General features: G+C 39.6%; 1 protein-coding gene and 2 long non-coding RNA genes across 8 annotated transcripts; 2 read left to right on the forward strand and 1 right to left on the reverse strand.

Moving 5' to 3' along the window:
- Positions 1–25,254: 25,254 nt before the first annotated feature.
- On the reverse strand, positions 25,255–101,492 carry ADAM28 (ADAM metallopeptidase domain 28). 5 transcript variants are annotated; one of them, XM_045456861.1, is made up of 24 exons: positions 101,347–101,491; positions 95,481–95,584; positions 88,255–88,331; positions 85,593–85,671; positions 84,113–84,189; positions 82,320–82,512; positions 79,378–79,449; positions 78,407–78,478; positions 72,785–72,954; positions 69,787–69,871; positions 62,355–62,485; positions 61,397–61,574; positions 59,050–59,139; positions 56,601–56,796; positions 51,370–51,472; positions 48,549–48,708; positions 47,524–47,604; positions 47,137–47,215; positions 30,407–30,515; positions 29,307–29,385; positions 28,304–28,369; positions 27,725–27,790; positions 26,364–26,423; positions 25,255–25,565 (listed from the first exon to the last, which is right to left on the reverse strand). In XM_045456861.1, the coding sequence occupies exons 1-24, from the start codon at positions 101,402–101,404 to the stop codon at positions 25,545–25,547; spliced, it is 2,406 nt and encodes an 801-aa protein (XP_045312817.1). In that variant the 5' UTR covers positions 101,405–101,491; the 3' UTR covers positions 25,255–25,544. The 5 variants fall into 5 exon arrangements, 4 of the variants coding, with proteins under 4 accessions (XP_045312817.1, XP_045312826.1, XP_045312835.1 ...); XM_045456870.1 differs by lacking the exon at positions 78,407–78,478; XR_006707208.1 differs by lacking the exon at positions 25,255–25,565 and having other exon boundaries at positions 26,374–26,423; positions 47,133–47,215.
- LOC123587290 lies at positions 58,346–78,488 on the forward strand. Its single transcript, XR_006707214.1, has 2 exons — positions 58,346–58,729; positions 78,103–78,488. It is a non-coding gene; the product is annotated as an uncharacterized LOC123587290 (long non-coding RNA).
- Positions 95,516–116,713, forward strand: LOC123587295. 2 transcript variants are annotated; one of them, XR_006707217.1, is made up of 2 exons: positions 95,516–95,602; positions 116,539–116,713. It is a non-coding gene; the product is annotated as an uncharacterized LOC123587295 (long non-coding RNA). The 2 variants fall into 2 exon arrangements; XR_006707215.1 differs by lacking the exon at positions 95,516–95,602 and adding an exon at positions 107,138–107,244.
- Positions 116,714–144,179: the final 27,466 nt, after the last annotated feature.

The following is a 144,179-nucleotide window of genomic DNA, read 5'->3' on the forward strand; positions in this document are numbered from 1 at the left end:
TAAGTTAATACTACATTTCTGGGCATTCTAAGATGATCCTGATACTGTCTGTACTATTGAGATATCCCCGCAACCAAGTCTACTAATTAAGATAAACTTAAAACAGATATAATTTATACAGATGGTAAACATGATGGCTGAGGTTTGTGCATTGTGTACAGGTAGATGTTAGAAGCACTTCATTTGGTGGGTGGAAAGAACCAAATTATATTAACTGAAAAACAAATAGGAGAATAGATATTCTGGTGAGAGAAAATTATGTGAGCAAAGCCATGGGTATGTAGAAAATCATATTATATTTGTAGACCATAATATGTTCTCCGTGGCTTGGATGTAACATTAGAAATAATAGGCATATGACATAAAACTTGTGATACATGTGGGGTCAAGTTACGGGGAGACAAATGATGAAGACCTTAAAGAAAAAGGAACACATCTGAGAAACATCAAGCTCATAAAATTGTCAGACTTGCTCACTGATGGGGTGTAGCAAGTGAGGGAGCTAGAGGAATCTGGAATGGGTTCTAAGGGTGGCCGAAGCCTGTGTGAATCTTATAGATGGCATCCTCCAGTCTGGTCAGTTGACGGGAGTTTCATTTTAGTTATATCTCCCACAGTCATATCTCCTAAAGATATATCCTTTGGAAGTGCATCTCCTCAATGATAATAGATGTTCAAATATGTTCATTGAACACACACATCGTGAGAGAAGTTTGTAAACTGAACTTTCTGGTTGGAATACGAATGTTGTTTATTAGACAGTTAACTACCACCCTATAAATTCAAACTGTGAAAACAACAGTGAAGAGATTGTTTATTTGCTGCATCTGGAGGCAATGAGGAATGACATATATGTGTACCCTTATGAGTACAATATCCAAGGAATGACTAAACATAGGACTTACTCGATCATGATAAAACTAAGAAATCAGATCCACTTCCTGACCACAGAGAATTTTGTCCCCATAAAACTTACAACTCACATTCTGGAATTTTTCATAACAAAGCATATTTGATAATGGGAGGTGCATGTTTAAGCACTGTCTAACTAGAAATGAAAATGGAACAGTATCACGGATAAAAATTGCAATAATCCCTTAAAAAGTCAGGATTTTCATACATATTACCTTATTTGGTCATCATAATAGATCTAAGTGGTCAGTTCAAAGATTTCAGATCCCATTTTACAGACGAGTCAAAGAGATTACGTGACTTACTTCGAATGATTTACAGAGTCTGCAATATATTTCCCAAGTCACGGAGGTAGAAGAGGGTTTGGTATGAGAACTAAAGTCACTCAAATATTTATTTTATTGTGGGAGAGATCTATGACGGTTTCAATGCCTCAGGAAGCCTATTGTGAAAATATGAGAGGGTAGGAATTAGGGGGCTGGGTAAAAATTTTGAGATGAGGAGAGAGAACTCAGAATAATTGCTGAGAACAATGGAAGGAGAGCCAAGGACGGGTGAAAAGATTGGTTAGTATTGATAAAATAACTAAGGTTACAAATCACAGGAAGGATTAGATGTATAGGAGCTTCACATTAGAGAATGTGTTAGGTTCTCTAGTTTTCAGAAACGGAAATAAAGTTTGTTACCGTTAGAGTGCAAGTTTTCCCAGGGTAAGGTCCAAGAACTATAATGCTAGTGTGCTTTTTGGTCTTAAAATCCTAAAAAGTTCTAGAATTATAGCAGAATTTATCAATATGGAGAAGTAGCATGGTACATACCCAAAGGTAATTCTAAGGGTAGGGACACGTAAATTTCAAATCCCAGTGATTATACAGATTATAGTTTATTGAAAATCCAACCAGCAGCAAGGGGCTCTGCTCCACACAGTCGTTCAGAGACACAAGATGATGGGGGGAAGGGGGTGCCATTTTCCACATGTAACTTGCAATGTTACTATGGAAATAAATACCCAGCTGGAAGATGGGGAAAGAGAAAGAATAGAGCATTTACGAGGATCAGCTGAAAATGATGACATCACATCCGTGGAACACCACTGGCCAGACTCAGTCGCATGCATGGTCCCACAGAGCAGTTAGAGAGGCTGGGACAACAGTCTAGCTATATGACTCAGAGGAAAAGAAAATGGGTTTGATGAAGAAATATGCCACACAGCTCTAATGTGTGTTTGTTAAATAAAAAGTTGTTAGGTACCACAGATGAGGAAGAACAGAAGGTGATACAGCTGAGCAATGTGAAACTCAAGAGAAATAGAAGTGAAAAAGCAAGTTTTAAAACCATCTGTAGCGAACTTGTAGTTTTCCCGCTTATGTGGGAAGTAAGCAGAGTATGAGAAAAATACCCCTGAAAGGTAACAAGGTCTTTGCATGGAGAGTGAGATTTCACGTATTATGGATGGTAAAGGAATTGAAGATGAGGGGTAAGTTTGCAGTGAAGAAAGATCTCTAGATATTTCAGTAAAAGGAGTGAGAGAGGGTTCCGTAGGGTTTGCTCATTTAGTCAACAAGTATGTAGAACTATTTATACTCCAGGTTTTGTGCAAGTGTTTTGGGGGACGTGAGATTGAAGAGTAGAATTTGGAGAAAATTACTCTGAACAGTAAGTGGAACAAGCAAAAGGGGAGAATATAAAGTTGGGGAAGAGGGGGTATTGTGGGTATCAATGAAGGAATGCTTCCAGCTCTGGTGGATGAACTTGAATCAGACCAGTCCTCCACAAGTGATATATATATATGTATATGTATATACAATATATATACATATACATATATATCATATATACATATGTATATACATATATACATATTTTATATATGATCGTATATATAATATATATAGTATAGTATATATAGTATATCTATAAAATAGTTTATATATATAAATGTATATCATATATGATATATATACACATATATATGTACATATATGTATGATATATATGCATATATGATATATTATATGTATATATGTATATATGTATATATGTATATATGTATATATGTATATATGTATATAATATATCATATATGCATATATATCATACATATATGTACATATATATGTGTATATATATCATATATGATATACATTTATATATATAAACTATTTTATAGATATACTATATATACTATACTATATATATTATATATACGATCATATATAAAATATATTATATACGATCGTATATAATATATAGTACATACGATCGTATATAATATATAGTACATACGATCGTATATAATATATATTATATACGATCGTATACAATATATATAATATACTATTTTATAGTATATTATATATATATATACATATATATATATAAACTATAGTATATTGTTTATAGCCAGGCACTTGGCAATTCATAGGTTTCAGCTAAGACATTAAGAAGCTGAGCAGAGTTCTCAGTGGTCTTATAAGTACTAAAAAAAGCAAAAATTGGAATTAGGTGTCCCCCAAGAAGGAGAGGAGTCTAATTAACTTCCCAGGATTAGTTGGGATCTCTGAAAGACTTCATTCACCATGTTAGTAAAGGCAAACAAAAAATACTCCAGTCTTTACAGAGGTTGAAAACTAGCTTCTAGTCAATTTAGTCCCAGGTTGTACTAAGAGTGATCTACATTGATACTGACCGCCTGCGAGAAGGAAAGGTACAGTTTGATATATCCACACAGTGAAATACCAGACAGCAATGAAAGTCTACCAAGTGCCACATGCAGAATCATGGATAAATATCACATACATGTTTTGAAAAAAAAGTCAGGCTCTATGATTCTACTGTAATGCATTCCCAACCTAGCAAAAATCAGTTTTTAGATATCATATAATGGTTTCCTTTGGGAAAGAAGAACTATAGTGACGGCAAAGATATATGACTGAGTCCTCCAGGGCAATGTTAATGTTACATTTCTTTTTTCTGTTTTCTTTTTAGAGAGAGAGAGAGACAGAGACAGAGACAGAGACAGAGCGCACATGACTGGGGGAGAGGGACAGAGGGAGACAGAGAGAGAGAATCCTAGGCAAGCTCCAAACTAAGTGCAGAACCCAATGCACGGCTTGATCCCAAGACAATGGGATCACGACCTGAGCCAAAATCAAGAGTCAGAGGCTCAGCTGACTATGCCACCGAGGCAGCTCTAGTGTTACATTTCTTAATGGAGGTGTTATTACATGGGATATATGCCTTGTAAAAATTCATTGAGCTGCACCATAAGAAATTTTGTGTATTTTTCTGAATATTCATATGCATATCACCTCTATACAATTTTTAACATTTGTATTTATGTATATATATTTGTCTTGAATAGGATAGCAACAATTTAAAACAGTTGGTTTATTGGGTACTTTATTAAAATTTTTTTAAACTGTTATTGCTACAGGCTTATTTATGCAATAAAGAATGCATTTTAAAGAGGCTGTTATGAAATCTTCATTCTTTAAAAAGAAAACATTTCTATGAGCCTCTACACACTTTAGGCTGTTAGTATTAAGGCTTTCACTAAAGGAAATTACTATATCTTTTCAAATGTGTATACTTCATCCAGATTTATTCCTGGAAGGAACATAATGATTTAACCTATCCCTAAGATTAGCATGTCTGATAAAACAAATATTAATATCAAGAAAGAGTTATATTAAATTCTGCCAACATTCTCCATCTGTTGAAATTCCTATAATCATTCTGCAATTTCAGTCTAAGGAAGTTAAGTGTGCATTTTCTTTTCCTTGGGAAAGCACTGTTAACTAATAAAAAGACCCTGAAAAAAGGTACTAAAAGGCAAAAAGAGTAAGAAAAAAAGAAGACTCGAAATTCTACTAGGACCTAATAACATTCGAGACTTGAAATTTTATACAACCTAATATACTATTGTCATAGATAGTGATCGGTTTTTTTTTATTGGATATCATGGGATGAAAGTTGGATTAATTGCAACATTTGGTTTATAACACATTCTTATCAGTCTACACATAGCTCACTTAAAATAAAGATTAAGATTTAGTTTGTCAGTTATTCATTTTTAGTAATGTGTCAGTACTTGAGAAACCACCACCCAAAACCAAATCTACAACCTTTGACGATAACGTACCTCTCACCCCATCCATCAGGTTGACACATCTATTTGCCTGCTGCCCGATCTAAATTTAAGCGTTGTCTTGAATTCTGTGTTCATCACTCCTTTCCTTTCCTTTTTGCAATAATCTTACTGAATCTTCATATGGTTCTTCTTACCTATTGCTGTATAACAAACTATCTTAAAGCCTTCATGGCTTAAAACAAGAATTTATTATTATTATTGTTATTATTATTATTATTATTAATTATTAATTATTTCCCACTACTCTGTAGGTCAGGAATTTAGACAGGGTACAATTTGCCTCCATGCCATGATATCCCTGGGGTTTCTGCTGAACTAACCCAAATGGTTAGGGGCTGGCCAGAAGTAATCAGGTGATTACTGTCTGTCTCTGGTTAGTTTTGCCTTCTTCAGAGTATATGGGAGACTTAGAGTACACAGACTTCTGTCATGGTGGCTTAGAACTTCAGGAGGACCAAGCCAAAAGCTGTGAGTTCCCTTAAAGGCTAAGCCTACAAATGGCTTAACATCACTCGATTGGCCGGGCCACCAAAACACCGTGTAAGAGAATGGGAAACAGGCTCTGATTCTTGACAACAAGAGTGTAAAAAGTTATGCATCGTGTTTACTCTGCCACACCTTTGCACACGCGTTTTAAAATCATTTTGAAATTAAAAAAAAATTCTGGGAATTTTATTGAAATTTTACTGATCAATTTTTGGATAGTTGGTATATTTAAAATATTGTTTTCCTACCCAAGATCATGATTGATCTATTAATTTGTTTAGTAATGATTTTATCATATCTAAAAAAAACATAGTTTTTTTCTTGTAAACATTCTTCACGGCTTTCAGATTTATTGCTAGTTGTTTCGCACTATTGTAAAGTACCCTGTTTTATTTACTGTAGTTACTTTTCTCGATATTTCTTGCTTTGTTTTTACATGTATTTATGCAGTTGTCCTAGCAGCATTAAACGTATTTTTAAATATGTTTGGCTTTTGGATAGTAGTTACCTCTTTATTCATCACTTTTTCAGTGCTGCCCTCTCCTTACTTTCTGGGACTCAAATGGAATGGATGTTGTTTTTTTGTTGTTGTTATAGCCTCACAGGGGTCTGAGGTTCTGTTTGTTAGTCTATTTTCTCAGTATCATTTTGTCTAAATAATTTTTATAGTTCTATCTTCAAATACACGGGCTCTTTCCTCTGTTTTCTTCATTCTCCTCTTCAATTCATCTTTCGAGGTTTTTGTTTAATTTAGGTGACCATATTTTTCAGTTCTAAAATTTCCATTTGATTCTTCTCTATGTCTTTTATTTCTTTACTGGGACTTTTTTTCTTCCCCTTGAGAAAGAGAGAGAGAGGCGGAGAACCTGGGTGGCTGAGTCAGTTCAGCATCCAACTTTGGCTCAAGTCGGGATCTCACAGTTCATGGGTTCAAGCCCCGCATTGAGCTCTGTGCTGATGGCTCAGAGCCTGGAGCCTGCTTCGGATTCTGTGTGTCTCTGTCTGCCCTTTCCCCTACTCGTGCTCTGTCTCTCTTTGTCTCTCAAAAATAAATAAATGTTAAAAAATAAAAGAGAGGGAGAGAGAGAGAGAGGGAGAGCATGTACTCATCAGGGAGGGGCAGAGGGAGTGGGAGAGAGAGAGAGACTCTTAAGCACACTCCATGCTCAGCACAGAGCTGGATGTGGGACTTGATCCCACAACCCTGGGATCATAACCTGAGACAAAATCAAGAGACACTTAACTGACTGAGCCATCCAGGCACCTCAGCGGTGACGTTCTTTTAATCCTAAGAATCTCTATTATTTTCTTTTGCTTCAAGCATGTTAATAATTGCTTCTTTATGCATCTTTATAATGACTAAAACTTTCATCAGATCATTCTATAATCTCTGTCATCTCAATGTTGTCATAAATAACGTGGGTTTTATTTTTGGGGGGGGATTTTTTGTTTTGTTTTGTTTTGTCTTAATTCAGCTTGAGATATCTAGGTGCTTCTTATTAAACTTGCACCCTGGGGATATTATGTTTTGAAACTCGATAGTACTTAGGCTTTCTGTTTTACTGGCTTGTTCTCACACCACCCTGACAGGAGAAGGGGGAAACTGCCTCATTATCTCCTAGTACAGGTAGAAACCCACATTCTCTGCTTGGGCTTCACGGACACCTAAGAGTGGGCGTGTTTCTCATTACTGTTGGGTAGGAATGGGGCTTCTAGCCTTCCACGAGGTCTCCACTGATATTTCCCTCTCTGGAGGGGTAGGATCACCTTGTTACTGGCCTCTGTCTGGCCTCCATGGACACCTTGATTCAGGAAGGTGGCCTTGTTACTCCTGGGAGGTTTTGAAATCTTTGACTGTCCACTGAGAGTCCTCTGACAACACCCCTGTGGTGAGTAGGGCGGGACCACCGCCTTCTTGCCACGTAGTAGAATCTAGGCTCTCTGCTTCATTCCCACAGAGACCAAGGAGAGGCGGGGCCATCATGCTTATTACTGTCCAGTGAGAATGAAAGGCCCAGGCTTCCACTAAGCCCAGTCTCACCGCCGCCCCCCTCCCCCCCTCCCCAGGATGGTGTTGGGAGGGCTAGGGGCAGCCTCGCAGGTGTTGTTCCTGGTCCTTTGGCTAAAGTAAAAAGACTTTCGTTGGGACTTTTCTTTTCTGTGCCCATGGACACTTTCAGGTTAATGGCTTCTACAAATCCAATCTGGGCATAAAAGAAAACCCAGCGAACCCGCTGCTATATCTTTTCTTGCATCCTGAGATCCTAGAAGTTCTGTTTCCTTTCCACTTTTCAGACTTTTATTATATTTATTATCTATACTCCATATAGGGTTTTTAGTTGTATTTAATAAGGGAAATGAGGAAAAAGTTTATCAACTCCGCCTTCCTGATTCAATGGCTTTTAAAGGATTTTTTCTCTTTAAAAAAATTTTTTTTTCTTAACGTTTATTCATTATTGAGAGACAGAGAGACACAGAGTGTGAGCAGGGAAGGAGGACAGAGAGAGAGAGAGACACAGAATCTGAAGCAGGATCCAGGCTCTGAGCTGTCAGCACAGAGCCCGACGCGGGGCTCGAACTCACGAACGTTGAGATCATGGCCTGAGCCGAAGTCAGTTGCCCAACTGACCGAGCCACCCAGGCGCCCCTGGATTTTTCTCTTTTATCTTAGCTGATGAATTTTTTTACAATAAAGTGTTCATGCCGCTTCACTGGTATCCTTTTAATAGCTAAAGGATCTGGGGCGCCTGGGTGGCGCAGTCGGTTAAGCGTCCGACTTCAGCCAGGTCACGATCTCGCGGTCCGTGAGTTCGAGCCCCGCGTCGGGCTCTGGGCTGATGGCTCAGAGCCTGGAGCCTGTTTCCGATTCTGTGTCTCCCTCTCTCTCTGACCCTCCCCCGTTCATGCTCTGTCTCTCTCTGTCCCAAAAATAAATAAATGTTGAAAAAAAAAAAATTAAAAAAAAAAAATAGCTAAAGGATCTAAGTGTGATGTCATCTCCTTCATGCCTAATATTGGCAATTCCTACTTGCTCTTTATACTTGATGTGTTTTGGTAAACTTTTACCAATTTAGTTTTCCTTTTCAAATAATCAGATTACGCCTTTGTTAATTCCTTGATTGGTTTTCTGTGTGTCACTTCATTTTTTCTTATTTTTACAACTTTAAATTTAATTTACTTTGATTTTTATTTAAATCATTAACTTTTGGGGCACCTGGGTGGCTCAGTCGGTTAAGCATCTGACTTCGGCTCAGGTCACGATCTCACGGTTCATGGGTTTGAGCCCCACGTCAGGCTCTGTGCTGACAGTTCAGAGTCTGGAGTCTGCTTCGGATTCTGTGTCTCCCTCTCTCTCTCTCTCTGCCCTTCCCCCCCCCGTGCTCTCTCTCTCTCTCTCTCTCAAAAATAAATAAACAGCAAAAATGTAAATCATCAATTTTTAATTCAGATAAATTATTGATTTCAAACTTCTAACATAAGCATTGGGAAGCATAAGCTTCTATTCCCCAGCATTGTCCAATACATTTCTGTATCATATATTTATGTTTTTCAGTTAAAAATATCTCCAACTTTCAGGGTTTTTATTATTCATTCACGAGATTTCGAGGGGTGCTACTTAATTTCCAAATATTTGGAGCTTTCCAAGATATCACATTTTAATGGAATTCTAACATAGTTCTGTGGTGTGCTGGGCAATACTTTGTAATATTTCAACCTCTTGAAATATATGAGACACATTGACCACATATTTTCTGTGGTCATGAACGTAGTATTCTTTATTGATTAGGCCCGACTAGCTGCCTTGTCAATAGTGTTGTTGGGGCGCCTGGGTGGCGCAGTCGGTTAAGTGTCCGACTTCAGCCAGGTCACGATCTCGCGGTCCGCGAGTTCGAGCCCCGCGTCGGGCTCTGGGCTGATGGCTCAGAGCCTGGAGCCTGTTTCCGATTCTGTGTCTCCCTCTCTCTCTGCCCCTCCCCCGTTCATGCTCTGTCTCTCTCTGTCCCAAAAATAAACGTTGAAAAAAAAAATAGTGTTGTTCAAATCTTCTGTAACTGTACTGTTAACATTTTTTCCTGGTTATTCTATCAATGATTGTGGATTTACCTATGTCTCCTTTAATGTTTATCAGTCTTTGTTTCATGTATTTTGAAGTTTTATTACTAGGTGCACAACATTTGAGATGATTATGTCTTCGTGATGAAAATTCCTCTTTATTGCCAGCTGTATTTCTTGTAAAAAAAAATCTACTTTTCTCTGATCTTTATACAGCCATACTAGCTTTTTTATGACTTTTCAGAAACTTTCTGGAAAAATGTCTACATTTTATCTTTGCAATTTACCAATTTATTTTTCTATTCGTTCTATTTTATTCTGTGTGTGAACTTTCACATTTTTTACACCTAATGTATTTTTTTACAATTTTTCCTGGTTCTGGTTTCATATTTGGAGTGTCTTCCCTTATACCTATTAATATGTTTATACTTATTAAGAGTAGGATGTTTGGCTCCTGTCTTCTAGCATTTCTGCTGAGGTTGGCATCTGTAATCCAATATATTGGCTTTGTTTGGAAATGTTTGTATTCTCTAATGTGCTGTTTTGGGGTTTCATTTTTACACGACGCCATTGCTGATTCTAATAAACAATGCATGTGGAGAAGGGCAGCCTATATTGTCAGCTAGAAAAGGTTAGGGGGTGGGGAGTTGATGAATGTTCTACCAGGTTTCCGGGGAAACTTAAGGTACTAGAAAACCAGTCAATTACTCACCCACAGAGAGCTCTCGGGTCAGATCATCACATTTTGTCCCCAGAGAAGCTGCATGAGAAAAACTCCTTAGATGCCACTTCCTTTGTGGGTTTCAAGGGGATGGGGTAAGACAGCCACTGCCAGGGGCTGGTCTCATTTCCCCTGGCTTTCCACCGCACAGGGCTTCTCTCTTGCCTTGATTTCATTCCTGAGCCACCAGGCCTAGTCCCCCCACCCCGCTGCAGGATACAGACAACGCCGTGGGTTCAAGACAACGCTGGAAAGCAGCCGGAGAAGTAAAATATCGCTTTCTCCTCCACTTTCACCCTCTCAGAGCCTTACCAAACTGCCCGCTATCTTCCAAACTGCCTACAGTCCCACACAGAAGTGTGGGAACGAACCCACCCCCACTCCCACGTTCTCCGGAGGATCCTGCCACTTGTCCAAAGTTCTTTCTGCGAAAAAGGGCGGCTGTGTCACATTAGTGAGTTGGCTTGAAGTGGCTGGATGTTGTTTTTATGCAAACAAGATACACAGGTAGTCTTTCCTTATTAAATTTACTTAGATCATTCGGTTGAGTGGATCTTTCAACACCCCTTTTTAATATAAGGCCTCTTTGTATCAGCCTAGCTTCCTTCCCTCCTCTTTGCGTTTCCATTTTGTGCTTTAAGAGGAAAGCAGAAGTCTAAACCCAAACCCTCACGTGCTGTCAGCTGTGGGATACTGTTGCACGAAGCTGCTGGGGTTATCTGAGGTCATTTGAGTTAGTAGGTGGGAAATTCACCACTTGAGATGAAAGGATTCAAGTGTAAGTTCTCTTGTGGCATTATCTCCAGTCGCAACAAAATAAAAGGGGGCTGGGTTGGGTTCAAAAGGCTGTGTCTGGCAGATAAGCACATAAAAAGTACTCATTAAGAATTAAGAGAATCAAGAATATCATTCAGAATTGCAAATTAAAACAGTGAGATATTGCTACTACACCCCTATTAGAAGAGCCAGAACGCTGACAATACCAAATGTTGGCAAGGATGGGAAACTACGGGAACTCTCATTCATTGCTGGTGGGAGGGCAAAATGGCGAAGTTTGGAAGAAGGTTTGACATAACACGCTCTTACCATACGAAGCACAAACTGCATTCCTTAATATTTACCCAAAGGAATGAAACCTTACGTTGACACAAAAACATGAACGTGGATGTTTGTACCAGTGTTATTCATAATTACTAAAATTCAAAGCAAGCTTTAGGGAGTGGATGGATAAATAAACTGTGGTACACCCAGAAAATGGAATTTTGTTTAGTGCTAAAAAAGAGCTATCAAGTATGAAAAGACGTGGAAGAAACTTGAATGCATATTCCTAGGTGAAAAAAGCCTATATGAGAAAGGTTACATGCTATAAGATTCCAACTATATGAATTCTGGAAAGGGAAAAACTTTGGACACAGTAAAAGGATCAGTGATTGCCAAGGATTGGGGAGGAGGGTACTGAATCCACGGCACAAAGAGGATTTTCAGGGCCGTGAAAATACACCATATGCTACTATACTGGTGGATACATTCCATTATACATTTGTCCAACCTAGAGAATGTACAATACTACGTTTGAACCCTAAGACAAACGATGGACTTTGAGTGATAATGATGTAAAATGTTAGGTTCATCAACTCTACAGATGCACCACTCCGGAGGGGGATGTCGATGGAGGTGGGGAGACTGTACATGTGAGGAGCAGGGAATCTATGGGAAATCTCTGTACCTTCCACTCAGTTTCTCTGTGAACCAAGAACTGCTATAGATATTAAATTATTAAAAAAGTTGTGTCTCCTCTGTTTGAACATAGGCACGAACCATAAAGGAACAAGGGAATGATGAGTGTGCATTACAGCGACCAGATTATCCCAAAGTGCTTTGGCCTCCCCTAGAATTGCATGCATATTCTTGTGTATGCTTGATATCCTTATACATTTTTTTTGTTTGCTTATCAACCACTAAGAGAGAAAAAGATAGCCTCAAGTCTAAATGTTGCTTATTCTTGATTATTTACAAGCTTATTTTTCAATATGGTCTGTAGCTTTAGTTTCTAATACTTAACCTTGTTTTCCTTCTATTCCAATTAAAGCCCTGGGGTTTTATCAAGAGCACCAATGAAATAGCTTATGTTTAGAATTTAATTACAATGCTTTGGATAAGAAGTCGAGATTACTGGAAAACAAATATTTTTAAGTGTTTTTAATCCAATTACTTTTGCCACTCCTGCATTAACTTACCTGAATAATAAAGATCAACAATGGGAATAAGATACAGGTAGCAAAGAATGGCTGAAATATTCCCATTAAGCCTTTGATTTTTAACCAGGAGTACCCAGGGGTATTTTTTAAAGTAAGATAGATGATTTCATTGCTCACTTTTGGTCAAGAATCATTATTACATGGTGTTGAGAAAACTGGACAGGTACACGCAAAAAAATGAAACTTGACCACTTTGTTACAGCATACACATATGCATACACACACATACACAAACATGCACACTCAAATATATTAAAGATTTAAATGTAAGAGGTGAAACCATCAAAGTCCTGGGGAAAAAAAGTAGGCAGTAAGCTCCTTGACATTGAACTTCTAACATTTTTTTTGGATCTATCTCCTTGCTAAGTCCAAGAGTAGCAAAAATAAATCAATGGGAATATATTAAGCTAAAAAGCTTTTGCACAGTGAGGGAAACCATCAACACAATGAAAAGGCAGCCTCCTGAATAGGAGAAGATATTTGTCAACGATACAATGAAAGGGAGTTAATATCCAAAATATGTAAAGAATGTATACAATTCAACAAAAAACAAACAGCCCCATTAAAACATGGACAGAAGACATGTACAGACATGTATTCAGCGAAGACATCCACATGGCCAGCAGACACATGAAGAGATGCTCAACATCGCTAATCTTCAGGGAACTGCAAATCAACATGCCAATGAGATAAAACCTCACAATTGTCAGAATGGCTATTATCCAAAAGACAAGAAATAACAAGTGTCTGTGAGGACGTGGAGAAGAGTAAACTATGGGTGGGAATGTAAATTGGTGCAGCCACTGTGGAGGCCAGGAGGAAGGTTCCTCAAAAACTTAAAAACAGAACTACCCTATGATCCAGCCATTCCCCTTTGGGCTTTTTATCTGACGAAAATGAAAACGCTGATTTGAAAAGATATGTATATCCCTCTGTTCTTGACAGCATTCTTTACCATAGCCAAGATATGGAAGCAACATAAATGTCTACCCACTGAAGAATGGATAAAGAAGATATGGCATATATAAATATTACTCAGCCATTAAAAAAAAAAAAAAAAAGAATGAAAACTTGCCATTTGTGACAACGTGGACGACCTAAAGGGTATATGCTAAGTGAAATAAGTCAGACAAAGACAAATACTGTATGCTTTCACTTGCATGTGGAATCTAAAAAACACAGCAGAAGGACACACAAAACAGAAATGGACTCATAGATTCAGAGGACAAAGGGGCAGTTGCCACAGGGGAGAGTAAGTTGGGGTTCAGGTGAAATAGGTGAAGGGGATTAAGAGGTACATACTCCTACTTCTAAAATAAATAAGTCAAGGGATTTATGGACAGCATAGGGAATGGTGTCAGTAATAATGACTTCGTACTGTGACAGATGGTAACTAGATCTATCAAGGTGATCATATCATAAAGTATAAACATTTGGAATCACTATGTTGGACACCTGAAACTAATATTGCATGTCAATTGTAATTCAATAAAAAATCATTATACATGAAAAGCCCTCTCATTATTGATTTTTAGAAAATGAAAAATGTTATATATAACTTTGCTGTTATTTATTTGACTCCAAGCAGAATTGATGACAGATGCAATCATTACGGGGTAAGAGAGAAAATATTGTGATACTCTCTGTATATATTAGTGAACGTAAAAGATCAATTCAATGAGCCTAGGAGTGGTTCTGTAGAAAGTAAAATAGATTAAGGCTCTCACATAATTAATTGAGATAGAAACATTTATAACTAATGTTTGTGCAGTGATAGAAAATATAAGCAATGTCACTTAGTGTGAAGCCATTGTTTTTTCAGGTATTAAATTCCCTCCATGGAAAATTTACGTATGTTATGATGTAAACCTGAAAAAGATTCCTGGGGTGCCTGGTTAAGCATCTGACTCTTGATTTTGGCTAAGGTCATGATCTCATGGTTCGTGAGTTTGAGCCCGGCATCCAGCTCTGCACTCACCGCGTGGAGCCTGCTTAGGATTCTCTGTCTCCCTCTCTCTCCCCTGCTTGCTCTCTATCTCTCCCTCTCAAAGTAATGAAATAAACATTAAAAAAAAACTCCTTTAGGGGTGCCTGGCGGGCTCATTTGGAAGAGCATGCAACCGTTAATCTCAGGGTTGTGATTGTGAGCCCCACGTGGGGTATAGAAATTATTTAAATTAAACTTACAAAAATTCCCTTAAATACCTTAAAACAGATGAAAATGCCTATTTTATTTGCTCAAGGTTGATATGAGATCATAGCTTGAGAAGGCGCTATTACTGGGTTTCTCAGTTCATGGTGTGCAGCTCAGTTAAAAATAATTACTCCATGGGGCGCCTGGGTGGCTCAGTCAGTTAAGCGTCACACTTCCACTCAGGTCCTGATCTCATGGATCGTGGGTTCGAGCCCCGCATGGGGCTCTGTGCTGACAGCTCAGACCCTGGACCCTGCTCGGATTCTGTGTCTCCCTCTCTCTGCGCCTCTTCCCGACTCACACTCTCCCTCTCCTTCTCTCTCTCTCTCTCTCAAAAATAAATAATAAAAATGATAAATAAAACTAAAAATAATTACTCCATTACCTTGACAAGTGGTAAAAGTCACTGACAAAAAGGTTGGGCCATGCCCTAACTTGAGTGCATGCATTGTTCCCTGCTGGGGTACCTTTCTTACTGGGTGTGAACAGAAGGGGGCTTGGGACAGGGAGCCAGGAGTCTGTATACACGAAATACCTAGGGCCTACATCAGTGTGAGAGCCCAGGGAAGAGACGTTCCCAGATTTGGTCACGAAAACTTCTTTCAGACTTCAGAGGCAGAAGAGCTGTACTCCTGAGCCACTGACTTTTATTTATTTGGTTGGTGGCTTTGGCTCAGTTTATGTGATTTTTCTTATGCTTCGTGAGTTCGACGATGTATGAAGTCATGATTCATCAGGTTTGCTGAGGCTAGGCTGAAGAAAAATCGTTTTATTTGTATTGAATGAGCCCCTTTTGTATGTTTTTTTTTTTCTTTTACAGTCTTGATAAACCACCTATGATTTCAGATTTAAATGGTACCTCCCTGAGAAACTTCTTGTGCCCTCCTTTGATGAACAGTTCCTCTGTGCTCCTTAGTGCTGGTGTTTTAACAACTTGCCTCTATTTTAGCAATTATTTTATTTATGCGTTTATTTATGTCAGTCTTTAAAAGCAGGCTTAGGGGGCGCCTGGGTGGCTCAGTCAGTTAGGCGTCCAACCCTTGGTTTTGGCTCAGGTCATGATCTTGAACTGCTTGGGATTCTCTCTCTCTCTCCTTCTCTCTCTGCCCCTCCCCTGCTCGTGCTCTCTCTCTCAAAATAAATAAATAACCTTAAAACAAAAACAATAATAATAACAAAAGAGGCTGTGAATCCCTGGAAAGCAGGGAAAAGAGTTTATTCTTCCCATTCCCAGTGGCAACATAGTGAATGAGAGTTTTGTAAATGTCTGAATTAAAGAACGACAACAAAAAAACCCATCCAGGTAAGTGCATAACTGCACAATGCATAAATCCAGGATCTTGACGGAAGACCTTTGTAAAACAAAGACTTTTTGAAAAAAAGTCCGTTTTCTTAATTTTTTTTAAACATTTATTCATGTTTTGAGAGACAGAGCATGAGTGGGGGAGGGGCAGAGTGGGGGAGGGGAGACACAGAATCTGAAGCAGGCGCCAGGCTCTGAACTGAAAGCACAGAGCAGGGCCTGGGGCTCCAACTCACGGACCATGAGATCATGAGATCATGACCTGACCCAAAATCAGACGCTTAACCAACTGGGCCACCCTGGCGCCCCTGATTACTTGCATTTTCAAGGCTCTATGGTGATCACTAGTCAGGAGAATGGGGACAAAAATCGGAAGTGATTTTCAGAAGGAGTGGACAGTCAGGGGGCCTAAGATTTGACTGCAGCAAGAAATTGACAGCCATACTCAAATTAAAATAAACAGTAAGCTAAAAACAGACAAAAAGTGAAATTGTAATTGGAAATAAAGTGGAATTTCTATACTTAGTACAGTAATACTAAAGTGCCTTTTGGTGCAAAATGGTTTTGCTGCAAGTAGTGTGGTTGCATAGAGGGAACTAAACACTTGGATTCAGAATAGTTGGGTTTGAATCCCTATTCCAACACTTACTAGCTGTGTGGGGTAGAGAAAAATCACCTATCTTATCTTGGCTTCTCATCTGTTAAATGACGACACGTGAGTTTTCACACCAATTTGTTAAGAGGATGAAACACATACTGGTAGAAATCCTATCGCCTGCTACAAATGGAAACTTTTATGGTTACCCTATGATAGTCTCATTTAACAAATCATCACTGCTGTAATTTCATCGTTTCTAATGGCTTTGTGGACTCAGGTACATGTTGATGTCCCTGAATCATTAATTCGGGATCACTGCCCAGGCCAGCCTCAGATCTAGGCCATTAGAATCGTCAGAATCAAGGATCATTGCACAGGACAGCCTCAGATCTAGGACAGTGTTTGATCTACCCCAGAAGTTCTGCCTGAGATTTAGATTTAATGTAAGAAGGTGGAGACCGGCTGAGGGAAGGCCACCCCAAAATGGGCCCCTGTGACATGAAGATTATTGTGCCACAGGTAACTGAGACTCTATAAAGTTCACGAGAAACTTGTGCCCCTCTCTTAACTACCTAGGAAAATCTAAATTGGGGGTCTTTCCCAGAATAAGGATTGTTAGCAGAGATCAATTTAATCTGAGTGACCCATCTGTGTGACAGTGCAAACATCTAGTTACCCAACATCGGCCCTTTTTCTTAACGCCCTGTGAAGTGCATTCCTTTCCTCTGAAGCCCCAGAACCCCTTCTCTTTATTTCAGAGTGGCATTTATACCTCATTTTGCTTGTCTTTGAAATTCCCGTCTGGGTGGATTCCCCGTAGTCACACTCTTAAATTTGATTTTCTCGTGTTAATCTGTCTCGTGTCAATTCGATTCTTAGTCCAGCTAGAAGGACCCTTGAAGGAATTCTTACTCCCTGACACGCTTCAGAAGAAGAATAAAACATCAAGAGAAATACAGGCTCACTAATGAACTATGTACAAGTAATAGGTCATTTTGGCTGGATTCCTGCCCAAAGCTGTTTGAAACAGTAGCCCACGCAGAGAGGGGCCTCATCTCTGACAAATCCAAGGACAGAGGCATACTTTTAGAATCTCTCTTCTGTTTTTATTTTATATTTAAAAAAATTGTTTTTAATGTTTATTTTTTTTAAAGAGACAGAAACAGAGCACGAGCAGCGGTGGGCGGGGGTGGGGGGCAGAAAGAGAGGGAGACACAGAATCCGAAGCAGGCTCCAGGCTCCGAGCCATCAGCACAGAGCCTGATGCGGGGCTTGAACTCGAACCGCGAGATCAGGACCTGAGCCGAAGTCGGACGCTTCACCGACTGAGCCACCCAGGCGCCCCATTTATCCATTTTATATTTTCATATGTCTTAACGTGTTTCTTAGAAAACCCTCTTTGGAAATTGGGAAGCCGTGAATTGTTCATTCCATTTCATGGGTGAGGAAATGTAAAGATGCCCAAAGAGTTTAAAGTATTGACTAGGTCTAAAAAAAGCCAGTTATTAGAAGAGCAAGGGGTCTGTCTCTGCTTTTAGCCCTGTTTTCAGGGGGAAAAAAATTCTTATTTTCGCCTGTCCATTTCTACTGAATTTTCTCTTGACCTTCCTGGTTCCCCGTCTGATGCTCCAGCTCCCACGGGATCTGCTCGGCTCTGCCATTGGCAAAGAAAACAAAAGAAGTCTCTGCCTGGAACTGACTCCTGTAGACTCCATTCCATTGATAGCTACAGCATGTCCCAAAAGACACACACATCTCTGTGAGCTCTTTCACAGCAGTTAAAGAGTTTCGAAAGCCGAATTGATGGCACGTATGGACTTACAGGGAAACGTGCTAGGTGCGAAGCCACAACAGTTGGCCTGTGAATCCGGGGTCTCCACTGTGAGAAATACAAGGATTTCTGCAGTTCTGAGGCTGAGACCATTTCTCCTCAGAAGTTACTCAGGAGGAGCCCACTATCTTTATCCCTAGTGTCACCGCCCTGTTTTCTACCTAAGATAGATTTCCGAACTTCCTCGCTCCTTCTCCCATCAGGGTTGTACACAGTGGATTTCAACACTGAAATGATACAGATGGTTAATAAGACGGTTGAGACAGATAAGTCTAAGAATGCAATCTCAGACATGTTTTTGTTTGTTTGTTTGTTGCTAAGAAGAAGATAGAACTGATCCTGATTTATGGGGCGCCTGGGTGGCTCAGTGGGGTGAGCATCCGAATTCAGCTCAGGTCATGATCTCGCAGGTGGTGAGTTCAAGGCCCACTTCGGATCCTCTGTCCTGCTCTCTCTCTGCCCCTCCCCTGCTCAGAAGTACAGATTAAAACAAAGTCGTAAAAGTCATTATTTGGCTAGAAAATAAGCAAGGATAAAGAGCAATCTTAATACGAATGCATATGTGGAGACCCAGAAATTATCCCCAGCTGCTTCAAACAGAAAAGGAGATATATTAAAATCATATTAAGCCCTTCAACCTTAAAAAGAATGAAATTCTGATACATTCTACAACATGGAGGAACCTTGAAAACAGTATGGTAAGTGAAACAAGCCAAAATATCGTATATTATCACTTCCGTCAAATGTGTAGAGTAGGCAAATCTATATGGACAGAGGTAGAATAGAGGTTATCAGGGACTGAGGGAAAGAGTGAAGGGAAGATATTTACTGGGTAGGATGATACATAAGCTCTGAAAATGGATAGTAATGTTATACAGCATTGTGAATGTATTTAATGCACTGAACTTTAAATTTGAAATGGTTAAGACGGTAGCTTTTTTGTTGTGTAGATGTTCAAAAAAATACCCCCCCCAAATAACCAGATTTTAGCCTTAATGTCCATCATCTGATGAATGGATAAAGAAATTGTGGTTTATATACACGATGGAATACTACGTGGCAATGAGAAAAAATGAAATATGGCCTTTTGTAGCAACGTGGAGGGAACTGGAGAGTGTGATGCTAAGTGAAATAAGTCATACAGAGAAGGACAGATACCATATGTTTTCACTCTTATGTGGATGCTGAGAAACTTAACAGAAGACCATGGGGGAGGGGAAGGAAAAGAGAAAAATAAAGGTTAGAGAGGGAGGGAGCCAAACCATAAAAGACTCTTAAAAACTGAGAACAAACTGAGGGTTTATGGGGGGTGGGACGGAGGGGTGGGTGGGTGATGGGCATTGAGGAGGGCACCTGTTGGGATGAGCACTGGGTGTTGTATGGAAACCAATTTGACAATAAATTTCATATTAAAAAAAATAATAATAAAATAAAATAAAATAAAATAAAATAAAAATAAAAATAGGCAAAGGCGGGACACCTGGGTGGCTCAGTCAGTTAAGTACCTGACTTTGGCCTCAGGTCATGATGTCACAGTTTATGAGTTCGAGCCCCGCATCAGGCTCTGGGCTGACAGCACAGAGCCCACCTCAGATCCTCTGTCTCCCTCTCTCCCCGTCCCTCCCCTTTGTCTCTCAAAAATAAATAAACTTAAAAAAAAAATAGGCAAAGGACCCGAACAGACACATTTTCCAAAGATGATATACGAATGACTAACAAGTATATGAAAAAGTGCTCAACTTCACTAATCAGGGAAACACAAATCAAAACCACAATGAAATATCACTTTACGCTTACTGGGCTGGTTATTATCAAAAGAGACCAGAGACAGCAATGGTTTGGGGAGGGTGTTGAGAAGGGAAACCCTTTTACACTGTTGGGTGGGATGTAAATTGATGCAGCCCCCGTGGAAAACAGTATGGAAGATCCTCAAAAATTTAAAAATAGGACTTCCATATGACGCAGCAATTCCACTTCCGGATATTTATCCAAAATAATCGAAATCAGAATCCGGAAGAATTATCTGTAATCCCCATGTACATTGCAGCACTCTGTACAATACCAAAAATGTAGAAACCATGTAAATGTCCGTCAGTGGATGAATGGGTTTTTCAAAATGTGACGTATACGTATAATGGAGTACTATTCAACCTTAAAGAAGAGAGAAAATGCTGTTATATGCAACGACGTGGGTGAACCTGAAAGACATTATGCTAAATGAAATCAGCAGGCCACAGCAGGATAAATATTACCCGAATTGATTTACATGAAGTATCTAACACACGCAAACTCATAGAAGCAAAGCAGCTAATCGACGGACATACAATTTCAATTGTGTAAGAAAAAGAAGCTCTAGAGATTTGCTGCACAACATTGTGCTTATAGATAACAGTGTTGTATCTATTGTACACTTAAAAACCTGTTAGAGGGTACATTTCATGTCAAGCGTTCTCACCACAATAATTTTTTTTTAAATGGATTTAAAAAAAAGAGTTATATATAACTTTGCTGTTATTTATTTGACTCCAAGCAGAATTGATGACAGATGCAATCATTACGGGGTAAGAGAGAAAATATTAGTAAAAAGGAGCACGGACAGTATAAAACATAAAACCGGAAATTCGAAAGATCAACTTAAGGAATTCTTCAAAAATGCCAAGGAAACAGGCGAACAAATCTGAGAGAGAACATGATATATGAGAAGACTGGATAGCAGAGATCTCAAACAGATCACCAATACTTTTTCTTTATTAAAACAATTTTTTTTTAATTTTTTTTTCAACGTTTATTTATTTTTGGGACAGAGAGAGACAGAGCATGAACGGGGGAGGGGCAGAGAGAGAGGGAGACACAGAATCGGAAACAGGCTCCAGGCTCTGAGCCATCAGCCCAGCGCCCGACGCGGGGCTCGAACTCACGGACCGCGAGATCGTGACCTGGCTGAAGTCGGACGCTTAACCGACTGCGCCACCCAGGCACCCCTAAAACAATTTTTTTTTAATGTTTATTGTCTGAGGGAGAGAGAGAGAGAGTGCAAGCAGGGGAGGGGGCGAGAGAGAGGGAGACACAGAATTGGAAGCAGGCTTCAGGCTCTGAGCTGTCCGTACACAGCCCGGTGTGGGGCTCGAACTCACCAACCGTGAGATCATGACCTGAGCTGAAGTTGGGGGCTTAAGTGACTGAGCCACCCAGGCGCCCCAGATCATTGATACTCTTAAAAAAAAGAGAGAGAGAAGAATAAGTAAAAGAGAATAGAGACAGAGAAAAAAATTGAGATTATGGAATTCCTATTAAAGATAGTGGTTAATTCTATCTAAACCTGTCTGGAATATTCAAAACATTTGATCTCTACTCCTTTGCAATAGTTAATCTATTGCTGAATAACAAATTTCCCCAAACCTGAGCACCCGGTGGCTCAGTTGATTGAGTGTCCGATTCTTGATTTCAGCTCAGGTCGTGGTCTCACGGTTCGTGAGATGGAGCCCTGTGTCGGGCTCCGCGCTGACATCGCGGAGCCCGCTTGGGATTCTTTCTTTTCCTTTCTCTCTGCCTCTCTCTCTCTCTCTCTCTCTCTCTCTCTCTCTCAAAATAAATAAATAAACACAAAAAACTTTCCCCCAACCACAGCAGCTGAAAAGAACATGTATTTATTCTCTCAAAGTTTCTATTTTTGTAGAATCTGGGCAAATCGGAGCTGAGTCTTCTGCTTCTGTTTTTCTCATCAGATAGCAGTTGAGGTCTAACTGGGATGGGGGCTGTTCCCGAGCTCATTCCATGTTCATTGGCAGAATTAGCCCCTTCCGTGTTGTTGGCCTGACATGTGCAGTTCACGCTGTCTGTCGCTCAGAGGCCACCCTCAAGTCATTACCGTATAAGTGGCATTATTACTCACTTAAGTAATAATACAGCTTCACCCTGTCCACAATTTCTGATTGCAGCTAAAAGGTGCGCTTTTTGTCACCTGTACCTCACACAACTTGGTCATTTCATGCAAAGTTAAAAACATTTTCAAAACTCATAAAAAGCAGTAACTTGGTGAGGTGCTAAGGAGTATTTAGAGAAACCACATGCTATACTAGCCATACAGTACCTGAAAAAGACCATAGTTTAATCTATCATCTTAAAGCGGAGAAAGTGAAAATAACCAATTATACAAGCAGTTTCGGTAGCATACTCGAGGTGGTTAAATGTCACATCGAGGAATTCTCTTAAGGTTGGTTAAGTGGCAGATCTAATTTGGAAAACAGGACCGTGAAATCAAAGTCTTTGCTTTGAACTGTCTAAATTGTCCCACAGTTTAGCTCAGTAGGAAACTCGGCAGGGCTTGGGTTCAAAGTCTTAGGATATGAAAATCATTTTACCATCATTGTCCTCGAGTTATCTGTCTTCATAAGGAGCTGTGAGGTCTCTGCATTAGACACCTACGGCCACCATTTCAGAATTTACAGAGAAGTTCAGATGCCTCCTCTTGAGAGCGGATGTTTGATTTTTAGCTTGGGTCATGCGGTAGCTAGTTGGAGATTCCTAAGTGAAGGATTTCTATTTTATCAGTATTAAAAAGAGTGAGATAGGGACAGGAATGAAAACAAAAACCGAAGAACAAACAAAGAAATAAAATAAACAATACAGGAAAGATCCATAGGCTTGCTGTAAGTAAGACTATGGCCTTATGGGAAATAGAGATTTCTTTCTGGGTTAGGGCAAGGTCTTCTGAAATTTCACCCTACAGATAAAGCTATACTTTTTAATGTGTTCTTTAGTATACTCCCACATGGAAGGAAAGGGTGCTATAATAGGAGTGATTTGACAGATGGATTCTGGGTTTGCTGGGGACTGAGTTTCACTTTTGAGGCCAGAATGAGCTTATATAGAAACTCACACTGCAAGAGGAAACAAATTTCTGGTGGGTAAAGTCCCCCATGGAAAGGAAGGTGTATGGGACCAGGTCCATGGTGGAAGTTGGTAAACGGGCCAAGTGTAACAAACAAACAAACAAACAAACAAACAAAGTGGTGAAGATTAAGTGGCCCTAATTGCCCACATGGAAAGCATGTGCCCCGACAATGGTAGCAGCTACTTTATTAGGTAGGATGACTTCTACAGCAATTAAGAAAATCTAGGGTTGCGGGGACACCTGGGCAGCTCAGTTAGTTAAGCAATCCAATTTTTTATTTCAGTTCAGGTCATGATTTCACGGTTCACAGGCTCAAGCCCCACATTGGGGGTCTGCACTGGGCATGGAGACTGCTTAAGATTCTCTCTCCCCCTCTCCCTCTGCCCCTCCCCTGCTCACGTGCACATGCTCTGTCTCTTGAAGAGAAGAGAAGAGAAGAGAAGAGAAGAGAAGAGAAGAGAAAAGAAGAAAAGAAAAGAAAAGAAAAGAAAAGAAAAGAAAAGAAAAGGAAAGAAAAGAAGAAAAGAAAACCCAACTTGAAATGGCTTAAACAGCAAGCAAATTTTATTGATCACATAACAGGAAATCCCAATAAAGTATAGGGTAAATTCAGCAGTTATTAATCTACCAGTTCAATGACATCGTCAAGAGACCAGGTTTTATTCTTTTTACCTTTCTGCTCTATCTTACTGAGTATATCAGCCTTGCCCTCATAATCGCAACATGGTTGCAACAATACCAGATAGGCTCTCCAGATGCCGACGGCCAGAAGAATATATTTTGTAGAAATTTCCTAAGGTATCTTTTCTCTTGTCTCATCGGCAAAACGAAACAAAACAAAAAAGAGCGAAGTCATACACTTACCAAATCAAGCACTAGTAAAGGAAATACGATTATTATGACTGCTTTACAGTAATAGCAATTTATTCTGGAGATGGAGTCTGGAGTGCCTTTTCTAAAACATGGGCAACTGAATAAAACTGGTGTTCTGAAAGCAAGGAAGGCAACCAATAATGTTTATGCCAACACCAGTCAACTAGACTAATGGTTGCTGTGGGCAATGTGATTCCAGGGCTGCCAAATCATTTGATTACTTTTGAAAAGCTGGAACTCTGGATGTTTATGCAAGATCTCCCAATTTTTAAATATTGGCAATGCATTCAAAACATCTTAAAATACGTTATGACCAAAATCATCCCATCCAAATAAAACAACTCTGTAGTCCAGATATGTCCTGCAAACTACCAGTTTATAACCTCTGGTTTACGTTATGAATTTATGTAACTAAAACTTTCTCCACTTAGAAAGCAAAGTTCACTTTAAGCTTGCCAGTAACTGAATTATACAAATTTCTGGGAAAAAAATTTAACTAATAAAGTTTTATTCACTTATAGTAAACTTCAAATGACATAGCTATTAAGGATTGCAATAAATGGTGTAGGAAAAAAGATGTTATATGAATCAGAGAATGTTTATATGATTTTGTTGTCAGCGTTCTAATTTGACAGGTTAATTGTCAAAACAATCAAGATGCTGCTAGTTATCTAATGATGAATAGACAATGTTCTTCCATCCCTCTCAGTTTCCTGTAATTTACTCAGGGTTTTTATTTGTTTGTTTGCTGGCTTTAAGTAGAGGGTAAATTACTTCTTACTAAATGAGAAAATCAAGATACTCAAAATATTTGAGGAACTAGTAATCAATACAACAGTAAGAAGAGGGGGGTGTCTAGGAAAGTCATCTAATTAGACACGTCAGATTCATAGCTCTTTGTTTAGAATCATCTTCTTTCCTGTGAATATGGAGAATAGAAATCTTAAATTCATACAAAGATTCTCAAGAGTATGTCTCTCTAGAAAATTTTTGTTTAATCTCCTCAAAGTAGAACATGAATCAAGAAATGTTAACATACTCCCAGTCCCTCTCCCATCCAGAAACAAAAAGAAAGAAAGAAGAAAGAAAGAAAGAAAGAAAGAAAGAAAGAAAGAAAGAAAGGAAGAAAGGAAGAAAGGAAGAAAGAAATGTTAACATCCTTGGGTATCAAGAGCAAATAATAAGGGGAAAGTAAGTACATTTCTCTTCCGTCCAGACTGTCCAGTCTTCTAAGTTGATTATTACCCACCACCTGCTTAGTTGCTGCTTCAGACCTTTGGGTTGGAACCCTGAAAAAGACAAGTTCTTAAATGATCAACTTATTCCAAAAAATTAGATATTATATAACTTTTGAACTCTTAAGAAATTAAAATAAATTCTGTGTAGTCACACATCCTACTTTATACATTATTTGATATATCACAGTGAAGGGGTGGAAACACGGGAAGGTAGGGAAAGAAAGTGAGAAAAACCTCACACTGGGATCCAAATATCCATCTGACTAATTAGTATAATATGAAGAAGGTGAGGGATCAACAGAAAACTTATGAGACATCGGATGATTATTCTATGAGAAATGTCCTCTATCTCACTTCCCTGGGATATATTTCTGAGAAAATGACGAATATTAGGATCATCATCCCTTTCCAGATAAAACCCTTCCATCTTCCTCTTGGGTTTGACCAAACTTAGAAGGAAGACATCTCAGGGGCGCCTGGGTGGCTCAGTCGGTTGGGCGTCCGACTTCGGCTCAGGTCATGATCTCGCGGTCCATGAGTTCCAGCCCCGCGTCGGGCTCTGTGCTGACAGCTCAGAGCCTGGAGCCTGCTTCATATTCTGTCTCCCTCTCTCTGCCCCTCCCGCACTCATGCTTTGTCTCTCTCTCTCTCCCTGTCAAAAATAAATACATTAAAAAAAAAATCTTTTAAAAAAAATTTTAGAAAAGAAGGAAGACATCTTAGCTCCTATCCTATAATCATACAAACACTGTTCTTAGCGAACATCTTCCAGAAAGACATGGTTAGAACTTCTCTCCTTCATAGTAGGAGTGTGACAAGATTACAACAGTTTGGCTATTGATCTCTTACCTTAGGTGTTGACGTTGTTTTATCCTTAAAAACAGTAGAGGGAAGCACTTTTGTGGCATACTATATTAGGGACAAAAATAATAGTAGGTCATTAGAAATGCTATGCATTTCCAATCTTCGGTATATTTATTTCCTAATTTAAATCATTCCTTACCTCCCCATCACTCATTTAAATTCTACCCAACTTTCAGGGTCTAGTTCAAATTCTAACCACAGAGTCAATGCATCTTTTTCTTACTTTAAATTAATCTGACCCCATTCATTTCCCTTTTGACCACATTCTTCTCATTCGTATGACTTGCTTTGGTGCAAAAAAATACGCGAGGAATTAAGTGCTCTATATGTATATGACTAGTTTACACACTAAGCATGTAAACTTTTTGAAAAAAAAAATTTAGTTCTTTCTCATTTACCCACAACAGAGTACCAAGTATGAAGAAACAATGTGTTCAGTAATACTCAAGTGAATGAATCCTACTTTTTACTTCGTAGTGCCTGACTTTTATTGCAGGTTTGCCTACATATGGTCTGGTTTTTATTTTTTATTTATTTATTTTTTTTTATTAAAAAAATTTTTTTTAAACATTTATTTATTTTTGAGACAGAGAGAGACAGAGCATGAGCAGGGGAGGGTCAGAGAGAGAGACAGACACAGAATCCGAAACAGGCTCCAGGCTCTGAGCTGTCAGCCCAGAGCCTGATGCAGGGCTTGAACCCACAGACCGTGAGATCACGACCCGAGCTGAAGCCGGACGCCCAACCGACTGAGCCACCCAGGCGCCCCTGGTCTGTTTTTTAATATCCTATCTTCCACAGACGATTGTGGCTAATATAGGGCTTATTCTGTCTATATCATATTAAAAAGTAAAATATAATTTATAATAAAATTTTATATTCTCCAAAGTAAGCATCTAGAAACTATCCTTTGAAGGACACTGTTTACCTCCTCTAGCAGAACTAGTCATCATTTCTTGATGATTATGTAACAGTAAAATTATTTTTAACGTATGGGGGGTGGGAGGGAGGGGAGGGGAGGGGAGGGGAGGGGCATTGAAGAGGGCACCTGTTGGGATGAGCACTGGGTGTTGTATGGAAACTAATTTGACAATAAATTTCATATAATACAAAAAATAAAGTAAATAAAATAAAAAAGAACTATTTTTAACAACAAAAAATTAACACCCATACTAATTTATAGATAGTAAGTAGGCCTTGCTTTCTCAGATATACCTGTGTGCTACAATACCTCAGGTTGACCTAGGGAGCACATATCCTGAGAAAGAATCTATAGATTTACAGATGCCATTCACATCCAGCCCAGATGACATTTAAGGAGTCACTAGTGACTACCTGATACTTACAAGGAAAGAGGAAGTGGACACGGTTGTAGGTATTGGGGGCGGTGGAAAATCTGGCTTCGTAATTAGCTAGTGAAAAGGTAAAAGAAATAAAATAAAATAAAAAATAATGCAAAGATGGGGCCTTGAAAAGAGACGTGCCGAATGGAAAGGCTTCAGTCATTTCTAGACATGGTGAACTCATGATCCTGCCCATGAAAATAGCCTAAACCTGTAAGTTCAAGTGCTTTCATTTAGGTATGCACGTGCGATTCAGAAATAAGCTCAGCGCCAGTAGACAGACAACGAAGACGGCACTCTATACAGCAGATTTCTACTCTTCTCGTATTATTAAGTTACCAACTTTTCCGACTGCCATAATTCAGGTTCAGAGGTTAAACGTAGGAATGTAGTGGAAAAGCCCACCTTCTCACATTTTGCATTTTCAAAAAGTTTTGCAGGAAAATCTAGCTTTCATATAAATATTCGCACAGATTTTCACATTCTTCTGAGGAAACAATGGGCTATCGTGGGTTATGTCTCTTGCTAGTGTTTCCTTGCGATTAGATTGGAAGCGATATTTAAGAGAGGTTGCTAACTCACAAAAGAAGCTGGAGGCTCAGTGCCCTCAACTGGCAGATCAGGTGTATGGAGCTTCATCTGAGTCATCTAAAAAAAAAAATAATAATAATATCTTTTTTTATTTATATATTTTTTTCAACGTTTATTTATTTATTTTTTTGGGACAGAGAGAGACAGAGCATGAACGGGGGAGGGGCAGAGAGAGAGGGAGACACAGAATCAGAAACAGGCTCCAGGCTCTGAGCCATCAGCCCAGAGCCCGACGCGGGGCTCGAACTCACGGACCGCGAGATCGTGACCTGGCTGAAGTCGGACGCTTAACCGACTGCGCCACCCAGGCGTCCCAATAATAATAATATCTTAAAATGAAATGATCGGTTTCCTAAGTTCAACTTCCAAATAAGCAGTCCTCTCAAGACACGGGAGATCAGAAACTGAGATGACACAAGAGACCAGACAGGAAATCACAGTGGCCCCTCTGCTGCATTCTGCTGTAACCAGAGCTGTTAGAGACAGGTAAGTTTCCATTAAACATCACGGCCAATGGCATTGCCATTAACCAACCTCTGCCCGAATTTCTAAACTTGCAAGACACAGCCAGGGCTTTGAGGGTTATACATATTATATATGCTGTCATGGAACTATACATATCGTTGTCTTTATTGGGACATTTGCAAAAGGGAAAGGGTCCACCTACAGTCAGTGTGTGTGTGGGTGGGGGGAGAGAGAGAGAGAGAGAGAGAGAGAGAGAGAGAGATCTGGAGTCTGCCCTCCTTGTTCTCTTTACTTCTTTGCATTTGTGAACTTCAGCAAGGAGCCTCTGCATTTTGGGAAGACTCTTTGGGATTTAAAACAAAGGCAAAGGAGAAATTTCTGAATGCGTAGTTACGGAGCCCCAAATTCTTACTATATACTAACTGGTGGACTGGATTTGTAAAACGCCGCTGAGTAGGAACGATAGAAGAGACAATGAGAGAATCATGAACTGGGGCCCAAGGCAAACACACTACCAACTATGGTTCACCTCTTGGGGTCGTACAGGCTTCACCGTCTGTGGGTTCTTCTTCTGTTTGCGAGGCCTGGTGCCAGTGGTAGATGCTGGCCTGTATATGAAAGCATATCATATACATTGACTTAGCAGTTCCTTCACCATGATGAGGACATTCAAGAGAAGTTTGCCAATTTCCTTTGCCTGTTGCATCATCTTTGGTCATTGACTGGCCTTTCTTCTGTTCTCTAGGACATTCTTAACGTTTCCTTGTCCTGGAATTCATAATCACCACCACGAATTTTCTTTGTGATTCTCTACAGAGCCCTGAATTCCTAATAACGATGGCACTGAATCAACGGTTGTAAAAATTATGTTATTTCATTAATGATTTAGTCACTCAATATTTAGGAAAACCCATTACATGTGAGTAAGTCGGTGTTTTAAAAATGCTAGAAAGACGCTACAGTGTCAAGACCGTGTTTGAAAGACGAGGCAATCTAGGTGGAAAGCCAGATTCCACCGATTTACTTTGTAAAACTTTGAACATATTTTTAGCCTCTCTGACATTTGCTTCCACTTTAGGACAAGTGTAAAGTGCCTGACTTTGCAAGAGTGTTGTAAGAATTAATATACAATACCTTTTCATCTATAAAATGGCATTAACAGTTAGTACTTCACAACCTTCTTGTGAAGATTAAAGATAATGAATGCAAAAAGACTTGGCACAACACGTGTCATAAGCTAGCGACCGATAATTGTTACATATTTTATTCCTACAATGGGTGTAAAATCCTTAATGATGAGAATTAGAATAACTCTATTAATTATATTATTAATTATATTTATTAATTATAAATAAATAGAATAGATAGATAAAATAGAGTAACTATTAATTATATTATTAATTATATTTATTAATTATAAATACAGTGATCAGCACAAAAAGACATGTCTTACTGTGTAGGATTTCCCAGTAAAACTGACACCCAGCATCTGGTCCAAGAAAAAATGCATCTGGACTCGTTTCAGAGTATTTGAAGGGAACCCTAATTAACTTTGAGAATTCGGGTCAGCTCCTTAAATTTAAAATAAATTAGAGGCCAAAAAGTCCCCAAAGCAAGATAGAAGGCTACCTCTGGACTTTCTTCTGCTTTCGTCTGGGGCTTTGGTGCCAGATTACTATAGCAACCACCACAAATATGACAGCCACAGGGAACAGCACCCCGACCACAATGGAGAAGTCTGCAACAAAGAGAAGCAGAGCTGGTGAGGGCATGAGAAATTCACAAATATGCATCACTCTAGTCCTTATTTCTTTTCTCATCACAAATTCCACCCCCCGTTTCCCACCTGCCCCCCCCCCCCGTCCAAAACACGCATTCCCTGGAAAATCTCTAATAGTCAATAAAATAAAAATGCATTTTGATCTTGAGTGTTGTAATGTTATGCAGATAGAGAAAGTAAAGGGGAAATCCATATTGTACTAAACATTGCATATGAGGGAGGTCAGGCATCATGCTGCTGAGAATTCTTAGAAGGCACGACGTCTGTAACCTCTGGAAAGTGTAGGGCTGGGAGAGGAGAGGAAATACGAAGTCAGGAGATGGAAGAAAAGGAGTGGCACACTTTTCACACTCAGCCTTGGAAGCAGAGAAAAAGAAACGGAAGGCTTGAGATCATATTCTTGTCGGTAGCAAATAAGGAGTGAAGACACGAAGACCAGAATTGAGAGCGACACAAGCGAGTGTCTTACTGATGTTGGCTCCAGAGCAGAATGATTACGGACAGAAAAGAGATGATGTGACCCAGTGAACTGCGGAATGATTTGAACACATTTCCTGGCTCTAGATGGTGTTTCCTCTGTTTTAATTCCTGATCTAAGTAACGAAGGCAACTTCAATCTTTTGCTACCGCAGACATTAATTTCTCTTATAATAGTCAGAAGCTTCAGAGACCAGGAGGTACAAGTGTGAGGGGGCAATGCAAACAACTCCTGCTTTCTTATTAGAGCTCAGCAGAGCAATAATAAGATTAAATTTTGCAGAAATGCGAGAAAAACTCCCAAGTGTGAACACGCATACATGCAGACGGAGGCAAATATGTCAGACGCAGAATTTTAAGATAATAACAAACATCTAATATTTTCCACCTTGCATAACAATTCCGATCAAAAAGGCCAAAGGAAACAAAATTCTGAAGGGTTTGTGTTGAATATGGTATAGATATATTCAGAATCAAAAAAAAAATAGGACTGGCACTAACATTAAAATTGTAACTATTTTCAGAAGATTAACATGGCACCAGAAGAAATAAAGAGGAAATTGACTCCTTCACAAACACCCCTAATTTGAAAGGACAAGGTCTGCAGAGAAAGCTGGGGTATAAGACAGATGAGAAGTATCGTAATTGGAAGTAGGTATGCATTTGAAGATGGAAATAATTGAAGAGAAAATACACTCTTCTGTTTCTGGTAATGGCGGTCTGGGACATTCAGACTAACTCTCTCACTAAGAGCAACTAAGACATTTTTCCAAAAAAAAAAAAAACACAAAAGTTGTCAAAGTTATGGCAATATTTGGAAAAAAAAATGGGGAACGGGCATCTCAGTGGCTCAGTTGGTTAAGTGTCCAACTCTGGTTCAGGTCATGATCTTGCAGTTCGTGAGTTTGAGCCCTGTGTCGGGTTCTGGGCTGACGGCTCAGAGCCTGGAGCCTGCTTCAGATTCTGCGTCTCCCTTTCTCTCTGCCCCTCCCTGGCTCGTGCTTTTCCTCTCTCTCAAAAATAAACAAACATTAAAAAAATTAAATTTAAAAAATAGGGGAAAATGACCTTGGAAAGATTCGTGAGAGGGCAGGAACCCAGAAAGACAGAAAGGAAAATGATCCTGGTGTTGGAAGTTCAGAAATGCAGGAAGGAATGAAAAGTAAATAAACCAAGCATGAACCCGAATTTAAACTATGGCCTTTGAGTGGCAATTGTGTGTCATCGGTTGTGACAATGTACCACTCTGGTGGAGGATGTTGATAGTGAGGAAGGCTTTGCGTCAGGGAAGGATGGCGAGGCAGAAGGTATATGGGGATTTTCTACTTTCTGCCCAATTTTGCTGTGAACCCAAAACTTTTCTAAAAAGTAATGTCCATTTTTTACAACACCAAATAAAATGAATATTTTCATAATGGCCACTACAATAATATAAAATAAATACATAATCTCTGAATTAATAAAAAAGAAAAAACGGAATGATTAAAATCCTCAGTAAGTCCATAAGAAAGCAAGGAAGAAGAGAAAAAGGAACGTAGAACAGGAGAACAAATAAATATCATATAATATGATTGTAGATTACACCCAAGTATATCAGTAGTTGCCTTTACTTTAAATGGACTAAGTACCCTGGTTTAAAAATATATATCGTAAGACTAAAATTTTAAGAATGTGTATATTTCCACACTTTTCAAAAACAAGAGACAGATATAAAACACGATGCTTCAGAAAGAATGAAAGTACAAGTACGGGAAAAATGTTATGCCAATGCAAAGGAGACCAACAGAAATTTGGTACAGCTATATTAGTCTTACTATAGACTTTAAAAAGCATGAAGGGGTTCCTGGGTGGCTCAGTCAGCTAAGCGGCCGACTTCAGTTCAGGTCATGATCTCGTGGCTTGTGAGTTCAAGCCCCTCCTCAGGCTCTGTGCTGACAGCTCAGAGCCTGGAGCCTGTTTTGGATTCTGTCGCCTTCTCTCTCTGCCCCTCCCCCTCTCGCGCACTGTCCTCCTCTCTCTCAAAGAGAAGCAAACACTAAAAAAAAAAAAACTTGTAAAAGAAGAAGACCGGAGATACACAGAAGCATTGCATGCGGATGAAAGTGCCAGTTCACTGAGAAGACATAACAATTCTAAACTTTTATGTAATAGCGTGGTCACAAAAGATATAAGCATTGGTAAAACAAGAAGTCATAACCAAATTCACAGTTATAGTGAGGGATTCTAAGACTCCTGGCTCAGTAACTGATAGCACAAACAAACAAGATATCAGTAGGGATTGATACACGCGCACACGGTGAACAAAGGTGGCCTCACGAACATAGAAAATGCTGCACAGAACAACCGTAGAATACATATTTTTGTGTGCACAGACAGAAGACTCACAAGTATGGGCACATGCCGAGCCACGCAGCAAGCAAGTCTCCACATATATCAACAGATTCTTACCCTAGTAGTTTCTCTGATCCTTATGGGATTATGTTAAGTATTAATTTAACAACACGTGGAAAGTCTGAATAAGCACACACGTTAAGAAACACGTCTAAGCATTTCAAGGGCCAAAGAAGAGAGAAAATGGAAAACACAATATAATTTGAATCAAACGATAATGAAAATATCCTTTAGGGGCGCCTGGGTGGCGCAGTCGGTTAAGCGTCCGACTTCAGCCAGGTCACGATCTCGCGGTCTGTGAGTTCGAGCCCCGCGTCAGGCTCTGGGCTGATGGCTCAGAGCCTGGAGCCTGCTTCCGATTCTGTGTCTCTCTCTCTCTGCCCCTCCCCTGTTCATGCTCTGTCTCTCTCTGTCCCAAAAATAAATAAACGTTGAAAAAAAAAATTTAAAAAATAAAAAAAGAAAAAAAAGAAAAAAAAGAAAATATCCTTTAGCAAATGGGCGACAACTAAGAGAGGTCTTAGAGAAAAATGTATGGATTTATAAACCTCAAAAAATGTATTGAAAAAGGGGGCTGAAAGTTAATGAACCAAATATCCCTTTTGAGAATTTATTTAAGACAAAATAAACTTAAGGAAAGGGACTGGAATAGGATAAATTACAGTATAAATTGAAAGAGCAAACAAAATGTAAAAAAAGGAAAACAAATAGTAAAAAAATAATAACCATTGAAAATTTGTATTTGGATGATATTTAAAAAGAGAAAAAACGATTCCACAGATTACATTGATAGAAAGAAAAGTGAGGGGGAGCCTGGGTGGCTCAGTCGGTTAAACATCCAACTCGCTTTTGGCTCAGGTCATGATCTCATGGTTCGTGGGTCCAACTCCACGTTGGGCTCTTCGCGGACAGTGTGGAGCCTTCTTGAGACTCTTTCTCTCCCCCTCTCTCTGCCCTTCCCCTGCTCACACTTGCTCATGCCCTCTCTCTCTCCAAATAAATAAATAAACTTAAAAAAAGTCAATGTGATGGCCAAATTCAATTTAGATAAAGCAGAAAAAATGTGTAGGAAACCATAATATAACAAAATTTATATATGAAGAAATTAAAGGCCTGAAGGGTTTTATAACTACTAGAGAAATCGGCTCTTCTATTCTTATACAAGGTATTCCAGAGAATATAAAAAAATGAATACTTTCTTTTTTTTTTTTTTTTAATTTTTTTTTTTCAACGCTTATTTATTTTTGGGACAGAGAGAGACAGAGCATGAACGGGGGAGGGGCAGAGAGAGAGGGAGACACAGAATCGGAAACAGGCTCCAGGCTCTGAGCCATCAGCCCAGAGCCCGACGCGGGGCTCGAACTCACGGACCGCGAGATCGTGACCTGGCTGAAGTCGGACGCTTAACCGACTGCGCCACCCAGGCGCCCCAAAAATGAATACTTTCTAATTCATTTTCTATGCATAACAACACCCACACTGAGCAAGTACATTATAAAGAAATTACGGGAGGGGCGCCTGGGTGGCGCAGTCGGTTAAGCGTCCGACTTCAGCCAGGTCACGATCTCGCGGTCCGTGAGTTCGAGCCCCGCGTCGGGCTCTGGGCTGATGGCTCAGAGCCTGGAGCCTGTTTCCGATTCTGTGTCTCCCTCTCTCTCTGCCCCTCCCCCGTTCATGCTCTGTCTCTCTCTGTCCCAAAAATAAATAAGCGTTGAAAAAAAAAAAAAAAGAAAAGAAATTACGGGACAGGATCACTCACAGGCATAAAATAGCAAACATCGTCCATCAATATGTGTAAGACACACTGTTTCTATGTTGAGTTTATCCAAAGATTGCAAAGTCAAATACATGCTCACATATCAATCAATTTATTTTGAAATACGAGCTGAATAAAGGGGTAAGAAATCTCACCCAATAAAGAAAGAAAATGTCTTTGATTTCATTCTCAGCAAAGTAGGAATAGAAGTGAATTTTCCTAATCTGAAGAAGATCTAAACATGTACAGAATACCTTCAGATACCGGGGCAAAATACTGCAAGTCTTTGAGATTGGAAGAAAAACAGAGAAATTTTTTATCACTATTTCTATTCTGCGTTGTACGGGAGGCTCTATTCAGTGAAGGAAAACAAATGCAAGGATTAAAATTGTAAAGATTAGAGAGAGACGAACAAAGCTGTCATTTTCTGAAATAATATGATTATGTAGGAAATCTGCTAACATTTACAGATAAATTACTAGAATTATTAAGAGAGGTAGTATAGGTGCTTGGCACAAAAATGAATATACAAAAATTAGTTGAATTTCTATATTCTAGTAATAGCTGAAAGATAGTTTTCAAAAGAGCCCATTTAAAATATGCAGGAAAACTTAAATTCCTAGGAACAAACCTAATAAAATATATGCAAAATTGTTGTGGTGAAGCTATCAAGCTGGCAAAATTAAGAAAACCTAAATAAACGGATAGACATTTTGTCAATAGATTTGGAATTCAATAGCTTAGATGTGCTCGTTGTTCCCATAGAGACCACAGATGTGGTCTATGTTAAATGAAAATCCCAACAGGAATTGAGTGTGTAACTTGAGATTATATGTGAAAGTACAAAAAACTACTAACCAAATCATTCATAAAGAACAGAGTTAAAGGACCACCTAGATCAAAATTATTTCAAAGACCTGGTGGTAAAAGAGGGCCATACTAGTACACAGATAAATAGGACCACCAGAAAAGAACAGATATCCCAGAAAGACACATATATGAACACTTGCTTTATTAGATAAGTGTCACCGTGGAGCCTTAGGGAAAGATGATCGTATGAATGATGATGTGACCATTGGGCATCCATCTGGGATAAAAATGAAATTAAACATTTGCATCATACACAAAGCAATTTCAGATAGAGACTTAAATTTGAAAAGAGAATAAAATAATGCTTTCTAGAAGACAATACACAGATATATATTCACGATTTCAGAGTAGGGAAAATTTCCTTTAAAAAGGATACACACACACACACACACAAAACTAACAATAAGGAAATGATGAAAAAATTGACTATACTGCATTAAAAACTTCTGACGATCACATAACACCACAAAAAGCATAAGAAAACTCAGAAGGAGGGAAGTTATTTTTAACATGTATAACTGAAAATAGTTTATATGAAAAATATAATATTAAAACATACACAAGTGAATAAAAAGGTGGGGAGAGACAACTCACTAGAAATACAAAAAGGCTTAAACAAATACTTCACAGAAAATATAATCCAAATGGCCAAAAGGTAAAGAAATGTTCTTTTATTATTCACAGTGGTAGTAGTTACAGAAAGCAAAATTAAAAACCCAACATGCCGTCACAGAAACTTAGCCAAAAGGGCTAAAATTTGCTATCTGCCAATGGCAAATGGCTTAAAGGTCGTAGAACAATAGGAACTTATACTCACTGCTGCTGGGAGTGTTAATTTGTACAACCACCCCGGAAACAATTGGGTATGATATAGTTAAGATAAATAGATTTGAATGTGGGGTGCCTGGGTGGCGCAGCCAGTTAAGCCTCCGACCTTGGATTTCGGCTCCAGTCATCATCTCAAGGTTCATGAATTCGAGCTCCACATGGGCTCTGTGCTGATAACGCAGAGCCTGCTTGTGATTCTCTGTCTCTCTCTCTCTCTGCCCCTCCCCGACTTATCCTCGCTCAAAAATAAATAAGCATTTAAAAAACTGGACTTGAATGATAACATTTATGGAAATTTTTTTCAACATAGCCTTGAAGTATCCGTAAAAACAGTAAGAAAGGAAATTGTCATGGGGCGCCTGGGTGGCGCAGTCGGTTAAGCGTCCGACTTCAGCCAGGTCACGATCTCTCGGTCCGTGAGTTCGAGCCCCGCGTCGGGCTCTGGGCTGATGGCTCAGAGCCTGGAGCCTGTTTCCGATTCTGTGTCTCCCTCTCTCTCTGCCCCTCCCCCGTTCATGCTCTGTCTCTCTCTGTCCCAAAAATAAATAAGCGTTGAAAAAAAAAAAAAAAAAAAAAGAAATTACGGGACAGGATCACTCACAGGCATAAAATAGCAAACATCGTCCATCAATATGTGTAAGACACACTGTTTCTATGTTGAGCTTATCCAAAGATTGCAAAGTCAAATACATGCTCACATATCAATCAATTTATTTTGAAATACGAGCTGAATAAAGGGGTAAGAAATCTCACCCAATAAAGAAAGAAAATGTCTTTGATTTCATTCTCAGCAAAGTAGGAATAGAAGTGAATTTTCCTAATCTGAAGAAGATCTAAACATGTACAGAATACCTTCAGATACCGGGGCAAAATACTGCAAGTCTTTGAGATTGGAAGAAAAACAGAGAAATTTTTTATCACTATTTCTATTCTGCGTTGTACGGGAGGCTCTATTCAGTGAAGGAAAACAAATGCAAGGATTAAAATTGTAAAGATTAGAGAGAGACGAACAAAGCTGTCATTTTCTGAAATAATATGATTATGTAGGAAATCTGCTAACATTTACAGATAAATTACTAGAATTATTAAGAGAGGTAGTATAGGTGCTTGGCACAAAAATGAATATACAAAAATTAGTTGAATTTCTATATTCTAGTAATAGCTGAAAGATAGTTTTCAAAAGAGCCCATTTAAAATATGCAGGAAAACTTAAATTCCTAGGAACAAACCTAATAAAATATATGCAAAATTGTTGTGGTGAAGCTATCAAGCTGGCAAAATTAAGAAAACCTAAATAAACGGATAGACATTTTGTCAATAGATTTGGAATTCAATAGCTTAGATGTGCTCGTTGTTCCCATAGAGACCACAGATGTGGTCTATGTTAAATGAAAATCCCAACAGGAATTGAGTGTGTAACTTGAGATTATATGTGAAAGTACAAAAAACTACTAACCAAATCATTCATAAAGAACAGAGTTAAAGGACCACCTAGATCAAAATTATTTCAAAGACCTGGTGGTAAAAGAGGGCCATACTAGTACACAGATAAATAGGACCACCAGAAAAGAACAGATATCCCAGAAAGACACATATATGAACACTTGCTTTATTAGATAAGTGTCACCGTGGAGCCTTAGGGAAAGATGATCGTATGAATGATGATGTGACCATTGGGCATCCATCTGGGATAAAAATGAAATTAAACATTTGCATCATACACAAAGCAATTTCAGATAGAGACTTAAATTTGAAAAGAGAATAAAATAATGCTTTCTAGAAGACAATGCACAGATATATATTCACAATTTCAGAGTAGGGAAAATTTCCTTTAAAAAGGACACACACACACACACACAAAACTAACAATAAGGAAATGATGAAAAAATTGACTATACTGCATTAAAAACTTCTGACGATCACATAACACCACAAAAAGCATAAGAAAACTCAGAAGGAGGGAAGTTATTTTTAACATGTATAACTGAAAATAGTTTATATGAAAAATATAATATTAAAACATACACAAGTGAATAAAAAGGTGGGGAGAGACAACTCACTAGAAATACAAAAAGGCTTAAACAAATACTTCACAGAAAATATAATCCAAATGGCCAAAAGATAAAGAAATGTTCTTTTATTATTCACAGTGGTAGTAGTTACAGAAAGCAAAATTAAAAACCCAACATGCCGTCACAGAAACTTAGCCAAAAGGGCTAAAATTTGCTATCTGCCAATGGCAAATGGCTTAAAGGTCGTAGAACAACAGGAACTTATACTCACTGCTGCTGGGAGTGTTAATTTGTACAACCACCCCGGAAACAATTGGGTATGATATAGTTAAGATAAATAGATTTGAATGTGGGGTGCCTGGGTGGCGCAGCCAGTTAAGCCTCCGACCTTGGATTTCGGCTCCAGTCATCATCTCAAGGTTCATGAATTCGAGCTCCACATGGGCTCGGTGCTGATAACGCAGAGCCTGCTTGTGATTCTCTGTCTCTCTCTCTCTCTGCCCCTCCCCGACTTATCCTCGCTCAAAAATAAATAAGCATTTAAAAAACTGGACTTGAATGATAACATTTATGGAAATTTTTTTCAACATAGCCTTGAAGTATCCGTAAAAGCAGTAAGAAAGGAAATTGTCATGGGGCGCCTGGGTGGCGCAGTCGGTTAAGCGTCCGACTTCAGCCAGGTCACGATCTCGCGGTCCGTGAGTTCGAGCTCTGGGCTGATGGCTCAGAGCCTGGAGCCTGTTTCCGATTCTGTGTCTCCCTCTCTCTCTGCCCCTCCCCCGTTCATGCTCTGTCTCTCTCTGTCCCAAAAATAAATAAACGTTGAAAAAAAAAAAAAAGAATAAGAAAGGAAATTGTCATATATATATATATGTATATATATATATACACACACACATGTATATATATATATGTGTGTGTGTGTATATATAATTACACCAATACATGACAAAATTGTGATATTATGCACACTAGCAAAAATAAACTAATTCCAGATACATATAAGAACATGGATGATTTTGAAAACATGGTATAAAGGAAAGGGTTAACCTTCAGAAGGAGAGAGGACATTAGGACAGGTATGGGGCCAAGGGAGGAGATGTCTGGACTGCTGGCAATGCTCTGTTCCTTTGCCCAGATTGCATTGTATGAATACTCATTTTATAATTTATATTACATATATATGTTATAGTATAAATGTATATAAATAATATATGGAATGTATCTATTTATATGTTTTCTGTATAAATTTTACTGAAAAATGGCTTTAATTAAGTAAGCTTGAAAGCCCATGGTTATATAAGGCCATACTATATAGCAGGGATCTTAACCTTTCATGTGCCACAGATCATTTTGGAAATCTGATAAAACCTGTAAGCCCTTTCCCTGAATGTTTTTTTTTATTTAAAAAAATTTTTTTAACGTTTATTTATTTTTGAGACAGAGAGAGACAGAGCATGAACGGGGGAGGGTCAGAGAGAGAGGGAGACACAGAATCTGAAACAGGCTCCGGGCTCTGAGCTGTCAGCACAGAGCCCAACACAGGGCTCGAACTCCCGGACCGTGAGATCATGACCTGAGCCACCCAGGCGCCCCTCCCTGAATGTTTTTAAATTCATTAATAAAATGTATAGCACTAAAAAGGAAGCCAATGATGTTGGAATACACTTGTCAAAATATTATAAAACAATCTGTGATATAGTTAAATGTTTGCTTCTTTTTAAGCCCTAAATTATAAGATCTAATGGTAGATTAAGAACCACCATAATTTCAAACTAGAGATACATATATGTGATACTTAAAGATTCATGTAGCCATCAGCCCTCAACAGGTACAAAAAGATCAAGATCATACCATGCATATTTTCAGATCACAATGCTATGAAACTTGAAATCAACCACAAGAAAAAGTTTGGAAAGCCCTCAAATACATGGAGGTTGAAGAATATTCTCCTAAAGAATGAATGGGTTAACCAGGAAACTAAAGAAGAAATAAAAAATACATGGAAGCAAATGAAAATGAAAATATGACAGTCCAAACTCTTTGGGATGCAGCAAAGACAATCCTAAGAAGAAAATACATTGCAATTCAGGTCTATCTCAAGAAGCAAGAAAGGTCCCAAATATACAGTCTAACTTTACATCCAAAGGAGATAGAAAAGCAAATAAAGCCTAAAGCCAGCAGAAGAAGGGGGATAATAAAGATGAGAGCAGAAATAAATGATAAAGAAACAAACAAACAGACAAAATACAGAACAGATCAATGAAACTAAGAGCTGTTTTTTTGAAAGAAGAAACAAAATTGATAAACCCCCTAGCCAGACTTATCAAAAGAGAGAGAGAGAGAGAGAGAGAGAGAGAGAGAGAGAGAGAGAGAAAACCCAAACAGATAAAATAACAAATGAAAGAAGAGAGATCACAACCAACACCACAGAAATACAAACAATTTTAAGAGAATACTATGAAAAATTATACGCCAACAAACTGGGCAATCTGGAAGAAATGGACCAATTCTTAGGGACTCATGCGCTACCAAAACTGAAACAGGAAGAAACAGAAAATTTGAAAAGACACATAACCAGCAAAGAAACTGAATAAGTTATCAAAAATCTCTCAACAAACAAGGGTCCTGGGCCAGAAGGCTTCCCACAGGAATTCTACCAGACATTTAAAGCAGAGTTAATACCTATTCTTTTCAAACTGACCCCCAAAAATAGAAATGGAAAGAAAGCTTCCCACCTCATTCTATGAAGCCAACATTACCTTGATTTTAAAACTAAACAAAGACCCCCCTTGAAAAGGAAAATTACAGGCCAACATTCCTGGCAAAACTGGATGCAAAAATTCTCCACAAGATACTAGCAAATTGAATTCAACAGTGCATTGAAAGAATGATTCACCACAATCAAGTGGAATTTATTCCTGGGCTGCAGGTCTGGTTCAGTATTCACAAATCAACCAATGTGACACACCACATTGTAAAAAAGAAAGGATAAAAAGTATATGAGCCTCTCAACGGATGCAGAAAAAGCATTTGACAAAATACAGCCTCCTTTCTTGACAAAAAACCTCAAGAAAGTAGGGATAGAAGGAACATAATTCAAAATCATAAAGGCCATATACAAAAGACTCACAGATAATATCATCCTCAACGGGGAAAAACGAAGAGCTTCCCCTCTAAGGTCAGGAACACAACAGGGATGTTCACTGTCACCACTGTTATTCAGCATAGTGTGGGAAGTCCTAGCCTCATCAATCAGAACACAAAAAGAAATAAAAGGCATCCAAATCGGCAAGGAGGAAGTCACATTTTCACTTTTCATAGATGACATGACACTCTATGTGGAAAACCCAAAAAGCTTCACCAAAAAACTGCTAGAACTGATCCATGAATTCAGCAAATTCATAGAACATAAAACAATGTACAGAATTTGGTTGCATTTCTATACACCAATAATGAAGCAGCAGAATGAGAAATCAAGAAATCGATCCTATTTATAATTGTACCATAACCCATAAAATACCTAGGAATAAACCTAACCAAAGACGTAAAAGATCTGTACACTGAACACTTGAGAAAGCTTCTGAAAGAAATTGAAGAAGACGCACACAAAAAAGGAAAAACATTCCATGCTTATGGGTTAGAAGACCAAATATTACTAAAATGTCTATACTACCCAAAACAATCTATACATGCAGTGCGATCCCTATCCAAATAACACCGGCATTTTTCATAGAGTTAGAACAAACAATTCTAAAATTTGTATGGAACCAGAAAAGACTCCAAATCACTAAAGTAACGTTGAAAAAGAAAATCAAAGCTAGAGTCATGAAAATTCTGGACTTCAAGCTATATTGCAAAGCTGTAATCTTAAGATAGTGTGGTACTGGCACAAAAACGGACAGAAATCAATGGAACAGAATAGAGAACCCAGAAACGGACCCATAAATGCATGGCCAATTCCTCTTCAACAAAACAGGAAAGAATACCCAATGGAAAAAAGACAGTCTCTTCAGCAAATGGTATTAGGAAAACTGGGCAGTGACATGCAGAAGAATGAACCTGGACCAACTTTCTCATACCATACACAAAAATAAATTCAAAATGGATGGAAAACCTAAATGTGAGACAGGAAGCCATCAAAATCCTACAGGCAGCAACCTCTTTGACCACAGCAACTTCTTACTAGACAAGTCTCCGCAGGCAAGGGAAACAAAAGCAAAAATGAACTATTGGGACCTCCTCAAGATAAAAAGCTTCTGCACAGCTAAGGAAACAATCAACAAAACCGAAAGGCAACCGACAGAACGGGAGAAGGTATTTGCAAATGACATATTGGATAAAGGATTAGTATCCAAGATCTATAAAAAAACTTATCCAACTCAACACCCAAAAAACAAATAACCCAGTGAAGGAATGGGCAGAAGACATGAACAGACACATCTCCAAAGAAGACATCCAGATGGCTAACAGACACATGCTCAACATCACTCCTCATCAGGGAAATCCCGATGTTTATAGCTGCACTGTCAGCTATAGACAAATTATGGATAGAGCCCAAATGTCCATCACCTGATGAATGTATAAAGAAGATGTGATATATATATATATATATATATATATGCATATATATATATGCATATATATATATACACAACAGAATATTGCTTGGTCATCAAAAAATAATGAAATAACACGGATGGAACTAGAGTGTATTATGCTAAGCGAAATAAATCAGTCAGAGAAAGACAAATCTCATATGATTTCACTCATATGTGAAATTTAAGGAACACAACAGATGAACATAAGGGAAGGAAAGGGAAAAATAAGATAAAAACAGAGAGGGAGGCAAACCATAAGAGACTCTTAACAATAGAGCACAAGTTGAGGGTTGCTGGAGGGAGGTGGTGGGGGGATGGGCTAGATGGGTGATGGGCGTTAAGGAGGGCACTTGTTGGGATGAGCCCTGGGTGTTATATGTAAGTGATGAATCACTGGGTTCTACTCCTGAAACCAACACTATACTGTATGTTAACTAACTTCAATTTAAATAAATAAATTAAAAAAAAAATAAAGATTTATGCAGCAACCACAATGTGATATAAAAATATATATGATTTGTATGGGTGACAAAGTCATGGGAACTACTAATACCATGGTGGTCTGTTGCCTTACATCCCTGTAATCGTAGAAAATTCTGAATTCTAGTTAGAATTTAATAAAAAAAGAAATGTAATTTTTCTCATTCAGGTTGAGATGCGAAGCCTGGATATCATGAAAACTATCCGCCAAAGTCTGTCCTTTTGGAGACAGGACACTTTCCTGAATTAGAGGACTTTCACCAGTCTGGAGGAGGCTTTCCTTGATGGTTGGGTCAGAGGTAGTACCAGAAATGGAAACAAAAACAAAACAAAAAGAAAACCTAACGGATGAAGTTGAATCTTAACACAGTGGTTTTAACAAGGAGCATAAGTGATTTGGAGAAAAACGTCCCCAATTGTATCATGAACCACTCCAGCTGCCTCCTTGATTCCCTTAAGATATAAATTTGATGTAGTATAATGTACCTTTGCATCACCAGTCCTTGGATTTAAAGTTTTCAAGAAATACTTTAACAATGTGTGTTGGAGTTTATTCTCCTTTATTGGATGATATGCAATTGAGGGGAAAAAAGCATAAAAATATAAAAAAAGATTAGGTTTAAAATAATATGCAGAGGTAGAATACATATAGAATCTATGCTTTCAGAAATAAAAGCTATAAAGAGTCAAAGTAAATTTAGGGTGGCATCTGCTTGGTCTTCTGAACAAAATGACAACAGATTATAAAAAAAGAAGACATGAAATGAGAAGATAATAGAATGATATGAAAGTGGTTTAAGGAGGGGTGCCTGGGTGGCTCAGTCTGTTGAGCATCTGACTAAGGCTCAGGTCATGATCTCACGGTTCGTGAGTTTGAGCCCCATGTTGGGCTCTGTGCTGACAGCTCAGTGCCCGGAGCCTGCTTTGGATTCTGTGTCTCCCTCTCTCTCTGTTCCTCCTCTGCTGTGCTCTCTTTCTCTTTCTCTCTCAAAAATAAATAAAGATTTTTAAAAAAAAGTGCTTTAAGGAAACTCAAAAATGTCACTGAATATTTTAAAATGCCACTATAACTAAAAAAAATAAAATATAATAAAATGTCATTATAACTAATAAATAGGAGTCTTAACATTGCCAAAAATTCACCGTATTTTACAGAAAATAATTTTGAAAGACTTTCCCAAAAATTCACAGGCAATAGACAATGCCAAGAAAAAAGATAATAAGGCCACCTAGTCAAGATACTTGATACAAATAATTTATATTTCTGAATTAGAAACCAAAGAAGTGGAACAGAATCCATTTTAAAATCGGTAATAATAGACACATTCCTGGAACTGAAGAATCAAATCCTCACTTTGAAAGACCTCACTGTCAAACAATCGAAATAATAAAAAGAAAACATTACCCAGGCATAACATGATGACTGGTTTTCATTAAGTAGCAATTCTAAAAACATTTAAGAGAAAAGAAACATTATTGTTAAGGGGTTATTTAACGACACCAACAAACAAAATAAGGGTAGCCTCAGGTTTTGAACTTTGAATATCAGTATCTACTTCTCAAGAGTCAAGAAGTTAAAACTGTGAGTTAAAAAATCTAATCCAATCCTATCCGCTATTCATGTTTTCTACTTAGCAACAGAGTTAAATCCTTAAAAATGTTAAGTTTCATGTAAAAAGAAAGAAGAAATTACTAATGGAAGTGATTTAGCTAATCAAGAGAAGAAACAAAGTTCAACATGAGGGAAGTCATAGTTTAAAAGGATTTTTAGGGGATTTACGTGGACAGAAACAAAGTAAATTATAGCTCAGAAGCATCAGAATTATATATATATATGTATTAAAGCATATATATAATTAAGCATCAGAAGTAAATGCTATTCTTTCTTGAGAAGTCTAGCAAAGAACCAGTAATTGTTTTAAATTTTTTTTTAACTTTACATTTATTTAATTTTGAAAGACAGAGGGAGACAGGGCACAAGTGGTGGACAGGCAGAGAGAGAGAAGGAGACACAGAATCTGAAGCAGCCTCCAGGCTCTGAGCAAGCGTTCAGCACAGAGCCCAATGCGGGGCTTGAACTCATGAACCATGAGATCATGACCTGAGCCACAGTCAGACCCTTAACCAACTGAGCCACCCAGGCACCCCAGAACCAACAAATTTTTTAAAAAATAGCCCAAACGTCAGAAGTAGATGCCATTTTTTTCTTGGGAAGCCAACAGAGAATCGGAACTTGGGACAGATGGTTTGGTCAGGCCCGTCCCCATCTGCACCCCCATCCCTTGTGTATGCAGAATAATAGTGGGCTATGCCTCTGGGCAAAGACCCAAGAACTGCTCTCTAGAAGCAATGGGGGATTCAAGAGCCTGAGGAACAGAATGGAGGCTAACTGCAGATGCCCACAGTAGATGAGACAGAAAAGGGAGGATCAAGGAAAGAGTGTGGAGGAAAAGCAGCTCTCTCGGGAAGTAAATGCAATGAAGAGCTCTCTCCTGGGCCAAGTACTCTTCACCATGGCGACTGGAGGTGAGGATTCCCCACCCTGGCTGCTTACCACTCCGAAGTCCTAGAGGGAGGTCTCTCTATCTACCGATAGAGCTCACATCCAGATGTCCCATCCAGAGAGGGATCAGGAGGTACAACAAGCACAAAAACATACAAAGAAAACCCATGCAAGCTAATTCGAGTCAGCCTAATCCCACATTCAACAAGGGTCCCATATTCTGAGGAAAAAAACAGCACAGTGAAATAAGAGACAGGGTGAAAGACAAATCAAACTCAAAAGAAATAGAAATGATTCAAGGGACAGCAGTGAACCTACAAAAATAACCGAAGCCAGATTCTTAGAGAGTTTTATGAGGATTCTATATCTATACATTAAGCCAAGCCCGCTATGAAAATAGAATAATCATAAAGCGAGAAAATGGGGGAAATTAAAATAAGATCGCAACTCTAAAATTTGAGAAGATCTTTTCGTATGTCGAGCAGGAGCATAAGGACTAGAAAATATGATTGAAAAGTTGTTAGAAACCTTGAAGATTAATATTTTAGATTCAATATTTACAGAATAAAAATTCCAAGAGGAGAGAAAAAAGGCGACGAAATCTAATGTACTACGAACTACAAGCTTGGAAGAGGAGAGCAAGACGCGTAATGTTACCTACGGAAGACCACTGTGGAGTCATCACAGTCAGGAGGGGCCCATCCTTCTTTGCACTGACACTGGAGCTCATGGTCACACACCTAGACAAGCAGTGATCCTGTCAGTTTCCACACTAGGCTGACCACCAACCCAAGGAGCCTGTTCATCCGTTCAGAAGAAGGACTAACCCCTGCTCTGCACCCTTGTAACTACCCACATAGTGTATGGATCCATCATGGGAATTTCAATACCAGATGCGTGGAAGAAATTTTTTTTCATCGAACCAAACTATCGAGCGGTTAGGCAGACTTAGTATCATTCAGCGCTGAAACGGTACTTTAGCATCGTCAGGACTGACCCGAACTTCCAAAAGATTTGGCGAGCTTGGGGAAACGTTTTCAAAACTTACGGCATGCCCTTTGCACTTGGAGGAGCAGTTGGTCGATTTGTAGGCTCTTTCGACATCCACACATTCTGCATTAATGCAAACCTGAAAGTGATGTGAAAAAAACACTGAGTTCACATCAATCCCCGATGGCTTCAGTTCTGCAAATTGCTCAGCCTTTGGAACTTAGTCTTATATTATTAGCCACTACTATTGTTATCAAACTTACCTGTTTAAAATTTTTTTAAAATTATTATTATTTTTTTTATTTTGAGAGAGACAGAGAGAGACAGAGCACAAGCGGGGGAGGGACAGAGAGACAGGGAGACCCAGAATCCCAAGCAGGCTCCAGGCTCCGAGCTGTCAGTGCAGAACCCAACGCGGGGATCGAACCCACAAGCCGTGAGATCATGACCTGGGCCAAAGTCGAATGCTTAACTGACTCAGCTACCCAGGTGCCCCCAAACTGACCTTTTTATTAGGGAAATAACAACATTCTTTTGCAAATAAGAATATGGGATCTAGATAATATTTATTTTATATTTAGTAAGTTCTCTAGAGAATATTTCCTTATTTGACTTCATTCCTCATGGGTCATTCTGTTTATCTACCCCTTCAGTCCACTCCTGAGACAAATATTTAGCACTGAGCTAAGCATTGCACATGATACAAGGCACCCATTCCAAAGAAGAACATTATGGAAAACATGTTAATATCATGTCATCAGGAATATTCAAACAATTATCATTTATCTAAAAATGAGTAGTATTTTTATTATTCTCTTTATTATTATGGCTTATAATTTATTGAGACCCTACTGATTTGGGGGCAATAAAATTTACCTAGGTTTAATAACCTAGTACTAAGCACATAATAGTTGCTTGTTAAATAATACTGACGGGGTGAATGTAGGCATGCATAAAAGAATGGCGTAAGTATTGCTTGAAAACTGTCCTCCGTGGAACAGAAGGAGGCCTTGAGTAGCAAACATCGAGACAAAAAAACAAGAGCAAAGAACATTTTGATTAAAAGCTACACTTTCAACTTACCTTCTTGTGTCCACACTTAGTTCCATTAGCTACCATGCCTATTTCTGGACTGCTGTCGTCAGGATCGAACATTTTACATGTCAGGAAAGTTACTATATGTCCTCTCCAGGGCAAATTATCTGACCCACCTTGGCAGAACAACTTCCCACACAGGGCGTCACTGAGGAAAAGCCAAAATTTGCTGCGGTTAAAATACCAGGATCCAAACTGCAGTTTTCCCCAAATGTAACACAGCTCCCTATCGGTATTTAATAAATGGCATTTCTCCCTAGAGCAGAGATTCCTAGTTCTCCTTTGTATCAAAGTTCCCCTTGTTCTTCGGTAATAGAACTAGTGAACAGTAACAAGAAACATTGCTACTCAAAAACAAAAAAACAAAACACAACAAAATCCTGATTTCCCAGGTTCTCGGGCAGCTAATTTTTGGCCAAGTGCCTAACTAAGTTCCGGCCAACTGCAGGAAAGCAGAATCTTGCGTGCAAATTCTTGCAGGTGGCCTTATGTGAAAGAATATGTCTTATTCCTCATTTTTCCTCATTTTGGCTTATTGGAATGCAGTGGCTGGAGCTGGAGAAGCCATGACAGACCAAAAGAAACACTTGGGAATGAAGATCATTTTCAAGATAAAGGAAAATGGACTTGTAACATCATGAAGGGCACACAGGGAGTCCGTTTCTATTTTGTTTCAGCTAAGGTACTTTTTTTTTTTTTACTTAATTTATTTGGAGAGAGACAGAGACAGTGTAAATGGGGGAGGGGCAGAGAGAGAGGGAGAGAGACAGAGAGAGAGAGAGAATCCCAAACAGGCTCCGTGCTAAGCACGGAGCCTGATGCGGGGCTTGAACCCACGAATCGAGAGATATGACCTGAGCGGAAACCAAGAGTCAGACGCTTAACCGACTGAGCCACCCAGGTGCCCTAAGGTTACTTCTTATTTTCATGAATTGCGCTGAGGAATTCTCCCCACTGTAACTGTGTCTACCTAAGGCTGAGTCTTGGGTGACACGCCAAGTCATCATGTGTGGTTACTGGAAGAACTATCTCCCTGCAAATAAAGATGAAACAGCTCAGCACTCAGTAAAGCCATCCACTTACTGCCAAGGTGAGTAAAGTCGATGCCAATAAAATTGGGAGTCAATTGCTTCATGCAGAATTCAGAGGAGGGCTCAGAAAAACTATTCTGAGAGTGACGGAATCAGATTCTTCTGATGCTTCTGGTAGCTGTTAGGAAATGTGACTGCGGAGTGGAGAAAGGCATACATTCTCTCCAAAACGGAGAAGGTGTTTTTCTGGAGTCACTTTATACAGAAGGCTCTAGAGCACAGAGAATTCCAGGCGTAGTCTCCACTACAGCCAATGACTACTCAGAAGTGACTAGGAGGTCGGGCCGTGGAAAGAATGATACGTTTGTGCCGCTAGTTGCGGAAATGACCCAGTGCTCATACAAACGGTTATACAGGACAATAGCGTGCGCACATGCTCATAGGGAAATGGAGCTACTCTGCTCTCTTTCGCACTCGCTACCTCACAAACCACAAGTTGGTCCCCCCAAAACACATACACATTTCTTTTTACATAATTGTCTTCCCTTTTAAATCTGTCCCTATTTCTTATAAAGGAGAGACCACCCGGACCCCCAAGAGATGATACTATGTCCAAAATATAGTTTGGTAATATTTATCATCTAGAACAATTACTGTTTAATAGAAAAGCGTTGAGAAATGTTAACCTTCTTCAGTCTCTTGCTATGCAGTACTTAGTGTGTGTAAAATCTGGAGCAGGTACTAAGTTTAATCTGTGATAATTTGAATTTTAAAAGTCATCTTAAAACTGTGGAATGAAAAAACGATCTTATACAAAAATCTGAAGTCCTGGGGCACCTGGGTGGTTTAGCCAATAAAATGTCTGACTCTTGATCGCGGCTGAGGTCATGATCTCACAGCTTGTGAGTTTGAGCCTCACGTTGGGTCTGCACTGATAGCACGGAGCCTGCTTGTAAATCTCTCTCTCCCTCTTTTTCTGCCCCTCCCCCACTCACTCTCTTGCTCTTTCTTTCCAAATAAATAAATAAACATCAAGAGAAATTTCAAGCCCATTGCATGTGATATGCTAGAATTTTTCCCACCAGAATATCAATACAAAAACTAAAACAAATTCTCCAGATGAACTGTCGATCTTTTCTTACTGTATTTTTTTTTCTTTCTGTAATACCATGGCAAGTTTTTTTTCAACATATGAGATTTATTGTCAGATTGGTTTCCATACAACACCCAGTGCTCATCCCAAAAGGTGCCCTCCTCAATACCCATCACCCACCCTCCCCTCCCTCCCACCCCCCATCAACCCTCAGTTTGTTCTCAGTTTTTAAGAGTCTCTTATGCTTTACCATGGCAAGTTTAAATAAAACTATATAAACATTATATTGATTATTCTTCTGAGTAGATAAATATCTCTACTCCTTGAATCATAATGAAAGACCTAGGTGGAAAAGCACCTAAGGAATATTGTTAAATCCACGTATAGATTTCCAGACAGGCCCATTCACTGTTGCATGTTTCATCCAAACATTCACTCTATTTAACAACGACTGTACTTGATGTCATCTGAAACACCGGCCATGAGGGACTGGAGAAAAGAGATCATTTCTTATTTGGCTTTTTAACTCAGTCAGTAGCCTGAACTGATAAGCCTGGATGCTTATCAAATGGGCGATGTCCAAATTCACTTTCTGTTTAACTGGAATGAATCAGAATGTGTGTCTGGAAGAGAGTGAGTCCCCTAGTCTGTGGAGCAGGAAGGTTCAAACAACAAGGCCACTTACTTTGTTTTGCAGGGAATGTGTGTGTCATCCACTTTGCGACAGTACCCATACCTCGACCCACCTTCATTCCTGCTGTAACACGATTTATCTGCAACATTGGTCCCTGGAACCAGGCATGGTCAGCAGGGACATATTAGAAAAGAAAAGAGATAAGGCGTTCGATGCCACAGAGGGTTCATGAAACATCAAATTAATGAAATACATAGCATGAGAAGCACTGTTAGGGCATAATCCCATTGACCCTTGTCAGAAACACAGGCTGCAATAATTTGCTACTAAGAAAGCTGGTTAGAATTTAAAATAATGTTTTAAATATTTATTTTTTGAACAATGGATAGCTACACATTTGGAAATATGGCTGACATGCTTAAGATTAAGAAAACTCCATCTAAATGTAAAGACTTAATTGGAGAGCCACAATCATTGCATTAACAACCCACAGGCAGACATTGGAATGCTCTCCTGGTAATACTTGCCAGGAGAAATACCATTTCTTCCAATGTTTAGCCAAACTGCTTTGCGCACGCACAACAATAAGCATCATGCATTTCATTTCTCATGTAATCTTTCTTAGAGCCCCATCAGATGAGCAATAGAATACAGTGGTTCAGGGTTCAGGAGCTAAATCGCAGCTGTGTGACCTTGGCCAAGTGCCTTAACCTCTGGATTTATCTGTAACTCAACTCACTGTCCATGCCCTTCCTGAACAATGTCCAAGATGATAAAATGAGTTTTATTACCGTATTTTCTTAGTTGTTTGGTCTCAGTAACATTTACAGTCTCCTTGTTATTTAATAAAATATCTTCACTGAAAAAAGTGAATAACTAGGCCTGGATAATAAGGAAAAGCAGATTCCTAATCCCAAGCTTCAGAGGTCTTGGTGCTAATGTTGTAGAAGGTATCATTCATACTCCCGGTACCACGCTGCTTCCCAAGTAACAATACACTTGTCCTTTCCCCAATGACTACATATTCTGCAGTATCATAGCTATAAAAATTGCATTGCATAAATATTATATAATTTATTTTCACTCATGCTTACTCTTGGACTTGGAGATGTTTCCCAATTACCCATTATAATTTTTTTAAAAAGTGCTGGCTGAAAATCCTTTGTAAACAAATATTCCTGAATACGATTCCCAGGGAAAGGAGTGCATTTTCTTTTTAGATTCTACATACATTTTTCCAATTCTTCCTGGAAAGACTGTGCTAACTCATGTTCTTACCAGACTATAAAACTGGGTGTTGTGTCACAGCTTCACTGAAACTGAGCATTAACTGCAGAAAAGCTTTGCCAATTTGACAAACGTGGAAGGAATCAACTTTTCGCTCCTGTTTCTTACTATATTTATGTCTCCTGACTCATTAATGTGTCAGTACTTCTACTCCTCGCTGGTGAGTTAAGATGATTTTAATGTTCTTTAGATGTTTGTACTTCTTTATGACAAATTGCCTATTAATGCCTGGGCCACATTTCTAATATTTGGAACGGCAACTGACTTACAGAAATGATCTGATATTGAATAGTGATCTCGAGACCTCCTTCTATATCTGCGATAGACTTTTCAAACTTTGAAAATTAATTTGAAATAAATTTGTGAGCCCTTATGAACGACAAAATTTGGAATTTCATTGAGGCACATCTGCTTCTCTGGTCTTTTATAAGGGCTGCCTTTGAACGTATGATTTAAAAGATCTCTCCTATTCTAATATCAGATAAATATGTTCCACATTGATTCAATAATTTTGAACACTGACTAAAGTCAGGCAATGTGTTAGGACCCCCTGGGAACACAGTTGTGAACAAAATACATAGTGTCTAGGTGCTGGGAAGTTTACAGATTTGCAGGTGAGGCAGATAGTGAAGGGTGGGGCAAAAGGACCATGTAAAAGCATTTCCTGCAGGGTTTTGTCCCCAGATACTAAAGGGGAAGCTCAGAGCTTCACCTCTGTGCTCAAGTTTTTCTTTCCCCAGGTTTCTGCTATCTACTGACGTCAGCCAAGGAAGACATGTTTCTTTAACCCGCAAACCCATCCTTGTTTCCACCTGTAATTTCGCATTCGTGTCCGCCTGACCTGTGATCGGGAGCTTTGCTGAGGCCAGAATCCAGGGGTCAGCGCACTTCCTGAGGCACCAGGGGTATCCAGCGTTCTCCTCAAACTGTGTCTCAGCCCACCCTTGCCTGATCCAGAGGGTTTTATTCAGGAATTTTTTTCTAAGTTCTAGTCCATGTATTTCTCAGGTTTCTTTCTTTCTTTTTCTTTTTCTCTTTGACCGGGTGTGTTGTAAATCAGCGATCGATGTTGCTTTCCTTTCTCTTGTTTTATGTATATTTTCAGGGATTATGAAAAGCTCCTGGCATGTGGTAGCCCTCGTCAAGTATTTTTAGGAAGACGTATTTCCCCTGTTTAAAAAATTCCTTCAGGGGCGCCTGGGTGGCGCAGTCGGTTAGGCGTCCGACTTCAGCCAGGTCACGATCTCGCGGTCTGTGAGTTCGAGCCCCGCGTCGGGCTCTGGGCTGATGGCTCAGAGCCTGGAGCCTGTTTCCGATTCTGTGTCTCCCTCTCTCTCTGCCCCTCCCCCGTTCATGCTCTGTCTCTCTCTGTCCCAAAAATGAATAAACGTTGAAAAAAAAATTTAAAAACTTCCTTTAGCCACTTAGGTAAGAATCTGGAAGTGTTGCAGAGGAGGGTATGAAAATTAAATATACATGCACAATGGACATCCTATGCAGAAAGTCCGGAGAACTGATATTTTTAAAATTGCCTTTCTGATCAATCTGTTGAGCACAATGGAAGTTTCAGTTTATAGTTTTGGAGATTAAGTTATGCTTTTATTTTTAATTTATTTTTATGGTGTAATCAGAGAATATGTCTTCTAAAATTCCAATATGACGGACAAAACGGACATTTAAGAGATTTGGCTTTCCCAGATTGCTCCTCTGCATTCCCACAGCCCTTCTTTTCTTCCCCTTTCCTTGTACTCTGCCCATCTCCCGGCACACCGCTCCGCAACCCCCCCCCCCAGACTTCCAGGGGTGTACTCATCTGAGAAGGATCTTGATCAGGGTTTCCAGATAAAGCACAGGATACCCGGTGAAATTTGTTTTTCTTTTAAGTTTTTATTTAAATTCGAGCTAGTTAACATAGTTGCAATGTTAGTTTCAGGTGTACAATATAGTGAATCAACGCTTTCATACGTCACCCAGTGCTTATCACAAGTGCCCTCCTTAATCTCTATCACCTCTATTACTCATGCCCCCCAACCCCCTCTGGGAACCATCAGTTTGCTCTCTTTAGCTACGAGTCTGTTTCTTGGTTCACCTCCCTCTTTTTTTCCCTCTTTGTTTGTTTTGTTTCTTAAATTACACATGTGAGTGTGCTTGCTGGAGCAGCACATACTAATATTGGAACGATACAGAGATTCACATGGTCCCTGTGCAAAGAACACATGAATTCCACAGGAGTGAAATCATATGGTATTTGTCGTTCTCTGACTTATTTCACTTAGCATTATACTCTCTAGCTCCACTCATGTCATTGCAAATGCCAAGACCGCATTCTTTTTGATGGCTGAGTAAAATTCCATTGTGTGTATGGGGGGGTGTATATATATATATATATATTAACTGGGCCATATGTATATATATATACACCCTCCACACACACACCATATATATATATACACCATATATATATATATATATATATATATATATATATATACATATATATCATATATATATACACCATATATATATATATATATATACACACACCATATATATACCACATCTTATATGTATATACCACATATATATGTGTGTATATATATATATACCACATCTATAAGTATATATGTATATACTTATATGTATATACATCACATATATGTGTGTGTATATATATGTGTGTGCATACACATCTGTGTATGCACACACATATACACACACACACACACACACACACACCACATCTTATCCATTCATTACTTGAGAGACATTTGGACTGCTTCCATATCTTGGCTCTTGTAGATAATGCTGCTGTACACATCAGGGTACATGATCCCCTTGAATTCATCTTTTTGTACTCGTTGGGTAAATACCTAGTAGCACAATTGCTGGATCATAGGGTAATTTGATTTTTAACTCTCTAAGGAAACTCCATACTGGTTTCCAGAGTGGCTCTACCAGTTTGCATTCCCACCAATAAGGCAAGAGCGTTCCCATCTCTCCGTATCCGTTCCAGCACCTGTTGCTTCTTGTGTTGTTGATTTTAGCCATTCTGACAGGTGTGAGGTGATATCTTATTATAAACTTTGATTTGTATTTCCCCGGTGATGAGTGATGTTGAGCATCTTTTCATGTCTCTGTTGTCATCTGGATGTCTTTGGAAAAAAGTCTATTCATGTCTTCTACCCATGTTTTAACTGAATTATTCATTTTTTGGGTTTGAGTTTTGTAAGTTCTTTATGTATTTGGGATACTAACCCATTACCAGATATGTCTTTTACAAATATCTTCTCCCATTCCAGTGGCTGCCTTTTAGTTTTGTTGACTGTTTCCTTCTCTGGGCAGAAACGTTTTATTTTGATGAAGTCCCAATAGTTTATTTTTGCTTTTGTTTCTCTTGCCTCCAGAGACATATCTAGAAAGAAGCTGCTACAGCCAACGTCAAAGAGGTTGCTTCCTTTGTTCTCCTCTAGGATTTTTATGGTTTCAAGTCTCACATTTAGATTTTTAATTCATTTTGAATTTACTTTTGTGTATGGTGTAAGAAAGTGGTCCAGTTTCATTCTTTTGCATGTTGCTGTCCAGTTCTCCCAACAACATTTGTTGAAGAGACTGTCTTTTTCCCATTGGATATTCTTTCCTGCTTTACTCATTAAATTTGAATTTCAGATAAACCAAGTTTTCTTAGTATAAGTCTACTTCAAATATTTCATGAGACATACTGATACTAAAAAACATTGTTAATCTGAAATTAAAATTTAACTGGGCCATCCTTATTTTTGTTTGCTGAATCTAGCAGTCCCCAAATTGACCATATGTCTTAAAAATGCACTTATCCCGGATTCTGAGCGGATGCACCATTTCTAAGAAAGAAGACTGGGACAGAAGACTACTTTGGCCATGATTAAACACTGTTGCCCGTTATAATACGATTTTTCCTTGCGTGCGCAGAGAGAGAGAGGCAGGAATGCCCGCAACACGGGGGTCTGCCTTCCTACCTGGTCCCCACAGCTCGGTGCACTGCTCCTGAAGAGTGGGGCACATCCCCATCAAACAGTAGCCCTTCCCATTTTGACAAGGGAAGCCGTTGATTCGGTATCTATCCTCAGGGCAAATACCAGATTTGCCATCACACATTTCTGACAGGTCACACTCATCTTTTGCTGGTCTGCACACTGAACCAGGCTTTTTAAGCTGCAGGGAAATAAAAGTGAAGAGAAAGTTGTGTTGTTGTTGTTGTTGTTTTTCCCCACCTGACTTACCCTAATATCTCAAATTGATGCGCATAATCTTTTCCTTTTGGCCTTCTTTTTCGGGAAAGGAGTTGCCTTTCGGTAAGATAGAATGATGCTTACATTTGCATTGTATAAACTAAAGACGTCTATCGTGTCACTTCTATTGACTTTGCCCAATGGCCGGAGTCCTTAAGTAATCAATATTTCCGAATTTATAATGTAAGCACTATAGAAATATCAATGAGAAAAATACAGAAGAAAACCAAGCCTCATCTTAAATGCAAAGAAGGGATTTATCTTTTCCTTTACCGAATGCATCTTTGTCAAGATTTTCAAGATTTAAATGTGCAACTTCAGAGATGTATTGGTGAAGTGAACCTTCTGGATTAAAGAAAATAAGTTTTTTACGAGCACCAGATCAGCATGCTCTGAGACTTTCCCAGGCGTCATGTTTCCTAATCCTTAATTCCTTTCATTGTATGCTCAAATATTTCTTTTCAACTCACTTCTTCCTATGAAATGATTTATTGTGGAGAAGAAATAACCAGATTAACATTTGATGTGTTAACTGCATCGCCATCTATTATTGCAAATCTTGGTCTTACTTCCTCAGAGAAATCATAGTCAAACCAATTCTGCCATTTATGCAAATCTGAGGAGGGCTGTGTGGACGCTGGAGGCATCTCTTTCCCTAGGTGAGGTGAGCAGGCATGCTCCCCTATCATCAGAAAACTTTCAAAATCTTTCCAGTGATGACAGAATGGAATCCAAAATTTAATAAGAGCATACGAGACCCTCCAAATTCAACCCCCACTGCTCCAGCCAGACTTGCTTTCTTACCAGCTGTCCCCTGAGCCACGCTTATACCTCCTGTTCTATCTTTATTCTTTCCCTCAGTCTCCTCTTTTGGGGATTTTTTTTTCTTCCTGTCTGCTGTCTAAAATCTACACATTACTTTAAGACTAGCGACAGCCTCATTTTCCATGAAGCCCCCTCTGTCTTCTTCAGTGCACAATGCAGTCCTTCCTTTCTACGCAGGGTGGGAAGAACTTTAAATTTGGATTTGGAAGACACGGGTTTGAATCTTGGTTCTACCAGGGGCTAGGTGCTGAAAATGGACTTCATCACTCTGGAAACCCAATTCCCTTTCTAATATCGCCTTTGCAGAGCCATTATGAAAATTAAGTGAAAAGCTACACAAAGGGCATGTATCTTTATAACGTCTACCTGGGCATTTAATCATGCGTGGTATTTTCATATGTTTCAGGTATGTATGTCATTACCCTAAAGAAACAGCATGTTCTTTGAAGTCAAAGACTACCTTTTTTTTTTTTTTTAATTTCCCACAATCTCTAACAAATAGCCCTTATTCAACGCTTGTTGAAAGCTACTTATGTTCTCAAGTTTTCTTCCTTTTGGTCTCTTTTCTTTCTTTCCTCTCCCTCTGATATTAAAAGAAACCAATCTCTCCCAAATACTACCCACAATCTGGTACGTTATAACTCTACACATTCCTTCTAAGAACAGTTTTTGAGCATTTAAAATGCATGAAACCCTGTGCTAGGCGAAGATGAATCAGCCCCCTGCCCTTTGGAGTCAATCTAACTAAAGAAAGAGACACATAAACAAATAATCATAATAGAGAATCCTATGCAACAATGGAATGTAAAATTCTAACCTTGAACCTGAAAGGAAAGTCAATGAGCCCCACAGAGAAAAGGACACAGAATCCTTTATATCTGTTTTCCAAGACTTTCACCCTGAAGTGACTTCTAAGTTTCAAGATAGGGGACACTCCACAAGATTTAAAATAAAAGCTTTTCCACCAAAAGAAATATGCAACCAATTATGAGGTTTGGTGCAAGAAGGCCCTTCATCAGAAGCAGTGGCAGGTAGGAGTCCCCAGCTTTGGCTTTGGAACGGATAGTATTTGGAGTTTGCCAATTCAATGGCCCTATTATCTTACACGTTCTCTATTCTGAACCTCTATTCCCTCAAAAGCAAAATGAGATGATAATATCTAACTCAAAAGGTTGTGGGAGAATCGAATAGCCTGTATTTGTAAAGCACTCATATATAAATGGCAAGCAGCGTTACTTTATAGACAGAAAACTAGCGCTCTGCTATTTTATTCAACGTAATCTCGGAGATTTTTAATATAGAAAAATACGCAGTATTTCATTATTAAAAGAGAATAAAGTAATAATCTTACCTGGCACTTTTCACAGCATTCTCCTGATGCACATTGAAAACTTGCTTTGATTTTACAAGTTTTAGCATCACAGCAAATGTTGGTACATTCCTAAGAAATACCGGAAATAAATACAAATGTTGGTTTGGGCCTCAAATTTTGCTCTCATTTCATATTTAAAAAAAAATTTTAATGTTTATTTATTTCTGAGACAGAGAGACACAGAGCATGAGTAGGGGAGGGGCAGAAAGAGAGGGAGACACAGAATCAGAAGCAGGCTCCAGGCTCTGAGCTGTCAGCACAGAGCCCGACGCGGGGCTCGAACCCACCGCGAGATCATGACCCGGGCTGAAGTCGGACGCTTAACCGACTGAGCCACCCAGGCGCCCCTATTTTCATATTAATTCAAAATATTATTTGTTCATCACATAAACCCTACTTTGGTACAGTCTGAATATAATTTTCATGAAAATAAAAGAACAAAGTTTAACATTAAAAAAACAGATTTTGGAGCCACTGGTGATTTGTCATGATCTGAATGCTACTGACACCTTCTTTCTTTAATTTGAATATCTCTTCTAGTTTGCTCAGCCTCCCATTATAGTACTGCAAGTGATCTATTTTTAGTAAAATATGAATGAAAACAAAAAGAAAAGGAACAATCTTTTAAAATAAAATTTATCGGGGCGCCTGGGTGGCTCAGTTGGTTAAGCGTCCAACTTCGGCTCAGGTCATGATCTCACAGTTTGTGGGTTCGAGCCCCGCGTCGGGCTCTGTGCTGATGGCTCGGAGCCTGGAGCCTGCTTCGGATTCTGTGTCTCCCTCTCTCTCTGCCCCTCCCCTGCTCGTGCCCTGTCTCTCTCTGTCTCAAAAATAAATAAAACATTTAAAAAAATAATAAAATAAAATTTATCTAAATAATTAAAAACATAATTAGTTGAACTCATGAACCTACCCAGCAGTAAGTTTAATCTCCAGGGCAGACACTAAAAAGTTAAAGTATAGTTCTTTATCTAAGTTTGACACTTAATCCAACTCTGTGTTAAGCAATAGACTTTGTCTTTCTCTCCCCACCTTGCTTCTAGGAAATCAGATACCTGCATAAGGTTTTGGGGAAATTCCTACCTCAGAAAGTTCCTCTTATAGCTGCTTAGTATCCTTAATGATATATTTAGAGTTACAACTTGTTGGGTTAAAACTCTCACCCTTCTTTCTTTCTTTTTTTTTTTTTAACATTTATTTATTTTTGAGACAGAGAGAGATAGAGCATGAACGGGGGAGGGTCAGAGAAAGAGGGAGACCCAGAATCTGAAGCAGGCCCCAGGCTCTGAGCTGTCAGCACAGAGCCTGATGCGGGGCTCAAACCCATGAACTGCGAGATCGTGACCTGAGCCGAAGTCGGACGCTTAGCCTCCTGAGCCACCCAGGCGCCCCTACCCTTATTTCAAATATACACATCATCTTGGAAAGATTCTGCTTTCTCACAGAATGAATACATTTATGGTCATATTTTGAAGTTACTGAAAAGCTGACCCCTCGAGGGCTTGACGTGCTACTCATGTTAAGTTTTCACAAAATGGGGGCAAAGGTCCCATTCAGAACCCTGGCTGCCAAATCAATAAGGTGGGATCAAGCCAGGACTCCTAACGATAAAAACTCTTCAGTCCCAAAGGGAAGAACTCAATCCCAGGGCAGGGTGATTCTGGGATTGCTGACACAAACACCTGGGTCCACGTCTCGGCTCCTCCCTTCACCAGCTCTGTGACCGTGGCCAAGCTATTTGCACTCTGAGCACTATCACAGTGCTGTGCCTCAAGTAACCGCTCAAGCGGTCGTAGGCACATAGCAGCCATTAAGTATGTCTGCCAGATGGGAGGGAAGAGAGTACAAAACTCAATTGTTGATTGTTCTTAAAAAAGAAAAAAGAAAAAGAAATGGGGAAGGAACCCCAAGATGGAAAGTAGGAAGTCTTTTAAGCAATGCATCATTCATTGTTAGAAAAGCCGGCCCGAACATATGCAAAATTATAGAAACACACAATTTCAGAGTGAGCCTGCGTAATACAGGTTTATGGTTTATCTTCTTAGCAATTGAAAAACACATTCGATCATTTTAGAAAGTACTTGGTTGGGGGCGCCTGGGTGGCTCAGTCAGATAAGTGTCTGACTCTTGACTTTGGCTCAGGTCTCACGAACTGTGAGATCGAGCCCCATTTCGGGCTCCTCACTGACAGGGCAGACAGAGCCTGCTTGGGATTCTCTCTATCCCTCTCTCTCTCCCCCTCCCCTGCTCACGCTCTTTCTCTCAAAATAAATAAATGAATAAATAAACATTATTTTAAAAAACCACAGAGAGTACTTGGTGGTACCTCGGGAGTCCCACAATCGCAGTCTTCTCCCATTTCTACCAACTGGTTCCCACAGATTGGGGTGGATATGATATCTGTAGGCAATGGAACATTGAGGACGCAATTTGATAATTTATCTTCAAAGAACTTATCATAGCTGACACGGCTGCAGGAACTGAAGTCTGTAGGAATATAGAAGCTGTGAAGGCAAGGAAGAAGAGAATGAAACACAGTCATGCTGAGCATGAAGGGAGCAACGTCACACATTGGGGATGATACACCCCAAACCTGCCCCCAAAAGATGAAATCCAATCCAGTGCCCAATGGCTAAATCATGAGCTCATTTCTGTGCCTAAATTAGCCTTTCCGGATGGACACAAACACCTCCAACTTTTTTAAAAAATTTTTTTTAGTGTTTATTTTTGAGATTGAGAGAGACAGAGCACGAGTCGGGGAAAGGCAGAGAGAGGGGGAGACACAGAATCTGAAGCAGGCTCCAGGCTCTGAGCTGTCAGCACAGAGCCCGATGCGGGGCTCAAACTCACAAACCGTCAGATCATGACCTGAGCCGAAGTTGGACGCTCAACCGATGAGCCACCCAGGCTCCTTGAGAACGTTCTTCTTTAATTAGATTTTTCTCCCAGAACTTTCTCCCTACCACTACCCAATCTGAATTTATTGAAAATGTGATAAATACCAATTATTTTCCGAAACCAGATCTGGTGTAGATAATCTGAAGTTAAAAATGTCAAGTCACCCCAACAGCAAAGACACAATATGTTTAAATGATGTCTTTAGTTAATGAAAAAAAATGCACATAGATGAGGGGGAAGGCGGTTTGGTGTGGATATTCATTCATGATTATGCTATTTGATATTTAAAAGCTTGGATGTGTTGCCAAAGATGACATAAAAGAACAGCACAGTCCAGAGTGAACCAAAAACAGGGATATGAACGCATCTTTCCAAGAAAGCCTCACCTTAGTGCTCTGTCCATCACACATATTGTAGAAGGGCACTTGCAAACATAGGAGTCATGAAACATTCCAAAGTTATGGCCCATTTCATGGGCCATCGTTCCTGCTACTCTAAGCACATTTTCACTGTGGTCCTAAGGGCAAGAACAGGGAAAACAGACCTCTGGTTTTTAAAATAAATTATCACTCAGGGTATAATTAAATAGTTCCACTAAGTGGGGTAGATCGAACGGTTCCAGCTTCAGATTTTTCACTAATCACCATCTCTCTTTCTCTCCCCACCTTTTCCTCTCCCCTCCTGCCTCTGTCTGTCTCTATTTCTGTTTGTCTGTCTGTCTGTCTCTCTCTCTCTCTCTCTCTCACATACACACACACACACACACACACACACACACACACACACACAACTTTGGTACTGAATGCCCATTACAGGGCACACTGCTTTCTCTTTATTCTTGTAAATGGGGAATATTTTTAATGAGAAACATTTTTGTGGTTTCCTGCCATGAGAGACAGTGGCAAAAGGTCTTCAAAAATGATAAGGAATCAGAATTGCTTACAACTGATCTACCTCCTTCCCCTCGGCTTGTTTTTCAATGCCTTCTAATTGACTGACGGTCTTGGATGCGTTTAGCTAATAGGGATCCAAAAGTGTTTGTTAACCTAGGACTTTAGTACCGTTGGTATCTCTCTCAGGTCTGTTACTGCCAAGCTAGACCTCAGTCAGTTCTAGACTGGCCCCATGGCATGAAGTCCAGCCCATAGGCAACTTCATTACCAGATGATTTCTGGTTAGAAGTGTTGGACTGGGGGCTCCAGGTTTTTCAAGAACAATAACACAACACTAGAGAATCACTGAAGTTGTAATTTCCCACAGGGGAGACAGGAATCTGCCAATGACACCCACGCACAGACGCCTGATTTCCTTATCTACTTCATGTCAAAGAACCAAGTAAAGAGATCCAGAAGGCATGGTACAAGGCTGGCAAATGGGAAGTTCAAACAAGATGGGAAGTTCATATTTACAATTAACGATAGTGTATCATCCTGTCAAGAAGAACCAGTAAAGTTTGCTATTTTAGTAAGATGGAGTTACTCAAATGGGGACAAAAACACACCAAAAAAAAAAAAAAAAAACTGGAAAAAATGTAAATGTGTTTAGACTTTCCAGATTGCCTTATTTGAGGTCCCTTTAAATGCATGGTGTCTTCCTTTAATTCATTATTCTCATAACTGAAATGTTTCTTTCCTTTGGAATGACCTCTATTCTCTCTTCCCCCTATCCACCCTTTGACGTTTATTTTCAAGCAACTTTTCCTGACCACGTGAATCTTCATCAGTAATTCTCTCCTCTGGATTCCTACTGCAGTTTTCAATTCTATTATCATATATTTTAAGTATTGCTTTAAGTAGTCCGATTCCGCCTCCGACTTTATGGTAAACTCTTTCAGGTTAGAAAGTACATATTTTATTTCCTCTGTTCATCTTACAAAGCTTGTCACAAACCCAGACTTATAGGATATATTACACACACACACACACACACACACATATATAATATATATTCCACTTCCACCTAGGATGTACAAAGCTGGAAAAAGCATTATTCTTGGACTAACAACAAGGACTAGCCAGATAATGATAATTTTCCTTGACTCTATCAGTCAGTTGTGGTTGCAGAACATCCACAGAACCTGAAAACTAAAAATAGGCCCTCCCAAGGACAGATGGAACTGGCTTGTCTCTAGCAAAGTGTAGAGGAGGAGATGCCAGGGATCCTACAAGTGGGGAAGTTAACTCACTTAACTTCTTAAGTGAATTGTTAAAGGCCTGGGACAGGCCAGTGCCGGAGTATAGAATCCGCGGGACCTCAGAAACAAGGGTGCTTTGCATACACTTAGAGACTCTTCTCCAAGGACCTCCTCTAGGAGCTCAGGGCACACTTTGAGAGCCAGGTAGTAGAACAGAAAGAACTTGTCTTGGTGGAGTAGTCCAGAAGGAGTAAAGTAGCAACTGCTGCAAGAAAAGAGCCTGAAGCCATATCCAGAACCTTCTCCTTTAAGGAATGGAAACCTAAAGCCACTGGGGAAAGAAATAGTAATCTCTGACAACCTAGGGTAGAACGGAAGACCCAACATGGTTAAGGGATGGGTTTAAACACGCACACACACACACATACACACACACACACACACACATCCCCTACTCCTGAAACATCTTGAGCCCAGGATCGTATAGTAATATTCATCGAGATTTTCTCCTACTGAGGGATGGTCAGAAAACTCTTCCTCAAAAGATCTGCAAAAAATAGAAAGCAGAATTTTGCTGCTGTGGGAAGGATGGAAAGAATCCCTAAGAAAGCTTTGCTTCTGACACCCAGGACCTGCCTAAGACCAAAACCAGACAAAGGCAAAGGAGAACCGCCCCCCCCCCCCGCCACCTCTGTTCCTTACCACCACATTGTAGAAGTCTGGGGAGAGCATCACTTCCAAACTTACAATCAATAAAAACACTGGACCATCAATTCACAATTTTCTAGAACTCATCCAGAGCTGAGGCCACAAGGTAACCTAAGGAAAGGTAGGCTGGCAGCTACAGGGAAAGTCGGGACATGAATATTTGTTTACCTGGAACAGACCAGGTTCCAGCAATAACTCGTATAAAATAATCTTAAAACCCGTATAGTTAGAGTGTGTGTCGTACAGCAAGAAAATACACCAAACGTGGGAGCTTCAGACATAGGGGAGTTCTCACCTACTCATGGGTTTTTCTCCACACAGACCTCACCACGTGAAAGCTCTGAGAAAGCCTCCCTCATAGTGTGGGCCTGGGGGAGGGGAACAGGAGCGTGAAAAGGCATGAAATCACTCGAAGATCATTCTCCTCTCTCTGCTATGGCACAAACGTGACAAGGTCCAGGGTGAAATGAGCGTGTCACTCACCTCACTCTAATTCTAGCCCTAAACCAAGGGCTTAAGCTTCTGAGAGAAAGAGCAACAAATCCTGCCACCCAGGGCGCTGGTAAAGTCTCAATACAACTATAGAAAAGGAACAGGAAGGAAAATAAAACACGTGGAAAGCTTCTACCCCGGAAGGAAGGAGAAGGAAGGGCAGGAATGCCTATTGGGCTATGTCCATTAGAGGTCGCTACCTCTGGCAGTGGAGCAGCACTAAAAGGACCTACCCCTGACACTATAGGACACAGGACTTACCAAAGACTGAGGTTTAATAAAGCGAAAGAAAATGCCCTCTGCCCACCAAAATTCTAACGATCATCCAGTAACAAGTAACAACCACCTACCAAAGGGGGAGAGTCTGCAGCATAAAGAAACTCTCTGGGGGATCCAGTAAAGACCTAAAAATGAGTATGAAGCACACACTGAGAAAAACCCTCTGGAAAACCAGCCTTCACCCTAAACATAAAATAATGTGAGAGGAATTTAAAGCCTATGATGGACTGAGGCTAGTCATAGCAACAACAACAAAATCCCCAATCCAACTCAACTCCTGCTAGATTGATTCAAACCTTACTCAAGAGGCCTAGAGGAAGGAAAGAAGTGATGATTTCCAGGCAAGGAAAAAATACACATGCACACACACACACACACACACACCCCTCAGATAATGCCTTTCACAGGATGCCTGACTTTCAACAAAAAATAATAAGGCATCCAAAAAAAAAAAACAAAAAAGAAAAAAATAAAGAAAAAGGCCTACCTTGCCAATGAACATATCCAGACTCATATCTGACACAGATGTTAGAACTATCAGATGATACTTTAGAATAACTATGATTAATATGGTAAAAGCTCCAGTGGAAAAGATGAGTAGCACACAAGTCTGGATGACAAATTTCAACAGACCTGGACACCATAAGAAAGAATCAAATGGAAATGCTAGAAATGAAAAAGACAGTAACTGAAACGAACGATATCTTCAACAGGCTTAACAGTAGATTTGGAATAGTTGAGAAAATAATAACTTGACCTAACAGTTCAACAAAAATTACCCAAATGAAAACACACAGTGCAAAAAGGATAAAAAAGAAAACAAATAGAAAAACAGAGCATATAACTTTTGAGGGGCAATATAGAATGGTCATAGATATAGGAATTTGTATCCCTGGAAGAAAAAAGGAGGAGAATAAAATAGAAGAAATATTTGATGAAGTAACGGCCCAGAATTTTCCATAATTAATCACAGATACAGCCCCAGGCCCAAGAAGTTCAAGGAACACTAAATGTGATATATTACCCATTTCTCCCAAAGTCCACTTAGTTATACCATAATTATGATCGAACTAAAGAAAATTAAAAAGAAAGGGAAAATCTTGAAGTAGAAAACAAAAAGATACATTTCAGAACAACAAAGATAAAGTTTACAGCAGACTTCTCATCAGGAACTCTGTAATCCAGCAGACAGTGAAGTGAAATTATTAGAAGTACTGAAAGAAAAAACATTATTAAGCCAGGATTACAAACTCAATGAAAATGTATACAAAAAAGAAAGAGAGATAAAGTCGTCTGAAAGCAACTAAAAAATTCATCCACACCACACCTGTGTTATAGGAAATATTTTCAAAAACTCTTTGGGAAGAAATAAAAAATATTATACCAGATAGAAACTCTGCAAAGAAATGGAGAGGGTTGAGAATGAAATAAAGGTGAGTGTAGATAAAGCTAAGATAAACATAATACTCTTTTTATTTTCTTTTATTATGTTTAAATGTTTATTTATTTATTTTGAGAGAGAGAGGTCAGAGAGGGGCCAGAAAGAGAGGGAAAGAGAGAATCCCAAGCAGGCTCCATGCTGTCAACACAGAGCCCAACACAGGGTTCAACTTACAAACCATAAGGTCATGACTTGAGCCTAAATCAAGAGTTGGGTTCTTAACCAACTCAGTCACATAGGTGCCTCAATTTTTTTCTTACTTTAAACTGTGCTGAAAGATGACTAAGAAAAATTAGTAACAATATATTGTGTATTTATAGTGTATGTAAAGTTAAACAAATGATAAAAATAGCACAAAACTGGAAGGGAGTAATTAGAGGTGTACTCTTATAACATTCTTATATTACAAGTGATGCAGCTCAGTATTATTTCAACGTAAAACAAACAGAGGTATATAATAAACCAGGGCAACCATTAAAAATAAACAAACAAAGGTAACAGTGAAAAGCTAATAATGGAGATAAAGGAAATTATTTTTAAAAAATCCTCAATCCTAAAGAAGGCATAAAAAATAGACTAGATGGAATAGAAAACATCTAGAAAAAAAATTGAAGCTTTTAGTTCAATATCAATAATTATATTACATATAAGTGATTTAAATATAGGAAATAAAAGACAGATTACAGAGTAATACTCCATGTATTACTATTATACATTATATTATATAATGTATTACATTAATACATTAATATATATTGTATTACATTATATATATACATATATATATATATATCACATTTTCTGTATCCATTCATGCATCGATGGACATTTGGGCTCTTTCCATACTTTGGCTATTGTTGATAGTGGATGTAAATTTTAAAAAATAAAAAATAAAATTAAAAAAAAAAGACAGATTGTCAGGTTAGATAAAAAGTAAAACTCAACTATATGCCAGAAACTTTTAAATGTAGAGAAAAATATATGCTAAAAGTAAAAGTAAGGAAAAAGTTGCATCAAGCAAACTTTAGCCACAAAATGTTGGAGTAACTCTAATGATATCAGACAAAGTAGACTTCAGAACAGGAATATGTCAGGAAAAAAGAGGAACATGAAACAATAATGGATTAATTCTCCAAAAAGACATGACAACTGTTTTTGTGTATTTGCTTAACTGTAGAGCTTCAGAATACATGAAGTGAAAACTTGTAGAATTGAAAGAAGAAATAAACAAATCTACAATTATACGTGGATACTTAACCACTCTCTATAAACTATTCAAAAGAACTGAACACTGTAAGTTAACTTGACATGGTTGCCGGTTATAGAATGCTCCATTCAATAACAGCAGAAGGTATTCTTTTTCAAGTTCATATGCAGTACTGACCAAGAACAAACCTCAAAAAATTTTAAAATATTAACATTCTATGAAGTATGTTCCAGATTATTAGGAACTGAATTGTGCCCACCCCCCCACACTGCAATTCGTATATCGAAATCTTAACCCCCAACATGAGCGTATTTGGAGATAGGGCCTCTAAGGTTAAATGAGAATATAAGTTAGGATGGGGCCCTAATCCAACATGACTGAAGAGGAAGGGATGTGTGCAAAGAGGAAAGGTCATGTGAGGGCACAGCAAGAAGGTAGCCATCTGCAAACCAAAGCGGGAGACCTCAGGAGAAACCAAACTTACCAATACCTGGATATTGGATTTTTAGCCTCCAGAACTCTGAGAAAATACATTTCTGTTGTTTGAGCCATACAGTCTGGGGTATTTTGTTATGGAAGCCCTAGCAAATGAATATTCAGATCATAATATAATGAAACTAAAAGAAAATCATAATAGAAATCATTATAGTATACTTCTAAATAATACATTAGTCAAAAAGGAGATCCAAAAAGAAATTAGAAAATATTTTTAACTGAATGAAAATAAAAACACACATATCCAAATATCACAGATGCAGTCAAGCAGTGCATGGTAGGGAATTTATGCATTAAGTGTTTATATCTGAAAAAGAGAGAAGCCTCAAATGAATAATCTAAAAATGTTCCTTAAGTAATAGAAAAGAATAGCAAATTAATGCAGAGAAAGCAAAAGAAATTCAATAATCAAGAGCAGAAATCAATGAAACTGAAGGCAAGAAAACCATAGAGAACGTCGATAAAGCAAAAGCTCTTTCTCTGAAATCAATAAAATTAATAAGTCCTTAGTAAGATCATAAGAAAAAGACATAAATTGCTAATATCATCTGAGAAAAGATAAATAACCTGAATAGTTCTGTTATCTATGGAAGAAATTGTATTCATAGTTAAAAACAAAGAAATGCCAGACCCATATAGTTTTACTGATGGATTGTACCAAACATTTTAGGAAGGAATAATACCAATTTTACTAAAACATTCCATAAAATTGAAACGTTGGGCACACATCATTTTATGTGGCCAGATTTACCCGATATTTGTTCTAATAACACAACATGAAAAACATATAACAGGAAAAGACAACTACAGACTAGTATCCCTCAGGATTAAACAGAATATAGAAATCCTCAAGATGTGTTAGTGTGTTGAATCCAGCAATAAATAAAAAAGATAATACGTTATGGCAATGATGTGTTTATATTTGATATGCAAGACTGTTTCAACATTTGAAGTTCAATCCATGTTATTTGCCATAGCAACAAAAAAACCCTACATGATTCAGAAAAAAAGAGCATTTGACAGACTTGAACTGCAGAACCAACTATTTATCTTCAAACAAACCTGAACAATGCCAACAGAATGATAAGGAGAGCACATTGTAGACATGAAGGCAAGGCCCACGGTTGTTCCAGAAAGTTCTGTTGCTCTGAAAGAAAGAAAATAATTGATATAACAACTTATGATTCTAAATGATATTTTCTATGCACAACCCATCCAGGACTCTAAATGGTTAACAGAGAAACTCACATTGTAAATAATAACTCTTAAATATTTCCTTCAGTTTTTGAATTTGCATTAGGCATTTTTTTTTAATGTGCAATGGTTGTCATATCAACTAAATATAAGCACCCGGATATAATCACCGGATATAATCATTTTTAATATTTTATATCTCTCATTCATTATTTTATATTTTTTGTTGTGGAATTCATCTCTTGCCAGGAAGTAAATAAACAGGAATGTTTTTGTCCATATACATATACATATATAATTTGAATATTAATATTTTCACATATGCTTTGTTTTAATTTATGTTTTTCTCTCATATATTTTTATATCATTTACTTTTGTTCACTTTTAGCACTGTTTTAAGCTATAGTGGGATTTGGAATTTGGGCCCATTCTGAATGTATTTGCGTTACGAAGCGTTTATGTTATTGAAATATTTGTTAAAAGGAATTTGAGCCACTTACATTTATTTGCATAGACTATTGGTTTGGTTTTAGTAATGTTAATTTCTTTTTTTAGTCTTCTTCACTTTTTTTCTTTCCATTTGCAATGATTCTTTGTGCTGCCTTTGTTATTATTCTGTGATCTGATCAAGATCCTGACCCCCTGGGTTGCCTCTAGTAATTTTCAAAGAACGCATTACTTAAAAAATGCCCTTAGTAGATGTATTTACCTAAAAAGTTGAACTTATATTTTCCCGCTTATCATAATCAAGAATGGAGAGTACTGATTTTGCCATGCAGAATAAGGACAATTAGAGAACTTCGTCCCACTTTATACTTCCTTTGGACAATTTTCAGATATCTGTTGTTTTGAAATGATATTTTGCATTATACCTGATATTTTAAAGATTTGCAGTATTTATATCCTCCTTAAAAATTATGTTATAAAATTACTTATACTTCACTGGGTGTTGTATGGAAACCAATTTGACAATAAATTTCATATTAAAAAAAAATTACTTATACTTAAGTCTGCATTTGTGTGGGTTCAATTCTCACTACCAGCTCATTTATAATAAATAAATCTTCCCCCGTTATGGAGTTAGCTATTTACTCTTTTTAGTGGATAGATTATAGCTGTACCACAAAGTTCTTACCTTGTTATGCCTAGGTAGAGACACAACCTTTTGTTAACTTATTAGGCAATTTTTTTTTCTTTTTTTAAAAAAATTTTTTTAATGTTTATTCATTTTTGAAAGACAGAGAGAGACAGAGCACAAGCAGGGGTGGGGCAGAGAGAGGGGGAGGACACAGAATCTGAAACAGGCTCCAGGCTCTGAGAGGTCAGCACAGAGACCGATGCGGGGGTTGAACCCACGAACCGTGAGATCATGACCTGAGCCGGAGTGGGACGCTTAATGACTGAGCCACCCAGGCGCCCCGATTAGGTAAATTTTTGAATGAAAGTGCAATTATTTCTTTCCACCATATCTTTTTAGTACTTTTATCCTGTTTATTCCAGTCTAGACAGGAAATCTACTCTTCCTGTTGGCTTGTCATTTTTTATCTATGCATTTGTCATCTTGTCTGTGATTTTTATCTCTCTACCCTATTGGTTCAAAGTATGGGAATTTACTATAATTTGAGCATGGCCCTGGAGGCAGTCTGGTAAGAGTTGAATTACCTTACTACCTATGAGCTGTGAGTCCTTGAAAAAAAATACTAACTTTCTCCGAACAAAATGAGCTCACCCTGCGGTGAACCCTTGAAAATTTAAGGAACTCGCCTTTCAAAATTAAGGAACTATGGCAGCTGTTCTTCAGATATAACCCCCAGTGAGCTAGGCTTGCAGTATCCCTATCCTGTGTAGTACCTTCCCTTGAATATGGGTCGATCTTGACCAACAGAATATATCAGAAGTGACGCTGTAATTTCTAAGGTTTGCTCATGAAAAGACTTGAGGCTTTCTCTTGGTCCTCTTACAATGCTTCTTCTGGGTGAAAACTAATCACCTTGTAAGATGTCCAGACCCCTGAGGCTGCCATGCTGGAGGCAGTCCAAGTTAGCCACTTGAAAGTTAGATAGACAGAGATGACCAACCAGCCCCTGTGCTCCAGCCCTACCAGGCAAGGAACCAGACACGCAAGTCAAGAAGACTTATTTTAAGTCAGGGAGTTGTGGGTTGATGTGTCATGTGTAGTAAATAACCAATTCAGAATATTAATTAATTCTGACAGGACCTAGTCTTCTTATGTGCTATGACACCTACTGTTTTCTTAGGAAGTAACACTTGAATAATTTTCAATTATTCATTGCTGTTTCCTTCTATCTGATTCCAGCTGCAAACTATTCCAGGCATATCCATATGCCTCAAAAGAAATTTCTCGATTTCTTTTGAGGCATATGCTCAGCGGTTTTGTGTTAATGTATAGTCACTAGATTTATTTCTCCTCCTTGCCCCTGTTTTTGATTAGTCACTTCAGCAGGATGGTATTGAGGTGTGGGATTAGAATTTTTCTTTATATCCTAGAAGTTTGTCCTCACTAATACTTAAAGCTAGTCAGGACTTTTAAAACACTGAATTGAAACTTCTCTTGCCATTATCTAAACATGCCTTTCCTTTCTGTATACCCAATCAAAACAGACTTCTGATGAATCATTTTTAAATTGTTAGCTTTTCTTTAAAAAAGAAAAAAAGAAACACTTATAACAAAAGTTAGGGCATATTCAACATAAGATTCGATCTAATACTTTTTAAACTTTTATCCCCTTTGTGTAAGCCACTTCCTCTTACCCTATACCCCAAGAAACCACCTGCTTTGCCAAGGCTTTGGAAACTTTCTACGCTAAATACCATTTAACACACAAAAGGGAAAAACTCTACATACGTGATTAACTGAGCGATATCATGACGTTTTCTTCTTGGGAGGACACTTCCCCTCCATTTAGAAAAGTTTTCCAAGGTGAAGCTTGCATTTGGGGTTATCTTTATTTTATCCTTGTCATTCCAGATTTCCATACCGACTAAGGCCACATGAGTATTTAGCTTTTTATAAAGCTGTCCAAAGAGAATACATGTCAAAGGAATGACAGAGGTGGTAATGTTATCTTTCAATATTTTCAATGTACTTTAGATTTTCAAACCTATTTCTCCCAGCACGGTAAAAACATTCTTTCCAAACATACTTGTGAAATGGAAGTTACCACCTCTTTTCACGGATGCTAGCACCCCCATACTCAGGCAAGGCAGACACCCTTAGGTATTTCAGGTCTGGAGACTGTTGTTTTTCAGAGCAAAAGTCCTATTAAAATAAACTTCTCTTGCTTGCCACCTTAAGGCAGATTATAATTTTTCAGTTAGTAGTTCACTACTATGACTTCAATGTAAGTGTAATGACTCAAATGCTTTGCATTGTTCCCTGAGTCAGAACATTCCAGAATTAGCAAGGTTGACTCAGTGCTGGTTTGGACATTGGAAAAAGAGCGTGCTATATGAAAAAGTTCTGCATCCGTGAGTCGCAATGAAGTGGTCCTCTGATTCTTAAACCTGGAATGAGCCAAATAACCAATGATGCATACAGGGTAACTTTTAGAAATAATCAATTAACCTTATAAGACAATATGCTTACTCTCAAAAGTTTAAATTGCTACTATAGTTGATGTAACTGCACAGTGTTGGTAAGAGGACAAACTTCCAGTTATAAGATGAACACGCTCTGGAGATCTAACGTACAGCTTGGTACTTATAGTTAATAATACCATATTATATACTTTAACATTGGTGACAGTAATTCGTAAATGTTCCCACCGCAGAAAAGCAATGGTAATTATATGACGCTCACCTATGGTGGAAATCATTTTGCAGTGTTATGAGTATATCAAACCAACATACTGAACAGCTAAACCCACACAATGTGCTATGCCAATTATATCTCAATAAAGCTGGGGGAGAAAAAAAAAACCATGGTGACAGGCTTCCTCATGGGTCAACCCTCATGGGTGCTGAGAAACCTGAAGAAATGTTTGTAAGCAGTTTGGAAAATAATAAAAGCATTGAGGAATGCAGTAATCATCAAAAGAAAAGTCAAAATCTGGGGTGCCTGGGTGGCTCAGTTGGTTAAACTTCCGACTTCGGCTCAGGTCATGATCTCGAGGTTCATGGGTTCGAGCCCCGTGTCAGGCTTTGCTGACAGCTCAGAGCCTGGAGCCCGCTTCGGATTCTGTGTCTCTCCGTCTCTCCGTCCCTTCTTCCTTGCGCTCTGCCTTCCTCTCAAAAAGGAATAAACATTAACAAAAAGTTTTTTTAAAGTATTGAAACCTCACTTTGAGCAGATGCCCTTGCTTCCAAACTCAGGGTAAAGAGGCAATCAGAAGAGAACTTTGACTGGCTCCCACCACTGTCTACCTACTGAGCTAAACCTCTTCCAACAACCTGTGCTCACCTTCCTTACTCTACAGTAATGCTCGTGTGAGCTGAAGGCCAGCTTCTCTACTCATGCGCTAGACCTCCAATCTCTCCCCAGATCAAGGAGATGATTCCACAATTCTTCCAACCTCCTTGCATTGTCTCTGCTTAGCCTTCCACGGACCTGTTCCCATCAGCATAAAAAAAATGACCCATCACAGTGGGGAGGATCTCTTTATGACCCTTCCCCCCTGTCACTTATGCACCATTTCTCTGCTTCTATTTATAGCGAAATTTTTGAAGAGAATTTTCTGTATCTGCTGTCTCTAATTCCACTTCCTATTCTCGTTGGGCTCACTCTAATCGTGCCCATACTCTAACGCTCCACAGAAATGTGCTTCATCCAGGCGACTGGTAACTTCTACGCTATTAAATCCGATGGCCAATCCTCAGTCCTCAGAAGCATCTAACGTCATTGATCATTTCTTCCTTTGATGGGTTTTTGTCTCAAGCGGCTTCCAGAACAACTCTATCCCCTGGTTTTCCTTGAAGCTCTTTGTCTCCTCTTTCCTGGTCTCTATCGGTTTCTCCTGTACTCTGACCTCTCCTCAAAGAAGCACTTCAAGGACCTGTTCTTAGGTCTCTTTTCTACTTATCTACACCATTCCTTTGGTTATCTTACACCAAGGTTGGCAAGCTTATTCCTGAAAGGCCTGGATAGAGACTGCTGCAGGCTTTGAAGCTGCGTGGTCTCTGTTGTAACTCTTCCTCACCACTGGCACTGTGGCAGGAAAGCAGCCATAGATAATGCGTAAACAAATGGTGTGGCCATGTTTCAATAAAACCGTTTTATAAAAAGGCAGCATGCCAGATACGGCCCACAGGCCCACAGTTCGCTGACCCACATCTTATGCCATTCTGAGCAGTGAGGGGCACGTGGGTGGTTCAGTCATTTAACTGTCCGACTCTTGATTTGGGCTCAGGTCATATCCTCACGGTTCATGAGTTCAAGCCCTGCATCAGGCTCTTCACTGACCGTATGGAGCCTGCTTGGGATTCTCTCTCTCTCTCTCTCTCTCTCTCTCTCTCTCTCTCTCTATCTCTCTCTTTCTCTGCCCCTCCCCTGCTCATGCGAGTTCTCTCTCTCTCTCTCAAAATAAATAAATAAACTTGAAAAAAAAAAAAAAGACTTTTGGATTTATCTCTCCACCCAGACTTCAAAACTTCAAACAATCTTGTATATCTAGCATTTTTACCTGGATATCTTTTTTTCTTTTTTCACCCATGAATCTTCTCTTTAATCCTTAATGATCCATCGGCACATACATACAATGATATAATGTGGCACCTAGTAGGTTCTAGACACGTGGGGGTCACTGTCAATATGGACATGTCTACCCCTGATCTCAGGGAAATTTCCTAGTATTTTCTCTGATTTTTGAAATGTAGGCTCTCCAATATTTTAATTTTTAAATATAAAAATGTAACACGAAACATGAACATATTTTTAAAAAGTACTCAGTCATAGAACAGTTAATAAAAAGTAGCAACCCACTGCCCGTTGTCACCTCCGCTAAGAAACAATACTTTTGTCAATCCAACTGACCTATGACATTATATTTATTTTAGGTATACAGCATAATGATGTCCCCCTGGAAATCTTTTTTTTTTTTTTAAATTTTTTTTTTCAATGTTTATTTATTTTTGGGACACAGAGAGACAGAGCATGAACAGGGGAGGGTCAGAGAGAGAGGGAGACACAGAATCGGAAACAGGCTCCAGGCTCTGAGCCATCAACCCAGAGCCTGACACGGGGCTCGAACTCACGGACCGCGAGATCGTGACCTGGCTGAAGTCGGACGCTTAACCGACTGCGCCACCCAGGCGCCCCACCCTGGAAATCTTTATACAAAAAGATATCTCAAAATGAATGTGTACAAAATGGAAATGCTAATCTTTCCTCTGAGTCACTATTGCCAATACGTTACCCATTCTTCAAGTTGCTCAGGTCAAGATCCTCGATGTCACCTCATCTTTTCCTTTTCTCACACGTCTCATCTCTCCTCTACCTCATATACTCTGTTGACTGTATTCAGAGACCAGCTAGTGTCAATAGATCCACCATCACTGCTTTTTCTCAAACCACCATCATCTCTTGCCTTGAATTAGGGAACAATCCCCTATCGGGTCTTATTTCTGCCAATTGCTTTCCTTCGGTTTATTTTCAATGCGGTGGCCAAGGTGATTTTTTAAGGACACACATCAGAACATGTTACACCTCAGCTCAGTCCCCCAATGTCTTCCTCACCCATGCAGCATAACAAAGTCCTTACATAGGTCTACAAGGACCTGCAGTTTCCAGCCACCGCTGCCTGTCATGTGTCATCTGCTCCCGCCCTTTCCATGGCTTACCGCATACAGCCACCATGGCCCTCCCGCTGTTCCTCAAATAGGACAATCTGGGTTCTGTCCTCAGAACCTCACTCTGCCTTGCACACCCTCCCTTAGGGTCAGATGCTTCCCTCCTTTCCTTTCCATACTCAAATGTCACCTTGGACATCTTGGACTTAGGCTTCCCTATTTAACACAGCACCCAAGAGGAACCTGCCTCTCTCTCTCTCTCTCTCTCTCTCTTTTTTATCCTGCTTTACTTTTTTTTTTTTTTTTTTTTTTTTTCAACGTTTATTTATTTTTGGGACAGAGAGAGACAGAGCATGAACGGGGGAGGGGCAGAGAGAGAGGGAGACACAGAATCGGAAACAGGCTCCAGGCTCTGAGCCATCAGCCCAGAGCCCGACGCGGGGCTCGAACTCACGGACCGCGAGATCGTGACCTGGCTGAAGTCGGACGCTTAACCGACTGCGCCACCCAGGCGCCCCCTGCTTTACTTTTTTATAGCATTTATAATCACCATCCTACCTACTCTTTATTTGGTATTTTTATGCTTGTCTTGGACAAGAATGTAAACTCCCTTGAAGGGAGGGATATTTGTCAGTTTTGTTCCCCACTTCATTTCTGTCATCAAAAAGTTCTTGTCACAAAGGAGATGCTCAGTGGGGCGCTGGGGTGGCTCAGTCGGTTGAGCGACCGACTTCAGCTCAAGTCACGATCTCGCGGTTCGTGAGTTCGAGCCCCGCATCGGGCTCTGTGCTGACAGCTCAGAGCCTGAAGCCTGCTTCGGATTCTGTGTCTCTCCGTCTCTCGGCCCCTCCCCTGCTCATGCTCTGTGTCTCTCTGTCTCTCAATAACAGATAAATGTTTAAAAACAAATTTACAAAGGAGATGCTCAGCAAATATGGCCAATTCTTAGGGTTCTTTGGGAGAAGTCTTTGTGGTGAGAAGACGAGACCCAGATGATGTTGGTCATTGAATCCACTTTCATTTTTTCCTCTATCCTTAGAGAACTTGCAGGCTTCCACAAAGTGACTCACCCATCTAAGGAGGCAGACTAACTAGATGTTTAACTAACAAGACGCTAACAATTAAGATTTAAACAGAAGGGATACAGAAATCATTTTTTAAACATTTTGTGGATTAGATGATAAAATCATGTTTACAGATCAAGATCAACATCTTTCCAATCGAAATGGACTTGGAAATCCAACCAATCTAAGTTCAAATCTTATGTCTACCATTTCCTAACTTTGTGATTTTAGGCAAGGTCCTTTGCTTCCCAGGATTTAATTCGTTAGCTATAATATTAAGGCTTAGAAATATCTCAGAGTTGTGTTGAGGATTAAATGAAATAACTCTGTGCCAGCGTTCAGCTGATTTTGTTTGTTTTTCCATGTTCTTCCATAGATTTGGATTTCTGTTGGGATTTGCTGGTCAGTGATGTCTCCCCAGGCTTTAGAAAAACAAAAACAATTCAAACAAAATCATCTCTTATACGTTCTTCAACCTGAGAACAGTGTGGCAAGTAGGTGAGAAATATCTCTATCATGTAATATTAATATTCAATTAAGTAGCAAAAGTTCAAGAGCCAATCAAGCATTGTTAGTCAGGAGTGGTGACTTTCTTTCCCTGCTTCAAGGGCATTCGTAGAAAAACCCAATGGCACCGCCTCACAAATTGTTGAAATTGCACTTAATAAAATATACCGTACCATATTGACATAATTGGCCATTTCAAACACCCTCTTTCTTATTTCTTCTGGATCTTGATTGTGCTTTTTAAACTACAAACAAGAAATGAGACAAGATATGGGCATTGATAGAAATGAATATCATTAGAAGTGAAAAAAGACAACTTCAGATTATTTTGCTTATCGGTGGTTATAATGAACAAACAGTTATGAAAGTTAACAGTTAAAAGATGCAAAATGCTTCCTTACTGCTTTAGCTAAATTAAAGCACTTTTGGAGTAGAGATGATGTTTTACGCCTGCAGGAGGAGCTCAGTATAAGTCTCTATGGAATTATCCCAAATGTATTTCCACTTAAATACCATGGTTTCATAAGCTGTGCAGGTTCAGTGCAAGGAATATGCTATTCATTAAAAATATATATATGAATGGTAAATGGTAAATGAATTTAGTAGAATTAGAGGCCAAGCTTTATGACTTAAACAAATTAACTTAGATTATCATAGCATAAAACTTCTCCTTGTGGGAGCATACATGTGAACCTTAGATTTCCAATATATGAAAATGAATTCTTGCAAAAGAATATGAACAATGAGTATTACCCCCCAAAAGTGCCTTTTTTCAGAAGATTCCATTCATGAGTCCTATGCATTTACCACTTTCTGATGAGCATATATTCTAACTTGCCAATGATTTAACCGCTTAATGAAAGACAAAATAACAAAGGAACTTAATTGGAAGCTAAGTTTGGAGACAAAAATCAAGGATAAAGTGCAAAAAATTCACTTTATACATATCATATCAGGTGTACATTCCTGAAAAGGAGAAGTCATTAACACTCTAATTAAATGTCAAATTTCCTAGGGTCAGAACAATTCAAAAAAAGGAATAGCTCATATTCATGATTTTTGAAAACTGATCCATATATTTAATATTTCACACAATAAATTGATATAGGAGATTTGAAAAGACATAGGTATCTGGTATAATTACCTCACCATTATCCAGGACCAAATAAAACTCTATGTATTTCTTACGTTCCCGGCCCTTCCGGTCTTTTGATTTCTATAATAAATATAAAAAGGAAAATTACTGAGACAACATCATTCTCCGCAAAGGTCATTCTTTTCTTTGAAATGTGTAATTTTCTAAGAGATGGGTTGATATCTGGCAATAAAGAACAACAACATTATCATTTGAACTCTAGCCACCCAGAATTAACTATGAGAGGCTCAGAATACCAGAACTAGCAGGGATATCGGTGATATTCTAGTCTGACCCCTTCATTTTGCCAGAATTTAAATGATTGCACGACTAATAAGTGTGCTGGAACTAAAACCAAAGTCTTTGGATTTTTTTGAGCCATGGACTCTTCCCACTCTCCTGCCCTGAAATAGACAAACTCTGACTTCCGCAACCCCCCAGTGTTTTCTTCTTGTTGTTTTTGTTTTTAAGTAGCCTTTCATTACTCTCCCAGTGAATACCTCCTTCCTTAGCAATGGTACAATGTCCAGAGCTACCATGGCACCTAGTCTGCTCTTTTTTTTTATTTTTTAAATGTTTATTTTTGAGAGAGAGAGAGAGAGAGGAGGGGCAGGTGGGGAGAACGGGGGACAAAATCTGAAGCAGGCTCCAGGCTCTGAGCTGTCAGCACAGAGCCTGACGCAGGGCGGGGCTTGAACTCCTGAATCAGGAGATCATGACCTGAGCAGAAATTGGACGCTCAACCAACTGAGCCACCCAGGTGCCCCTCTGCTTGCGTCTCCTTAGGCAGAACTAGATCTCTTTCCCATATTCCAAGCTTCTCTACTTTCTGCTCCCTTTTCTCCACTAAACCACGACAGCAAAAGACACATTTCATAGTGGATTGTGCCACTGACAAGTAGCAGATACATTATTCGTACTAACTGATAAACTATCAAAGTTTATCATGTTGCATTTCAGGAAGTGCTTGTCTTTTAACAGGTAAATAAACTTCCATGAGCAAGACTTCTAGGCGTCATCTAGTGAGCTATGCACTTCCCTCCCACCCTCCACAGGAGCAGCACATTCATTTAGCACCTAACCCCACCACCAGTGCTGGGGGCACCAGGCATAAGGCAGTGAACCAGACATGGCCCATGGGCTTAAGGAGCTCCCAGTAGACAAACAGGCATAGGGCTATCAGGTGGTGATCTTAGCGCTACTCGAAGGAGTAAATGGAGTGATGTGATATTGAGTGACAAGGGAGTTATTTCAGAATATATGGTTAGTTCTGAAGACTTGGTCGTGCAGCAGACGTTATTAATGACAATGAGAAACCAGGAAAGGGAAGACACATTGGAAGATAATTCCAGCTGAGGAAAAAAAAAAAAAAGTGAACAAGACTCTAAAGCGAATTGATATTGGCATGTTGAAAGCACAGAGAAAACAGGTTGTGTTTGTCAGAACATAATGGGGGAGGTCATCGGTGGGTGGGGAGCAGACGGTAGGTGAGGTTACGGAGGGAAGCGGGGCCCTAACTATTTGGGGTTTGTAACTCCTGTAACCCTCTCCGCTGTTTGACCACTGAGTATTAGAAGCTGTCATTAAAGCTCAACCCTTTGCTTTATCCAGGCAGTCTTCCTAGGGAATCACAATGTTATACTATATCCTACTGCCATGAGCTTGAAATTATGTGGCATCGATAGCTTTTTATGTGTCCTGCCTTATTTAAATAGGAACGCTGCACTAATTACTATCAAACGTATATCTCCAGTCTTGGCCTCTTCTCAACGTTTATTTATTTTTGGGACAGAGAGAGACAGAGCATGAACGGGGGAGGGGCAGAGAGAGAGGGAGACACAGAATCGGAAACAGGCTCCAGGCTCTGAGCCATCAGCCCAGAGCCTGACGCGGGGCTCGAACTCACGGACCGCGAGATCGTGACCTGGCTGAAGTCGGATGCTTAACCGACTGCGCCACCCAGGCGCCCCTTGGCCTCTTCTCTAAAGGCCAGACTCTTATAATTAACTCCTTACTTCATGCATCCATTCGAATGTCCGATACCACAAACTTAACGTGGTCAGAATTACAACCACCGATTCCCAAACTGCAAACAAAATCTGCTTCTCCCTCATCCTCCCACCTCAGTTAACAGTACTCCCATTCATCATTTGCTCAGGCCAAAACCTGGAAATAATCCTTGAGTCTTCGTCTCTAGGAGTGGTTCCTCTGGGTTCCTAGATACCATATCACGGGTAGAATTTAAACCCACAGCAAAGTGAACTCAAATCAAACCCAGCGGATTGAGATTTTCTTTTATTCAGACCACCTCCGCCCTGTGCTTAATGGATTCTGAAAACAGAAGAAATGATTAGATATAGTGTCTCCGGAAGGAAAGGAGAGTAATTATGGCAATGACTTTTTAGATCCACCTGTGGCTTCAAACAAGCCATATTCACTTTTCTTCTGTGACCGGAAGATGAATTCATGTATGTAAGAGTATTCTAAATTCCTCTGGACACATCCTGTGTTTATTTTTGCTCACTGCTACATCCCCAGCACCCATGGCAGCACTCCAAGAAAGAAATCTGTTGAATGAGTTCATTCATGAAGACGGCGGGATATTTAACGTCAAAGTAATGCTTTAGACCTTTGTCGTGTGTTGTAGCATTGGCGAAGTTGCCTTTTCCTAGAGGGCAAGCATCATATTTACACTTCATTTTAACCTTACGCATCGATAGGTTTTAACCTTACGCATTTTAACCTTGCGCATAATAGTCGATCCGTAAATACTTATTAAATAAATCATCAATGTACAACAAGATGTTAGTGTCTCTAGAGCCTACTATAGGGCTACTAGTTCGACAACGACTATCGAGTTTCCATTAATCGCAACTACTGAGACTGGAAGACGGGGCAACCAGGACGAGATACATGCGAGCGCAGCAAATAAAAAATAAAAATATACATACCACCAGACTGGTGGCAGGTGGAACCACATTCTGCCGAGATCCGTGTACCCACAATATGTCATCCATCCCGCAGGTGCTGTTAGCCTTCTTTTCCTCGGGATCATACTTGAAGAGTGCATGCTCCTGTGCATCCTGATTTGTGGGGCTTAAAGGTTCAATGAAGTACCTTTGATCTCCCTGACTGAAGTAGCCCCTGGAAAACATGAGAACCCAGGCTTCTTAAAAAAATATTCCTGCTTTTGAAAGCACTACAGACTTAGAGATCGCAAAAAGTTACCAGTGCCGTATAATTTCAAGCTCATGGCCACGGAAAATAGGGTAACATTGCAGCTGAAGGTATACTTAGATATGACCTCAACTTATTTTTTCTATGAGGAAATGGGGCCCGTTGGAGAGAAGCGACTACTGTGATGTCAATAGGTCACCTGTTGTGTCAGAGCTGACACTAGAATGGAAATTTCCTGATTCTCACCCAGTGTTCTTCCAATTCTCAAGCCTTGTCTGCATTAAAGGTGCCTACAAATTAAGACTTTGGAGTCCTATAAATAAGGATTAAAAATCTGGGTCTATAACTTTTTAGCTCTGATTCCATGGGAAAAGTACCTAGACCCACACAGCCTCAGTTTCTCCTTTTATAAAATGAGAATAGTACCTACCTATTAGAATGATTGTAAAGATTGAAGGACATAATATATAAAGCACTTGATCAACAAATATTATCAATTTCTTCTCAATTATCCCTGCTGGAGCCCCAAGCTAAGATTCATTTCACCGATATTTAGGGCTTTCCCATTATTCATTAGTCATTGGATTAAGGGCAGACAGTAAGAAAGGAAAGAGTTGTGGTTTCTCCTCTTGTGGAGCTTATAGTCAAACAAGGAAGATGGATGTGGATCAAAGAGTCATATTTAACCCACAAGTACGTATATTATATGTAATACTCATAATTACAGATAATTGCTATGAAGAAAAAGCATAAGAATATATAGCAAGAGACTGGATTAAGTGTACATTGAATTAGAAGACAAGACTGGATGTGAAGAGAGAAGTAGATGGTTTGTTGCAATGATCTGCATAAAGGACCATGGTATCTTGGAGTAGGATGTGAGTAGAATGAGAATGTATTGAATAATCTCAGTGAACATTTAGAACATATAATCAATGGGGCTTGATAATGGATTGAAAGTGGGTAGTTGAGAGGCAAGAAATCATCAAGGAACCTAGGTTTCTGGATTGGGCAAGAAGTTGGTTGATTATACCATTCACTGGCACAGGGACCACTGGAAAAACACCAGATTTGGGAGGAAATCATTAGTTTGATTTAGGGTTCATCAGGATTGAGATTTCATTAAGCTATCCAGATATGGAAGAGATGTGGAGATATGGAAGACAAAATTAGATAATCAAGTCTGGGCATCAGAAGAAATATCTCACTGTAGACAGATGCCTACAGAAGAAAATGATGTCATAGGCTTTGATAGGACAAGCTGAAGAGGGAATTTAGAGTAAAGAGAGAAGGTGGAGAGGAGCTCCTGTTTCCTAAAGATTCGAGCTCAAAAAAAAAACCCACTTTTTAAAAAAAGCAGACAAACACACTTCTGCAAGTAATTCAAATGTGTAATTTACAAACCACTATCAAGAGACCTGTTTCCTTCAAATTTCAAATTCTTGATCCCTTAGGATTCATAATTAACTACAATATAATTCATTATATTTGAGATTCTTCAGCTTTATTAAAACACACACACTCACCCATCACCGCAGATATACGCAAACCATTCTTGAAGCCTTACCTTAGGCCCCTACACGTGCTGATGCTAGCATCAGAAACTTTTTCATTAATGACATGTCCTTGGTAATAACAGTCATCCTAAACAAGAAAAAAAAAAAAAGAGTTTTGTAAAGGAAAGTGTGTGTGTTCTTAGATCCACTCCTAAATCTGAATTTGAAATCTGGCAACAAGATCTATAATATTTTCAAATCCTTTTATGCTGAACAACAGTCAACTTAGAGATACAAAAAAAAAAAATGGTTAAGAAGCTTTTTACGGTTAAAACCTTTAATATTTAGTTAATTAGCCCAATGCTTAAAGAACATTTGTTAAATGTTGGTGTAAATATAAGTCTTGCAGAAAAAAGGGTAACAGGGGTGAATTCAGTCTGGAAGAAACAACATGCAGATGAAAATTGAAAACCCAAGTCCCCAAAACATCAATATTCTTTCCCTGGGCTGATTGCTCATTAATTATTTTTTCTGACACCTACAAGCTCTTTCCAATGAATAGGTTTTCCAGATTGTGTTGTTGTTTCTTGATTCATTCAAAAAGTTTCAGCAGATTAACTGGATTAGTATGACATCTCTGCTTCCATTTGGAGAGAAATGACCAACTGTAGCACTTTTCCATATGGATGTACTTTAATCAAGCACACCTTTCTGCTTTGGGACCGATGAGCATTGACCCACATAAATGTCTGTGCCATCACTATGAGGAGAATGAGTGAAAGCCTTCCAAAAGTAAAATGGAGCTCAGAAAAGATGGAAATGATAAAATACCCCTCACACTACTTAACACAGTTGCCTTCTCTAAATAGGAGTTAAGAGTAAGAAAGTATTTACAAAAAAAACAGATTTCTACAGTTCTGTCATTGAGGAAATAGTCTTGAGATCAAGAGACTATACAATCCAGTGAGGTGACTGGCATTGACTAAAATCATGAGATGTAGGGGCGCCTGCGTACCTCAGTTGGTCGAGTGTCAGACTCTTGATTTTGGCTCAGGCCATGATCCCAGGGTTGTGGGATCAAGCCCTATGTTGGGCTCTGCACTGAGTATGGAGCCTGCTTGGGATTCTCTTTCTCTCCCTCTGCCCCTACCCCCTGTTCTTTCTCTCTCTCTCTCTGAAAGAAAGAAAGAAAGAAAGAAAGAAAGAAAGAAAGAAAGAGAAAAGAAAAGAAAAGAAAAAAAAAAAAAAGGACACAAGACGTATTCAATTTTTCACTCTTCTAATGAAGATGAGAGACTCCTGCCTACTCTCCTAGAGGGAGCCCCTGAAGGCTGGAAAGGGTTACCATGGGTCTTGACCATGGGTCAAGAAATGCATTTGTTCTTGTCAAACTGTACGAATATTGGAGGATCAATTAAGAAATTACTACTGCTGGAAAAGGCACCAATGTCATAAATGCTTTCACTTTCCCTGTTTGTATGGCAATGACACTGCCTTTGGGTGTGTGAGTCATACCCTGATTGACAATGAATCTAGGATATTCTATTTTACCATAATCTGTGGGCTGGTGGTGACCTCCCCTCCAGTGGAATTATAATGTGTTTCGGTGTAACCTGGTGCAAGGAGACCCCTGAAGAAAAAAAGAAAAACAAATTCATGGTTACTCACGCTAATTGAAAAGTCCAGTGATCAGGGGTGCCTGGGTGGCTCAGTCTGTTGAGTGTCCAGCTTCAGCTCAGGTCATGATCTCGCGGTTCATGGGTTCAAGCCCCATGTCGGGCTGTGTGCTGACAGCTCAGAGCATGGAGCCTGCTTTGGATTCTGAGTCTCCCTTTCTCTCTGCCCCTCCCCCCGCTCACATCTCTCTCTCTCTGTCTCTCTCTCTCTGTCTCTCTGTCTCTCTCTCTCTCGCCAAAATAAACATTTTAAAAAACGTTTTAAAAAAGTCCAGTTATCAAAATGAAAGCTTTCACTGGATGCGCAGGAACGTTCTAGCTCCTGAGCTCATCCTCCTAACCCCTCAAGACTAATACAAGCATGAAGACTGAGAGGGCCAGAGATATGCCTGACTAGCACAGAACAGTATCTGCTTTTTCATCAGACTTTTATACTTATTTAGGGGAGATAAATTTCCATTTCCAAATGGAAGTGAGAAGGGTAGAGTTGATAAAAATGACTAAAAAGGGCAGCATCCCTCACCAGTTTACGATGACTACATTTTCGCCAGTCTTTTTCAGTTCCCAGCGACTGCTAACAACCGTAGCAGTGAAAGTCTATTGGGAACTGACCTGCATTTGGTAGGTGGGGCCCTTCCAGAGTTTTCACTGAGCTTTTTTGAGTTCTTTCAATGACCCACCAGCACATAAAAGTCTGGATATACCTTTTAAAGAGGCAGGGTGGGGAGAAAAGGAAGAAACTAGTAGGTGTAAAATGCCACCTGAGTTACACACTTTACATGGATCATTCATTTCATCCTTTCTGAAGTCTTACATGGTAAATATGACTCACATTATTTTTCAGATGAGATTATGATAGGGAAAAATCTGTTATAAGGTGGCCGACAGGACTGATAGGGAAATTCCAGTCCCTGCCCAAAGACTCCCCTTCCCGGTTCCTCTTCCTACCCCTCTTGCCACACTGGCCAAATTACTACTAATGCGGAATGCGGAAGTCACAGACTAGAAATTGTTCCCTCTGCTTACGAACTCAGACCTCTGGAGAGTGACCTTCTCTGAGCCCGCCGGTGTGAAATAAACCTCCTGCCTTCCGAGATCCCTGAGTGCCGCTTGGTTCTTCGGCTGGGTGGATCCAGGCCAGGTTCCTTAACAATTACACAGTTCCAGTGGCAAAGGATCATATCCAGGTCTGCTTCAAGTCCACACCTGTACTATTTCCACCCTGCCACGTGATTTCCAAACTCCAGGCTGTTGTGAAGTTTTGCAAAAGGCAAAGAGTCTATTTGAATGAAAAAAAATCTTGCTGTGCTACATAGGATAATTAAAGGATTGAAAGAGCTTGAAAGCACAGAATTCGGTGGGGAAACTACGTTTGAAATAGTCAAGATGTAGGATGAGCAAGATCTGGGCAAGAGCAGAGGCCATGAAATTTGCAAGAAATGTTGCCTGTGGCCGGCGTGAATAAAGAGAATGAGGGAACAGGAGGACGATGTAATTGCATGAGAAAGTGGGCAGGTTAGTGTGTAACTGGGTGGGAAAGAGCACTGGTGTTGGAATCGGGAGAGCCCAATTGGTCCTAGGGGTTATTGAACTTAGATATATCTTTTTTTTTTTTTTCCTGATGGAAATGGCTGCGAATCGTTTTAAAACCTAATCTTTCAGGGGGCACCTGGGTGGCTCAGTTGGTTAAGTGTCAGACTCTTGATTTCAGCTCAAGTCATGATCTCGAGGTTCATGGGATCAAGCCTCACTGTCAACGCAGAGTCTGCTTAGGATTCTCTCTCTCTCTCCCTCTCTCTCTTCCCCTCCTCAGCCCATGTGCTCTCTCTGTCTCTCTCTCTCTCTCTCTCAATAAATAAACAAATCTAATCTTTCAGTACAAGTAAATAAAATACAATAATGTCATATAATTTCACTCACATGTGGAATTTAAGAAACACAACAGATGAACATAGGGGAAGGAGAGGAAAAATAAGTTACAAAGAGAGAGGGAGGCAAACTGTAAGAGACTCTTAAATACAGAGAACAAACTGAGGGATGCTGGAGGGGTGGTGGGCGGGGGGTGGGCTAAATGGATGATGGGCATTAAGGAGGGCACTTGTTGAGATGAGCACTGTGGATTATATGCAAGTGATAAATCACTGGGTTCTACTCCTGAAACCCATACTACACGGTACGTTAACTAACTTGAATTTGAATAAATAAATTTAAAATTAAAATATTAAAATAACAAAATAATGTAGGGGAAGGTCTAGAAATCTGCCTTTTCCTTGAACTTGATAAAATGTATATCTGCTTGTACCTCATTCACTGTGTTTTATTACCAGAAGAACTGAAACACTAATAAACTATTGTTTTGCTCAACGTAAACCACTTCAGTGGGAACATATATTCACCCAACCCCGTGGGCCAGTCGAGAGATAAAGCTTATTAGCCGAGGTTTTTGAGAGCCTTAAGCAGAAGCAGACTCATTCAGCACAGTTTCCACCTGCTAACTTTTTGTTGGTGAGGGTAATGTGAGAAGTAAAAACACTTACTTGCTTTTTTTCAAGTAAAGCACTGCAACTTTCCCATTAACTGTCATTTCATACTTCAATTCAGTTTCAAATTTTTCCTGCAAAAATGCACAAACATCCGCTGGTAGTTATAAATACACAAATAATTGATTTGGCTGCGTTCATCTTCTAATCATCAGCAAACAATGCCTGCTTTCTTTAGCAGTAGTCCATATAATAGCAAATGTCTGCTTCTGGCCTCTTTTAACAAATCACACAACTCTGCCACCTGAATGGACCAATTACCTGAGACCTGTATATCCATCCATCTATCCATCCATCCACCCATCCACCCATGCATTTTACAAATATTATTTCAGTTATAGGCATGATATATACAAATATTATTTGAGTTATAAGCATGACTCTATTTGGTTCCGGAAATTCAAGTCTAAGCAAGAAAAAAATTGATGCCAACTGTCAGGAAGCTTAAAATCTTGTGGAAATACAGATAATAAAAATGATTTATATGACAAGGGACATAAATATGAATGCAGTGTAGGGTGTCTAACATCTTAAGGTCAGAAAAGACTTTCCTGAGGAAGTAACATGTAAGCGGAGACATGAATTAGCCAGGTGAAGCAGGGTGGGGAAGTTATTTGAGAAGAAGGAATAGTAAGCACACAGACCCAGAGACCTCAAAGACTCTTACTGATGATTTTTGGTCTGGAGGTCTTCTCAAGGCTAAATGGAAGCTAGAATATGGACAAAACAACAGAAATATGTATTCGAAAGCAGAAAGAAGTCATCAGGAAGAAAATAAGTCTTAGGAGTTCAGAATGGGAAACTATTACCTCACATAAACCTCATGGAGAAAAGGAGAATGGTTGGAAATTGAGATTTTTTTTTTTATATATACAAGAGGAGATAGGACTGTACAGAAGTGTGTTAAAGAAGATGTTATTGTGTGCTGAATGCTGATTCTGTTCTATAAAACAGTGGATCTAAAAACTCCCTGCGGAGTGCCAGGACCTTGTTATTAAAGAGATCTAAATATGGCAGACCAAATATGACTGAGTGCGGTTTTCTCTGCTTTTCTTCTCTCCTCCGTCTCCTGGCCAGAGCAATACCTGAGCTCAGCAAGGGACAATAGTGAATTTGGGCCTCCAGATCAGGAGGATTGTGCCGGGGTTTGCCACCTCCAAAGTCAACCATTATGGCCCACATTCCCTTTAAAAAAAATTTTTTTTTCAACGTTTATTTATTTTTGGGACAGAGAGAGACAGAGCATGAACGGGGGAGGGGCAGAGAGAGAGGGAGACACAGAATCGGAAACAGGCTCCAGGCTCTGAGCCATCAGCCCAGAGCCTGACGCGGGGCTCGAACTCACCGACCGCGAGATCGTGACCTGGCTGAAGCCGGACGCTTAACCGACTGCGCCACCCAGGCGCCCCGGCCCACATTCCCTTTAAATGATCAATTATTGGAGTCTTCTGTGAAGTCAAAAACTCCTAAGTACAATGTGTGGCTCTAGATGAGGAGAGGCTGCTGTAATTCACTTCATGTTTATAAACACCAGGAGCTGGGGGGAAAAAAAGCCTGAGGGTTGAAAATAAAAATTATAGGGAATCATTGTAACCACTTATTATTCAGGTTTAAGAAAGGCCAGACGGAATTAAAATATTTGGAGGATAGTAAATGTAATTTTCTACCCAGAAGAGGCTTCCAGATATTCATTTCCTGCCAGCAATGGATTTTTGTAGATTTTCACCTAAAATTTATTTGGTGGTGGTTTTAGAAAAGATTGTTGCTTTTGGACTGGAAGTTTTAGCCAACACTAGCATAGAGATTATAGATGAAAGGAAACAGCAAGGAAGAAAACAAGTCTTTGTGAAAGAGGGTGCTCTAGGTGATGTTATAACTGTACTTTCCAAGTAGAAGTCCATGGTGGAAAGCAATGCCTGCTAATAAAAAGCGTATCCTACTTGTATACAACCTGGGTCCTGAACTATGGGTTAGGAGAGGAAAGATGCACCTTGATTTGGACAGTGTCCACTAGATGGAAATTATTTGGAGCCCAATGAATACGGTTAGCTGGCCATAGGGACATATAAATAAACACTTCCTCCAGGAGAAACACCATCCACGGGTAAGGTTTAGTGGGTGGATTGAGAAGGCCACCATCCTGGACGTTCCTGGGAGGGGAGCAAGAGGATGAAGTCAAGATGATGCCCATGCACACAGAAAATAAATAGCCAAGGAAGCCCTCGGAGTCCCAGGGAGGTGTGGTGCCAGTAATACAACTGTTGCCATGACATACAGTAGTCTGAGGCCTCCAGAAACTCTGGTGGACCCAGCTAACACCTGAAATTGTTCCCAACATAAGGAAGGTACTGTGCCGCCAGATGTTTTATTTTGTGACATGAGCCAACAGCCTGGCAGTTTTGGCCTCAAAGGAAGTGTGTGGGCTCTATAGGCAGAATCCTGGGAAGATAGGAATTACCTTTGAATATTAAGTTCCCAACACCCGGGACCTTAATTAAGTACTTACTGAATACATTTCTATGCAGATATATGGGTAATATATTCCAGTTACACTAATTCATGGATGTGCCCATTTGTTCATTTGTTTATTATCCATTTGCTCATTTATTCAACAAATAGTTATTCAGTGTTCCTTATGCCATGCATACGCAGCATAACCAAAAATACAATAATGAAAAAAACATGCAAGTTTCTACTCAGCCCCTGAGTATTCCCTCCAGAAAATTTTTCAGAGGACTATTTCATGATGCCAGGCATGATGAAGTCAGAAGGATGGGGCCATGCTCTTGGCACAGCTGAAGGTAAAGCCAGTGCCTCTGTTCTCTAGACCAGTAGAGGGCACAGTTGATTAATAGTACGTATGTTGTTGATAGCGCTGCTATTAAACATGGGGGTATATGTGCCCCTATGAATCAGCACCCCTGTATCCTTTGGATAAATCAACAATAACCAAATTATAGAAAGAGCCCAAATATCCATCAACTGATGAGTGGGTAAAGAAGGTATGGATAGATAGATAGATAGATAGATAGATATAGATATAGATACATACACACACACACATACACACACACACACACACACAATGGAAAACCTCTCAGCGATGAAAAAGGATGAAATCTTGCCATTTGCAACAACATGGATGGAACTGGAGGGTATTATGCTAAGTGAAATAAGCCAGGCAGAAAAAGACAGATATATCTTTGTATTCGTATGTGGAATTTGAGAAACTTAACAGAAGACCATAGGGGAAGGGAAGAAAAAATAAGTTACAAACAGAGAGGGAGACAAACCATAAGAGACTCTTAAATACAAAGAACAAACTGAGGGTTGATAGGGATGGGAGGCGGGGTAGGAGGGCAGGGAAATGGGTGATGGGCATTGAGGAGGGCACTTCTTGGGATGAGCACTGGGTGTTGTATGGAAGTGATGAATCACAGGAATCTACTCCCAAAGCCAAGACTACACTGTATACACTGTATGTTAGCTAACGTGACAATAAATTATTTTTAAAAAATAAAAAAATATTTAAAACATAATAATAAGTATACAAGTCCTCCTCTTCCCTGCTTTGAGAAGTGATTAATTTGACTGAGAATGTATATAACATCTTCAGGATATAGAGATCCCTTCCGTCACATGCATTCCAAATTCTAGTTATTTTGAATAATTGCTAATCAATCCTTTGCACAAGGAGGACCAACAGTCTCAATGCAGAAGCCACAAAGAGAGCTTCTTTTTTTTTCAATATATGAAATTTATTGTCAAATTGGTTTCCATACAACACCCAGTGCTCATCCCACAAGGTGCCCTCCTCAATCCCCATCACCCACCCTCCCCACCCTCCCACGCCCCATCAACCCTCAGTTTGTTCTCAGTTTTTTTTTTTTTTTTAATTTTTTTTTCAACGTTTATTTATTTTTGGGACAGAGAGAGACAGAGCATGAACGGGGGAGGGGCAGAGAGAGAGGGAGACACAGAATCGGAAACAGGCTCCAGGCTCTGAGCCATCAGCCCAGAGCCTGACGCGGGGCTCGAACTCACGGACCGCGAGATCGTGACCTGGCTGAAGTCGGACGCTTAACCGACTGCGCCACCCAGGCGCCCCTGTTCTCAGTTTTTAAGAGTCTCTTATGCTTTGGCTCTCTCCCACTCTAACCTCTTTCTTTTTTCCTTCCCCTACGAAGATAGCTTCTAACAACTTGGCTTATTTGTATAACAGAGTTCTTATTGGCCATAAGCTGTATGTGAACCAAAAGGGAAGATTCTGTGGAAGGGAAGAGAATGTGCCTGCTGCGTGTTAGATAGACAAGGAGGCCCTGACTTCTATGGTCTATGCTTGTGAAACAAGTGTCATGGCAGAACTCAGCAAGCCTGACCAGGCAGGACTGAAATATCAGACATGCAGCAGCACAGGATGTCTTATATTTGTAGACAGAACACGTTCATAGGGACGTGAAAAAAGCCCCATGGTATGATCGCCGCCTAGAATACAGGGCATTGTTAAATCTGAATTCCAGATAAAGTGAATAATTTTTAAATACAAGCATGACCCACATGATATTGGAGATGACGTATACAAAAAAAAAAAAAGCTTTCATTGTTTATCTGACATCCAAATTTAACCGGGTGTCCTGTATTTTTATTTGCTAGAATCTGGTGATTCTATACACCATAGTCCAGGAACTGTAAGAATGAGAGCTAGACATCTGTGACGAGGGAAAGGAGGTGAGATTCTGAAATATCAGAGGATGAAAACAGTGACTGGGAAAAGCAGATCAATGCCTTTGGAATGTTTCTTCAGCCAGGAATTGTTTTTAGTGGTTTTTAATGGTTTGATCACATTCTTGCTGGCCGGTACTTCAAAGGCATCAACCAGCACCTGAGAACATCAATGCTAGTTGAATAATACTAAAAGGCAAATATGATTGAGTTACATGTATTTGTGAGATGGTCGGAAGCATTCAGTCCTCGCCCTGTCACATTCTTCATGGCTAATAACATGTTACCTCCTACTGTCGACAACTGAAGGCAGCAAGGAGACTCTTGCAAATACACTCCACAAAACGACAAAAATAAATATAAAATTCACCCTATAAAAAACATTAAACCCCTCCAATCGTTTAGGCGCATTTCCCTTTGGTTGTCTATGGAATTTGGTGTAATGTTTTTATTTCCTCCAAAAGGTAAGATGGATGTGTTCTGTGGGGATTTCTTTGAATCAATGAACATTTATGGAATATCTTCCATAGGACAGATTGAGAGGTGAGGGTAAGAAGGAGCAGAGGATGTTAAAGGTAGAAAAAAAACACTTTTTTTTTTTATTGACGTGGGCAGTTTCAACCCAGATGAGAAGATTAAACTTATTCTCACAGTCACTTGGACACACACACACACACACACACACACACACGATAATGATAGTGAAATCAATATTAAGAGAATCAAGAGCCAAATGGTGTAACACTGGCCATTCCTGAAGCATGACTCCAGGAAAAGGATCTATCAGTACATATACAAATATTCCATGTTTACTTTACAAGAATAGAATATGAACTGGGTGTTACATATGGGGAGAACATGTTAAATAGGAAAAAAAAATCCATAAGAAGGGCCGAGTGGTAGAAATAAACATATTGCCAAAAAAGGCTTTGAGATTACCAAAGCTGACTAAAAAGGAGGTTGTTTTGAGAAGCAGAAAGATAACAAAACGGCTTAATAAACCATTATATTAAGCAAAAGAGCCATGACAGTTAGTCAGAAGTAGAAGGTGGTGAGTTATAGAAGACAGTGCCATAGCATAATCATGAGCAGGGAGTTAATAATTGCATCCTGCTTTGCTTTGCATGTAAGTTTTCTCCAAATAGCCATATAAAATAAGCATTCCTATTATTATCTCAATTTTAAGATGAAAAAAATTGAAGCTCATCAGTGTCTAACAGAGACAATTAACAAAGTTCAGATGTGAATATAAACAAGCCTTCTGAATTCGGATCCTTTACACTTTTACTATGAATCAAGAAAAGATAAGGCTTATACAATCAGTGAATCGAGTTGTGCACTAGAAAAATAATGTATTGGCAATAAATATCAAGCACATTGTATCAACTGCATCCATCCACTCAATTCTTCCAAAACTTAAGATTGATCATCTAATAGGTGTCAGTAATTATTCTAGAGTTTTTCAACAAAATAAATTGTTCAAAAGCTTAAATTTGTTTTGTGAGGGATTCACTTTAAAACACTGGACGTGTATTAACTTTCCTCAAAATATTCAGTGACAAAAGGTATCTGGCGTTTTTAAGAGAATACTGGAAAGCGTTTGAAGAGAGCCATACTGATGAGGAACCCAGTGCATACAGGTCCCATTTAAATTTACCAGAAACATTTTGTTGAGAGAGAATAATTTCAATAAACAGGGTCTCCTATGAGTTCTGCTATTATAAACATGTTTGCTTTAGAAGAAATCATCTGTGGGGAAGCTTATCCAGTGGGGGGGGGGGGGGATATGTGCTCCCAGTGAGTTGCATCTTACAATATTTCTACAAGTTATTATTTGTGTCTCATTTATCTGTATTTTTCCTGTCTCCCAGCAGAAGACTCCTGAGTACAGGTAATGAGAAAACTGTTGAATGGATCATCATGTTTTAGCTTTTAGCTTTTGACTGAGACTGTGTTGTTTCATTAAGTAGTAAGAATTCTACAAACTTTAATAACTTTCTCTTTAGGAAAGACAAAAATAAATTTCATGTTTAATTACAGTAATTCATCTTAACTTAATATGCATATATATATTAATTGATTCACAATATTTTATTTTCTACTTCAGTTTTAATGTTCATGGTTTTGTTTGTACGTGTGTACATAGATATGCAGATGATCGATAAGTAGATAATAGATAGATAAAATAAACTGTATCTAATTTCTTTGGAAGTACACAGAATTAGAAATTACCATAAAAGTATTAAGGTTTACTCTCTGTGTGACCTTGGACAGTTTATTTCAACCGTCAGAACCTTAATCTGCAAAAAAATGAGGCTCAAAATAGAACATTGGGTTATTGTGACGATTAATAAAAATAATATAGGTCAAATAACAAATGAAAATGTCTCTATATAAATATGTGTATATATTTATATATTAGAGTTATATATCTATATGTATACCACCTGTAAACATATGCATTTTTTTTTCAAGACTCTTCGTTAAGTCAAAAGAAGTACCTGTTGTTCTGGCTCCTTGACCTCTCTTTTATGTAGTGAATGAAGTCTTCTGGGATAAACCACTTCATAGTTCTTCCCTCCAGAGAGTTCTTTTATCGCGTTTACTGAGGAGGGAAAAAAAGGTAAGAGCAGATTGAGTGAAGCAGAAGAAATAAACAAGCCGGTTGGTAATAATCAGCCGTATTGCGTTTCGGCAATAATGCCACATACAGAGGCTTAACTGAGTTTTATGCCAGAGTAATTTAAGAGTAGAGAGACAAAATCAGAAACCCACTCTTCCTCTCAGATCTTTAGCCTAGACCTTCACATACATCCCCACTGAAAGCTTGCAAGTGTATCTCTATTTGGTGAAAGTATTTCTTTTGGATTTTTCCATTTCTCTTTGCTACCTTGAATCTTCTGCGGAGGAACGTAGCAAGCAACACAGGCCAGCACAGGAAGGCAGAAACCAAACTAATCTTCTAAGACAATCTTCTATCAGTGTCAGCATAATTGAGTAGAAGCACTCTGAAAACTACACAGTGTTACAAAAATGAAATCAATGATGTATGCCATTTCTGATTCTAATATTTTTTCGTATTGTCCAATAGCAATATTTTACATTAACGAAGAAAACTATGATGCAGTAATAAAGCTCCAATGCCAGCTCCATAGAATGTTTGGCTTTTGCAATACAGGTAAATTTATTTTTGCATACAAAGCATGAAAAGAATAAAAATTAGAGAAGCAAACAATTAGAGCACTATTACTGGTCCGGAAGGGAACTTTGAGCCTGGAGCCATATGGAAAGACAATTGAACAGTTATCTCATCCAACCTTCTATCTACATTTTGAATTCTCATCTCAGCATTGTTTCTGCAAGTTATTTTTGAGATGAACTCAGCTTTCCGAAAACTAACACTGAATTTTCTATTTTCTTTTTTATTTTCCCACTTGATGGAGTCCTTCCTCCGTGTAGAATAGTGTCTAAGTAAATGTCAATAGATCAGCTCTTTGGCTTCTGAAGGGGGCTACTGGTCTACCCAGAATATAGATGCAGTAGAAACCAAAAATCAAAGTATGGGCCCAGGCTGGCAATTTACTAACACTGTGGTCTGGAAGGGCTTTAGTTCTCTGGGTAATGACTAGAGTGCTTTCTAAAGATAATCCCAACGTATTAAAGCACTCAAACCTAAATTCTATGGTAATATAAATTTATATTATTTTTTGATCTTTTAACAAATAACATTGAGTATTTTTTGTCAGTCATCTTGGGTGACTTGTACGCTTATCCCAAAGATGTACCAGAGAATATTTGTTATTAAATGTTGTTTAGAAACTAAAGCAGAAGCTTTAATTTTTTTTTAATGCTTATTTATTTTTGAGACAGAGAGAGACAGAGCATGAGCGGAGGAGGAACAGAGACAGAGAGGGGGACATGGAATCCAAAGCAGGCTCCAGGCTCTGACGCGGGGCTTAAACTCACAGACCGCAAGATCATGACCTGAGCCGAAGTTGGATGCTCAACTGACTGAGACACCCAGGCGACCCTAAAGCAGAAACTTTAAAAAATTCCTAGTTATGTCCATTTTCTTTTATCATTTTAGGATGGCTAAATGCACTTGACCACTTAAGAGCCATTGGCTAAATCTCATTAGGTAAAAACCAGGCCATTAAAGGGATATGCAATAGCTTTTCTTTCAATGAGATTTACTTGAGATTTACTCTTAAAAACATTTTGAAAACATTTAAAATCATGGAATCAACCCTAGGATACTGGAACTTTGGGTTTGGTTCTAATTTTTCAATTGGTTAAAAAGACAGAAGATTAAATGACCTTTAAGGACAGTTCATGTTGTGTATGGTTTTCTGCAAACAAATACCGAATTCTCTGTAATCTCTTTGAAGAGATGAGGACCATTTGGATAAAGTTTTAATAGGTTTTGATAAAATAAGTCTCATTACATAGACAAGACTTCAAGAACTAGATAAGATACCTCAAGACCTTCTTGCTGTTGCAGAGATAATCACTGGGCATTTTTATTTCTATTTAATTTATTTTTTGTAAAGGAAAACAATATTATTTATCAAAACATTTTATAACAGAAATTAAAAAGCCTAAAGGAACATTAAATCGATCATTTTAGCATTGAGTTAAAATTTTCCTAATTATCATAATTATGTCAAAATAATAAGATGCCAAGAGGTTCAGAAAATTACTCTTGCCACAAATTAACTGATGGTATTGACACAATTCCCTGAAGCTTCTTGCAAACCTGTAATACCAAACAAGCACACCATAAGGCAACCACATGCTGTCTTGTGGGTTATGTCCAACCAGTGCAATTAGTCCCATTAATATGGAGTTCATGAAGCCATATAGTCACCAATGTGCAGCCAACGTAACTCTTCTGACAATGCTGTTTGAAAATTGGTTTTCATCCATAATACACTATTCCAAGAGTAAATATCAGCCCAAGTTGCCCTTGGGTCATAAAATAATAACTATCCGGCTGATTCTTTTTATCAAAGCAAAAAATGATAGCCCACACACATTCCCCTTTCAGAAGGGTTGAGGGAAACAGGCCATCCGGCCAATGCAAGTTTTCTTGACATATACACTCATCTCCATGCTTCTACTTAGTATCTAAATCTTAACATTTCACGAAATCAGAAACTACCAATTGACTTAAATATGAAGTCAAATATGTACATTAGCGGAGAAATTTACCTCCAGCTCTTTGATGGCTGCACACTTCCAAATGGCAAATAAAATCTATCAACAAAGAAACCAGAATACTTTTTTTTTTTTTAATTTTTTTTTTTCAACGTTTATTCATTTTTGGGACAGAGAGAGACAGAGCATGAACGGGGGAGGGGCAGAGAGAGAGGGAGATGCAGAATCGGAAACAGGCTCCAGGCTCTGAGCCATCAGCCCAGAGCCTGATGCGGGGCTCGAACCCACGGACCGCGAGATCGTGACCTGGCTGAAGTCGGACGCCTAACCGACTGCGCCACCCAGGCGCCCCCAGAATACTTTTTTAAAAAGCCTCTGGCAACCTCTCACTATCTTCAGTGTGCAAGCAACAGATTTTCGGCGCTCTTGCAACATAGTACATTCTCTACAGGAAACAGACTTTCTCTTAATGGCTCTTCTATTTGTGGGACCAAGAAGGCCCCTGAAAGAATGAGATTCAAATGATCACAGATGACACAAGTTAGAGATACACAGCAGACCGAAATATCGTTTGGCTCAATCATCCTTCAGGTTGATGGAAATGACGCAGCCTCCTCCCAGCTGAATAAAATCAGGCTAATTACTTGGAAGCCTGTGGAACAAACACAACTAACTGCCATCCTGGGATTACACAAATCCGAGATGTAACACAATATGTTTCTACTAATTCATTTTAGTACTCCCTTTCTCTCTCTCCCACAGAACTCACACTTTGGATTACTTCTGGCCGGCAACACTAGATCGAGAAAAAAACAAAACTATTATTTTGGATTGCCTGAGATAATTATTTTACTGTATATTGGTTTTAGAAAAGCGCATACTCATTGGCAAGATTAATATCACAGGCACTGGTCTGGATTGCCACGTTCTGTTTTAATGTGTTTGGGGGCAATTTTGGAGTTTAGCACATTTGTATATAATATTTGGCATTTTCATTTTTGATCAAATCTGTTCCAAATCGTTTAAAGAATGTCTTTCCAAACTAAACACATGACATTAAGCCCTGGATCAGAGTTTATTCAATATTGACTTCAGATCTGGGCTACGCTGCACCCCCTCAAACTCTGGCGATTTGAAGCTTAGTGTAGTAAAAGTGACGACAAACATCGAGGAAAAAATCCACCCTCATTAAATCTATCATTTTGGCTATGAAGATTAAATTATAAATGCTCTTGAGGCTCATCCAGTCATTTTATGAAGATAAGAAAGAATTGTTAATTTGAAACAAAATGATTTTAAAAAGTACTGTACCCTCTGGATATCCTGTTGAAATATATTAAAGAACTTTCTCTTTTGTCAGTGCACGTACATCTCACCCCCAAACAACTGTTACATCCTTTTAAATATTTGGGTTTTTTCCTATGATGAAATCCTGGAAGTTATTTTTCTCAGGGGATGGTGAAGTGCGTACAAACAGCTGGCCTAATTATACTTCATTATTTTATTTCATGTCTATGGAAACTGTTCATGTCTGTGGAAACTGGGCACAAGTCGTGGTCCGAGGCACATATTTTTTCTTGGGATGGTGGAGGCAGATCAACAAAAAGGAAGAGATGAGAAAATGAGAATTGCTTTATTTTTTACATTCCGGCTGGGAAAGAAATCCATGTAGGAATAATATCAGTGGGAATAATACTCACTGCCAAGGGGACAGTCTTGAAAATAAAAAATGGGAGGTAAAGTGGGGGGGGGGACTCTCTGTTCAAGATAGAAGATGAGGGGGTAACTGTCTGTCGGTCACCCTGTTCTCACAAGAGATACTGCAAACCCTCTGTCCCCACCACCAAATACTTGAAGACATCACGGTTTTAGGCATGGTTTCTAAGGAAGCTGTCTCTTGGTGCCATGTTGTGAATGCAAAGACGAGAGAACAGAATCAGCTAGTATGCCCAATGTGGTGAAAAGCCTGTCGTGTGGGTGGACTCCAGGGTTAGCTGTTAATGGATCCTGCTTGATCTTTATGCTGTTCAATAAAGCTAGTTCCCAAGCAATTCTCAGGGTCCAACCAAGTGAGGGATCCCAAAGAATTTTTAGAGATAGCACTTTTGGAGACATGTAGGGAAAGAAGGTTTCTATTAAGGTTGACTCCCAAAGTAGCAATTGAAGTCAATAACTTAAATGCCCAGTACAGTTCTATAGTTAATGATGTGAAGTAAAACTCACACAAGCCTGGAAAAGAAATCAGAAACAGTGGGGAGGAGGTGGGGAGAATTGCTTTTAGTGACCAAGTAGGGAGAGTGCAAGAGAGAAGAGAATCTTTCCCTCCCTAACCCTATACTTCTTGTTGATGATCTGTTCCCATTCCTACGTCTCCGCAAGCACTCTAAAACCCAAGAAAAGATTGAATGGGAAGGATTTTCACGCACCGAAGCTAATGTGGTGACTTAAATAAGCTCTGGAAATAGAAATAAGTTAAGGAAATGTGTTACCCAATTAAACTTAACCAACATCTAATTGGTGAATTTCTCAGAAATGGAGGGACATGCCAGAAGTGACCTATTATGGAGAAGTAAAATTTCTCTCCTTTTGAAGTCTTACGTGTTTGATAACCAGCAAAATAGAAATAAATGATCCATTTAAGCTTAACGATAACCTTGTTTTGATCAGGTAATAGCACAATGCTTTAGAAATATCAAGCTGGTCACCTGTTTATTCCTAATTAGTCATACTTATTATCACCAGTAATGGCAGGACCAAACATAAAAACGTGCACTCAAAAGGAACAGGACGAGCCAAACTGATCCCTATAATTACAGCGGATACTTTCTGAAAGCCTTGTGCACAGCGGTAGCTAGTCAAATCCGCTGCATCTTTACTGCTCTGAAAGTGACAAGCGGGATTTGACGAATTCCACTTTGTGACACGAAGATCATATTCTCTGCTTCAATTAAGCTGTATGAAGTTTTCCCTTTGATGGCTATGTATTCCCATGTCAGACATAGGAAAATGGATTCAAGTCGTCTCCTTCCCTCTCCTTTACACTGAGGGTTTACGGCAGTCACAGCCCCCCCCCCCCCAAAACAGCAGACTAAAACCAGCCCAACTGGTGAGTAAAATTGGTTTAAAAAAAAAAAAGCTATTGAGAGAAGGTGAAAAGCAAGCAGTTCACTGGCGTATCTAACAGAACCCGAAAAGGAATTAAACACCGACCTGGAACTGGAGAAAGGAGGAACGTGACCATGACCGTCCGAAGAAGCCCCTGCAGCATGCTGGATGAGCCCAGGGGCAGAGTGCCTGCCCTTCTCGCTCAGGGTGCACTGCTTGATCTGTTCCTGACTCCTCTCAAGTGAGACAGAATGAAACTCCCGGGTTCATTCTTGTCTCTGCTTCAGGAAGTGTTTACTAAAGGTGTTGCACAACCCTGAAGCTGTTGTCCTGCAACAATGGCCCTGCAGGAGGAAGTTCTGGCTGCCTCCTGGATCTAAGGCTCCTTTACCATAAGCTATTGTTTCTCTTTCTTTCATGCTTCCCGCATTCCCCAGTCTGGAGTAGTACATTTCCAGTATATGACTATAGCCCACGAAGCTACCTTGGGCTAACTGGCTTGGATGGACCTTGGTAAGTGTGCACATTTATTATGTATGTTATAAATGTATGCAAATGTTTATATATGTATTTGCTATGTATTATATATGTATTGCTAAATATATGCTATGTTTACAGATGTATTTGCTATATATGTATTTGCGAATGGCATTCTTCCCGCACATACAGATGCGGTTCAGTGAAGCAATTTCTAATCCACTCCAATTATTAGATAAAATTCTCTTTTCCAGTTATCTTCTATTCTGTTCTCACACAATGGTGCTCTCAGGGAGCTTGAGCCATCCTGAAATAAGAATGTAGGACAATACAAGCTCAAGGTTGTTCAGATCTCCAAGGGCATCTTCAGTGTCATCTCTAACAACCTGGAGTGGGAAAAAGCCTTATTAGACCCAAAGGACGTAATTTCCAGAAAAAACCTTGAGGGGCTGTCATTGGTGGTAGTGAGGCTGAGCAGGCATGTCCAGATAGCACAGTGTATGACTCACTAACTGGCTCGTGGTGAGCTCCCTTACTAAGTTCCAGGTCCTTGATACTTACGATCATATTAATTCTTATGACACTTCTGTATGATAAATGCCATCTTACCCCTATTTTGTTGATTAAAAACCTGGGATTTAAAAAGATAAAAGATTCAGGGGCGCCTGGGTGGCTCATTCAGTTGAGAGTCCAACTCATGACTTCAGCTCAGGTCATGATCTCACGGTTCATGGGTTCGAGCCCCACGTTGGTCTCTGCCCTAACGGTGTGGAGCCTGCTTGGGATTCTCTCTTTCTCCCTGCCTCTCCTCACCTTTCAAAATAAATAAACTTCAAAAAAAAAGCCTCTTCAAAATAAAAAGATAAAAGATTCAAAAGATTGAGACTCAGCTGTCCTCCTTTATATAGTAAATAAGAATAAGAAGTTTGCCCAGGGGTGCCCAGAGGGCTCAGTCGATTAAGCGTCCCACTATTGATTTCGGTTCAGGTCATGATATCAGGGTTCCCTGGTTCGAGCCCCAAGTAGGGCTTGGGATTCTCTCTCTCCCTCTCTGTCCCTCCCCTGCGCTCCCTCTCTCTCTCACACACACACAAAATAAATAAACAAACAAAAAAAAAAGTTTGCCCAAAGTCATTTTATCTAGTAAGTAGCAGAAGTGGAATTTGAACTTAGTATTGTTTGAGCTCTTAGTCACACATTCTAACAGCTGATTTATACACTCAGTCTTATTTCTGTTGAGAAATTATGTATATATATATACATATATATATATATTCCTATAAAATACACATTCCATGAGCTAATCCTGAGGTTATTACTATTAAATCCATTCTTAATCCACTAAAATTAGGCATTATTCTATGGATTCTGAAGCACATTTTTGTAATAGAGCGATTTCAATGAAAAGGGATTTCTCAAAATGTCATATAGGCATCAGCCAACAACCACAAGGGAATTTTTGTATCTACTTACTGAGCATTTCAGCTGTAGGATTAGGAATCTCCCGGGTTTCTTTTCTCTCAATCCAAGTTCTACTGCTTTGTCTTTTTCAGGGAACAGAAAGTTTATACCCACTTTTGGGGCGCCTGGGTGGCTCAGTCAGTTGAGCATCCAACTTCGGCTCACATCATGATCTCACGGCTCTTGAGTTCGAGTCCCGGGTCGGGCTCTGTGCTGACAGCTCGGAGCCTGAAGCCTGCTTCAAATTCTGTGTCTCCCTCTCTCTCTGCCCCTAACCCACTCACATTCTGTCTCTGTCTCTCTCAAAAATAAATAAACATTAAAAAATGGTTTTTTTTAAGTTTATACCCACTTTTTAATTATTACATGATTTCCCCCATTAATTCTATGCACATTCATTAGTACCTATAAGGTGAAAGACCCTGAGATCACAGTTGAAAATGTAGTCATTCCCTTTGAGATGCTTACAGCCTGGCGAGGGAGATAGGCAAGGACATGTCCCACAAAGATGTGCTAAGTGAGTGCTGCCTATACATTATGATACACTGTGCTTTAGGCTAGGAAAGATGCAGGCATGGGGGTCAGAGGCGACCCTTAGCAGGGCAAGGAAGACTTCCTGGAGGCAGGAACAATGAGGTCAATGAAAAATTAACTTTGAGAAAAAATGAGGATGTAATGTCATTCTCGTTTACGGTAATACTTTAGCATTGTTGGAGCAGAGTCCCTGGAAGAATGGGAAGAGATCCTACTAAACAGAACAAGTTCATTTCTGGCTTTGTCCCTGTAGGGAATGGGCACCACTGACAGGTTCTAACCAATGTGGCAACTTGCACACTTGCCCATTTCAGTGGGTGGTGCACTGGAAATGAAGAATGATCTCGGTCTGCGTAGGGATGCATACGACATTTTTAACTGACGATCGTCCTTCAGTTCTCTTTAAATCTCTAAGCATTCCATGCCTTTCCAGCTGTCATTCTCAGAAGTTTTCGTCACTCTGCATAGCCTAGAATTATATTTATGGTACCCTCTCAGGTCAAATAATTTAAACCAATCTCTAAATGAATTTTATTCTCTATTTTCCTAGAAAATATTCTATTCTCTAAATTATTCTCTATTTCTTAGAAGATGTATGGAGCAAACATAAAAATTGAATTTTTTTCTTAGTTTATTTATTTTGAGAGAGAGAGAGAGAATGTGTGCAAAGGGGGGGGTAGGGGAGGGGCAAGGCAAGAATCTCAAACAGGCTCTGTACTCTCAGAGCCAGATGCGGGGCTCGATCTCACAAACTGCGAGATCATGACCTGAGCTGAACCCACGAGTCAGACGCTTGACAGACGGAGCCACCCACGTCCTCCAAAAGTTGAATTCTGACATTTAGTTTAATTTTCCCCTTTGTTTCTTGTGATAGATGCGACGTTACCGCTTACATCTCTTATCATCATTATTGGTCAAACTCTTTGCCGGAGCAGAAAATAAATGACAGAAAGAATAGCTAAATGAGGGAGCCACATACATTTCATAATATGCTTAGCTCAGAGTACTGCGGTACAGTGTGAAAAAGCACAAGTTAGCACTCAGAGACTGTGATAAACTATAGTGATCAATGGTGCCATACATATTTATATATATATGATACATATGATATAGGTATATGTCTTATACACACACTTGTACTATTCCCTGAGAGAGTGGACTCATGCAGTAAAGCAGGTAAGAAGAAAAATACCAGTTTGGGGTGTGTCACATGGAGACAGGATGTCCAGTTGTTAATTAAAAAATAAATAAATAGATAGGTCTGGAACCAAGCTAGAGATCTATTTAAAAGAATGATAGATTCCACGGATTGAGTTTTTATATGTGAGTTAACGTATTTTTATCCTCACAACTTTCTTGTGAACTAAGTGATACTTTTATTAGCATTTTTTTTTAAAAAAGAATGCACTAAGGTAAAAAGATGTGAGGCAAAACCATGCAGTTGTTCTGCAAAAGAAGCAAGCTTTAGACCCAAGCAGCATGCCATAAGGGTCAGACCTGTACATGGCCATCTACAGGGCCTCTTGAATTCTTAGATTTCAAAATAGGGGTTAAAAAGCATGTCACGGTCTTTGCTGTTGATCCCCACAATCTTGTGCATCCCAAATCCTTAAAGAATTTTTATTAATCTATTTTTAAAATTTTTTTTAATTTCAATTTTAGCCACCATCCAGTGCAGTATTGGTTTCAGGAGTAGAATTCAGTGATGCATCACTTACACACAACACCCAGTGTTCATCACAAGTGCCCTCCTCAGAGCCCATCCCCCATCTAGCCCATCCCCCCACCCACCTCCCTCCATCAACCCTGTTTGTTTTTTATCATTAAGAGTCTTTTGTGGTTTGTTTCCCTCTCTTCACTCCCCCCGCTTCCCATATGTTCATCTGTTTTGTTTCTTAAATTCCACATATACGTGAAACCATATGATATTTTTCTTTCTCTGATTGACTTATTTCACTTAGGCTAATACATTCTAGCTCCGTCCACGTCATTGCAAATGGCAAGATTTCATTCTTTTTGGTGGCCAAGTAATATTCCATTTTGTGTGTGTGTGTGTGTGTGTGTGTGTGTGTGTGTGCATCACATTTTCTTTATCCATTCATCAGTCAGTGGACATTTGGGCTCTTTCCATAGTTTCATAGTTTGGCTACTGTCGATAATGCTCTTATAAACACTGGGGTGCATGTGCCTCTAAGAATCTGTATTTTTGTATCCTTTGGGTAAATACCTAATAGTGCCATTGCTAGATTAGAGGGTAGTTTCTATTCTTAATTTCTTGAGGAACCTCCACACTGTCCTCCAGAGTGGCTGCACCAGTTTGCATTCCCACCAACGGTGCAAGAGGGTTCCCCTTTCTCCGTATCCTCGCCAACACCTGTTATTTCTTATGTCGTTAATTTTAGCCATTGTGACAGGTATGATGTAACATCTCATTGTGGGTTTTATTTATATTAATTCGTTTTGCAAAAAGTTCTTTCATTACAACTACTACAGGGACCATGAATATCACACGACATGTGGTTTGGGGATATGGTCCCCTACTCCTATTGAGTGAAACACATGTCACATTATCCCCATGCCCAGGAGAGAACTCCTCCTGTGCTACTCCTGCTCCACGCACACTCATTTATAACAATGCTATGGACTGAGCTTACAGTCACCTTGCAAGGGATTCCCAATTATTAATCCACAGAAATAACTTCTTTCTAATAGCGCAACTGGGTATTTTTGTTCAGAAAAAAATTAGGTTTTCCGAAGTCACATTGCAAGACATTATCAGAATAGAGATTTAGACAACTACCCCTAAAAACAAAATAATGATGGTAAGAGCTAATTCTTTCAACACTTACTAAGTGCCAGAAACCTGGCTAATGCTTTGAAGATGCGATCTCCCTGATTTCTCACCGAAATCTGGCAATTACAGTAGTAGATGTTGTTGTGTTGTCGTATCGTGAGGAAGAGCACAGGATCTTCGTTCGGGTCCCACTCTGTCACTTGCTGTATTATACAGGGATTATGACTTTCTCGTAAACCTTGATTATAGATAAAGTTAGGTTCCAAAGTCATGTAACGGGTAACTTCTAGCATTCTGCTTCGCTGGAGTTGACAAGGATCAGAGGCTATCATACATTTGAAAAGCATTTTGTAGACGTGCCCACAATACCGACTCCACACTTGGCCCTTCATCTCGTCCATGTTCGTGAGATGACCTTCCCTGGGCTACATGTTCCAGGCCCCTTGGACATTAATGGAGACCCCAACAGAAATGCAGGGAGGCTTATTCTGCTCTTCCCTAAAGTTGTTTAGATAACTGGTAGAGATAATATAGGTCCCTCCCCCCCACCCACGCCTGTGCACCAGTGGTATCGCGAGATCTGTTAAGTGTTCGCTACCAAGTAAGTGGACCCTTTGACTTTGCCACATACCCTCTGCAGATCCCCTCACTTTACAAAATCTGCAGACGCAGGTTTGGAGTTGGTGGAGAACGTCTGTGCAGCTGTCAGGATCATCATCCGCCAGATTCCCCCGTCAGTAAGTTACTCTGAATAGAACTCTGTGTAAACTGTATGCGGGGTCCTGCTTTGTGTTTTGGTCTCCAAGTGCCTTCTCAGTTTGGAGGTTACTCTGCTGCCTCTCCTCCATCTTCTAACAGTTGGCCAACCAGCCAGGATATGGAAAAACGAAACAAGCATGGGTAAAGGGGCCCATCCCCAGGGAAAGCCTCTTGTCCTTGGGGAAATCCCAAGCTGGCCAGTCACCTCTGTGGAGAGACTTGTCCCGGTTTTTTGACCATTTTAGACCAGCACATGAGTATAAGAACGCCCCCAAAAAGCCCAAGGGATTGTTAGATATCCTATTGGAAATGGTGGAGGAAAGGATGGAAGGGAAAAGGGAAAGTGAACAAACTGTTGCTGCAGTAGTTCGGCCATTGTTCTGTGTATTACAAGACACCACAGGAAAGGGATTACATGAGACAGCACTTTGAGAGCGATCTCCCTGTCTCCTTGCTAGTAATCGCTGGTTTCAACACTCCCTTGGGTAATGTTCAATTTAAAGCGCCCCAAGCAGTGAATCCTTTGAGTTCAGTTACAGATCTGGGGAGCCAGGTGGGACCTCTGGCCTAACCCCTTAGGGTTCCCCCAGCTCCCAGTAAGCAATGCAGTGGGCAGCCGCAGCTCAGCTGGTCCAGCTCATCTATATTGCAGGAGCCGGTGGTGGGGGGCAACGGAGAATCCTCCTTGGCACTTGATTTGTCTAGTCTGTGTACCTTGGTTCACTGAACAGTTTCAGTGGCCACTCAGGAGCTTTTAATCAGAGAATTCCTTCAGAGAGGTGAGAGGCAATTACCCTACAAATCAGCTTTAGGGTTTTGTCCTTATCTAAAGCAGTGGAGGGTAAGGGAGATCTCTGGGGAAGTGTTTTAAGAGAAATACCCTTTTAGGGAAAAAAAAGAGAAAGAAAGAAAGAAAGAAAGAAAGAAAGAAAGAAAGAAAGAAAGAAAGAAGAGAGAGAAAGAAAGAAAGAGAGAAAGAAAGAAAGAAAGGAAAGAGAGAAAGAAAGAAAGAAAGAAAGAAAGAAAGAAAGAACAAAAGAAAGAGAAGGAAGGAAGGAAGGAAGCAAACAAGCAAGCGAGACAGAGAGAAAGCCCCCCTTTGGTAAATGGACTGGCAGATTGAATACTTCTTTTCAGGCAGAGCCTAGAAATTCCCAGATGAAGAATGTCAAAAGAAAGTTTTAAGAAGATTACACTGAGGATGACTTTAACACTCAAATGGCCTAAATGAGGATCTTTTAAAAGATATCTAATGAGTGTATACGCGCACCCAAATTGAGAAAGCCAGCTATTAGACTAAACAACCTGAGCACGATGCATATTTTCATTGGTACTTGGAAGCTTCTAAAAATACTCACAGGATGAAATGGAACCAGATGGGTATAGCAACCTACAATGTCTTTTGGGTTGACATCCTTTGAGGTATTGAAAGCAACTGTCCTTACCTTGCAACTCTTTGCAAAAACTAGAAATGACGCCCCAGCAACAATACAGTTTTTCAACATGGCTGGGAACTCTTATCTAGATCATTCCCCATTCCTAAGACTTTTTTTTTTTTTCAACATTTATTTATTTTTGGGACAGAGAGAGACAGAGCATGAACGGGGGAGGGGCAGAGAGAGAGGGAGACACAGAATCGGAAACAGGCTCCAGGCTCCGAGCCATCAGCCCAGAGCCTGACGCGGGGCTCGAACTCACGGACCGCGAGATCGTGACCTGGCTGAAGTCGGACGCTTAACCGACTGCGCCACCCAGGCGCCCCTAAGACTTTAAAAAAAAAAAAAGGGAAAAAGAGGCCTTTTAAAATACAAAAGGCCAGAAAAGCACCTGATGAGGTTGTGGGGCGATGGTGGGGCAGTTTGGAGCCAAAGGCCAAGAAAGAATTCTTGAGACATCCTTGGTGCAAAAAAAGGTGATTTTATTATATGGTAGAGCACCTGCCTAAGGAATGTGGCGAAAACCTCAAGGGAAGGCAACCTGGCTCTATGCGCATGTGCGACATTCCTCATGACTCTGTAACAGAGACCGCCCATTCAGACTGTATGTTATCATATACGGGAGACTTTAGGGTCTTAGCCCGCTGAGCCCCTGCTTCTTCCTGGAAAGAAAAACCTCGGTGTCCCCCAGGGACTCGCTATGTGTGACTCACCACTACAATTAAAGGACAGGGACAGGATTTGGGGGCAGGAAGAGCTGTCCCAGGACCCTGAAGAGAGACTGATTATATACCTGGGAGTTGGGGAGGTAAAGTCAAGAGGAAGTTTTCCAAGAGATTTTCATACGCTAAAGAAGACAGAGATGACTGGAAGGCCTTGCTATTGTTAAGCTAAGGTTATTTTTCCCTCTAGCAAAACGTTAGCCTTAAGACAGTAAGGAGTTCCTGGAGAAAGTTTTACTCTGCCTTCCTCAAGTAGTTGTCAATGGCCTGCAGGTTATAAGGAAATTTCATCGTATCTGCCATTTCCTTCTTGCCTTCGGTCCCAGCATCACTATGGAGGGGTGATATTGGGGCTCCAGGAAACTGAGTCTGTTTCTGGTTCTTACTGGAGCACCAGGAAGACGTTACTGTAACTGTTTCACTCCCAGGACCATCATGCCTCTACTCCCAGGTTTTCTAGTCACTAAGGGCAGAAAAGGAATTCCATTCCACATGTGGAAGATGGTATCTTTCCTCGCTTTACGAAAATCTCTTTTCAACCCAGAATCCTCACTATCCTTTCTGCTTTCCAATTTAATTATTTCAAAGACGGTCGTGTAGAAATACGAGCAGATGGTGTTAGTACCGGAACCAGGAGGAAAAGATTATTCAGTCCCCACCTACTTAGGCCAAGGATGCAAGGTCTTCCTAAGAGGAAGAGAGAAGGGAGCAAAGTCTTTCTGGGTGATCAGAGTATGCCAGTCGTCACATTAGCATGGATCATTCCATCTTTTTGTTTGCTTGCGTGCTTGCTTGTTTTATTTTTGAGAGACAGTGTGCAAAGTAGGGAGGGAGCAGAGAGAGAGAGGGAGAGAGAGAATCCCAAGCGGAACATCCAGAACTGTCAGCGCAGAGCCCGACGCGGGGCTCGAACTCAAGAACTGTGAGGTCGTTGCAGGGATCCATTCTCGCCACAACCTTGAGAAGGAAGTAGCATTGAAAAACCAAAGACAGTTGATCTTTCCTAAGCATGTGGGACAAATCCTGGCACCCTTGAGTACAGGATCTTTAACGTAAGTTTTCACTTAATGAAAACATTTCTAAACTGTCGCGCATTTGCAATTGCTTCTGGAGCAGACACAGCCATACCGCTCCTTCAAGCCAAAGACGGACTATAAGGTGCCTGAACACTGAGGCACTGCCTCCACTGTTTAGCCTGCACCTAGAAAAGAACCGCTCAGAGCTGGTGCTGAGTCAGCGCCTCCAGGGATGCTATTAAAGGCTAATGGCAAGGGGCATACGGAGCGCAGGTTTTAACTTGGCTGGATATATTCCTTCTCTCTGTCCTCTGCACACGATGCACACATGTTGAAATTTCACCTAGTCACGTCTCTACCTCCACTTCCGGTAACAGAACAACCAAAAGCACAAACTTAAAGTGGGAACGTAATCTCCAAGAGCAGACAGACGGGTCGTCAGATTCAACATTGTTAAATATTTTCGTATATTTGAAACAAGGAATTCCACCACTGAGAATCACTCTAAGAAAATTGTCTGAGGTAGCAAACGGGTTTGAGGCAGCAAGATGTTAATTACATTATTTTTAAAGGAAAAGGTTAAAACCAAATTATCCCCCAAATACGAAGGTAGCTATGGAACCTGCTACACTCAGTGACATATTAAACCATTATTTTAAATTACCTGTGCAATGAAGTTTGGTACTATGGGAAGTCTCTACATTATGATACTAGAACAAAAGTAAAGCAATAAAGCTATATACAAAATGATCAAAATCTGAATAGAACCTCACAAACCTATTCGGAATGAAAAACAAACAAAGAAAAAAAAAAGCCAAAATATTTGGAGAAGCTTTTCTTTTCTTATGTATTTATTTATTTATTTATTTATTTACATTTTAGAGAGGGGGGATGGGGAAAGGTAGAAAGACAATCTTTTTTTGTTTGTTTATTTAGAGAGGGAGAGAAGGAGGGAGGGAGAGACAGAGAGAGAGAGAGAGAGAGACAGAGAGAACATGCGTGGAGGAGGGGCAGAGAGAGAAGGAGAGAGAAATCTCAAGCAGGCTCCCTGACCCAGGTTTCAAGTTCATGAACCATGAGATCATGACCTGAGCCCAAATAAGTGTCAGATGCTCAACTGACTGAGCCACCCAGGTGCCCCTAGAGAAAGAAGCTTTTCTATACGTGCTGGGAGATGGACAGTTTCTATCTCTTTCTTTCTGTATTTCTTGATTCTTAAGTAGTGGTTGCTATTTTGTTTTTAATAATTTAAACATTATATAATCAATACCAAAAAATCAAAATATTTTACAAAATTATTGACAGGGCTTCCCTCCCCTAAACTGAGCTCTCCTTTAGGATATGGGCTGGTCATCCTCATATCCCAAGACCCCAGCGTAATTCTTCGAAACGAGTAGCTACTAAATATGTGTTTGCACACTGAATTAATGGTTAGAGGAGGATCACTTAAAAAACAAGCAGAGCCTGTGAACCACAAGCCATCAACAGCCGAGTCTTAGAATAAAAGGAGGAAAAATAGCGATTAGTCTTTTAAAACCCAAACCCCTTTAAAGCCTCAGGGTTCCCTATTCTGACTTATCATATTCCTGCCTGTGGTAAGTAGATACCATGACACGAATGAAAGAAAGCGATTTGCTTTTAAGCTTAGTAAATACATTTTTACATAAGAAGGCTGAGAGATTTTGTTATCGCCTTTCAGGTACTATATTTACATAAGAGTTTAGTTTCTTGCTTAGGTTTTGCTATTATAACCAGCCAATAACCCTCTGGCACAAATTTATTAGCTAGTTTAAAACCTGCTACATTCCATTAGGTTCTTTGTACAGGCATATCTCGTCTTACTGCACTTCGAAGGTATTGTGTGGGGTTTTTTTGTTTTTCTTTTTTTTACAAGTTGAAGGTTTGTGGCCACCTCGCGCCAACAAAGGCTATTGGTGCCGTTTTTTCCAACAGCATTGGCTGACTTCATGTCTCTGTGTTACATTTTGGTAATTCCTGCAATATTTCAAATTTTTTTCATTATTATTATATTTGTTATGGTTACCTGTAATCAGTGGTTATGACTGGCTAAAAGCTCAATAACGATTAGCAGTTTTTAGCAATAAAGTATTTTTTTAACGTTTATTTATTTTTGCGACAGAGAGAAACAGAGCATGAACGGGAGAGTGTCAAATAGAGGGAGACACAGAATCTGAAACAGGCTCCAGGCTCTGAGCTGTCAGCACACAGCCCGATGCGGGGCTCGAACCCACGGACCGCGAGATCATGACCTGAGCCGAAGTCGGCCGCTTAACCGACTGAGCCACCCAGGCGCCCCTAAATATTTGTTAATATTGGTTAAATGAGTAAATTTAAATTAAAGATTGTTTAAAGTTTTTCTAGGAAGAATTCTGTTACCTATTAACCTAGAATTTTGGTACAGATTTTTCACTTTAGAAAAGTTTTCAGTAACCCGTATGAGCCCTCCTTACACACTATTATCAGGAAATCCATTGTATTTCTCTTTTACACCCACTCCCAAAAATCATTCAATAACTTTTACAACTTTACATAGTTGATAGAATGGCATGCCCTTCCAAGATATTGGGCGTAGAATGAGGATTGGATTCTGACTGGTCTGTTATTGCAATTGTATAGTTATTGATCTGAAACTGGTCCATACTGTAGAAGCATTTTTATAGGCCCTGGACCTTCCCTACACTTCCCTACGATGGTGTTTCAGATAGGGCATTAAGGTTCTTAGTTCACGTGGACTTAGTTAGATGCTGTTCACATTGACTTGTTCGTTCCAGAGTAACTAGATCTAAAGGTGATAACAGTTCTATACTGCTTCAAACCTAATTCTTCTCAGTCAAACTTAAATCTTTATCTAAAGCCCAGCTCTCCAGCTTAAATTCCCTTTTCTCCCGTGTGACGTAATTCAGAGGCCCGAAGCATTCCCTGAGTTGCTTCACACAATTCGGGAGGCTGGCAACTCCAAACTCTGTGGGGTATGCCAGCGGGCTGGAGACCCAAAAGAGCTGATGTTAGCTCAAGTCTGAAAGCAGTCTGCTGGCAGAATGCCATCTCTCTCAAGGAAGGTCAGTCTTTTTTCTATGAAGGCCTTTAACAAATTGGATGAGGCCCACGCATCATATTATGGTGGGTAATCTGCTTTACTAAAGTCTATTGATTTAAGTGTTAATCTCATCTGAAAAAATACCTTCACAGAAACAGAATATTGTTTCACCAAGTATCTGGGTACTACGGTCTAGCCAAGTGGACACATGCAGTTAATCATCACAGGGCATAGAGGTTGCGATTTGGCCTTTTCCTCCTTAGAAAACCCCGTGCTCTTTATTTAAATCGTCACGTTCGCCACAGAGATCTACTGCATACCAAATGGGTATTGCAACTTTTTAACCATTAAAAAGAGAGAGAGAGTGAAAGGACTTGTTATATACTAATCCACTATTCCTAGAAAAATGTGTCCTACATTTGCGTATCAAAGAAGGCCCTCCAAGTGATCCTTTGTAGGACAAGGAGGGCCAGCTTCTCTGGATTAGAAATCCTAAACCCATTCTACAAAGTAAGGGATACCCCCCATGTATGGGGGGCTCCCCAAAGTATGGGAGCACCCCCATAATGCCTGAAGATGTGACAGGTTAGTAGAAATGAACTAAAAGCAACTGGAATTAAGCACCAGATGCTGATTGCAAGTCCTGAGTACATGTTTTTGTTTTTTGTTGTTTTTTGAGTAGACTCTGAGACCCAAATATGCTTCTTTTGAGCAGGTTGGGATCAATATAAGCCAGGAAGAACAAAAACTATATATTTCTCTTTCTGTATCTAACTTATTTCATTAATATAACTTTCTCCAGGTCCATCCATGTTTGTCATAAATAGTAGGATTTCCTTCTTTGTTAAGATTGAAAACTACTATATTGTGTGTATATATATATATATATATATATATATATATATACATATTGTATATATATATATATATATATATATATATATATATATACATATTGTATATATATATATACACAAATTTTTCCATCAATAGACATTTAGGTTGTTTCTGTACATTGGAGGAACTCTAAGATTAATGGTGGGGGTCTTACTTTCAAACAAACTATATGGAAGAACATTGTTTGACGAGAGTAACTGTTCAACTAATTGATCAATTTTATATCTAAGTCATTTTACAAATTCTGTTTCTGTGTCACATGTTGCTGGGTTCCTAAGAAGTGTTCGGTAAGGTTGATAGGATCAAAATACAGGACAAAGCGATCTTTTCTGATTTCTCTGCCAACGTAACTAAGCAAAATTGTTAACCCATGCTCTTATCAATGTGTGATCATTTATACACTACATGTATCAATGCAAACCATCCAATTATTCATATATTCAATTAATTTTTGGATTACACAGGTGGCTTAATAGGTCAAGAATGAAGCCATATCTGAGAGTGCCTTAAGAAGAGAGGAGATAAATGTAACTAAATGTCAAGGAACTGAGAGAAAAGTGTTTGAAGAAATTAAAATTCAGAATATCGTTTAAAAATATTGGTGGTTAATTTTATGTGTGACCTTGGCTGAGCCATAATGCCCACATATTTGGTCACACATTATTCTGGATATTTCTATGAAGGTATTTTTGACGAGGTTTACATTTAAATCAGCAGACTTTTTTAAAACCACTTTACTGGGGGCGCCTGGGTGGCGCAGTCGGTTAAGCGTCCGACTTCAGCCAGGTCACGATCTCGCGGTCCGTGAGTTCGAGCCCCGCGTCAGGCTCTGGGCTGATGGCTCAGAGCCTGGAGCCTGTTTCCAATTCTGTATCTCCCTCTCTCTCTGCCCCTCCCCCCGACCCCCCCGTTCATGCTCTGTCTCTCTCTGTCCCAAAAATAAATAAACGTTGAAAAAAAAAACTTTACTGAAGTATGATTGACGTGTAAAAAAAAGCTGTACATATTTAATGTATACAAGTTGATAAATTTGATATAAGTCTACATCTATGATATCATCACCACTATCCAGGACATAGACCTATCTAACTCCTCTTATAATTTTGTGGTAGGGTCCCTTCCCTAAGGAGAAAAAAAAGAGAGAAAAGAAAAAAAAAAAAAAAAACTTCAAGGTAACCTGGCTATGCGCCTACGTGACAACATCCCTCATGACCTTGTAAACTGAGACTACTTAATCAGACTACATGTTTGTGTGTGTTACCATATATGGAAGACAAAGAAATAGAAAATGTATTAAAAAAAACTATGCTGCTGGTCGTTTGGGGCTCAGTTCTTTGGGTGTGAACCCAGTGAGTGGTTCCGGCATGAATAAAGTTGCTTCCTGGAAAGAAAAGCCTCGGTGTCACGACTCTCTGTGCGAAAATCCTGCTACCATTTCCTCCCACTCCCACTCCCATTACCATTATATTATTATTATTATTATTATTTTCCCAAGGAGTTTATTTGGGCATACCTGGGGAGAGGGAGGCTCTGCATCTTAAAGAAAGTGTTGGGGCTCTTGGTGGTGAAGCTGTGTCTTGTGCTGGTGATGCAGGGTCCAGGAGGGCAGTGGGAACTTGATCGTCAGTTGGGAGTTTGACCGGGTGGGAGAGCAGGATAACAAATTAGAGCCTTCACAGGCTGTTTTGCAAAACCGAGAGGGCCCGAGATGCCTCCATTTAAGTCCCATGCACTGGTGCCAAAGCTGGATTAGAACACTAAGAAATGGAACATCTGAGAAAGTGATGAAAATAAAGAGGAGGGTGTTGTAATTGACGTGGCAATGGACAAAATGTCCCGTGCCTTCTGACCCCTAAGACAAAGGAAACATTAAATAGGAATCACCCCCAAACTCCTAGGAGAAAACTTGCATTCTTTCTCTGTCTTTTCAAGTTGTAAATCTTTTCCTGTCTTTGAAGATAACAAAAACGCTGCCCACAGAGACTACGGAAGAAGAAGGGAGGGGGCTTTTAAAACGTAGAAATTCCCTTGTCAATTGCTTTATAATGCACCACCACAACTAACTAAACACCAAATACATCCAAGTGTTCCAAAAGGGACTTGTATGGTTAAAAGCTGTGCTTTTAATCCTTTTGTTTTTTAGCGAGTGCTGCGGGAGGTCATTGAGAAGCCGTGACCACAAGATGACCCTTGAGGTGGACTCATTCCATTTGTCCTGGTATAATGTCATCAGTCATCATTTTAAAATGTAAGCATGTATGTCACAGAAATAATCAAATTCCTTTGTCAATTGCAATACAATGAACTCTCACCACGTCTTTAATTGTGGCAATTTTTAAGTCTTTGGTCATTTGCAGACAATTATCGTTGCACTCTGATGCTTCGGAAAAAAATGTATTCCTACAAAAGTGCTTCATCTTCTGGGGCGCCTGGGTTGAGCATCTTGATTTCGGCTCAGGTCACGATCCAGTGGTTGTGGGATCGAGCCCTTCACTGAGCTCCACGTTGAACTTAAAAATTGTTTCCTTCAGCGACATTCATAGAAATGACTTTAACAAGTACAGGTTTCTGGTAACGAAGATCAATTTGCTTTCAGGTAGGAGGGACAATGATGAACTTCTCAGCTGCTCCCACAGGCTGCCTGCACAGATACAGAATATGTGACAGGATAGTAGCTGGGACCCATCCCTGTTCTTCCTCCATCAGTAAAATGGGCCCATTACATTGATAGTAGAATGTTAACTAGTGAAGATTTGCCTCTGCAGCAGGACACCTTACAGACTTTGCTGGGCCACCTGTGAGGGATAAGATGGGCAATAAACCCATGAAAAACTCAAGGCCCAGGCACCACTGTAAGGTTTTGGGAGTCATCTGGTCAGGTAAAATGGATGTTGTACCAAAAGTTGTGATTGATAAGGTCCAAGTTCATACAACCCTTAAGAATGTGAAAGAGGTTGGGGTGCCTGGGTGGCTCAGTTGGTTAAGTGACCGACTTTGGCTCAGGTCACGATCTTTCAGTTTGTGAGTTCAAGCCCCGTGTCGGGCTCTGTGCTGACAGCTCAGAGCCTGGAGCCTACTTCACATTTTATGTCTCCCCCTCTCTCTACCCCTCCCCTGCTCACGCTTTCTGTCTCTCGGTCTCTCAATAATAAATAAACGTTAAAAAAAAGTTAAAAAAAAAAAAAAGGAATGTGAAAGAGGTGCAAGTCTTTGTAGGGATTTGGGGGTTTGGGAAGATTTTTAATCCACACCTGGCACAGTGCCCCCATCCCTTGTGCTGTCTGATAAAGAAAGGACATGTGTGGGACTGGGAATCAGAGCAACGAGCTGTCTTTGAGAAGGCAACAATACCAACAAAGCAGATTAAAGTTCTGGGACCCCCTAAGCAGGGTTAACATTTGAGTTAGCTGTGTCTTTGAATTTAGAAGGTATGGGCCAGACCCTCTGGTAGAGACAATAAGGGAAGAAATGCCCCCAGAGTTTTGGCCCCAGCTCTGGAAGGGGGTAGAAACCCAATATCCCTTCTGGGAGTGTTCGTGGCACTCCTCCAGCTAAAGCCTTTCACAAAGCCACCAGTAGGCTGAGCTCAGAGCAGTCTGGCTGGCGATCAATCCCTCAGGAGCCCTAAACATTAACCCTTTGCACTGACAATTGGGCTATTATAAAGGGATTATTCCTATGGCTTGGACAACTGAGGAGTGAATGATCATAAATAAGCCCTTCTAGGGACAAGATCTGTGGAAAGACTTTGGGGTCTATCTACAAGAGCCTAAGGCAGCCGTCAGTGTTTTTCATGTTTCCGCTCATAAGACACTGAGAGCCCCTGGTAATTAGGAAGTTGATGTCCTAGCTCGGGTATGAGTCCTAGCTATTGACCCCATCAGTACATACAGTAGATTGGGTATGTAAAAAGAGCGGCTACCATGGTGCCCAAATAAGATGGCATATTGCCAGGAATCCCAATTGCCCTTGAAGAATAGTGACTTGGTTAATGTAGTAACAGCATGTCTTGTGCGTTTTAAACAATGCCCAAGGCAACCACCCAAAAGAATCCTGAGTTTCCAACCAGTGAGGGATTGGCATACTGATTTTGTTGGCCCTTTCCTTCTGAGTAAGGGATCTAAATATGCCTTGATTTGTGTGGACACTACATCCGGCCTAACCTAAGCTTTTCTCTATTATTGCGCAGACTAGGCTGCCACCATTAGAGGATTATAAAAGATATATACCACCTATGGATACCTTCATTGACAAGACAGTCCTTAAGGAACACATTTCAAAAGCCATAACATGCAAGACTGCTTTTATATTCCCTATAACCCACAAGCAAAAGGGTTGGCAGAGAAGAAAAAAATGGAATATTAAAGCAGTAGGTTAAATTATTAACAGGTAAAACCATCTCGGCCAGGTAGACTGAAGTATTGATCCAGGCTTGAATACATGTGAATAATCACCCACTAGGTCCTGTTGCCCCACAGTTCAAGCAGGGGACCCTTGCCAAGGCACCCAATACTGTGAAGGTATGGAGGTGATGGGAAACAACCATGGTTGTGGAAGTTTCCACCATGGGTAACCATGCTGCAAGAGCATTCTGGAATTTACAGTGGGAGGTCTTGCTGAGATGGGTGAGTTATTCACACCCCCAGGTCAAGGGGAACTACTCAGTCTCCACAAGGATCCCAATGTCCTACTTCAGGCTGGACCTGCTAAAATGTCTTATACCTGAAATGGAGCACACATCATTGAAAGAGGGAAAAAGGCGGGGCTCCCGGTCTGGCATATCCCACCCCTAGCCCATCACTCCATGCCTGATAATGCTGCCTCCCCTAGCCAACATGTACACTAGGCAAAGCCAAGTCAGGTTCCTAAAACTACTAGCCTCCCTCTTTTTAAGGCCGATGGATACTATATTCCACTAGTATGATCAATTGGCAGCCATCTTTGTCTCCTTGATTTGCCTGGAGGATAGTATAACGCACATAGAAACCTTTACTAAATTCACCCAGCAAGCCATAACTGCTAGCCAACGAGACCCATCCTTACTGAACACTGAAATGTCTCTCATGAGAAAAACTGCTTTCCAAAACGAATAGCCTAAGACATTAGATAGATAGATAGATAGATAGATAGATATAGATATGCATGCCTCCAGGAGACATCTGCGCCATTATCTAAACAGAATGTTGTGTGTTCATACCTAAGTCACATGGGGACACAAGTAAACATCCTGAGTGATCCGACCCGCAGTTTAAGGAACTTGATAAATCAGTGGTTCAGATCATGGGGCTCTTAAGGGAAAAAGCTGTCACTGATTTGGGGCATCATTATTTAATCTCTGTTTTCTTATGTATGTGCCTGTATTGTGGCCGTAGCAGCTGCCTTCAGTGCAACCAGACAGCCATCGAAAGGGCCACTTCCATGCTCAGGAAGCCCCTTGTTGACCACGCAGGGCCATGGCAGAAGAGGGTGGCATGTGAGATTGTAAGAGCTGGCCACAAGGGGTGGAGTGTTGGGGAAGGTCATCAAAAAGATGTGACTGCCGGCTGCCCTGTGAACAGGACCCGGGCAATCAGAAACTTCACACCCTCTCCTCTATCCTTGGAATGTGGGTTCCACCTGCCTTTCCCACTCCCAGAAGCTGCTCCAAGGACACAGCTTTGAGATAGTGATGTGGTGAGGAGAACATCTGAAGAGTGTACATGACTGAACCCAGCGAAGGTCTCTTTATGAACATTTAAGATTGGGGGGGGCAGGTGTGAGGATCCATTTGTCTTGCTGCTACTCAAGACGAGCCTTGTCTGCAAGTTCCCTTTGCTTCTTAAAACTGCCACCTACTAGCGTGGAATGGCCTGCCTCTTTCTTTGGTCTCTCCCAGCCCTCCACGTTCAGGGACCAGTTTCGGATTACACCCAGGGAGCTCCTGAGGAGGTTACAACCCAACAATTTTGTTGATTGTTTCTTTTGCCATCCAGAAGTTTTTAAATTTGCTGTAGTCCAACTCATTATTTTTTGGCTTTTGCTGATGGTGCTTTTGGTGTCACATCCAAAAAGTCATTGCCAGGACCACTGTTAATGAGCTTGTCCCCTGTGTTTTCTTCTAGGACTTTCATGGTTTCAGGTCTTGTACACGTCTTTAATCCTTTTCTTGCGTTTATTTTGTGTGTATGGTGTACAATCAGGGTCCAACTTCATTCTTCTGCATGTGATTGTCCGGTTTTCCCCATACCCTTTACTGAAGAGTCTAAGCTGTCTCCACTGAGTATTCTTGGTTCCTTTGTCAAATAACAGTTGACCACTTATGTGAGGGTTTATAAATGGATTACACTGGAGTTACAGATTATAAGTGGCTACACATACGGAAACAGCTAAAAAATATTGGCAGCTAATGAAAACAGTACACACACTATGAAAAATATTTCTTCTAAGAAAAAAAAAAAAGAGCCAAGTCTCCTGCTCTAGGTGAGGGACTTGAGGAGCATGTTGGATGTTGGGATCCGTAAATCTGCAGCGCAGTGCCATCCACACACGTATTAGAACACATCAGAACTAGAAGGATATCTTTCCATCCAAGTTGAATATAGATAAAATAACCAGCTTGGAGTCTATGAAAATATGTAGAGAATTAAGGCAATGGAATGCTCTCATTTAATCAAAAAGCGTGAATGTTAAAATAATTTTATGAAAGGAATAGAAACGATTGAGGAGGCATATGCTGGCCTCCAAAATGTATTTTTAAAAATCTCTGAACGGAAAGAGAAAGGCATGGGAAGGAACCACACTCAAACATGCAAAGAGAGCTGCCTGTAACGAGAAAAACATGCGAAAGAAGACTATGTAAGCCGGCAATGTGAGCATAGGGACCAAATATTTCTGCTCCGGACACTCCAAAGTCCCCTGGAGAGGTAGAGAACACAGGGCTGTTTAGATGTCCTGCAGGACAGTTGGTATACCGCTGCTTGTCACACTCTTGGCGATTATTCAAGAGCTATAGGCAGTTAAAGAGGTCTTCCATTTAGGTGATGAAAGCTAATATATCTGAAGTGGTGTATTTCTTGCTCAAACTGGCTTGGATCAAACTATTACAATTTTGAAAATTCATCTCCACAGCCCTTTTCCAGAGCACATGCTTATTCCTAGCAGGTTGGGCCACAATGGGCTACACGCCACTTCACATAGACATAGACAAAATTAGGTATGTATGTATACCCATATATTAGTATCTGTGTGTTAGGGTGTGGCTACGGGTGTGGAGAGGAAGAATTACAGATAAAGAGATAGCTAGATTGCTAGATGATAAATAGGTAGCCGGATAACATACATATGAAAAATAATAAATAGATGTTAGAGAGATAGATACATATATAGAAGATAGATGATAGATAGATAGATAGATAGATGATAGGTAGATAGATGATAGATAGATAGATAGATAGATAGATGATAGATAGATAGATGATAGATATAGGGGTCCATATATAATACAAATTGCCAATATCATGAGCTTACTGGTGACTTGTATTTTCTTTATATATTTGTGATCCCTTAATATTTTTTTTTTCAACGTTTATTTATTTTTGGGACAGAGAGAGACAGAGCATGAACGGGGGAGGGGCAGAGAGAGAGGGAGACACAGAATTGGAAACAGGCTCCAGGCTCTGAGCCATCAGCCCAGAGCCTGACGCGGGGCTCGAACTCACGGACCGCGAGATCGTGACCTGGCTGAAGTCGGACGCTTAACCGACTGCGCCACCCAGGCGCCCCGATCCCTTAATATTTTCTAAAATAAGTACAATTATTTTTATAACATAGTAAGAAAGCAAAACTTTTTTTAAATGTTTCAAAGCTGAAGAATTTTAGAGTGATGAACAGGTCAAGAATGAAGTTATCTCTGCAAACAGCGTAAGAAGAGAGACGATAAATGCAACTGAACATCCAGAAACTGAGAGATAAGCTAAGGTTTTCTATCAGATTACGTGAACATCGTAATCACGTGCGATGATGGCAGGAACTGGGTGCGAAAGAGGAAACACTGTGAAATGTGTACTAAACTGTAGGTGAAAAGGGAGAAATAGCGTGGAGGCTAAGGACATGTAGAGGGCCGCCCGACTGCAAGGAAAAAGACATGCTTGCAGCATGTACAAGAGTTGAGCATTTGCAAATGGCAGTGGGAAACTTAGGAAAACTAACCACACTGCTGCATTCCTAGGAGGTAAAAGAATGAGGATTGTCTACAAAGAAGCTACAGATATGTACCCTTCTTGGAGTAGATGGATCAAGCGAAGAGATGTTAAAACTATGCAGGTTTTGTAAACAGTGAAACTCATTCTGGAAGACACGTTGGAGAGCTTGCATGACAGAGCAGTGGGGAGGTGACAAGATGGTGGAGAAATTTTTAGACAAGAGGATAGAAAAATATTCACCAAAGTACTTTCCATTTGGAAAGATAACCAAGAATACCAGGACTTGACAGAAAAATGTACAATTCCAGGAGACAAGATGCAATTGTAGGAGAAAAATAAGAAGAATGCAGAAATGGGAGATGAGAGTTTTCATGTAAAAATATCGCCTTGAATTATCTTCACGTATCACAGAAACTCCCAGAATAATCTCAAATGTCTAAAGCATGCGTTTCCTAATGAACCATTGCCAGAATTGCTTGACATACCTTAGCTTCTGGGTACACACCTTAGAATGTGTTTACTGTAGGAAAGGTATTTATCAGGAACAGTGATGCCTTGTGAATGAGACCAGAACAGTAGAATAAATAGAATGAAACACAAACCACAGAATCTAAGGAGCTATAAGAATGTTCTACATTGTTATTGCTTGTTCCTAGGAAATAAGCTGAGTGGCAGAGAGTAAGGAAATTTATAGCAAAAAAAGCTGATTAGGAGAAGCACTGATCTGCAGATGAAACCTGTCTATGCATGTAAATAAGTCATAATGAAATTACTGGCCCAGAGACCTGAGGAAATATATCAACAATTTACCCGTGTCAAACTTTGTAAATGGCCCTTTCATTAAAGTGAAAATAAGTGAAGGTAAATTTTCAACGGATGTTAGAATCAGTCATGAAGCTTTGTATTTAAAAGTCTTGTATAGGAATAGTAATAGACAAATAAGAGAATCAAAGTAGACAATCCAGGAATGAACCAGAATATATTTTAAAATTTAGTGCAAAATAAGGTTACAATTTCATATAAGTTTAGAATGCTCAATAAATGAATAAATGATATTAATTAGTAGGTTTACTAATTAGTAAGTCTACTAATATAGAAAAGGAAAGTATTACCTTAGAATTTCTGTCCAATATGAATTCCAGATTGCTTAAAGATTGATATATAAAATATGAACATAAATAAACATTTTTTCACCCATCAAATTGGCAAAATTAAAAAAAAATTAACATTTATTCATTTTTGAGAGACAGACGGAGACAGAGCATGGGTGGGGAGGGGTAGAGAGAGAGACACAGAATCCTTAGCAGGCTCCAGGCTCTGAGCTGCCAGCACAGAGCCCAATGCGGGGCTCAAACTCACGGACCGCAAGATCATGACCTGAGCTGAAGGACTTAACTGACTGAGCCACCCAGGCACCTCAGCAATTTTTTTTTAAATAATAATGCTTTATATTGTCAAGGGTACAACCGTTAAAAAAAGGTCAATACTTTGTGCATGTTGTACACATTACTAATATTTTCTTGAGTTATATTCCAAAGTACAAAAATTTTCTTATGCTGAGGGCATGATGATTCCTGGGCTTTAAAATACATGGCCAAATATCCTTCCTGTGATGTTAATTCATGTTGAATACAGAAAAACGTAATGTACCAACAAGCAAAAAAGAAAAATCAAGGGCTTTTAAAGGTCCTATTTCCCCAAACCAGAGACAAGTTATCACTCCAGGGTATATTCTTCTAGAAAATTCTTCTACACATCTATTTATCTACACGTGTGTATTGCTTTTTCCAAAGTGAGATCATGATATTAAGTCTTATGGCATTCCTGTCATTTACGAATTTATTGTGAGAATCTTTAAATTAATGGGTACAGTTCTGAAGCACTTGTACTGATCCATTGTATGGACATGCAGTTTAGCTAATGCCCTTTTGTTGGGATTGTTTCTAAAATTTCACTATGACACTGTTACAGGGAATGTTCACGTATGAGCATGTGAACGCTCTTACCGCTTGGAGACAGACACAGTTGAACTAGAACATCTCTTGTTACTTCAGCTACTGGCAAATTGGATTGCGGTCTTGGTTAACTGAGCTATTGTTTCCTGGGAAAGTATATCTACATCTATCTATGATATATCTGTCTTTGGCATATCGATGGATTGATCGATATACATGTGTTTGTATATGCATATCTGTACCCACAACATCAGAGCAAATTAGTAATCTATAAATTAGGCCCACTCTTGCCAAAATGGGCAACAACATTCCCTGGAAACAAAAATGTGCAGTTGACTCTTGAACTGTGCAGAGGGTTAGGGGTACTGACCCCCCTATATAGTCAAAACTCCCCATACACCATTCGACTCCCCCAAACCTTAACGAATAGCCTGCTGTTAACTGGAAGCCTTAGAGATCATATACACAGTTGCTTAAAACATATTTTGTATGTTATATGTATTATATACTGTGTTCTGACAATAAAGTAAGCTCGAGAAACGAAAATGTTATTAAGAAAATAAAGAAGGGAGAGAAGATATATTTCCGGTACTGTACTATATTTATCAAAATAAATCTATGCATAAGTGAGCCCAGAAGTCACATCTGTGTTGTTCAAAGGTCAACTGTATTTAGTGGCAAATCTATCTGTGGTCAGTGTAGCGTACTCATGCGGTCCCTAGCAACGCGAACTGATGGTCATCTGCAAATTTGCAATCAACTAATTCTTAGCAGAGTGATATTTTCCAGAAGCATGTCTTATTTTACTTCCATTTAGAAACCTTACATACACCTTCTGTGAAGGTGTGGGATTTAGAACATTTCAAAAGAACCCTGAAAAGTGGGAGCTACAGAGAAATCTTACTGACTTTTTCAAAACTTTGGCTTTTCTTAGAGAAGTCAGTCAATTAGCAGGTGAATGTATTTCTTTGTTCCATTTGTTAACTGAAAATGACACTTTTAATGCTTCATTGGTTTTCTTATCTTTTTTTTTTGAGATTCCTATTTTTTAACCAGTTTCATTCATTCACTTCATAAGTGATTACAGATTACCCTCTTGTTATAAGCACAGTGCCAGCGGTTTTGAAGAAACTCGAGCAAGGTAGGAAAACAGCTAATATACTACAGGCATCATTAACATAAATTTGTACAGGTCATACAGCAGTTCCTTGCCGGAGATCACACAGCCCGTAACAAATAAGCCTGAGAATTCAGTTCGCATATGCCCAGCACTCAAGTACAGAACATTCTCCTCCTCTGAGACTTTATAATCAAGGGTAGGCAATCCTAGATAGCATACGGCAGATGGGAGAAGATGGCAGGGAAGAGGCAATATCGCCATTGGTCATGTTTGGGTTAGTCTTTCTGTCCAGGCAGGACACACTTGTTGTAAGAAGATACAATGCTTCGAGAGGAAGAAGCAGGCTGAGGATGTAAGCAACAGTTCCAGTGATTGCTAACAACCTGGATACAAGCCTGAAGGTTGAGAGAGAGGAGCCGATGAGGAAATGAGAAGATATTTAGAATTTAGAACTAATGAAGAGTAAAAGGGACAGGAAGTCCAGGGAGGCTGGTCGGGGCAAAGTTAGCACATTGTGTGGGGAGAAGAGAATTTGAAATCGGTGGAGGAGATGGAGAAGATAGAACCAGAAAGGGGAAAAACTGAGCTGTGAAAATCAAACCCACTTTTCACACCACGACATACCATTTTTAACCCCAACAGAGTGCTGCTGAATGCACCAGGGATCTGAGCTACCGAATGACAAGTTCGGTGGGAAGAATCCTTACGGAGCCTTTGAGCTAAACCCACTTATTTTCCTAAGAAAGCTGAAGTTGGGGAGGCCAAGTCACTTAAAAAAAAAAAAAATCCCACCATCAGTTTTTGCCAAAAAAGGAAATAAACTTAGTTTTCCTACCTCTCAATCAAGAACTTTTTTTTTCCCCTTCAAACCTCTGCTCCAGTTATAGCCTTTCTCATCTGTTAATTTAGGCAGAAATGGACGAGGGCCAGGGCATGAGATTTGTCAGCGTAGACTGAGAGAGGTTGGCATCCCTTAACACTGTGATAGATAAAGGATTTGAAGGCCTTGTGCTTAGAGGTAGAGCTCACGTAAAAAAGTGCACTAGAATATTCAGAAGCTCATCTTACAAAACAAATCTCTCCGAGTCATCTGTTCCCACCAGTTGTGGATGGAAAAGAGGAACAGGGCTGGCCACATCTGACATAAGAGGGTGTGGCTTGAACCAGATTACAAAGCGAGTCGTGACTAATGCACACTTGTCGTTATCGTTTCTCGTTAAAGCTAGATCTCAGACTGAATTGTGTATTACTCATCACCTTCTCCAAGAGCCCTACGTGCTTATTATCATGGTTCTGTGCACCTTACTATTGCTGCAGCATTGTTTCAGCCTGCTAATCTTTACTTCTCATAAACTTCAGATGGCATTTTGAGATCAGAGCTAGAGACTCACGAGACATCTAGGTAGATCATTTGGGTTTAGGCTACCCACAGACTTGAGTTTTATTCTATTCCAGCCTAATAATCTGTGCTGTCACCCCTGGGTTCTGTCTAGCCCATTCTTCAGATAAAGACCTTGACTGGTCCAGAAAGGAGATTTGGTGAATTGGAGCAAAAGGTTTTATTCAGTTGAACAGTATCTATTTTGGCCAAATTAGAAAGATAGCGATGCACGTAAGAGCGTGAATTTAGCTCGTAATGAGATAATTCGGTAACAACCCGCAATATCGAATAGAAATAGAGAGCTTTTCTAGTTTTTTTTTCAATACTCTCTGTGAAAATGTGTGATTCTTTTGATATTACGAGTTGTTTCCACCAAAACGGTGGGGCAGAGGTGGTCATTGAAGGCACCAGTTACGACAGATCAGCTTTCTCTACTGTAAGACCTATCAGAAACTTCAATATTACTATATCTGGTGACATGCCGAGATAGTATCTAGAATTGCCAGAATATATTTGGTCATGGAACTCTTTTTTTTTTTTTTTTTTAGTGGAAGAATAGTTTCCATCTATTCCAGTTATCTTTTGCTGTGTAATATACCATCTCACACCCACCGATACTTATAAAACGATCATATATGAGTGTTGTTATCCCTCACATTTCTGGGATTTGCCTGGGCTAGGCAGTTCTTGCTTGGGATCTCTCATACAATCGCAGTGTGACAGCAGCTGGGGCTTGAAACACGAGAAGGATCATTTTCTCCGTGTCTGGAGGTCAGTGCTGGCTGTTGCCTGGGACCCAAGCTGGGTATCAGCTGGGCCACACGCCTAATGTCTCTCTACATGGTCTGGACATTCCCTCAGAGCACTGCCTCTCAGTTCCAAGGGCAAGTGTCCCAAGAGAGACCTGGGGGGAAGTTGTATCTATAACCTGCCCTAAAAAAGCATGCAGTAAAATTTCTACCATATTCTATTTATTAGAGGCAAGTCACTAAGAGGAGGGAATTAAACTCTTCTTCATGGAAGGAATGTCAAAGAATTTGAGGACATGTTTTAAAACCACCATATTATTTCAGGTAGCATTTCTTACAGTATGGTTTGGGAAACTCTCTTTCAGATAGTTTTTGAACTAGTATGAGTGCAAAGCCTTGAGCATTACAATACTAACACTTCACATATGAGTCATAGTAGCTGGTATAACAAAATGGGTCTAAAAAGTAGAAAGAACACATACTTAGGTGATTTAACACCCCTGTGATCCCATACCACACAAAGGGTGAGCAAATTCAAAGTGCTATTTCCTTGTATGCTGGATTGGATTTTCCCACGAGCTGATCAAACCCGAGAATCCTTCTTGTACTTTGACCCCATATCCAGACCATACATCTAAACATGCCAGGACAGCCCCCATTTACTCCTATTGTCTTTGCCTACCTATTGGTATTACCACTTTTTACTCTCAATATGGCTTGATTTGGATGGTAAATTATATAATGACTCATCTGTACCTACACTCTTTATAAATATATACACATACATATATATATATACACATACATACATATTATATATATATATATATATATATATATATATATATATATAATTTATTGTCAAATTGGTTTCCATACAATACCCAGTGCTCATCCCAACAGGTGCCCTCCTTAATGCCCATCACCCACTTTCCCCTCTCCGCACCACCCCCCCATCAACCCTCAGTTTGTTCTCATTATTCAAGAGTCTCTTATGGTTTTCCTCCTTCCATCTCTGTAACTTTTTTTTTTTTTTGCCCCCTTCCCCTCCCCCTGGTCTTCTGTTAAATTTCTCAAGATCCACATATGAGTGAAAACATGGTATCTGTCTTTCGCTGTATGACGTATTTCACTTAGCATAACACTCTCCAGTTCTAACCATGTTGCTACAAAAAGCCATATTTCATTCTTTCTCATTGCCAAGTAGTATTCCATTGTGTATATAAACCACATCTTCTTTATCCATTCATCAGTTGTGGACATTTAGGATCTTTCCATAATTTGGCTATTGTTGAAAGTGCTGCTATAAACATTGGGGTACAAGTGCCCCTGTGCATCAGCACTCCTGTATCCCTTGGGTCAATTCCTAGCAGTGCTTTTGCTGGGTAGATCTATTTTTAATTTTTTGAGGAACCCCCACACTGTTTTCCAGAGCGGCTGCACCAGTTTGCATTCCCACCAATGGTGCAAGAGGGTTCCTGTTTCTCCACATCCTCCCAAGCATCTGTTGTTTGCTGAGTTGTTAATTTTAGTCACTCTGACCAGCGTGAGGTGGTATCTCAGCGTGGCTTTGATTTTTATTTCCCTGATGATAAGTGATGTTGAGCATCTTTTCATGCACCTATTGGCCATCTGGATGTCTTCTTTAGAAAAGTGTCTTTTGATGTCTTCTGCCCATTTCTTCACTGGATTTTTTGTTTTTCAGGTGTGGAGTTTGGTGAGTTCTTTATAGATTTTGGATACTAGACCTTTGTCCGATATGTCATTTGCAAATATCTTTTCCCATTCCATTGGTTGCCTTTTAGTTTTGTTGATTGTTTCCTTTGCAGTGCAGAAGTTTTTATCTTCATGAGGTCCCAATAGTTCATTTTTGCCATTAATTGCCTTGCCTTTGGAGATGTGTCAAGTAAGAAATTGCTGCAGCTAAGGTCAGAGAGGTTTTTCCCTGCTTTCTTCTCTAGGGTTTTGATGGTTTCCTGTTTCACATTCAGGTCCTTCATCCATTTTGAGTTTATTTTTGTGAATGGTGTAAGAAAGTGGTCTAGTTTCATTCTTCTGCATGTTGCTGTCCAGTTCTCCTAGCACCATTTGTTAAAGAGACTGTCTTTTTTTCCATTGCATATTCTTTCCTGCTTTGTCAAAGATTAGTTGGCCATACATTTCTGGGTCTAATTCTGGAATCTCTATTCTATTCCATTGGTCTACGTGTCTGTTTTTGTGCCAATACCATGTTGTCGTGATGATTACAGCTTTGTAGTAGAGGCTAAAGTCTGGGATTGTGATGCCTCCACTTTGGTTTTCTTCTTCAATATTACTTTGGCTCTTCGGGGTCTTTTGTGGTTCCATACAAATTTTAGGATTGCTTGTTCTAGCTTCAAGAAGAATGCTGGTGCAATTTTTATTGGGATTGCATTGAATTTGTAGATTGCTTTGGGTAATATTGACATTTTAACAATATTTATCATTCCAATCCATGAGCATGGAATGTTTTTCCATTTCTTTGTATCTTCTTCGATTTCCTTCATAAGCTTTCTATAGTTTTCAGCATACAGATCTTTTACATCTTTGGTTAAGTTTATTCCTACATATTTTATAACTCTTGGTGCAATTGTGAATGGGATCTGTTTCTTTATTCGTCTTTCTGTTGCTTCATTATTGGTGTACAAAAGTGCAACTGATTTCTGTACATTAATTTTGGATCCTGCGACTTTGCTGAATTCATGTTATCAGTGCTAGCAGACTTTTGGTGGAGTCTATCGGGTTTTCCATGTATAGTATCATGTCATCTGCAAAAAGTGAAAGCTTGACTTCATCTTTGCCAATTTTGATGCCTTTGATTTCATTTTGTCTGATTGCTGATGCTAGAACTTCCAACGCTATCTTAAACAACAGCCTCCTTCTCTCTTCCCTCCCCTAGGCTGGTTATCTGGTTAGTGGTCTGTCTAAACAGGTATATTTAATCCATTCTCTTGATACATGTTCTACATCTCCTTCTTTGCACTCCTTTCTCTCTCTCTGGAATAATCAAGCCATATACTTTGTCTGTCTGGGTAACTTTATCTGTGTTTCGTTTTCCCCGCCTCCTTCTTTATTTTCCTTTTTCTCTCTCTGGATTAAGCCTTTTAGTCTCCCCGACTAGTCAATGCTTATTTTTTCTCCACCCCCCCCCCCACCGTCCTTTCTTTGTCTGTGCTCTTCCATCAACACCTCCCCCCACCCTCGTCTTTACTTGTAGTCGGTGTTTTGGGGTTTTTTGTTTTTAGTCTTTAGTTTTTTGTTTTTGTTTATTTGTTTGTGTGTTTGCATGCTTTTGTCTCCTGTTTGTCTATCTGTTTTCCTTTCCAGGGCTACTCCAAGGAAAAAAATCAAAGCACACCAGGTGGGGGGTCCAAAATATCACTACGAGTAGGGTAATAAAATAACCAAAGTACAACAACAGAGAGCAAGTAACAATCTCTGAAAAAACACCTCCTGGACAGTGTATGACCGTCCTTTAGTATAGCAATGCTTATAGGTGCGGAGCACACAACAAGCTTTTAAAATGCATAAGGGACAGAAAACTAGCCAAAATGAGCAAACTCTTAATCAGATACTTGCAAGCTTTTCTACTCACATGTAGTTTTTATGTCATGTTCATTCCCCCCTTTCTCAATTTCAATGGCTATGCCTGGTCTTCTGTAACGTTCCAGTGTATGAATTGGCTCCCCGGGGCGCCCGGGTGGCTCAGTCTGTTGAGCGTCCGACTACGGCTCAGGTCACAATCTCGCAGTGTGAGTTCGAGCCCCGCGTCGGGCTCTGTGCTGACAGCTCGGAGCCTGGAGTCTGCTTCAGATTCTGTGTCTCCCTCTCTCTCTGCCCCTCCCCCGCTCATGCTCTGTCTCTCTCTCTCTGTCAAAAATAAACATAAACATTAAAAAAATATTTAAAAAAAATTGGCCCCCCTAAGCCTAAGCTTTTTCTCCTAAGGAATATTTTACGTGTCTCATTTAGACTAATCTTTCCAAAACATGACTTCCATCTTTTCTGTAGTCTTCACGAATTTCCCCTGCATCTAGCCACCTAAGTTCTTCACAGCAGTTCAACCGGTGTTACCACCCATAGACTCAATCTGTCTCATACCAGAATTTTGTCAATCCTAAATAGCATGGCACGAAAGATGTAAACTATTGTCTCTATTCTGTTCCACACTTGGTAGACCTTATTAGTAGAAATCGTTGCCCCTTCTAGACTAAGGAATAAAATGGTCTAATCATACCTGCTAGATTTCTGTGACAGTTTCGGTGTCCCTTTGGTCATCCAGACATTTATATTTCCAGAAAAGAGTTCTAGATGCAAGTTATTTGGCTGATAAACCCCTTCTCCAACCTAACCAAGTCTTGGCCTCCCTCCACTGTCCTCTGTTTCTGATTTGGGATTTTGTTTACTTTTTGGCAGGGAGAGAGGTCCTTGTGCCTGTCGCAGTTTCACTTTAAGCCTGGAGCTCTGCTCCAGACCCGAATCAGTGTGAAAGATCTTACATCCATGGGCAGTTCTCACAAATAATAATTGCCTCCTTAATTTCTTGCAGAAATCTGAAAATTAACCTTTGCCTGAAGTCCCCACCATTTTGTTCTGAATGCCTGATTCATTGGCCACCTGAGTTATTTGCCAAGTCATATACTATCTTTTTCACCCACTTGTATCTCTGGAGTCAGTCTTGTAGGCAAGTCACTTTCCCCAGCATCTTTTTTGCCAAAGTCAGTGCAAACAGACCTTATTTTGTACCTAAATCTGTAGTGATAACACTGTTTAAATTTATTCCAGAATAGGTGGCCCCACATAACTTATCTTCCTCTCGGTGCTCCACCTTCCTTCCTATCGTTCCCAGAGCAAATCTGTTTTTTCCAGGCTAGTCTGGAAGTCCTTTTCTCACTTATATGTAGAATCTAAAAAAAAAAAAAGTTTAAAAAGAAGTCAAACTCATAGTGACAGTAGAATGGTGGTAACCAGAGGTGAGAAGGTGGGAGAAAAGTAATAATACGAGTAAATTCTGGAGACCTAATATACAGCATGGTGACTGGAATTAATGTTAATGAGCCATAAACTTGCAATTTGCCAAGAGGGTAGGTCTCCAGTGTTTTTACCACAAGAAAAAAAAAGGTAGCAGTGAGAGGTGATGGATATATTAATTAGTCTGATTGTGGCAATGAGCTCATAATGTATGCATATCTCAGAACATCTTGCTATGCACCTTAGATATATGCAAATTTTCTTTGTCAAAAAAAGCTAACAAAATCAAAATAAACTAAAATTACTTTATACCTTGTTACTTGCTCACCTCCCCTACTCAGATATCATCAAAAGACAGACCTTCCCTGACTTATAGTGCATTGGCTTATGATTTTTTTGACTTACAAGGGCATTAAAGTGGTACACCATCGTAGAAATTTGTACATTGAGTTTCAAATTTAGCTTTTTCCCCAGACTATTGCCATGTGATGCAATATTTCTTCATGATGCTGGGTGGTGGCCGCAAGCCACAGCCCCTGGTCAGCCACCCAGATCACAATGGCAAACGACCAATATACCGACAATCATTCCAGACTCAGGCAATTATTGCGTATTTCACTTCCAGTACGGTATTCAATAAATTACATGAGGCATTCGATACTTTAGTATAAAACAGTCTCTGTGTTAGATGAGTTTGCTTAACTGTGGGCTCGCGTAAATGTTCTCAGCACATTTGAGGCTAATCTATGATGTTGGGTAGGTTAAGTGTATTAAATGCATTTTTTCCAACTTGGGATATTTTCAATGTACAATGGTTTATTGGGACATAACCCCATTGCGAGTCAAGGAAAATCTGTACCATAAAATTTTCAAGGCTTAGCTTTCCTATATCTCCAAAGCAATGTTTGTTTACAGCATGATGCTTATGGTAGCTGTACTGTCCCCAGCAATGGAATTGTTGGATAATGTGGTAGTTCTCTTTTTAATTTGTTTTTTTTTTTTTTTTTGAGTTTCCTCCATACTATTTTCCATAGTGGCTGCACCAACTTACAGTCTCAACAACAGTGGACAAGGGTTCCCTACTCTCCACATTTATGCCAGCATTTGTTATCTCTCATCTTTCTGATGATGGCCATTCCAACAGGGCTGAGGGGATATCCCATGGTGGTTTTAGTCTGCATTTCCCTAATGACCAGTGAGGTTGAGCATTTTCTCATGCACCCATTGGCCTTTTATATGTCTTCTTTCAGGAAATGTCTATTCAAGTCCCTTTCCCATTCTTTAATTGGGTTATGGACTTTTTGCTATATGAGTTTTTCTATATTTTGGATATTAACCTCTTATCATATATGTGGTGTGCAAATGTTTTTTTTCCCCATTCTGTAGGTTATTTTTCACTTTGTTGATGGTTTCTTCTGCTGTCCAGAAGCTTTTCAGTTTGATGTAATCTCATGTGGTGGTGGTTGTTGTTGCTTATGATTTAGGTGTCATATCCAAAAAAATTACCAAAATCTATATCAAGAAGCTTAATTTTTATGTTTTCTTCTAGGTGTTGCATGGCTTCAGGTCTTCCACTTAAGTCCCCAACCTTCTTTGAGTTAATTTTTGTGGATGGTGTGCAGCTTTACTCTTTTACATGCAAACATGTAATTATTCCAGCATGCATTTATTGAATAGATTGTCTTTTCTCCACTGAGTATACTTGGCTCCCTTGGAAAACATTAGTTGCCTATATGTTTAGGTTTATTTCTGGGCTGACTATTCTGTTCCATGGTCTATTTGTCTATTTTCAGGCTAGTCCTATACTGTTTTGACAACTATAGCTTTGTAGTATAGCTTGAAATCAGGAAGTGTGTTACCTTCTGCTTTCTTCTTATTTCTCAAGATTTCTTTGACAATTCAGGGTCTTTTTTGATTCTGAACAAATTTTAGGAATGTTTTTCTTAGTTCTGTAAAAAAAAAAAAAAGCCTTTAGAATCTAAATGCCTTTAGAATAGAGATTACATTGAACCTCTAGGAGGCTTATGCTTGGGAATTTAAGAACAGACTTCTCAAAAACTGAAGATCAAACAAACACAAATCTCAAGAGATATTAGAGAATTCTTAGAACTTAATAGAAATGTGACCTCACTCCCACAGACAAAACTCTATGTTCTCTAGAAGGTTAAATTGATAAACACAGAAAGAGTTCTGGAATCATTCAAGTTGGCCTAAAAGAGAGAATGGCAAAGAGCCAAGGATTACTGAGCCAAGACGTCCGTCTCAGTGGGAGTCTAAAGTTTGGGGCACTTTTTTTTCCCTCGAAGATAAACTTTTAAAAGGGAGAAAAAGAGTGAGAATACTGAGTACGCAAAATGGTAAGGGATGATACAAACGGAGTATTAACAAAGGCAAAACATTACAGAAGGGAGAGGGTGGAAATACCAAAGATAAAATCCCAACATTACAATTTGTATCGTAGCATTTACCTTCGTTGAAAGTAAAATCAGTGATTTCGAACCCCTATTTGGTTCGTAACACCCTCAGAAAATTTGAGGACGTCAGTGGATTTTATCCCAGATGAATGCAAAAGAGAAAATTTCTGCATAGATTTTTATGTGGGAGACACTGACTCCTGAAGTCCATTTAGAGATCCGGTTTCAAAATCAATGTTCTAGAACGTACACTGATTCTTGATACCAAAGGTAGACTATAATAATGTTGGCAAGGAGGTTGTTCTTACCCTGCTGTCGTTCTCATCATCACCCCCTCGAATTAACCAGCCAGGACGAGGGAGGCCTTGCCTCCAAAGGGCCGCCTACACGTCTTTTCTTTGTCGGGAAGCCTCACTTCCTGAGAAGGCAAGGCGGCTTGTCCTGGAACATTTCACCCACTTCCCAGAATACTAACCTCCTATTGCATTTTTTGGTAATTTTCAAAGCCTGAGAAGTTCACTAGGGATGGCGAGGAAGCCAGGAAAATGGAGTAGGCTTGGCCTGGAAGTTTTAGGCTCTGACCTCAGAGCAACTTAACCTCTCTCCGTCTCAGTTTTCTCGTGTCAAAAATAATACAGCCCGTAAGATGATTTTTAATTGCCCTTTCTGGACTTTAGATGCCTCTAGGAGGAGGTGAGACGAGACTTGGGTTTGGAGGTTCTGGTAGGATTAATAAACGGGGGAGAAAGTCCATTCTACACTTTTGGTAAACCTTTATTAAATCTCCAAAGTGTTTTAGGGGCTGGCTTTAAAATTTTCTATAAAGAAACAGACATATGAGGTTAACTTTATATAAAGAGTGGGGGGTGTTATTTTGGAGCAGGAATGCCTTCCATTTGTAATACACTGTAGCACATCTCTTGAAAATAGACAAGTCACCAAGATGTTTCTTCATTCTGTTATCTCTGTGGGGCCATATTCTCAGGTAATACACATCAGGCCAAAGACATTTCTGTTTTGTAGGAATATTCCCAATGTGTCACACTAAGGAATGCTGGGCTCCCGCTTTGTCTTACTTTTCTGAATTTCACTCTTCATGTTTCCACAGAGCAATAGAAGCATACAGCTGTGACTATTTTTTTTTTTTAACGTTTATTTATTTTTGGGACAGAGAGAGACAGAGCATGAACGGGGGAGGGGCAGAGAGAGAGGGAGACACAGAATCGGAAACAGGCTCCAGGCTCCGAGCCATCAGCCCAGAGCCCGACGCGGGGCTCGAACTCACGGACCGCGAGATCGTGACCTGGCTGAAGTCGGACGCTTAACCGACTGCGCCACCCAGGCGCCCCCAGCTGTGACTATTAAGGTGATGAGAACACAAGCTCGTTGAGAAGGTACTACTACACCTTTGTAAATTTCACATATGCATTTATATGTTATACATACTTAAGTATAGTTATATGTATTCACATATCTATTTATATCAAATTATATATTAACATATTCACATTTATGTCTTCACCTAAAATATACCAGCTTCCTGAATAGATACCAAGATGAAGCAAAATATCTTTCCCGGCATTGAAGATCTCACAATCTGTCATAAAATTCAAATATTTTCTGATCTTCATTGTCCAGTGTTACTTGAAATGTTATTCCATTTATTTAGCTATTTGTCATTTTGAAAATGTTTACACTAACATTTAATTGGACTTAGGCTCACGGGATACATATTTGGTAATGAATTCTGAGCTTTGCTTTGCCTATATAGGCTAAAAGAGGCAATAAAATTCAAAGGAAGGGCTTTTTTTTTTTTTTTACATTTTTCTTTTCTTTTCCTTTTTTACCCTTTCACTTCTTTCCTGTAAGTATTCTATCCTTCCTGTGTGAGTCTAAGAAATCAAGTATCAAACTACTAATTTTAAAACTCTCCAAGGGGCACCTGGGTGGCTCAGTCAGTTATGCGTCAGACATGATCTCACGTCATGATCTCACAGTTGGTGGGTTCGAGCCCTGCTTCGGGCTCCCTGCTGACAATGCAGAGCGTGTTTGGGATTCTCTCTCTCCCACTATCTCTGTCCCTCCCCTGCTCATGCTCTCTCTCTCTCTCTCTCAAAATACATAAACTTAAAAAAAAAAATCTTCAAGATTTAAGTCAAGTCTTCATGTTCTAAGGTTTCTTATAATGTGTTTGTAATTTTACATACTGCTGGCATAAGCAGTAGCCTACACCGGCACATTCGTTTTCAGCAAATGAGTATACTGAAAACTAATTCCTATTGTCACAATGAACGAAAACCATCCATGTAACCACTAAGCACTCTATGAGATCATACATAACATGCTGGCAATAAGACCCCAAAGTTGGAGTTTCTTGACATGCCAGCATTTTTAGGCACGGTGCTGAGCCGGGACCAGTAAAACTAATGGAAAGGCAGCATGAAATCAACTGTAAAAGTCAGATAAAAACAGTGGCTTGATTCTAAGACAATCCAGGTTCCAAAATGAAATGGAAGGTGCTGGGATTTCATGAACATTTTCAAAAAAGTAACCCTGAAAATTTATGAGGAAATTTATGAAGTTGGAAGTTAGTTCCTCTAAGGTTTGTGTCCGTAATTCTTGGCTCAGGCTGATTTAAAATGTCTACACTCTGCTCACGGGCTCTGCAGGCACCACGTCCAATCACATTTCAAACAGCAAATGATTCCACAGAGCTCTGTTGGTTCCGAATCAATGTTTCTCTTTATTAACTAATTGTTGTTATTACTAGTAATAATCATGTCGTGAAATTGCTCAAGTTTCATAAGTGAGCTAAGCTCATATTTCTGGAAGAACTCCCAGAATGAATAGTTAAGCTAAATATGTAGTGCTTGCCAATCACAAAGGAAACCAATGGAATATAAGAAACACATGGTGGTAATACAGGGCAGAATTGTATGCACTTCTAGTATTCATTTCCTGTTTCTTGCTGAGGATGCACAGCTATGTCCAGGCCTAGGACAAAATGTATCAGCGAGCAATGATTGTTTTTTGTAATCCTTACTCCGTGATGGGCAATCTTCCCATCAGCCGTTCCATTTTGGGGGTGGTTTCTTCCACAATACCTTAAGAACAGAGTGTCCTTGTGAAGGTAGTGATTGATTACCTATTACCTATTACCTTGTGAAGGTAGGTATTGATTACCTATTATATAAGGGGAATGTTCTAGAGGCTATAGATAAAACAGAGCTATGGGTACGTGGCTGGCTCCCTGGTAGAACATGTGACTCACTCTCAGGGTTGTGAGTTTGAGTCCCACGTTGGTGTAGAGATTACTTAAAAATAAAATATTAACAACAACAACAACAACAACAAACAGAGGTGAATAGGACATAATCCCTACTATCATTTAACATTGCAACCTGAGATATAAAATAAGATAAATTTGAAAAGACGCTAAAGGCAGAATGCAGTAATTATTGTAAAAGAGATTCATGCCACACTAGATATTAGACTTGCTTAGTTCCTAGACAACAGTTGCGTGTCAGATTACTATAAACCCATTCCCTTCTTCCATTAGTACTGTTCCATCAAATCAAACTATTTCTAGTAACCCATTTCATACTAATAATGTTTACTAAACATTCATATTACTCATAAAAATAAACGACGATAAAGAAAACATAAGGTATGTATATTTAGGAGAATTTTTTACTGCGTGGCTAGACTGAACAAATGCTTTTTAAATATGAATCCAATTACATTTAGAGTAAATATGGGTGGGTAGGTAGTTGAGTGAAATCGAAGTGATAATATTATATAGCTGATAATTCAACTGATAGAAATACAAAGCACTAGAAAAAATGTGCCTGACGGAAACATAACGAATTGATTTTACATGAATTTGATGAGGTGACCATCAAACAATTGAAAATGCAAGCCATGACCCAAGAAGAGTCAAATTTGGCATTGAACAAATTTGAGAGTTGATAGACATACTAGAATTTGTGGGAATGGATAATAATCTTAAGGGAGAAATTGTAAAAAAGAGAAGATAGTTGTAGAATGCATTTAGTGTAAAAGTGAACTGGGAGGGTAGAAAGAAAAATGACTTCGGTGGAAGGGCGTGGGATATAAGGCAAAAATGAGGACAGCCATTATCACAGAGGACAAAGCGGGGGCTAGGGCCACAAAGAGAGGAATGACGAATGGCAGGAAATGCAACGGAGAAGCCACAGGACACAAAGTTTGGGAACAGGGGGTGAAGAGGAATAATGAGAGGTTAAATATTGAAAGGGGAATGAGGAAATACTACTCACTTCAGAAATGTAGGGTCCAAGAAAGAGGAAAGTATCACGGTAATATAAGGTAGAAAGAGAGGAAAGGAGAGTTTATATTAGGAGGGTGTGGCACGAATATGTCTCAAGGCAACAAGCCCATGAAAAGGGAGAGAGAGAGAAGAAGCTGAACAGAGAGGATATGATGACTTAGCAGGTTCCAGAGGAGCAGGAGAAGATGAGATTCAATCAAGTTAATCTGAGAGGAGAGATTTTTTTTGGCAGGAGCAAAGAGAGATGGGGAAGATGAAAATTCAGGGAAATAGCCAGATAAAACGTAGAAAACTTAATGCAGCCCTCCAGTGGGTGGACCCAATCATGCTTGTCAATAGAGAGAAGGCATCTATTCACAGGGGCTGAAAAGGGGGAGGAGTGGAGACTGGAGGTAAGTGGATAAGGTATGACATAACGATTTTAAATAATACAATAGGAAGACTGAAAAGGTTAAATTCAAAAATTATAGAACAGCAATGACACCCAGACTGGCATGGAATACTTCAGTGGGTAATAGTCGAGTCTGGATCTGTATTCTGAAGTTACCCACTTCTCTTTGAGAAGCTTATTTTAAACACTGGGTGTATTATAGAAATAAGACTCACAGTTCGATGTATTTGTTTGTATTTTTTTAAATATAATATGACCTCAGCTCAGTGAAGGAATGCCGTATCAGGCAGGTTTGAATCAATTTCACAACATTAAAATGGTCTGGTTTTGTCAGTTTCTTACAATTATGATCAGTGAGTGGTCTGGCTATTTTTTTTTAATTTTTTTTAATGTTTTTATTTATTTTTGCGACAGACAGAGACAGAGCATGAGCAGGGGAGGGGCAGAGAGAGAGGGAGACACAGAATCCAAAGCAGGCTCCAGGCTCCCAGCTGTCAGCCCAGAGCCCGATGCGGGGCTCGAACCCACAGACTGTGAGATCATGACCTGAGCCGAAGTCAGACGCTTAACCCACTGAGTTTACCAAAATGATTGTTTTACAGTGCATTGAGTTCGGATATTTATAAAGTTATTATTTCACAAAAAACACTTTTATTTAAAAAAATTTTAACACGTACTTATTTTTGAGAGACAGAGCACGAGCAGGGGAGGGGCAGAGAGAGAGGGAGACACAGAACCTGAAGCAGGCTCCAGACTCTGAACTGTCAGTACAGATAACTATAGGGGGATTGAACCCACAGACTGTGAGATCATGACCTGAGCCGAAGTCAGAAGCTTCTCCAACTGAACCACCCAGGTGCCTTCAGAATAACTTTTAAATAGTTTGGAATTCTGTATACAGAACCCTATATGTAGTACTATGATCCTATAGAACTATATATATGGTCTTATATATAAACTATATGTGGTTTAGACACCAGTCACATGTGGAGACAAAATGAAAGTGTGCAATATTTTTTACACAGGTGAGCCAACACAATGTACCTAATTGCAGAAGTAATTATCAGATTAATTTGCAATAGATAAGTTGTATAACATTTTTATATCTTAAAATTTTTTTAGGGGCTCCTGGGTGGCTCAGTCAAGTGTTCAGCTTTGGCTCAGGTCATGATCTCAAGGTTCATGAGTTCCAGCCCCATGTCTGGCTCTGTGCTGACACCTCAGAACCTGGATTGTGCTTCAGATTCTGTCTCTCCCTCTCACTCTGCCCCTCCCCTGCTTGTGTGCTCTCTCTCTCTCTCTCAAAAAATGAATAAATAAACACTAAAAAACGTTTAATGTTTTTAGAACAATCTTCAGGTGAAATAATATTTTCAAAATAAAGTTCTATAGAAACAAAATAAATACTTCAGTAGGATCAGTATCTTTGGGATACTTCCCACAGTGATATTTGACAGTAAAAACAAAGAAAATAAGCAGTGTGAATTTTCTAGGTTGAGTTCTCAAAAGTTGAGTAGCAAAAGTTTACAGTTTACCCTTCCATAAATCATTCTAATTTTTGTTCTAAGAAAAACCATAAGACTAGTAACATCATTTCCACTTTACACACTGAGGTTGTCAAAAGTTATGTAAGTATTCATCGGGTGAACCAGAATTTTGAAGGGATTTTTGATAGGCACCCTGGCAATGGCTGCGGGAGATTCAGATATGGAAAGAGAGAAGGAAAGGAGGGAGGCATCAGATGCCCAGGTAGCAATAAAAGATCTGGGGAGTAGGAGCTTAGGCGGTCCACCCATGTTAATCAATCACTGGGGAAGAGAAAACTATGTGGAAAGACTTGGATGTAGATTTCCATCAAGTTTTCTAGCACATTGGTGGAATGCGTTAGACGCTATTTTGCCTAGACTCTGCTGCCTCGTCAATGCTCCATTCTTCCATAGTGCTGACTTCCAACGAATCCCTGAGAGTATGTTGGCTTAACAGTATCATCTAATGACAGTAAGTAATAAAGAGTTAATAAAAGAAATATTTGCATGCTTTGAGTAGGGAGACCATGCCTCCTTCTTCATCCTGCTGAATTTTGCAGCCCTATTCCTGCCTATCAATTTGCTCTGCAGCGATGAGGTGTATGGACATATTCCCCAGGAGTCTTCAACTGCCCCCATAGCCTGGCCACCTCAAACTATAGCAGTTTTCTCAGTGTGGAGGAGATTTTAGTGGGGGCTGTATCCCACCCCGCATTCCTACTTTCACTCTTCATGTGTTATCACTTTCACATCCAAGAGAGAGCAAACGAACACTGGACAGCCCCTTCCAAAGAATTTTCCCATTTATGTATCCATCACTATAGTTAAGAGTTAAGGTTTAGTCTTAGGAGCACAAATTGTGCAATTCTATTTCCATTACAGACCAGTGCTTATCACTGTGGAAGTTACTGCCAGTTGGAGGTTTTAACCAATGGTATTTAAGACCGTGTTAAAGACCATGCCTCTCTGTTGCTCCAAAGATCTGATTCATTATGGTGTACTATGATGCCTAGGTGTGTTTAACGTCTAACTACAACATTTCCTGGAAGTGAAAAAAAATCAAAGATCAATTAAGTTTCACACTTTGAGTTGAAATCTCAATAAAATACACTTCTGATTACGTTATCTATATATTTCATATAGGCAGTTGAGACAGTTTCTAGACTAGTGGCTCTCAACCCTGGCTACACATTGGAATCATCTGGAGAGCTATTAAAGATGCCAACACCCAGATATCATCCCGAGCCAATTAAATCGCATATTTCACGGGGAAGGCCCGGACTTTGGTGTTTGTTAAAAGCTCCCTGAGCATTAGCTCAGCCATTGATCTCGGGCTTTTGGTCCATAAATCGACATGGTTAAAAGCAAAGTAAGGGGGAGGTTTCCTTTAGGATGGTTGTCTTATTTCTTTGCTTACACCTTTCTTTTTGTAAAAAATGTCTTTTTCAATAAATTGTCCTCATTTTCCTACTGACTCCCTTCTTGAGTATTGCTGAAGATTTTTATAATAGGAAGTGATTCATTTTTTGATAAATGTTAAAAGGAAGAAAAAGACTATTCTGTAAGTCTAAGACATGCTACCCTTGCCAACTGAAAACCAAAATATAAGAATGTCAGGCTTAAAGTAGAAAAAGCTGTTAAACACTTGAACATAAGACCTGAAACTATAAAACTCCTAGAAGACATAGGCAGTAAGCTCCTTTGACATAGGTCTTGACGATGATTTTTTTTTTTTTTTGATTTGACACCAAGAGCAAAGGCAACAAAAGGAAAAATAAACAAGTGGGACTACATTGAACTAGAAAGCTTCTACACCAAAAAAGAAATGAAAAAAAACAAAAATGAACGCAACCTACTGAATGGGGGAAAATATGTGCAAGTCATATATCTGATAAAGAATTCATGTCTATAAAGGTCTTATATAGTTCAGTAGTAAAAAACAAGAACAAAAAACAACAAAACAATCTAATTAATATGGGGAGAGGATTTGAATAGACCTTTTTTTTTTTCTTTTCTTTTCTTCCTAAACAAGATATACAGACGGCCAACAGGTGCATGATAAGGTGCTCAACGTCGCTGGTCCTCAGAGAAATGCAAATCAAAGCCACAATGTCCTATCATCTTACACCTGTTTAATGGCGACTATGAAAAAAGACAAGAAATAATAAGCGTTGGTGAGGATGTAGAGAAAAGGGAACACTTGTGCACCCTCCGCTATGACAAACTACATGTCGTTTCCACAAAACATAAAAAATAGAACTACCATGTGATCCGGCAATTCCACTTTGGGGAATTTTCTTAGGTCAACGAAAACACTAACTCAACAAGATATCTGCACTTTTCTGTTCATTGCATCATCATGTGTAATAGCCAAGACATGGAAATAACCTATGCCCGCTGAAACGTGAATAGATCAAGAAATGGGGGATATGTACAAGCACACACACACATACACACACCGAGGAATATTATTCAGCCATAGAAAATAAGGAAAGAAGAACACCTGACTCTTTGCCATAACATGGATGGACCCTAAGGGCATTATGCTAAGCGAAGTCAGTTTTCTCTAAAGAGAGAACAAAAATAGATACAGAGAACAGATTGCTGGTTGCCAGAGGTGGGGGTTGAGAGGTGGGTGAAATGGATGAAAATGGCCAAAATGTACAAACTTCCAGTTATAAAATGAGTAAATCGTGGGGATGTAATGTGAAGCGTGGTGGCTACAGTTAATAATACCGTGCTGTGCATTTGAAAGTTAAGAGTAGATCTT

Source organism: Leopardus geoffroyi, chromosome B1 (assembly GCF_018350155.1).
Source record: "Leopardus geoffroyi isolate Oge1 chromosome B1, O.geoffroyi_Oge1_pat1.0, whole genome shotgun sequence".
NCBI classification, from domain to species: domain Eukaryota; kingdom Metazoa; phylum Chordata; class Mammalia; order Carnivora; family Felidae; genus Leopardus; species Leopardus geoffroyi.

What these genes read in the sequence shown, in the direction of transcription:
- ADAM28 (XM_045456861.1), bottom strand. Translation starts at nt 101,404, where the DNA reads ATGCTGCAGGGGCTTCTTCGGACGGTCATGGTCACGTTCCTCCTTTCT. An exon ending in CACCGAGCTGTGGGGACCAG is followed by an intron (nt 51,473 to 56,600) that starts GTAGGAAGGCAG and finishes GCCTGGTTCCAG; the next exon opens with GGACCAATGTTGCAGATAAA. An exon ending in CACATTCCCTGCAAAACAAA is followed by an intron (nt 48,709 to 51,369) that starts GTAAGTGGCCTT and finishes GCTTTTCCTCAG; the next exon opens with TGACGCCCTGTGTGGGAAGT.